This window comes from Peromyscus maniculatus, chromosome 14 (assembly GCF_049852395.1).
Source record: "Peromyscus maniculatus bairdii isolate BWxNUB_F1_BW_parent chromosome 14, HU_Pman_BW_mat_3.1, whole genome shotgun sequence".
Lineage (NCBI taxonomy): Eukaryota > Metazoa > Chordata > Mammalia > Rodentia > Cricetidae > Peromyscus > Peromyscus maniculatus.
Genome location: NC_134865.1, coordinates 59,175,870 through 59,315,790, shown reverse-complemented (window position 1 = coordinate 59,315,790; position 139,921 = coordinate 59,175,870). Strand labels below are relative to the sequence as shown.

Here is a 139,921-nt window from a genome sequence, read left to right as displayed (position 1 = left end):
GTAGGGGTCTGGAGCCAACATCAGGGGTCGTCCTCAATTGTCCCCCCCCCCTTTATTTTATTCTTTTTTTTTTTTGGTTTTTTCGAGACAGGGTTTCTCTGTGTAGCTTTGCGCCTTTCCTGGAGCTCACTTGGTAGCCCAGGCTGGCCTCGAACTCACAAAGATCCGCCTGGCTCTGCCTCCCGAGTGCTGGGATTAAAGGCGTGCGCCACCACGCCCGGCTTATTTTATTCTTTAAAAGTGTGTGTGGTGTGTGTGTGTGTGTGACACAGTGCTTGTGAAATCAGAAGACAATTTTCTGCCTCGATAAGGCAGGGTCTCCCTTGTTTCTGCCATACTGTGTACTGCAGGCTGGCTGTGGGGCGGGGATAGCGCTTCTGGGTGATTCTCTCATTTTGTCATAGGAATGCTGGGGTTACAGATTTGTAATGCTGCATCTGACTTGGGGTTTCAGTCTCGTATAGCTAGCACCTTTAACAGCTGAACCATCTCCCTGATCTTCTACCCATTTATTTGTTTATTTATTTATTTATTTATTTGAGACAGAGTCTCTCTATTTTGTAGCTCTGGCTATCCTGGAACTCACAGATATCCACCTGCCTCAGCCTCCAGAGTACTGGGCTTTAGAGTGTGCACCACACACTCTTACTTCTTTCACCTTATTATTTTTTTAATTTATAAAAATTGCAGCCTGGTGGTGGTGGTGCACGCCTTTAATCCCAGCACTCGGGAGGCAGAGGCAGGCAGATCTCTGAGTTCGAGGCCAGCCTGGTCTACAGAGTGAGTTCCAGGACAGCCAGGGCTACACAGAGAAACCCTGTGTTGGAAAAAACAGACAAGCAAACAAAATTGGGTTCATTTGCTGATTCTTTGTTTATTGTTGGTTTTGGAGACAGGGTTTCTCTGTGTAGCCCAGGTTGTCCTGGAGCTAGCCCTGTAGATCAAGCTAGCCTCGAACTCAGAGATTTGCCTCCAGAATACTGGGATTAAAGGCATTTGACACCACACCTGATGTCAGGAGGTTTTGTGTTTTTGTTTGTTTTGTTTTTTCTAAGATAGGTCTCACTATGTAGTCCTCACTGGCCTGGCGCTCACTCTGTAGACCAGACTGGCCCTCAGACTCACAGAGATCCACCTGTTTCTGCCTTCTGAGTGCTGGGATTAGAAGTACGAGCCACCACAGTTTGATGGATTGATTTATTTATGTGTGTGTAGCTGCACATGTCCCACAGAGCTTGTGTCAAGATCAGAACATCAACTCTGGCTGGATATGAGGGGCTGAACACACCTATGATCCCACGACTTGGGCGATGGAGTCCTCCTTGGTTACAGAGAACTCAAAGCTAGCCTTGGCAACATAAGTCTCTATTTCAAACCAGCACAAGTACACAGGGGTTAAAATCTGAAGGTCTATGATGGGCAGGGGTGGCACATGCCTTTAATCCCAGCACTGGGGAGGCAGAGCCAGGCAGATCTCTGTGAGTTGGAGGCCAGCCTGGTCTCCAGAGTGAGTTCCAGGATAGGCTCCAAAGCTACACAGAGACACTCTTCTCAAAAAACCATCAAAAAAAAAAATAAAATCTGAAGGTCCACTATGACCCCTGCATGGAGTGAGGAGAGAACCTCTCCAGGAAGCACACCCAGGTCACGAGTTTCTGGGACCACATTCCATGGAGGACTGCCTGGTCTCCAGAGGGCCTCAACAGGTTGGAACAGAGCCAGTTTACTGAGAGGAGAAACTGAGGCAGCTCCCAGACTCCTCCTCTACTCTAAGCTCCCATACAAGGCTCAGCGTGTCCTCCAAAGGAGTGTTGGTCAAGCCCCTGTGTGTGTGTGTGTGTGTGTGTGTGTGTGTGTGTGTGTGTGTGTGGTGTTTAACACTACTGGGAAGCATCAGACCTATAGGCCGCAGGGCAACCCCATCCCAGCCAGGCCCTAGAACTCCTACACATGAAATGCATTGTGGTACATACTTGTAACCCAAGCGCTGAGGAGACAGAGACAGGGGATCTCTGGGGCTCACAGGGCTGCCAGTCTAGCCCAGTTAGTGAGCTCCAGGGTCATAGACGTTTTTCACAGGAAGTAGACAGTGTTGCTGAGGATGACGCCCAAGGTTGTCCTTTGCCTCTGTATGTGTACAAATGCACATGCACCACACGCGCGTATACCCACAAGCATGTGTACTTACTGGTGCATTCAATTTGGTGTCTTTAAAGCAAAAAACTCCAGCACTTCGAAACGAAAAATCAAAGTAGAGAAGGAGGAGTCCCCCTGCCCTTGTCTCCTGTCATCAACAGCCCCTGGCTGGATCTGTCTCTTCTACCCTGACCTCATACAGTGCTCGGTGCCCAGAACCTTGAGACCAGCAGGTGAGTGGGATGTTTAATCGCCATTGTCGCTTGACTGGGTTTAGGATCACCCTGGGGACACACCTCTGGCTGTATCTATGAGGCCGTTCCTAGAGAGGGCTAACTGAGGGCAAGGACCCACCGTGAATATAGTAGCATCATCTCTTGGTCTGAGGAGCCGTGCTGAATAAAAAGGAAAAGGGGAGAAGGTGAGCTGAGCACCAGCGTTGACCACTCTGCTTCCTGAGTGTGGATGCCGTGACCAGCTGCTTGGGGCTTCTGCCATCACGCCTTACCCACCATAGTGGACATCGTCACACCGTGAGCCAAGCCACACCCTTCTTCATTTAAGTTACCTTTGTATTTTGTCACAAGGAGAAAGGCAACACAGAGAGGATCCCACGTGCAGAATGGAGAGTCCCGGGAAACGCCACAGAAGAACAGACCTCACCGGTTCCAGGAGGCTCATGCTGGATTCTCAGGACAAAGCCGGCGACTCGGTACTTCTTACTGTATTTTAATTAAGTTACCAAATGATGGACGGAGACAGAGAACCCAGGAGGAGATAGCGTTGACAGAGATGACAGAGAAGGCTCCTGGAGACAGGCTGTCCCCATGTGAACTGCTGAAATAGGAGAGCTGGTCCCGGCCAGGCACATCGCTAGGGACGGCCAGCCTGTCCCTCTAAGTGGCGCATTTTAATGTCATGTGTTGGCGTGGAGGCCGCTTAGACCAAGATGAGAAGACACTTGGGGCCGAGTGTCTCGCAGCATGTGTGGTGGAGGCTCAATGTGTTATTCTAATTCCTATCGACGACAGGCTGCTCCTTTCATAAAGGAATATGAAGAAATTGCTAGAAAGATAAAGGGGAAAAGCGTCATACAAATTCGGAGTCCTATCGTTTTATTTAAATTGTTAAACGGTCATGAAACCCCTCTGCCCCACTGCTGGAGGAGTTTCTAAATGTTCCCGGGGCCTGTCTGATCTCACCTCCTCTTGGGCTTGCTCCTGCCCAGGATGGCTGTGGAGCAGGTCGGGATGGCTGTCTGGGGCCAGTGGGAGACTCTTTGCTCCCTGCAGTTTTCAGAAGGGCTGGGACCACACCTGTAGTCGGTTTGTGATGGAGGGCAGCCTAGGACACACAGCTAAAACACTCCGAAGACTTGCAGAAGTTGAGGCTGGGAAGACATGTCTCCTAGTCTCTTCCCACTCCTTCCTGGGTGCCCTGGCCACCCTGGGTCTTGTGCCTCCATGGGGAGGGTGACTTTACCTCTGCTAGGAGGGCTTCTGAGTGGCCAACAGGCCTGGCTGGGATGGGGTTGTCCTGACACTTGTTAGTTCGGCTGCGTCACAGCGGTGTTTTACATAGCATGGACTTGCCCAACAGTCTCGTGGAGGAGACACTGAGCCTTGTATGGGGGCTTAGGGTAGATGGAAAGTCTAGGAGCTGCCTCAGTTTCTCCCATATTCGCCGCTATATCTGACTCTGTTTCAGCCTGTTGAGGCATTTCCCTCAAGTCCTGCCTCTGCCTCCCTAGTGCTGTGATTAAAGGTGTGACTACCACACCTGGCTCATGTTTATATTAAATTACCTGTTTATGTGTGCGTCTCATGTGGGTTTGTGCACATGAGTGCATGTGCCCGTGGAGCCCAGGAAAGGGAGTCAGATACCCTGGAGCTGGCGTTACAGGCAATTGTGAGCTGACCCAGGGTGGAGGCTGGGAACTGAACTCAGGTCCTCTGCAAGAGCAGTATTCACTTTTTAACTGCTGAGGCATCTCTCCAGCCCCTAGAATGGTCACATTTTTTAAAAAACAGGTTGAATTTGGACTGATGTGAGAGATGCATCCGGGTGAGGTTAGCTTTCCTCCATTTGCTCCCACATCACCAGATCAAACCAAGAAAAGCAGGTGCTCCAGGCCAGGGGGAAGACTGCCGCGTTATCTAACTTCTGGAGGGAAAGAGCTAAGAGTTTGTCTGTGACCTCTCTCACTGTCCCACCTCAAGCTGGCCTGGATCTTCTCAGAGGGGAGCCAGATGGCTCAGTTATCTTTGGATAAGCAAGTGGAGGGGCCTGCACTCCTTCCTGACTATGGCTCTGGAAGAGAGCTGGTCTGGAGACCCCCGGTGTGGACACTGCATGGTGTAGACACTGTGGGTGCCCCTAGGGTCCTGAGTAGGGTTCCTGCAGCCTCACTTCAGAGCTTAATCAACAAAGCCATTGTAGGCCACAGTAAAGGGCAGGCTGAAGCCTTGGATTGCCCATGATCTGGTGGCACAGTCCAAAGCCTTGTCCTTTGGCTTTCTGGAGAGCCAGGCGGGACATGGTGACCCTTGTTGGAGTCCTTCTTCTGTACAGAGAGAAAGCTGTAACTTATGCAAGGTCCTGTGACTGTAATCTGCCTTGTCCTGGAGAGCCCAGGATCCATGGCTGAGGAAGTCCTGTCTGGGGGTAGTTGCCTGTTAGCTGTTGACCCCATGCAACATTTCTGGGCCTCAGTTTCCCTGCCTGTTTCCCCTCCCCCAAATCTAGCCCTGTTCTGCCCCAACCCCAGCTCAGGCTGGCCTCAGACCTCTTCACAAGCGTGAAGACCAGGAGCCCCAAGTGTATCAATTTCTTCTGGGTTCTGGGAAAATTTGCACTGGAACAGGGAGGAGATTAACAGGCCGACTTGGGAGATGCCAAGGGAGGAGCCCAGGGCCAGGTTCCCAGCCTTCTGGAGGGAAGGTGGGTGTTGAAGTGTGGGGAAGTGCCCTGAGGCCCTGGCTGCTGGCTGGCTGGCCCTTGCCAGGGAGGGCGGGGTTTTCTGCTGTCTGGCTCCCGAGACCCTGCCAGGATCCAGGCTGGACTGAAAACAGGACGGAAGACTGTCTCCACTGTCCTCACCCCAGCACACACAGGGTGGGGCCCCCCCTCCCCCTCTTCTGTGGAGCCTGGATCCTTCCCAGGCCTACTCCCTGCCCACCAGCTCAGTTTCCCGGTACCCACTGACCCAGGACCAGCTGTGAATACAGGGGACACATCTGGAAGGTGGATCCGAGGTGGCTGCCTGCCTTGGCCTTGGCAGCTGGCTTGAGCTAGGAGGAGCAAGGCAGGCAGGCCCCAGCCGCCATCTGGAGGAGTTTCTGAATTACCCACTGGCTAGAAACCAGAGGCCAGAGCGCGCCTGGGCCGGTCCGGCTGGCTGCGACTCCAAAGAGCCTCCTCCTGGCTCCGGGCCTCACCACTGCTTCCTCCCTCCGCCGCATTGTGTCTTCACCAGCCTCTCAGCCCTGCAGGCTCCTCCCGAGGCACTGCCAGCTCATGGGTACCGTCATCGTACACTCACGCTACCCACACAGTAGACAGAGGAGACCACCCAGGATCCCAGGGCTGGCGAGCGTGGCTGGTCCTCTGCTCTTTCCCTGGCTGTACCTGCCACCTGTTGAGGTCAGTCCTGGACTCAGCCTCTTTTCTCTTAGAGACACGAATTCCATCTGTCAAGCTCAGGAGGAGGCCAGGCCTCATTCTTCACCATTCCCAGAAATGCAGGATTGAGACAGTGGTAAGGGCGGTGGCCGTCCCCATAGCCTCTAATGCTGATGTCCAGGCAGAATGGCCTTTTATATTTAAAGTCCTCTCATCAGCGCTAGGAATCTGGCTCAGTGGGTAGAATGTCTAGCAAGCACAGAAGCCCTGGGTTAGCTCTCCAGCACCATGTAAACCAGTCGTGGCATATTATTTTAATCCCTGTACTCTGTAATGTCAGCACTTGGGAGGTAGAGGCAGGACAATCCTATCAGTCTAGGTTACTTGAGATCATATCTTAAAAAAAGAAAGAAGTCCTTCCCCCAGACATGATGGGCTATATAATTTTTGAGGCCATTTGTTTTAAAATTAAAATGTTTTACAGCTGGGCATGGTGGCACATGCCTTTAATCCCAGCTCTCAGGAGGCAGAGGCAGAATCTCTGAGTTCAAGGCCAGCCTGGTCTACAGAGCAAGTTCCAGGACAGCCAGGTCTACACAGAGAAACCTTGTCTCAAAAAAAAAAAAAAAAGAAAAGAAAGAAAGAAAGAAAAAAAATTAAATTAAATGTTTAATATAGCAACAACAGAGCATGAAACTCACTGTGGGGCTTTGTGTGACTTGTCAACCCATAAAAGAGAGTCCCTAGAAGCCCTGGCCCTCCCCCGCCCACTCTGGCCTACTCCATCTTTCCTAGATAGGCTTTAAGAGCTTGGCTGTAGAGTCTTGGCACTGACCCACCTGTAGTGGATACCTATTCTATCTATGACCTTGAAGCACCGCCCCCTAGAGACGTAGCAGGTAACTGCCCTACTTACCTATGACCTCGGAGTACCTGTCCCTGGGGTAGGGCTTGGGGCTACCCTTAAGACCTGAGTCTTCTCTCCCTCCTGGGCTTGGATGCTGAGATGGACCTGGGCGGAAGAACAGCGTTGGATTGTGCCTTGGACTTCCAGGACCCGATGATAAATCTCCATGCTGTAGTGAGTCTTCCTCCCTAATAAATTCCTTTACCCTTGAGGCAGACTCCGTGGACTTCTCGCCCAACCCACCCCATTTGTTCTTCCTCGCTTCCCAGACGTCTTCAGTGGGAGGCTTCGCATTCTCATGGACACCAGGGAAACTGAGGTAACCAGGGGGCCCCTGAGCCTGCTGATTCCTTGCAGAACCACCCACTCCAGTGGGCCAGGGGAGGGACCGACTCTGCTGGGAATGGACTCTGGGCCCAAGGGCCCTCAGGAGCTGACAGGCGCCAATCAGGGCTCTTGGCGGGGGTCTGGTGAAGGTGGAGTCCGGCCTTGTCTTCTGTTACCCATTGATGTCATTTTCCCTGAGGGAAGCCAGGGAGCACTAGACTGCTCTGCCAGTCCCAGACCAGACACTTGGTTCTTTTTTTTTTTTTTTTTTTTTTTTGGTTTCTCTGCATAGCTTTGCGCCTTTCCTGGAACTCACTTGGTAGCCCAGGCTGGCCTAGAACTCACAGAGATCCGCCTGGCTCTGCCTCCTGAGTGCTGGGATTAAAGGTGTGCGCCACCACCACCCGGCGACACTTGGTTCTTGAAGCCACTGCTCGGTGGCAGGCTGCCACAACCTGGTGCAACAACAGCCTTTGGAGCTGTTCAGTCCCCTGAGCCACCAGGAAGGCAGGGACCTAGGTTTGTGCTCGAATGTTCCTTGATTTAGGAGGGTGGGTTGGCTCTGACAGACACCTGGACAAAGTCAGTGCTGAGAAAGGTGAGGCCCAGTGCTGAGACAGACGGGCTCTGATAGGCTGCTCTGGCCATAGCCAACTCCAAGACCCTGCTCCCATGGCCTAGTCCAGTCATCCAGGCCTGTCAGACATTTGCACCTCTGTTTCTCCATTAGGGTGGGCTTAGTCAGGACCCTGGCAGTCACCATAGTGGGACTCAGATTAACAAGGAAATGGCTCGTCTCCACAGCTATGAAGTGGTTCCTGGATGGTGTTTTCTATGGAGGTCCTTATGATCATTTAACTCGCGCTTCTTTAATTAGGGCTTTAACATTCCATGTTACTGAGTAGAGCAGCCATTTGAATTCACTCATATCTGTGAGGTGCTACTCAAGGCTGTAGCCCAAGTTGGTGGTACACACGATGATGGCCCGGCACTCGATAAGACTTCCATACACAATAAGGAATCCGACGTAAGGCAAGCTGGTGCCAAGTTCATGCCCTAACTACTAGACAGCATTTCCTCACCATCACCTCAGTGTCCCCTGAGAAACTTCTGAGGGTTAGGAAAAATTCCAGGAACAAATTCAAATGGAGACCTGTATCAGGTCTGGGCTGACAGGGGGGTGGGGTTGATCTCAGCTTTGTTGGAAGGAGCTTAAGGAGATGGGGAGGGATGTCTACTCAATGAACATCTTCACTCTTGAGGTGTCGGGTGTGTCCCACTTCATGGGAGACCCCTGGGTCTGACTAGGTTGACTAATTGCCTCCCAAGCCCCGTAACACGGTGGTCTTGGGCAGCTGGGGAAGATTTCTGTCAGGGAGAGTGTCAAAAGTTTCTGGAAGAGATTACTATATTCCTAGTGTGCCTTCAGCTTTGCCCATGGAAGTCGAGTCCTCAGTGTGGGTAGCTGGGGTGTCTGCTCTTACAGATTTTATGTGTATGTGGGTGTGCCTAAGTGTAGTGTGTCCACAGAGGTCAGAAGAGAACACTGGATGGATCCCCTGGAACTGGAGTTACAGACAGTGTGTGAGCTGCCATGTGGGTGCTGGGAATTGAACCTGGATCCTCTGGGAGAGCAGCCAGTGCTCTTAACCACTGAGCCATCTCTTCAGGCCCTGCTCTTACAGTTTTGTTGGACCGTCATCCTCTGGGACATCCCCTCTGTCTTCCTGAGCATCTGAGGGCATTCACCCAAAGGGGGTACTTATGCACAGGCATTGCCCGGCATCTGCTCTCGGGGAAAACCCACAGCTGGGTGGCAGAGAGTATGGCCCAGGTGCCCTTCTGCCTGCCCTTTAAATGTATGCATCGCATTTCCCAAGTTCTGCACTGTTTCAGGTGTGGTCCTGGGCATGGAGATCACTAGGGAAGCAGGACAGGACTCAAGGGACTCCAAGTCCATTAGGATGATGTGTCGCTAGACTATGAACATAGAGTATTCATAGGCAAGGAGAGCATGGTGCCTGTGTTCTTCATTTTCGAGGATGCTTTTAGCTACAAGCAACTATAGTGTACTTTCTCATTGGGACCATCAGCCCACAAATAATGACGTGGAGACTTATTATTAATTATGAAAGCTTGGCCTTAGCTTAGGCTTTTCCCCAACTAGCTCTTATAACTCAAATTGACCTGCTTTTATTAATCTACATCCTGCCACGTGGTTCGGTTACCTCTCCGCTGTACTGTGTGTCTGACTTGTTTTAGTCTCGCTGGCGTCTCCGCCTCTCTTCTTCCTAGAGTCCTCTCTCTTTCCTGGAAGTCCCACCTCTTCTCTCCTGCCTAGCTATTGGCCATTCAGCTCTTTATTAAACCAATCACAGTGACACATCTTCACACAGTGTAAACAAATATTCTACAAGTCACTGAGAAGTGGACTGAAAGTAGCCTAAAAATATTTGCCCACTTTACAAGAGGGGCTTGGGGTAGCGATGCCATCAAAGACTCTGAAGGGATGCTTGTCTTTCTGCCCTGGCGTCCTCAGTGTGATTGGTGACACTACCTGAAATTTCTCCCCCCTCCCATCTCCCTTCCTCCCCTGAGACAGGGTTTCTCTGTGTAGCTTTGAAGCCTGTCCTGGGACTCACTCTGTAGACCAGGCTGGCCTCGAACTCACAGACATCCGACTGCTTCTGCCTCCCGAGTGCTGAGATTAAAGGTGTGCACCACTGCCTGGCTTTTTTTTTTTTTTTTTTTTTTAAGATTTGTTTAATTTTTATGGATACAGTGTTCTGCCTGCATGTATGCCTGAACGCCAGAAGAGGGCACCAGATCTCATTACAGATGGTCGTGAGCCACCATGTGGTTGCTGGGAATTGAACTCAGGACCTCTGGAAGAGCAGCCAGTACCATCTCTCTAGCCCTACCACCTGTAATTTCTAAACTGGATGCCACAGTTCCAAACACCACATCCTCACACAATCATGGCAGCTCGGAGTGGAAGGCAGGCAACCCTCCTGTACCTATTCCTTTTATCTGAGATCCTGGTGCTCTTCGCCTTACATCTCGTAGGGTTAATTGGGTCACATAAGGATGTCTAGCTACAAGGAAAGTTGAGTGTTCCGGCTAGTTTTTGTCAATTTGGCACAAGCTAGAGTCACCAGGGAAGAGTGAACTTCAACTGAGGATTGACTCCATCGGATTGGCCAGTGCGCATGTCTGTGGGGAGCATTTTCTTGATTGGCTGCTGCAGGCCGCAGGAATATATCATAAGAACTCAGCTGGTTATGGCAAAGTCACTACCTGGAGGAATCAGGGAATTCCTCCAGAGGAAGCCAAATCCCAAGGAGTTTTTGGTGTTACTTGGCTTGTTATATATCAGCTGTCTTCTGTCATGAAAATCATGTGTGCCTTCATAGTTTTCCCAGTTGACTTTTCCCTAAGAAGGGCTAACAGTGTGGACTGATCACTCTCCGGACATACACACTCCAGGAATTTGGAGAACTGACTCAGGAAAGGCTTTCTCTGGAATCAGATATCTCCCTTGGCCACTTTCAAGGACTAGCAGTAATAACAGCCCACATGCAAGTCTCCTGATTTAAGACAAATTCCACAAGGAGACACCGCCTAGGTCAGGTGGATGTTCAGTAATAGCTTTACACAATTTAGCTTGGACCCTCCTTTCTTTTTCTTTTCTTTTTTTTTTTTTAAGATTTATTTATTTATTATGTATACAGTGTTCTGTCTGCACGTATGCCTGCAGGAAGAGGGCACCAGATCTCATTACAGATGGTTGTGAGCCACCATGTGGTTGCTGGGAATTGAACTCAGGACCTCCGGAAGAACAGTCAGTGCTCTTAACCTTTGAGCCATCTCTCCAGCCCTGGAGCCTCCTTTCTTACAGCCTTACTAACTTTATAGACCTCTAACTCCTTACCTAACCACTTCTAGGAATATTTAGATAACCTTCTGTGCTAACAGCTATGCTCAGCCAGAACCCCAGTTCAAGCCTCCCTGTAATTATCATTATTGGCAGCATCCGGCCAGGTCCATCCCCAGATGGAGGAAAGTACTTTATCAGAGATACCTCTGTCCTCTCTAAGAACAGACTTAAGCATCCAGGCTACCTATTTGAGAAGGCCTGGCGGATGTGCCAATTAAGCTCTACTTCCTCTTTTCCCAAACCTTACCTGTAGTTCCAGATATCCCTTTAACTATGACCAGAGGCATCTAGTTGTACAGGTTGCCTAGCGACCGAGCACACTTTCCCCTACCCTGAAGAAAAATGGCAGAAAGCTTGGACAGATAGGAGCCACAGGAAAAAAGAAGACAGTTTTATTTTCTCCCATTGACCTAGCAGCTTATAGATTCTTAACATTTTCTACCAATCACATTTAAGATCATAGTTGAGCACATAAGAGCCCTCTTCTTAGATATTACCTGAATTTAGCCTTTAGTTAATTCATTTCCCCATTGGTCACTTCCCTTTGGGGTTGCAAGTGATAATTAATGGTTATTGCCTCCCTATGTGATTCTTATCACCCCTCCATTTGACCCTGGAAGCCTGGTTTTGCACTGCTAAGGGAATACTGCTTGTAAGTATATATATACCAGGACTTCCAGGGCACGGGGAGACAGAGAAGAGAAAAGAAAATGTAAGAACTAGATGGTAAGAACTTGAGAGGAACAAACTGAGATGGGGAAGAAGTAGATTGAAGAGCTAAAAGAGAGTACTAGAGGAACGAGATGGGAGATGAGGAAGAGCCAGATGGAAAAGAACAAGATGAGGAAGAACGAGATGAGGAGAGAGAAGGAGATGGGAGAGGAGATGATATGGGAAGGAACAAGATGGATGAAAACCTAAAAGGGGCAGAACTAGATGAAGGAATTAAGATAGAACCTAGAGGGGACTGCAGATAAGTGTAGAGAGAAATCAGGCTAGAAATGACCTAAATATGAGAGCAGAATATAAGCTTGTAACTGACACAGAATAATAAAGTATATGGACTAAGGAGTTTAGTGTACATAGATTCATTTCTTCTCATCAAAGATTATCAGCTGGTTGTAGATTCTTCCTGGACCCTGGGAGGGGATTATCGAGGGGCTGGACCCCCATAGTCCCCATTAATTGGCAATTGCTGTGGGAGGGCCATTCTTGGGCAGGTGGTCCTGGACTCTATAAGAAAGCAGACTGAGCAAGCCATGGGGAGCAAGCCAGTAAGCAGCACCCCTCCATGACCTCTGCATCAGCTCCTGCCTCCAGGTTCTGCCCTGACTTCCTTTCATTATACACTGTGATGGGGACCTGTAACCTGAAATAAATAAATAACCTTTCCTCCCAGGTTGGTTTTGTTCACTGTTTCATCACATCAACAGAGAAGCTAACTAGAACACTGGAGAGCTGAGTACCGGGGACTCCCAGTTTCTGTCTCGTGGAAGACAGAAGAAGGGCAGTGGCCACTGAGTGGGAAGAAGTCACCTGCCTCCGCCTCATCTAGTGAAGGGTCTCAACTGTGGCGGAACCAACCTTGCTGATAACTATTGTGAAAAGTTTTGTTTTTAACTTTAGGCGTGTGTGTGTGTGTGTGTGTGTGTGTGTGTGTGTGTGTGTGTGTGTGTGTGTGTGTCTGCCTCTCTTTTGTGGTGAGATGCATTTGCTGGAGGCAACAAATAGATGGATTTGGCTTTTGCCTGAATCCACTGGTCTGTGTCTTATGGTTGGGGAATTGAGGCTATTTGATATTCAGAGTTATTTTGCAAAGTGGGTATTGGTTTCTGCCATTTTGTTCATTTTATAGTGTTTGCCCCGTCTCTCTCTCTCTCTCTCTCTCTCTCTCTCTCTCTCTCTCTCTCTCTCTCTCTCTCTCTCTCTCTCTCTCTCTCTCTCTCTTTGAGACAGGGTTTCTCCACATAGCCCTGGCTGTCCTGGAACTCACTCTGTAGACCAGGATGGATTCAAACTCACAGAGATCCACCTGCCTTTGCCTCCCAAGTGCTGAGATTAAAGGCATGTGTCACTAACGCCCAGGTTGGTTTATTCTTTTCTGGGGTGAGGTCTTTTCTCTGGATTTCAGGCTGCATCCTGGGCCCTTCCAGGCATCTTATAGTGGGGTGAGGAGTAGGGAGTATAAAAATCCTTGCTCTCATTGATAACCACTGATTAATCTTCCCTGAGTCATTAGGAGGAGCAAGGGAAATGATCTCAGTTTATTTTCTGTTGCTATATCTGAAACGTTTAAATCCCCAGGTAGTGAATAACGTTGCCGATACACTGCTGATATTAAAAAGTCAGATCAGGCCGAATTAGTAAATCCAGGTTTAATCTGAGCAGAGCATTCCTGGGTGGTCCCAGGAGAAGAGGAAAAGCCATGAGGGAAAGCCAGGAGAAGTCTTGGGCCAGACCTTAAATAAATATCCTGGGGGGTGGGTGGGGGTGGAGCCGCTGAGTGGTGGGTCTTCTCAGGGGCGGGGTTTGGAGAAGGCAGTTCTAGGAGATGTCGCCAACATCACAGAAACCAAATATTTGAGGCTGGCAATGCATAAAACAAAGAGAGTTGCCAGGTATGGTGGCGCACACCTGTAATCCTGGAACCTGCGAGGCTGGTCTTAGATGCTCGCACACCTCGGTTGAGGGCCTTTGCCGTCCTCCCAGCCTGAATGGCTGCTCCTCGAGGTGTCCCCAGGACTCCCTCATGGCCTTCATCCTCTGGTCAAATTCAATTTCTCATCTGCTTAACTGTAATCCTTCTCACTCCTCGCCCAGCTCTTTTCTGCTGTACTTTCCTGGATTTTCCCCTAGAGCACATCTGATTTACTGTGTGATTTATTATATTATCTGTTGTCAGTTTACTCTTGTACGAATGTAGACTCCATGTAAGAAAGTCTTCTCTTTAAAACAGATTTCTCTTAAGCCAGGCATGATGGTGCATGCCTTTGATTCAGCACTTGGGAGAATTGTGGGTTCAAGGCCAGCCTGGTCTACAGAGTGAGTTCCAGGTCAGCCAGGGCTACATAATGAGACTTTGTCTCAGACAAACAAAGATTTATCTCTCTGTGTGTATATGCACAAATGTTTGTGGGTGCTGGCAGAGGCCGGAAGAGGTGTTGGACCCCCTGGGGCTGCAAGTACAGGCAGCTGTGAGATGCCCAGGGCTGGGAACTGTGCTCCTGTCCTCTGAAGGGACCTTTATCTCCCAATCTGCCCATCGCCACCCTAAGTGCTGGGAGTGCGACTGTGTACTGCCCACACACCACAATTTATGTGGTGCTGGGGATCAAACCCAGGGCCTCAGGCGTGCTAGGCGGGCACCCTCCCAACCGAGCTTACACCCCCGGATTCCTCCTCTGTTTGTTCTTTAAAAAATGGTTTATGTCATAAATCCAGTTACACTAAACTTAATAGAAAAGAAGATAGGAAGCACTCTTGAACGCATTGGCACTGGAGACCATTTCCTAAATAAAACACCGACAGCACAGACCCTGAGCACAACCATTAATAAATGGGACCTCTCAAAACTGAGAAGCTTTTGCAGGGCAAAAGACACAGTCAATAAGACAAAAAGACAGCCAACAGATTGGGAAAAGATCTTCACCAACCCCACATCTGACAGAGGATTGATCTCCACAATATATAAAGAACTCAAGAAACTAGACATCAAAGCTCTGAACAGTCCAATTAAAAAATGGGCTAAAGAGCTAAACAGAGAATTCACAAAACAAGAACTACAAATGGCTGAAAGACATTTAAAGAAATGCTCAACATCCTTAATCATCAGAGAAATGCAAATCAAAACGACTCTGAGATACCACCTTACACCTGTTAGAATGGCTAAGATCAAAAACACCAATGACAACCAATGTTGGAGAGGATGTGGAACAAAGGGAACACTCCTCCACAGTTGGTGGGAATGTAAACTTGTACAACCACTATGGAAATCAGTATGGCGGTTTCTCAGAAAATTAGGAATCGAACTACCTCAAGACCCAGCCATCCCACTCTTGGGCATATACCCAAAGAATGCTGATACATACCATAAAGATACATGCTCAGCTATGTTCATAGCAGCACTATTTGTAATAGCCAGAACCTGGAAACAACCTAGATGCCCATCAACGGAAGAATGGATGAAAAAAATGTGGTACATATACACAATGGAGTACTACTCAGCAGAGAAAAACAATGAAAGCATGAAATTTGCAGGCAAATGGATGGAACTAGAAAAAATCATCCTGAGTGAGGTAACCCAAACCCAGAAAGACAGTTATGGTATGTACTCACTCATTGGTGGATTCTAGATATAAAATGAACAATCAGACCACAACCCATAGAACCATAGAGGCTATATATATAGCATGGAGGTCCCTAGGACGACTGTGGCATATAATAAATTTCAGTTTTACTCAATTATTGAAAAAAAAATAGCCAAATGAATGGAAACACATGAACTATGAACCAAAGACTGAGGGGCTCCCAGCTGGATCAGGCCCTCTGAATAGGTGAGACAGTTGATTGGCTTGATCAGTTTGGGAGGCATCTAGGCAGTGGGACCAAGTCCTGTGCTCATTCCATGAGTTGGCTGTTTGAAACCAGGAACTTATGCAGGGACACTTGGCCCAGTCTGAGAGGAAGGGACTGGACCTCCCTGGACTGAGTTTACCAAGTCAATCACAGTCCTCGGGGGAGGACTTGTCCTGGAGGAGGTGGGAATGGAGGGTGGGCTGGGGGTAAGGGGAGGGCGTGGGAGGGGGGAGAATAGGGGAACCCATGGCTGATATGTAGAACTGAATGGTATTGTAAAATAAAAAATATATATCAAAAAAAAAAATGGTTTATGTGCATGAAAGTCTTGCCTGCCTATATGTATATGCACCATGCGTTTGCCTGTTGCCTGCAGAGGCCACAAGAGGGTTCCGCGGAACTGGAGTTACAGACAGTTGTAAGCCACTGTGTGGGTGCTGGAAGCCAAGCCTGGGTTTTCTCCAAGAGCAGCCAGTGCCTCTAACTGCTGAGCCATCTCAGCTGTGTGCACCCACCCACCCCCCTACCCACTCCGCACGCACCTCTCTTTGGAAGGATTTACATTCTGAATGCCCCCCCCAATAATTTCAAAGAGGAGTTACTGCTGCATCACACCATATTGGGGAAAAGCATTTTGAGGCTATCATCCCAAGTTTGAAATGAACAAGTAAGTGGAGGACCAACTGTGGGGCCAGGAAGCAGGGATGGGGAAGCCCTTAAGAGCCATCCAAGGGCTGGGCGGTGGTGGCGCACGCCTTTAATCCCAGCACTGGGGAGGCAGAGGCAGGCGGATCTCTGTGAGTTCGAGGCCAGCCTGGTCTACAAAGCAAGTTTCAGGACAGGCTCCAAAGCTACACAGAGAAACCCTGTCTCAAAAAAAAAAAAAAAAAAAAAAAAAGCCATTCAAGAGATGGGCTAGGCTGGCAACCTCCCCTGTGTGTCGGGGGAAGGGACAGAGTCGTGTGTGTGTGTGTGTGTGTGTGTGTGTGTGTGTGTGTGTGTGTGTGTGTGTGTCCTGCCTACAATTGGCTGCTGCACAGGCAATGAGACAGTGTTGCACAATGTTTCTCTAGAGAGTAACTTTCGAACCCCTGTCTTGGCGCTGCAGGCTCAGAAGGCAGACTGGCTTTGCCTTAGGAAGGGCGGAACAGTTCCCCCAGACTGCATTTCCTCAGCTGGCCACTCCTTGCCGGGAAACAAAAAGGAGCAGCTGGCATTGGGGGACCTCATTATAGCAGGGGCACGTTGGGGGCTCCCAGAGAAGCCCCTTCCGAGGTCCCAGGATTTGATGTTCATACATTGTCCGCTTTTGGGGTTTCATGGGCTACACCCTCCACCCCCAACTCTAAATAAACACCTACTCTATCCCCTAGCATGGTCTGCGTTTTTAAAAAGAGCCTCCCACCCCAGTTGTCCAAGCTTGGCCCCCACAGGACCTGAACTATCCACGTGGAGAGGCTGCTCCCCAGGCAGGTTGAGGTTCTGACCTTGGCTGTCAATATGCTGTGTGCTGCTGTTGACGCCAATGACATGGCTGCTTTCTCTTCCTTTCCTCTCTCCCTCTTTCTTCCCTCCCTCCCTCCCTCCCTCCCGCTCTCGTTCTCTGACTTCTTCATTTTTTTGATAGCCAATAGGAATCTGATTTTCCCGAGCCATTTCTTCTCCCCATTACCAGCTTTCAGAGAACCGGGAAAACCTTAGCCCAAATGGAGGACTTGTAAGGCCAGAGCGCCCCCTGCTGGGCAAAGTAGAAACCAGCGAGTGGCATCTCCGCGGGACTCTGAGGGATGAGGTTGGTTCCTGGGGGCTTCAGTCTCTGACAGGCGCCTGTTTCAGTACAGAAGACACAACAAATTCAGACACAAGCACGCTTTTGTGTGAACTTGTGTTTCTCACTTTCCTTGGGATAACTCCGGCGGATCTACGTCCGCTCTCACTGACCCTGCTCATCCTGGACCCCTACTGCACCAAGACTCCATTGGTCTAAGGGTCCTCCGCAGAGGCAGGACTGAGATGCTAGCTTCAAGCGGGATTCCTAGGATGTCTGCGTTTCTGACTGGCCGCATAAAATCCCGAGTCCTGTTTCCCCCTCACTGGCTGTGCCTCACACATCGCCAAGGCTGCAAACTGGGGCAGGTGGCTCGTTGGGTAAATGTGCATGCCACTCAAGCCTGGAAACCCGAACTTGGATCCTGGAAACCCATGTAAAGGCCAGATAGGGTAGTCTGTGTCTGTCATCGTACCCCTCCCACAGTAAGATGGGAGGAAATAGGAAGCTTGTCGACCAGCTATCCAGAAGCATTCAGCCAAACCAGCAAACAGGAAGGATTCTCTACCAAAGATGGTGGAAGGTGAGGACCCACACCTGAGGCTGTCCTCTGACCTCTATCTACTTGCACACTGTGACATGCTCATACTCTGAAACATAAACATGTGTATGTGTGCATATGTGTGCACACAAATACAAAAAATAAACCAGACTCATAGAGGATAACACTCCAGGACAGTCAAGTGAAGGTGGACCCAGAGCAGGGGCCGAGGGCTGACGCTTGGGAACCCTCTTTGTGGAGTCTGGACACACCACCTCCTCCACAAGGACTTGTTCACCACCAGGAAGTCCAAGAGCCAGGGGTTTTTATGGAGTTTCATAAGATGGGCATGACTGACAGAAGGAGGCCAGAGGATTAAACTCTCCCTCCAAGCCACCCCCCCTGGGAGGGGGACATTTGAGGCTGGACAGGAAGGTCTGGCTGCAGTCTTGGTCTTTCTGGTGATCAACTCCCACCCCAAAGCCAACTGAAGGTTGTATGAATCCTCCATTAGCATGAAAAAGACATCTCTTCCCGGGAAATTCCTAGGGTTTGGACACTCTTGCCTAAGAACTATGGAAAAAAAAAAAACCAACCTATTATTTTCAAGCTGGGGATGAGGCCTGGCTCCAATATGGCAAATGCTTTTTCTTTTCTTTCTTCCTTTTTTTCTGCATCTGCACACATCTGTACAAGGAGGAATGTTGTGTCCCAGGCATCTTGAACTCATAGCAGCCAGACAGTTATCCTGACAACTTCAAGTACTCTCAAAAGCCGTGGCAAGACAAAGCGACAAGAAGAAAAAGAAAAAAAAATCTCCCTGCCAGGCATGATGGCTCATGTCCATGAGCCTAGCCCTCAGGAGGCTAAGACGGAGGGATGCAGAGCACTTGAGGCTAGTCTGGGCTACAGTGTGCAACCAGAGGTGGGGGGGGGGGAGGGAGGGAGGGAGGGAGGGAGGGAGGGAGAGAGAGGAATAGAGAAGAGAGAGAGGGTGAGGGAGGTCCCTCTGAGGATCATGCTGCCATTCTCCCCCTATGGGGCACGCTGGGCTGGGAGCCAGCTCCCACAGCTGCCCAGCCTCCCCCCCCCCCCCCCATGTGATGTCGGCTTCCGGATAACCTTTCCTTCATTTTGGTTCAAGGCTGCTGGTCAGAAGCCAGGGTCTTAGGACACAGGCTGGCGTTGCCAGCCATTGTTTCCTTTTGTTTAACACAAAACAAATCCCGAGTCCCCACTTGGCAGGGCAGGCTTGGCTTTCTGAGGACACGGGAGCTGCCACCAGGGCTGACTTTGGAGGCCGGGGTTTGTGTGAACGCTCTCACCCCTTCCCAAGCGGCGTCATGACCATACCTGCTCTGAGAAACAGGTGGGCTGTGGCGCTTGCTTGCTGGGATAGAAACTCCTGAATCCAGAGTCCGCGCCTTCTCCTGGACTTGTGGTGGGGCTTCCCTTGGTAGAGATGTGCTGGCATCCTGCTCTGTTGATCTGTCTAGAGGTCATCACTGCCCCACCAAGCAAGCTAGTACTGCTGTTTCCACATCCCGTTTCCCTGTCATTCTTAAGACCCTGGGCTGCTTGCATTCCAGCCCAAGGTTGAAACTCCTCCACAGCGTCTTTAAGAGTCAGTACTTGGATGTGTTGAGATAGCCCTGCCTGTGCCCTTTGGGTCCCAGAGTCCCCAGGACCCTCTCTCAGGAGTGGAATACCTCCGTCATGAGGTTGAGACAGGAGTTAAGCTCTCTGGAGGGAGTAAGGATGCTCTTGGTAAATTATAGGCTACCCACAAGGCCGGAAAACGAAGGGTTCATATGCATTATTCCACTTACTCTTCACAGGGCTCTGTAGAAGACAGGATGTTATTACAATCCTCAATTACAGGTAAGGAAACTGAAGCCAGAAGCATGGACCCCACTGCTCAAGGTCACAGAGGTGATAACTGGTAAAGCTAGGTAGATTGCAAACCGAGAATGGCGAAATGCCAGAATTTACGTGGTTGACCACGTTACGGCTCTCACGCACAGAGGTATCACTCCTGTTTCCTGCCGCTTTAGCTACCCGGTGGGATAGCTGAGCCCCATGGGAGTGGAGGCCAGGGGTGGGGATCGGCAGGGCTCATAAACCTTCCCCCTAAGAATTTGGCCACAGCAGAGTATGGAGTGCCGACTGCCTTTGTCTCCTCATAAGCCGTTCCAGCCCTCACAATGTATTTCCCACTTAGATGTCTGCAGAGCGAGCCCCTTTAAAACTGCCCCCTGGTGGTGAACCTGTGCAAGGCAGCCTCAGAGGGACAGGGAAGGACACGGAGTCTCAGTGTGGTGCTTGGCTACCTGGGAGATCGTGGACAGGATGCCGAACCCCTCCTAGTTGGGAAACGAACTTAACGGTGCTCACTCCACAGTCCTGGGAGGACGCAGGGCTTGTTCTCAGAGCCCAGTGGGAGTGTGGAAGGAGGGATAAACCCAGGCTGCTGTTTCCCAGGGTGTACAGCCGCCTCTAGGCTCTCCCTCTTCTTGATGGCCTCTGCTACTCCTGCTTATGTGTAGAGGCCGAGTGGCCGCAGCATCCCCCGCCTCGAGGCCCCCGCGGGCTTGCTTGTTGGGCTGGGCTTGCGGGTGCTCCTGTAGACCTGCCCAGTGGTGCTTCCTGCTGCCTAGCGGTCTGGCTAGATAGAGGACTGGCTGGGGAAACTCTGTCCAGGTGCCAACTTTCCTTCCTTCCTACAGAAGTGCACGGTAGTTCTTAGTAACCCCGATCGACTGTGAGAACGCGGAGCCGAGCAGGGGTTTGCGCACTTATGGGCTTCCTGCATCTCTGGGGTCGATCAGGCTGGGTTCCAGGGGCAGACGTTCAAGATGCTGGGAGAAGTTCATGGAAGATTCCCAGTCTAGGGAACGTCTCTGAAGAGCTCCCTGGAACGTTCTCGTGAGGACTTTTGGAGCTGACCTGACACCTAGTGGCTACACATGGGAATGACTCCATCTTTGGGAGCTGAATTGGGTGGAGGCCACTTCGGATACTACGGGAAGGTTTGGGTTTGGCCATCTGTCTCCCACTTACTTAGGGTGGAGTGTCAGGGTCAAGGGGTGACCTAGAGGGCTGAAACTGGTGATGGGGGTATACTTTAGCTCTCTAGACTCTCTGTCATTCTTAGAAACCAGCCTGAAAGAAAATCAAATTTGTGATCGTAGCTCCCTCTTTAATTTTATATACAGAAATAAACGGGAAGCTTTTATTGATGTATAGTCATTCTAACTTTCAATTTTTGTTACATGTTTGAATGTCCCTTTCAGCCATACACAATCCCTAGGTCCTATTAGTTATGGGTGCTCCATAATAAGTGTGTAGGTTATGAAACATTTCAAAGATCCGTGACTTCAAAAACCCCAGCTTTCTTTGAGGAGACAGTTCCGACAGCCACAGAACACCCCGATATGTCCACTGCTTTCCTTGTTCTCCACCATCCTCACTGTGACCCTGAGTTCTTATCTCACCACCCGGCTCCTGGAAACTCAACTCCAGCTCAGGATTGTACCGTCTGTGGTACTGACCATTCGTCATCTGCTTGTCTGATTATCACGTGCCGAAAACAGGCGCCGTCTGCCCTGATTGCTCTACAGTGGTCCCTGGCGACGTGATCTTTGACACACTTCAGCATGCCACAGCCTGGCCAACTGTGGTGGTTTGAAAGAAAATGACCCCCGAAGGGAGTGGCACTGTTAGGAGGTGTGACCTTGTTGGAAGAAGTGTGTCCCCGTGGAGGCGGGCTTTGAGGTCTTATACACGCTCAAGGTACCGGTAGCCCAGTGTCTCAGACCACTTGCTGTGGCCTGCAAGATGTAGCACTCTCCGCTACCTCTCCAGCACCACGTCTGCCTGCACGCCGCCATGTCCCACCATGATGACAATGGACTGAACCTCTGAACTGTACGCCTTCACCCCAATGAAATGTTTTCCTTCATAAGAGTTGCCGTGGTCATGGCATCTCTTCACAGCAATAGACACCCTAGCGAAGATACCAACCCACCCGAGCTCTGTGTGTGCTCACGGCTCTTCCTTTTCTTCTTTTTGTTAAATTCTCGCATCTTGCCTTTCTCTTCTCTTCCCTCCCCCCCCCCCTCTTCCTCTCCACTTGTTTGTGTTGATGTAGGCGGATATAGGTATTTGTGTGCCACAATACTCTTAACGCCCGAGCCGTCTCTCTGGCCTCTTTTGGTTTTTGAGACTGGCCTTGGACTCACCAAGTAGTAATTTTTGTAGTGTGTGTGTGTGTGGGGGGGGGCAGGAGTGCTTCTGGGCCATAGCGATCACACGCAGGTCAAAGGGCAACCTTCATGGATTCCAGGATTGGATTCAGGTAAGCGTGGGCGGCAAGTCCCTTTGCCACCGGAGCCATCTCGCTGGCCCTCTCAAGGAATTTTTTAATGCGACACAGAGGGATGAGCTCTGGAACAGACTGAGAAAGTTTCCTTTTCGATGTTCCATTACTCAGGCGAGACCCCTGAGGCTCCAAGGTCAAGGGACCAGGCTGTGGTGTGATGAGGTTGGACTAGACAGATGTCGAGTCTCTTGGTCTCTTAGCCCAGGGTCCTTCCCTGTGGCCCCACAAAGTTCCTTCCGAAGGACCCTTGCTTCTTCAGTGTCTCTTTCTCCTCACACTGCCTCCCGTCTTGTCCCTTGACTGAGCTTACACTGACCATGGCCACTGCTTCTGTGACCTAACCTCTGTGACTCCTTTCCTTCTGTCTAGCAATCCTGCATTCCCAGTTAGTCGTTGTGGCTCTAAACGAGACCACTTAGACCGCGTCCCTGTGACGTCACTAAACCCTGAGTGTTCTCCCACCCCAACGAAGGGAACAGCCTCAGCAGCACAGAGATGCCCAGAACCAAGCCAGATTTTATTTGCTCACACTTAGCTCTGGTCACGGCATCTGTCCATCTGACCTTTGGTTGAATCTCCTCACAGCCACCACAACTTGTCAGGACTTCTCTCGTTGGAGTTTCTTTCCAGACCCGACTGGCTGTTGTGACTTCCAGGCCTTTAAGAAACTGGTTTGAGGGCAGAGAGCGATCCTCTTTTCCTCCCGCGCAGCTCGGGGTCCGTAGCCATCATGAATGACACAGTAACGATCCCGACCAGGAGGTCCATGACTAACCGTCTGCTTCAGAGGAAACAGATGGTGATTGACGTCCTTCACCCGGGGAAGGCAGCAGTACCAAAGACTGAAATTCTTTTTGAAGCTAGCCAAAATGTACAAACCACACCAGATGTCATCTCTGTGTTCGGATTCAGGACCCACTTTGGTTGCGGCAAAACAGCTGGCTTGGGCATGATCTATGATTCTCTAGATTATGCTAAGAAGAAGGAGCCCAGACACAGACCGGCAAGACACGGCCTCTGTGAGAAAAAGACCTCCCGGGAACAGCGGAAGGAGAGCGAGAACAGAATGAAGAAGGTCAGGGGCACGGCAAAGGCCAGCGCTGGTGCTGGGCAAAAGCCAAAGGAGTAGATCTGCGGTGATTTGATCTGCGGTGATTTGATCTGCGGTGATGGGCAGACAGTTTCAGAGAGAACAAACAAACTGAAAGCTTAGGTGTCTGGAAAAAAAAAAAAAGAAAAACTGGTTTGAAAGGTAAGGGAATGAGGGAGAAGGCTGGGCTGGGGAAGTGATAAGGTACCTGCCCTGCAAATGTGAGGACCTGAGCTCAGATCCCGGATACATAAAAGCCTGTGTGATGGTGTCCCAGTGCTTAGAGCTGGGGTAGGAAGCTCACTGGCCAGTCCATCTAGCCAATCGGTGAGCTCCACCTTCAGTGAGACACACTCTTCCTTTCTTTCTTTTTTTCTTTTTTGTTTTGTTTTTCGAGACAGGGTTTCTCTGTCTAGCTTTGCTCCTTTCCTGGGACTCACTTGGTAGCCCAGGCTGGCCTCGAACTCACAGAGATCAGCCTGGCTCTGCCCCCCCCCCCCCAGTGCTGGGATTAAAGGTGTGCGCCACCACCGCCCGGCTGAGAGGCACCGTTTCAGACATTAGGGTAGAGAGCAGTAGATGAAGATGCCAACCCTCTGGCTGCCACATGTGCACGCACACACATGTGCACGCACACACACTCACATGCATACATGTGTGTGCGCACACGCACAAACCAGATGGCCAGGGAGATGGCTCAGCAGTTAATGGCCCTTGCCAGAAGCCTGACCACCTGAATTTGGTCCCCAGAATCCATGTCACGGAAGTGGTGGACTTACTCCCACAAGTTGTCCTCGACCTCTATAACGGAAACGTGGCACGTGGCACCCGTCTTGCCAGACCTAGCTGACGTCCCGCCCAAGTGTTGCCTCCCTTGGTCCCCTGTGTACCGCACCCCCCCCCCCAGTCACCCCTGTCCTCACCTTGGAGGCCTGGATGTTGTCATGGGGGCTGGAGTTCCTCGGGCACGGGTCCCAGGCTCTTCCTCGAGTCTTGCTACGTCAGTGAGCTGAGGAGGAGAAGGAAGGTGGACCGTGGGGCCTGGCCGTGGGCTCTGGGACGAGGCCTCTGGGATACTTTAAATAGTCTCCTCTATCTCACAGAACACAGAAGGCAGACGGCAGGGGCCCGGGGCTGACGCCCATCCCGCTAGGGGTCCTTTGGCAAGCAGGGGGGACGGGCTGAGGGCCATGCTCACCTGAAGTCCACCATACCGTTCTTCTCGTTCAGCTTCTTTACGAGCTCCCTGACCTGGTACCGGTTGATGGGGACCTTGTTTTGCTGAGAAGGTGGGTGGAATGTATTATGGGGCCCTCTGCTCCTTCACACCCAGTGACTGCCCCCCCCCCCCCATAATGTCTCACTCTTGGGATCACTGGTGGCCGTTGAGGGCTCAGAGATGGCTACACCTACCACAGGGAGGTACCAGAGGCAGCCGCTTTCCATGGCATTGCCTTGCCTCCAGAGGACCCCCTACTTCCGGGGAGGGACAAGGACTCAGCAGGATCCAGGAGCAATGCGTGGCCTGCTGAGGTGGACAGGAGCTGGACTCGTCACCATGTGAAGGCCATTCTTGCTCTCAGATACCTAGCCCTGGCCAGCCCTCTTGCCCTATGGGTCTGGGTGTTGGCATTCATCCCTGCCCAGGGCCCAGACCCTTCTCCGCAAGGCCTTCCCAGGATGTTGTCACAATTGATCCCTTCGTGCATACATCTCAGGGGACCTCCATTCCATTCACTGTGTTGGTAAGAGGGACCGTGGGGGCCCAGAAGTTGGTGACGTTGAAGGCCGAGTGTGGGAGCCAAGGGGAAATGGCCATTTCTCCCATCTTTACTTTTCATCTTCCTAGGAGCCAAACGCCACGGGGCGGGGGGGGTGGTGGGGGTGGGGCTCTGAGATGAACGTATGCGTCCAGGGTGAGGCGTGGTATCGAGCCACGTGACAGATGTGGGCAGGGGGGTTGAGGGAGGTGTTGAGTTCCCCTCGGAGTCAAGATGAATGAGGGCAGTGCCCTCAGCTGACCTTATAGGGCAGTGTGAAATGCAAGCACATGCCAGCCTGTCCACTCCCCCACCCCACATTACCCAGAGGCCCCGGGAGTCAGCACACCTGTATCATGGCTTTCCGGAACTCCCCCACGGGCATTGTCATTGACTGCGACGGATTCAAGTTCTTGAAGAACTCCACAATTGAGATCTTCTGCTGGTCTGTGTAGTTCTGAGAGGAGCAGGAGGTGCCAGGAGCAAACGCTTGGCTTTATTGTGGCTATCACACCTCCCTCCTCGTCCCTCCAAAGGGTGGCCCAAACTCCTGGACCCAGACGTCCCAGGGGAATGGGAGAAGGCAGCTCCAGCTTGAGGCCATCTGTCCTTTCACCACGGCTTCAGAGCGAGCACCAAGTGCAGGCGAGGAGCAATGGCGCCTGTATTTGTCTAATTCCCCGGCAGCCTCACCCCAACCCAACAGAGGCTCCACTCATCCCGTCCACTCCCCGACTTCACAGACGGACACCAAAGCTGCTAAGCAGCCCCTGGTCTCACGGGTGCCCCGTGGCGACCAGATTGAGGTCTATTATTAGGCTTTGAAATGACCTCCATCAACACCCTGCGCAATTGGGGCTCTGTGGCTGGTGGGTGGGGCTTCTCTCAGCTGGGAGATCACGCAACTGCCGCGTGATTGGTTGGATGGGCTCGAGGCACACCTAGGGTTCTCACACCCCCCCCCCCCCCACACCCACACCCACAAATGTACCCATGGAGAAGTGCTTTGCCAGGAAGCCTTAAAAGCAGCATTTCTGGGCCGGGCGGTGGTGGCGCACGCCTTTAATCCCAGCACTTGGGAGGCAGAGCCAGGCGGATCTCTGAGTTCGAGGCCAGCCTGGACTACTAAGTGAGTTCCAGGAAAAGGCGCAAAGCTACACAGAGAAACCCTGTCTCGAAGACGGCCCGTTAGTCCTGGTGGATTCACACCGTTTCCAGGGCTCAACAGTTCCCTTGGCCCCCTGCGCCAGACGGAATCAAACCCCAACGCAAGGTCTGAAATCTGAAGATACCAACCACGTCTGGGTCAGCCTCCTTTCTGAGTCTGAGTCTGGACTGACGTGGTCCTGCTGCCTCCAGTGCCCCCCAAGGCTGCCTGCACTCCGTGGGTAAACCCTCCCTGCTCTGCGGGCAGAAGCCCTCTTGCTGGACCGCCGTCCAGGCTCCGTGCTCACTCCGGTCCTTCCTATATTCTTCCGGGATCCTCCCCAGCCCCACCTCTGCCAGGAAGCCCTCCTTTTCTCTTGGCTCGTCCTGGGGTGTCTTTCCTTGGAATTCGGGCGAAGTTTGGTGGCCACGCTCACTTTCGTCCTGTTTCTCCTGTGACATTTTCTTTTGGTCACTCCTGAATCTGTCCCATCTTCCCAGCCACCTGGTTGCCTCTTTCCAACCGTAGTGTACACAGATGTCTTATTTCATCTCTACCTGAAGATTTCTTCCCCCCTACACTCTCTTTTTCTTTGCGGTGCTGAGGATTGAACCTGGGACCTCACACACGTTAAACAAATGAACTGCCACGGAGCTGCATACTCAGCTAGCCCTCTTTTGATTTAATATTTTGGAGACAGGGTCTCTTTAAGTTGCCCAGGCTGGCCACTCTGTAGCCCAGGCAAGCACCCTGAGTACTGGGATGGCAGGTCTGCAACACCACTTGAGGCTTACACTCAAATTTTAATTTATTAATTAATTAATTCTGCTGTTCCTGAGATCCAGCGGCATCTGGCTCAGGGTCTTTCGCCCCTGTCGGCTCATCCCACTCTCCATTTCTTTCTCTTTCTTTTTTCTTTTTCTTTCTTTTTTTTTTTTTTCAAGATAGGATTTCTCTGAGTAGCCCTGACTATCCTGGAACTCACTCTTTAGACCAGGCTGGCCTCGAACTCAGAGATCCATTCGCCTTTGCCTCCCGAGTGCTGGGATTAAAGGCATGCGCCACCACTGCCCAGCTTGCCACTCTCCATTTTTATTTTTTTTAATATTTATTTATTATGTATACAGTGTTCTGTCCACATGTATGTCTACAGGCCAGAAGAGGGCGCCAGATCTCATTACAGATGGTTGTAAGCTACCATGTGGGTGCTGGGAATTGAACTCAGGACCTCTGGAGGAACAGCCAGTGCTCTTGACCTCTGAGCCATCTCTCCAGCCCACATTTCTATATTCTTTAAAAACAAGAAGTGGGACCCTCGCTCTGCATCTGGCTTCCCTTCTTAAAACCCATCTCCCCCTGGTTTCATTGGAGTCTTCTTCCTAAACAAACCTGATACCTTTTGCCTTCTAGAACTATGCACATAATAATTTTTATGGAAGACCTTTTTCGATTTAGTTTTGGAAACTGAGGAACAGAACTGACCAATCAGAGGCCAGAAACAGCCTGAGGCAGGGGAGAGGGGCACACCCAAGGAACTGCATTAGCACAGCACACCCAGATGGCGGACCGCAGAGGTGCAGCCACGCCCGAGAGATGCCACACCAGGGATGCAAAGTTCCTTTCAGCATCAATATTCGCTTGGTTTTTAAAATTTCACCCTTGTACCTACTTGTGATTTTCTGGAGACACACTAAGAGAGGGCTTGACAGCTGTGTGCCCAGAAATAAAGGACTCTGCTAAGTGTGGGATGACTCGGCATCCAGTCTTAGAAGTTGCAAGCCCAGGGTGCTTATTATGTCCAGGCCTTACTCTGAGCACCCGTTATACCTATTAAGTAGTTCAGTCTTCACAGCCACCCTTCTCGTCCCTTCCCATTTTACAGGTGAAAAGACTGAGGCACTGAAGGCCTCCGTGGCTTGCCTTTGGAGGCACATTAGTAAAAGGCAGGTCTCAGGTAGCAGACTCTATCCTGTGCCTTCACCCCCCCCTCCAACATCTCAGCTTTTCTCTCCTTTGGGGTAAGAAGCAGAGTCCAATGACCCAGTATCCAAGGGCAACCGTTCAGGTCTCCACTGCAAGGAACCTTATTAGGAAGGATCACATTGACACTCAGGCAGAGCCAGTGCTGGGTGGGTGATTTGGGACCATGAGGCAGCTTCCTCCGGGGTTTTCTAAAGCTCTAAGGGGGAGGAGCTCACCTGGATCAGTTTCATGGGGTTGGTCCACAGAGAGGTGGTTCTCCTGCTGGAGAGACCCTGTAATCCCTTGTACACCACATCCAGCTGGGGGTGAAGGGCACAGACCCCATCCAGGACTCTTACAAACTGCTCTGTTACCAGAATGTTCTGCAGCAAGGAGAGAGGGACCACGGTGGAGCTGATGTCACTGTGCCGTGTGCCGGCCGACTCGAGTACCCGTCCCTCCCACCCAAGCCAAGTTCAGGAGCGTTGGTCCCTCTGGTACATTCTGCTTCTGAACTGGCGTGGGTTCTGGTGTTTTCTAGCGTGGGACTGACTTGTGTCATGGGTTACTTTTTGAGGCAGGGTCTCATTCTGTAATCTAATACAGCCTTGGATGTCACCCAGGCTGGCCTTGGACTCATGGTGATTCTCCTGTTTTCTTCTCTCAATGCTGAGATTACAGGTGTGTGTCACTATGGCCAGTTTTATGGGGTGGTAGGCATGCAATCCAAGACTTGGTGCATGCCAGACAAGTAGAACTTAGCTACATCCTCAGGGCTGTTCTGGTGTTATGGAGCTTGTGACTTAATTTGTAAGTTTCCCAGGTGTGTGTGTGTGTGTGTGTGGTGTGTGTGTGTGTGGTGTGTGTGTGTGTGTGTAGTGGTCTTACTTTGTAGCCTGGACCGGCCTTGAACTCACTAAGAAGCATGGGTCGGTTTTGAACTCATAGTGGCCCTTCTGCCTTAGCCCCCTGAACATTGGGATTATAAGCATGTGTCAGTCTGCTCAGATCTCCTAGGAGACTTTGTTTAGATGTTTTCATTGTGTTTGGGTGGCTTGTTTGCAACATGCTAGGGAGTCAGCTCTTTTCTGAGGCGATAACTTTAAGTGACCCCATTTGATGGGCAGAGGCTGGTCTATACACAGATACCCTGACCTGTCCACATCTATGTGAATGTTGTCCTTCAGAGCAGGTACCCAGGATCCCCAGTGCCAACCATCCTGCTACGGCTCACAGCGAACTGGAAACTCCTCTTTTGGAAGAAGTCAGAGCTGCCACCCAGGACATGGAGAGTGCATGTGGTTTGGAAGAGCGATCTAGCCTGTTCTCCATGAGCTAGACGACCCTCATCTTTCTTCGGGTGTGGTTCTGAGTCCCTTTTTGCCTTTTCAAAGGATTAAACTCATGCTTAAGGGGCTGAAGGTTTTGCAGATACTCTGGTCTTAGGAGTATCTACAGAGCAGGAATTCCAGTACGGTTAGAGTCATGGCGTCATCATTGACAAGAGGGTAGGACACTTGGTCCCCAGGGCAGTGTGAATAGTGATGGAACCTTTCAGAGGTCTAGTGGGAGGAGCTTGGGTCTCTGGGGACACTGCCCTCACAGGAACAGGTGTCATGCTCAGGGGACCTGTTAGTTCAAGAAGGAAAGGAGACTGAGTCCTCGGCTTCCTGTCTCTCCACGCAGCATCCTTTCCTTTCCCTGTGCAAGACCTCGGTGATGCCATCTTGTGTAAGGTAAGGTGATCAGAAGGGCCATCACCAGAGCTGATGCCATGCCACCGGGTCATTCGGCCTCTGGAGTGGTAAACTAAATAGCAATCCTTTCTTTAGAACGCCCTGGCTTCAATCACTTCGTCACAGTATCAGAAGAAGACGAACTGGCTAACTCTGTCTATTGGCTCTGGCGGACTGGTTTAATGGCCGTTATGCATGGCTCACGGACCCCTAAGCAGCGCATTTCTAAGGTTTCCTCAAGTGTACCAAGCCTGGGGCCACGCCCCCTGCCTGCAGGAGTCAGGTGGGCAAATGGCTATGAAATGTGAATGTGGCTGAGACTCTGGGGGCAGTGTGGGTTGGGGCTGAGGGGCATTGTATCCAGGGACAGTCAAGGCTAGAGTACGAGTGTGGAGAGATGGGGCCTCTGAGGAGAAAGACTCAGGAGCGGGGGGGGGGGGGGGGGGGGGGCAGGGAGGGGTGGGTGACGGAGCAAAGAGAAAGAAGAGCGAGCGCGTCAGTGGCTTCAAGTGGAGAAGCATTCAGCTGCAGATGTTCAAAACATCATGACTCAGATAACTGCAAGCATGAGGGGAAATCTTACGGCACATCACTGTGAAGCATTAGGGGAAGGAAGATACTCTCACATCACTGCCTTCACGGAACTAGAGAAGGAGGCGGGGCCCTGGCTTTCTCCTAGGTGTTTCTCATTTGCTGTGGGTCCTGGGCAAATGACCCAATGGCTGTGCTTCAGGTTTCTTGTAGGTGACGTGGGAAATGAGGGAAAGGATGTGCTACAGACCGAGTCTGCACCCCCACGTTCAGGATGGTTAGTTGTTTTATGTTTTGTTTTGTTTTTTTGAGACGGTTTCTCTAGGTAGCTGTCCTGAAACTCACTCTGCAGTCTAGGCTGGCCTCAAACTCAGCGATCCGCCTGCCTCTGCCTCCCAAGTGCTGGGATTAAAGGCGTGCGCCACACCACCACCAGGCATCATCATGGTTAGTTTTAAATGTTGATTAGCCGCAACCTGAGAATCGTTGGGGAAGAAGATCCGCGGAAGGGATTGGCTGGATCAGGTTGGCTTGTGGGCATGTCGGTGCTGGATTGTCTTGATTGCCTTGACTGATGTGGGAAGACCCACAGACCATTCCCTGGATGGGGGACCTGGGCTGTATAAGGACAGAGAGGGCTAGCCAAGCACTAGGCCTGCACGCATGCATGTACTCAGTTCTCTCTGCTCTTGACTATGGATGTGATGTGACCGGCTTCAAGCTCTTGACTCTGTGACTTGTCTGCTGTGATGGACTGTAACCTGGAATAAGCTTCTCTTTCCTCGTTGGCTTTTCGTCAGAGTGTTATGCAACAGAAATAAAACTGTTCCACGCCCTCCAAGGGCATTGAAGTCCCTTTGCTTTTTTTTTTTTTTTTTTTTTTTTTTTTTTTTTTTTAGAGGGTCTCACTGTATAGCTCTGGCTGTCTTGGAACTCACTGTGTAGACCAGGCTGGCCTTGAACTCAAAGAGATCCACCTGCCTCTGCCTCCAAAAGTGCTAGGATTAAAGGCACGGGCCACCACACCAAGTGGGTTTCAGGTCTTATCCCGTAGATATGGCCCCATTTGGAAATAGGGGCTTTGCAAGAGATAAGCAAGTTAAAATGAGGTCATTAGGGTGGGCCCTGATCTAATACGATGAAATCCTTAGGAAAAATAAAAAGGGATTTTGCTTAGAGATGGTCGTGGACTCAAGGAAAATGCCATGAGAGGCTGAAGGCAGAGATTGGGGTGATAAGTCTGCAAGCCAAGGGGTGTCAATGACTGCCAGCAAGAGCAGAGGCCAGGAGAGAAGTCAGGAGCAGATTCCTTCTCAAGTCTGGAGAAGGAACCCAGATCCACACCTAGATCTTGCATTTCTGGTCTCCAGAGCTGAGAGGCAATGCGTTTCTCCTGTATTAGCTTCCTGGCTTGTGGTACTTTGGTGTAGCCACTCTGGAAATGAACACAATACTCTACGAACCTCTTAGAGTAGCGCTTGAGGATCCAGCACCCTGAAATCACATTGGGACAAAAAGTACCAGTGGTCGAAAGTATAAGATGTTGTTAGTACCAGCTGCCATCCCTGCAATGATTGGCCATGTCCCAGGCAGCAGGCTAGTTGGTTCACGTTCCTCCTTCAGGAAAGGATCACCTCTAAGTAGAGCTCTGAGCACATTAAGCCACAAGTTGTGAAACAAAAATGCATTTGTGAGGTGGGTCCTAAAAATCCTGGGATTCTGACTGGGTATGTGGCACACGTCTTTAATCCCAGCACTCTGGCAGGCAGAGGCAGGCAGATTTCTGTGAGTTTGAGGCCAGTCTGGTCTATATAATAGCAAGTTCCAGGTCAGCCAAGGTTGAAAAAAAAATCCTGGGATTCTGGGACCCAGTCCATTTATTACCAAATTTGGTAGTGTACAAATTTCGTCCCCTATCTCTCTCTATGGTTTTTCCTCGTGAATACTCTTAGGTGCTCATGTCCTGGGTTCCCAGGATCGAGTACACTATTGCACATCGTGGTGATGTTCACTGAAGGGCTACTCCCCTCACTTAGCCCCTTGCCTCTTGTGTGGGAGGGCCTGTCAGGGGCATAGCTGGCAGAATGGTGATTGGCTTGTGCCGGGAGCAAATGACCGGTATTTGATCACTTACAGAGATGTCAAGCTCTTCCATCCTGGATTTGGTGTTCCTCTTGATGGACAGGATAAGGTGCACTGCCCCCTCCATGCTCATCGGGTTCAGGAAAAGCTGTGGGGGAAGGGGACAGCAGGAGGAGCCTGAGATGGGGCAGGAGAGGCTGTTAGAGGACAGCTTCACTTTCCCCAAATCACAACCTCTCTGCTGCTCCTAGACCTCTCCACCTCTTCCTGTCCGTTTGTCCCACCATACATCATCCCATCTTTCCACCCGCTACTCAGCATGCATGTGTCTATTCATTTACTCTACCCACCCATAACCCATAAGTTCATCGCTTTGTCCATCTATTACCCACCCATGCATCTACTCATCAATTCACCTTACCTTCCATCCATCTATGCATACATGCACTAATTAATCCATTTCACTATGCTTCCATTTGTCTACCCACCCACTCACCAGTCTCTCTTATCATCTATCCACCCATGCATTTATCCTTCCATCATCCACTCATCTATCCATCTATTCATCCATCTACTCATCCATCCATCCACCCATCTGTCCATCCACTCATCTATCTATCTACTCATCCATTCATCCATCATCATCCACTCATCCACCCATCCTTCCATCCTCCATTCATCCATCCATTCATCTATCCGTCCATCTTACCTTACTACCCATCCATCCACTCATCTATTCATCTACTCATCCATCCATCCTTCCATCATCCACTCATCCACCCACTCATCCATTCATCCACTCATCCATCCATCCATCTTACCTTACTACAGATCCATCCACCAACCTACACGTGTCAATCCATCTCACCCTCCACCCACCCAACACATCCATCCTCCAACAAATATTTATCGAGGCCTGCTGTGTATTAGCCAGTGAGCTAAGCCCAAGTAGACATGACAAGGGCTCTGTCTTCAGATGACATTACTCTAGTTGGAGAAGACAGGTAGATAAGTAAATGGCATCAGATATGTGAGGACAGCAGTGACAGAGGGACGCATACATACTGTAGGAGCAAAGAAAGGTGGGTCCATCATGGGTAGAGGACCCTTGAGTAAAGCCTTGCTGGGATGGGGGGAATTAATCATATCTGAAGGGGGATCAGGAGCAGAGTGGGGGAAAGATTCACTGAAGAAGAAAAGAGCAGGCAAGGGTGAAGGTGCGCTGGAGAAAACAGAATGGGGGGGGGCGTGTTGGACAATAATAACACATGCTCTGTAAGTAGGAACAGAGAGGAGAAGGCAACAGAGCCAGGAAAGGTCACGGCATGGTGGACCTTGTGGGCTTAGGTTAGTATTGCAAGGGGGCCCGAGAGCCACAGAAGCATGGATGGAGATCAGGAAGAGCGAGTGTGGAGGCAGCTGCCCTTGGCTTTGACTCCCTGGCCTCTTTGTACCCATGGAGGAGCTGTTCCAAGGGTCCCAACCAAATAATCCAGCCAAAGCATTCAAAAAGGTGCCCGGTGCATGGCGAGCAGTGCATGGGTGGTGCCTGTTGCTATGGGAGGCCACTTCAGGTGGTTGTATTTGCAGGGAAGCCATGGGTTTTATAGGGCGTTTACTGTGTGCCGGTTTCCCAGACTCTGATGTTCTCTGGTGAGAAAAATCCGGTGATTGTGCAGCTCGGCACCTGGACTTTGTGGGACTCATTTCCCAGGGAGATTTCTTAGCTTCCCAAGACGGGGGACCGAGGAGGTATGAGTGTGGAGGACAGTAGATACTTCCTTTGGGAATTTCCTTTTCTACTTTTTTCTTTTATTTAAGACATTAAAAAAATTATTTTAGTGTGTGTGTGTGTGTGTGTGTGTGTGTGTGTGTGTGTGTGTGTGTTTTCACAGAGACTGGGAGCTTCAGAGCCCCTGGAGCTGGAGTTACAGGTGGTTGTGAGCCACCCACCCAACATGGGTGCTGGGAATTGAGCCCAGGTCTTCTGAAAGAGCAGTGTGTGCTCTTAACCGCTGAGCCATCTCTCCAGCTCCACTTTAAACATCTTTTAAAGTTTAAAAATCCATTTGTTCCCTATGACCACTGTGGAAGATTAGAAGTTGAAAACATGTTTGGAATCACCTAATTCCAATAGACAGAGGCAACCATTGTCCATCTGTATAAGATGGCCTCTTAAAAAAAAAAAGGATATGTTTTAAAACTGTGTGTATTTATTAGTGTGTGTGTACATGTGTTTGTGTGTGTGTGTGTGTGTGTGTGTGTGTGTGTGTGTGTGTACATGTGTGCATACATGTGTGCCATGACGCGCATGTGGAGGTCAGAGGACAGTTCGCGGGAGTCGTTTTTTTCCCCCCTTCTAACATGTGGTTCTGGGGATTGAACTCAGGTCATTGGGCCCGGCAGATAGTGCCTTTACCCACTGAGCCATCCTGCCAGCCTTACTTCTTAGTCGATGGAACCTTTCAAAAGGTTCAGGTTCTTACAGCAATCCTTGGCTGCACCGGACCTTAAGGCTGAGTTACTCACAGCCTGGACCGCCTCTCTGAGTGGAGTGGTCCCATTCCACCCCAGCTGGGAAGTCTAGCTTTCCTTCTGGATGTCCAGTCTGGTTCTATTGGCCATTATCATACTTCCTCTTTCAGAATCTGGCTTCTTCTTGTCCCCTTCACGGCACCTCAGACAGCAGGTTTATTCTCCGTTTTCTCACATCCACTCCTCCTCCATCAACAAGGATCCCAACGCCCGCCATGCCTCCACCATCCTCTTGGGGGTGGGGTGGTTAGAATGGTCTTAGAGAGCCAGTCAAGCGGCCACCCTCTTCATAGTGACGTGGTCTGAATGAGTCACTTAGCCTCTGTTTTCCCGTCTGGACGGTGGAGCTGGCAGAGATACCTGGCCATACTGGGCAACGGACTAATGAATTATTGCATCATCAGATTCAGGGTGTGGCTTGAGAGAGCCCCAGAGAGAAGACCTCGGAACAGAAGTTCTCATGCATCTGTTTTTTCCAGCTCTCCAAAGGCCTGTGTCATAATTAGTCTCCCCAAGTAAGCTAATTTACAATGAAATATTAATCCGTCCATCCATTCACTTACTACAGATTCGCCGGGTGTCCAGCACCATGCTGGGTATGAAGGGTATGATCATGGCCAAACTGAACATCCTTGTCTGGAGGAAGAGTTCCCATTCAAATGAGGGCATAGTCAGGAATCATAGTATAGAGTTCTGCACGGAGGGAGAGCAGAGTGCTGGCCGCGGTCCCCTAATGCAGGAGGTCGCAGGCTGTGGTGGATGCTTGTGCGCCATGCTCTGCAGCAGAGCAGGCATGGGCGTGGCTGGTGCTAAGAAGGAGAGGAGGAAACAGGAGGCCAGGGGAGCCATGAAGAGCAGGGGTGAGCTGAGGCTGCAGAGGCTCATGGGGATCAGAGGAGTGCCAGAAACCACTGGGATCTGGGATTAGTATCCCCAAAGCATAAAATGGCCTTAGTGGGAAGAAAATCCCAAGAGAGACCCAGATGGTACGAGGGGGGACCTGTGTAGAAGCACACGTGTCACCCGAGAGCTGGGGCAGCCCTGGGTGTATAGCAAGGGCACCGTGTGCACACGGAAGTGCGGTGTGTGTGTGTGTGTGTGTGTGTGTGTGTGTGTGTGTGTGTGTGTGTGGTGTGTGTGTGTGTGTGTGTGTGTGTGTGTGTGGTGTGTGTGTGTGGTGTGTGTGTGTGTGTGTGGTGTGTGTGTGTGTGGTGTGTGTGTGAGATGATTCTCCCTAGCATTATCCAGTCCACTTCTACCACCCTGCTTCCCTACAACACAGACAGATGGATCACACACATACAAATATATGTACACACACACACACACACACACACACACACACACACACACACTCACGGACACACAGGCAGAGGCGCGTGCCGTACAGACACAGACATGCACACCAAGGCGCCAGCTCAGCGAGTCTACCTTCATCACTTGGAGGCTTTCATTGACCTCCAGGCCCTTGCTGATTCTGGAGGCTCCCTCATTGGTGATGCCGTTTCCGCTGACGTCTATGTAGATCAGACAGCTGTTGAGTCTGAGGACATCCGACAGGGCCTGAGCGCCTTCGTTCCCGAAGCCGTTCATGGAGACGTCCAGTTTCTTCAGGGTCACGTTAGACTCCAGGGGAGGGGAACAGCACCGGCATCAAGGTGGAGTGAGACTCCCCGGGGAAAATGCCTTGACTACCAGCCCAGCCCCAGGCCTCACCCCCACCCTCATCCTAACCGATCTAAACCTTTATCCTTACTCCTAACATACTCCGCCCTTACCGTCACCCCCCACAACTCTCAATCCATCCCGTCCCAGCCTAACCCTCACTCTCACCTTCCCTCCCCACTCCTCCCCCAGAGCTCAGTGGTTTTCTCTAGAGACGGATGTACACAATCATTCCCTTTCCCTCCAGACGGGGCTCGATCTCAGGTCCTCTCGAGATCGTCTCTCTGCCCCTTAGCTGAACTATCCTCTGAAAGCATCCCTAGAGACGGTACTCAGGCCTCAGTAGGGAGGATTTATAAACTAGAAGGGCACATCCAGGGATCGTGGGAGGAACCCCAACAACTCAGGAGACACTTGGTGAGAGCTCTGCACACCCGGATGCGTGGTGACTTCAAGGAAGCGGTTGAACTCACCTCTTAGAGCGTGACTTACCCGGAGACCGTTACACAGGGCCAAAGCTGCCCGAGTGTGGAAGTGATTCCAGCTCAGGTTCAGCGACTGGAGCCCTACATTGAGGGCTGGGAGGAACAGAGACACAGCTCAGCATCTCCCACATCGCCAAGACCCCGCCTCAGACCCACAGCCCTGGAGATGGGTAGGCAAGCTAGAACACCCAGGTGACAGCATTTTAAAAGTGCATGGGTGTCGGGTCCCCTGGAAGTGAAATGACAGACAGTTGTGAGCTGCCATGTGGGTGCTGGGAATTGAACCCGGGTCTTCTGGAAGAGCAGTCAGTACTCTTAACCATCTCTTAACCAGAGATGGCTCTTAACCAGCCATCTCTCCACCCCCCCACCCCCCCTTTTTTTTTTAATTTTAAAGACAGAGTCTCACTATATAACGCTGGCTGGCCTGGAGCTCACAGAAATCCATCCACGCCTCCCAAGTGCTGGGATTAAAGTTTGTATGCCACCATGCCTGGCCAGTGATAATTTTCAGTAAGTTACTTAGACACAAGATTGAAAGATGACCTTTAATTCTGGGGAAAAAGATGACTTAAAACAGTCCCACTTTTCTATTAAAGAGGGCAAGTGGCGTGATCTAGCCGGTCAGCAGGTGACCACAGATGTTTTCTCGTGAAGAGGTGTGCACTCTGAGACGCCACCGAAGAAGACAGCGCAGACTGTGGAAGGACTCCATCATAGATGTTTACCCTGCTGTCACAAATACAGTGACGTATATCTTGAGTGTTCGTCTGGGATCCCGAAGGGCATGACTCAATTGACAGAGTGCTTGCCTAGCAGGCGTAAGGCTTTGGGGTGGATCTCCAGAACCACGTTAATTGGACATGGTGGTGTATGCCTGTAATCTTAGCACTTAGAGGGTAGAGTCGGGGAAACCAGAAATTCAAGGTCATCCTCAGATATAAAGCAACTTCTAGGCCGGCTATATAAGACTCTCTCTGAGAGAGAGAGAGAGAGAGAGAGAGAGAGAGAGAGAGAGAGAGAGAGGGAGGGAGGGAGGGAGGGAGGGAGGGAGGGAGGGAGGGAGGGAGGGAGGGAGGGAGGGAGGGAGTCTGAGACTGAGACTGAGACTGAGACTGAGACTGAGACTGAGACTGAGACTGAGACTGAGACTTGAGGATATGATTATCCAAAGATGGAAGTTATAGTTAGGGGTCAAGATTTGCACAGAAAGCACACTTTTAAAATTTATTCATGGGGGGCTGGAGAGACAGCAGAGCGGTTAGGAGTACTAGCTGTTCTTCCTGGGGACTCGGGTTCAATTCCCAGCACCCCCACGGCAGCTCACAACTTTTTGTAACTCCACTTCCAGGGGATCTGACACCTTCACACCAACATCTATGCAGGCGAAACACCAATGCACATAAAAAAATAAATGAAATTTATTTGTGCTTTAGACAGGGTCTCTCGGCCTATAGCCATCACATGGCCTAGAACTGGCTATGTATTTGCGGCGGTCTTCTTGCCTCTGCGTCATGCCCAGCTCACGCGTGCACGCTTGTGAGCCACCACGTGGGTGTAGACAGTTGAGCCCGAGTCCTCCTCTGCAGGGGCAAGTGTTCTTAGCCTCCAAGCCTGCTCTCCAACCCGGACCCACAGCTTTCTAGTCTCAGTCTCCCAAGCAGGTAGTACTGACTACAGGCCCACGCCACCACGCCTAGAGATGGACAGGGTCTGTCACCTCCAAGCTGGCTGGGTAGATCAAGCCTTAACCTCTTGAGCCCATAGGGCATCCGGACTACATTGCCTGGTGGTGCAAATCCTTGTGTTGACACAAATGCTGTGTACACTCCCTTGTTACCTGCTTGTCTTTAAAGTTGCTCTTGGGTGCCAGGCGTGGTAGTGCACGCCTTTGATCCCTGAATTTGAGGGGTGGAGGCAGGAAGAGCAGGAGTTCGAGGCCAGCCTTAGCTATATGAAATCTTGTCTCAAACAAACATAAAAGCAAACACAATACTCCAAATTAAAACGGTAGAGCTGTGTGTGGAGGCACAGCTTCCAGTACTCAGAAGTCAGAGGCAGGCAGTTCTCTGTGAGTTCAAGACCAGCCTGATCTACATAGCAAGTTTCAGGACAGCCAGGGCTACATAGAGAGACCCTGTCTCAAAAATCACAACAAGAAAATTTCCCAAAAGATCTTGTCATCTTTTATCATGTGTATGTTTTAAATACGTTTCGATAAAATATGTGAATAGTTGAAGGTACAGTTTATGTTATGTGACATGTAGTAATCCTGATCTCCCCAACATCAGCCAGTTGCTTTTTTAAAAAGAGATTTATTTAGTTTATTTTTTATGAATGTAATTAAAACATTTTTTTATTAGACTTACTCGTTGTTGTTTATGTATGAATGTTTTGCCTGCATGGATGTATGTGTACCACATGCATGCTTGGTACCCGTGGAGGTCAGAAGAGGGCATTGAGTTCCACAGAAGCGGAGTTATAGATGGCTGTTAATCACCATGTGGGTGCTGGGAGTCCGACTTGGGGCCTCCAGGAACAGCAAGTGCTCTTAACTGCTGAGCTGTCTCTCTAGCCCTGAGCTTTATTTTATGTTTGTGTGTGTGTGTGTGTGTGTGTGTGTGTGTGTGTGTCAGGGTGAGTGTATGCTGTGTGTGTGTGGCTGCCCAAGGAGGCCAGAAGAAAGTGTTGGTCTTCAGGAGTTGGAGTTACATGGGGTTGTGAGCCACCCGATTTGGGCGCTGGGAACAGAACTCGGGTCCTCTGCAAGAGCAGCAAGCAGCCGTAACCGCTGAGCCATCTCTCCAGCCCTCACGCAAGCTGCTTTTCTACAAGATCTCATCACTGGCAAGTTTCGCTTCTCACATCCAGATGTTGGCTTTGCTCTATTATTTTGAGCCTGATTTACATCACTTTTATAATGGGGACACTCAGGACACATACCTATGATCCAAACACTTGGGAGGTGGAAGCAGAAGGACCTCAAATTCAAGGCCAGTCTGGGATTCAATAACAATGAGACATTGTTTCAAAAACAAAACAAAACAAAACAAAACAAAACAAAACAAAACAAAACAAAACAAAACAAAACAAAACCCACCAATAAACTGAAGAACAAAAATACAGCATCAGCAGCAGAAACAAAACACAAATCAAAAGAGGGACCACCAAAACAAACCCCACAAAGGAAACATGGAAGGCTGAGTTAGTAAGAAAGGGAAAGGGATTGGAGAGATGGCTCAGCCGTTAAGAGTACTGGGTGCTCTGCCCTCAGAGGACCTGGGTTCAATTCCTGGCACCAATGTGGTGGTTCACAACTGTCTGTAACTCCAGTTCCAGGGAATCCAGTGCCAGTGCCCCATCTGGCCTCCACAGGCATCAGATACGCTCGTGATTCACGTACATACATGCAGGCAAAAGGCCCGTACACATAAAGGGAGAGCTGGAAGTGGTCTTCTCCCCAGCCCCTCCGCCCAGGTCCTCTCCCCTTCCCTCCAGGGGGACATACCTAGCATCTGTCCCAGGTACTCCCCTCCTACGTCAGAGAATTGGTTGTGGCTGAGGTTCAGCGACCGAATTCGGTAATTGGACTAAAGGAACAAATTGTAGAGAGGTTAATTTTCTTCCACTTAGTTATCTTGAGACAGGAGATCACTATGTAGTTAGTACAGGCTGGTCTTGAACTCTCCATCCTTCTCCCTCAGCCTCCTGAGTTCTGGGATTATAAACATGGGCCTTCATGCCCAACAAGAGGTTATTTTTGTCTTTTGATCACATGACTTTCACTTAACCTTGAGGCAGAAGGAAAGAGGACTCCTGGGCACCTGAAATTGGGTGGGCTAGGGTTCTTAAGCAAATGATTTCCTACACATTTTTTTTCCTTTTGGCTTAACTGTTAATGGTTTCTTGGAGAATTATTGCTACCCAGAAAGCTCTACGACTTGCTGAAGTTTTTGCAGGGAACAAACACATATTACTTTCCCAAACCAAGCAAGTGCCTTTGCCCAGAGTGTTTCTCAGGTCACCCAGAATTCCCAAGGGACATTCTCACATGCTCCTTACCGACAGGGCTTGGCATAAAAGTGCAGCAGATTCCTCCTTGAAGTTGTTTCCTGAAGTGAGGATGCTTCATTAGCAGCACACTCCGGACTGTCCATGCTCCCTTGCCCTCCCGTATCGGCTGGGTCCTTTCCCGTTGGTGGAACCGTCACCCCTCCCCCTGCCCCCCCCCACAAGATGAAGCCCTTAAAGCCAATAGGTAGACACAAGGAATGGAGGAGACTGCTGGCTGTCTCCTTCCTCCTCTCTGGCATCAAATCTGAGTATCCTTAGTGTAGTAAGAATGCCTAACATTCGGACTGGAGAGATGGCTCAGCGGTTAAGAGCACTGACTGTTCTCCCAGAGGACCCAGGTTCAGTTCCCAGTATGGCAGCTCACAGCCACCTGTAGCTCTAGTTCCAGGGCATCCACTGCCCTCTCCTGGCCTCCATGGGCACCAGGCACACACGTGGTGCACAGACACACATGCAGGCAAAACACTCCACACCCGAAAGTTTAAAAAAAATAAAAAGCTTTAACAGTCATAGCAGCTCCATCTAGCAGCTGACGTTTCATAGAAGAGGAAATAAACGACGGGACAAACGTCTGAAAATACGATCTCAACGTCAGTGTGAACTGCTGCTGGTGACTAGTGCATTTGAACATCCCAGCTTGGTGCGCTGGGCACTTTGGACCGTAATCCACCGCCTTCAGAATCACCGGCTAAGATGAAGTCTGCGGCTGTTCTTGGCTCGTGCATGAGAAGGACGAGGTTAACTGAACAAAAGGTGTTGAAGCTGGGATTCTGATCCCTGTACTGTGACCTCAACCACCTATGCTTTTAACCATTTGGTTCACAGATACCTCGGTTAATACCCTGCTGGAGTAGGATAGGGAGGTAGATGGTCCGTTGGTGGAATTGTAACCGGCTCTAGGCTTTTTAAGGGGAAACGCAGAAGTTACATTTGGATTTTACAAAGGTGGCTACATCCACTCATTACACCCTAGGGCGTCCATCTGGATATACTGGAACATGTGCCCAAAAAGAGGTGCATGCAAGAAAGTCCTTGGAAACATTAATGGAGAGGTGGGACACTGGACAGGACCCATCACTGTCCCTTCGGTCCACTGGTGTTTATAAACTATGCTGTCTCCCTGCAACATGGAGTACTGTTCAGAGAATGAGATAAATCTAGTCCTTCTATCAAAGAGGAAAACCGCACTCGGAGGGAAACAAGTGAAACTGAAGAGGAGTACCTGAGGTATGAGAGAGTTTCTACTAACAATAAGCATTCTAGTTCCTTTTCTGGATTCTTTTTTTTTTTTTTTTTTGGCTTTTCTGGATTCTAAGATATGGATGTTTTAAGACACTTCTTCGTAACTCAAAGGATGCTTTTTCATTGACAAATTCAGGTGTGGAATTCTTTTTTAAATTTTATTTTGTTATTTTGTATGTGTATGTGATTGTGTGTGATTGTGTGTGTGTGTGTGTGTGTGTGTGTGTGTGTAGGCCAGAGGTTGATATCAGGTGTCTTCCTCAGGCACTCTCTACCTAGTTTTTTGAGAGAGAGTCTCGCTCTGAGCCTGGAGCTCACTGATTTGACTAAACTGACCAGCAAGCTTCCGGGATCCTCCTGCCTCTGCCTCCCGGCTGGAGGGACACACCATCGGGCCAGCCCTCCACATGGGTTCTGGAGGTGCAAACACAGGCGCTTCCTCCACTAAGCCATCTCCCCAGCTCCTGGTGTCTATTTCCTTTCCTTGAGCTCCGTTTGGACTGACTACGCTTTCTGGATCTGAGACTTCAGGAAACACGCTAGTGATTTTTGTTGAAATATTCCTGCTTATTCATTCTCTTCTTCTGGAACACCTACCAGCCATGCTGGATCTGCTCAGTCTTTCATATTCTTTTACCTACTTATTTATTTCCTGTAATGCAAAGATAAAATATCCTTTTCACTACTTCTAGTCACCTATATTTAATATGCTATTGAATTTATTCACCAATGTCTTTTAAAAAAATCTCTGTGTGTGTGTGTGTGTGTGTGTGTGTGTGTGTGTGTGTGTGTGTGTTTATGGATGCGTGTATGTGTGTGTGTGTTTATGGATGCCTTCCTCTATTACCCTGCACTTATTTTCTGAGTTAGCATCTCGCACAGATCCTCGGGTCTGCTCATCTCTTGCCCTCCCCTGATCTGGAGTGACAGACGTACACCACTTGTACCTAGCTTTCACACGGGTCCTGGGGATTTGAACTCAGGTCCTCGTGCTTTCTCAGCAGGCATTTCATCCACTGAGCCATCTCCTGATCTTGAGACTTTTCTTCCATAGGGTCAGGGTGTTTTATCACAGAAACAGAAAAGTAGTGAACACATTATCTGTGTCTGGGAGTTCTATTTTCTGAAACTGCAAATGTCCACTTTTTAGGTTTTTTTTTTCCCCTGTCAATTTCACAGTTTTGGACCACCTGCACCAAAACGTATCTGTGGGAATCCCAAGCCACCAGGGCAAAGAGTTGTCCTCCAAAGAGGTCCTACTGTTCATCATAGGACCACTCTCTATATTCATTTCCTGACTTAGAAGTTCCAGAGCCCCGCAGACAGAATGCATCTGCAAACCCAAGTGAGGGCGTGTCTGGGTACTAGAGTCTCCAAGTGACCCTGTTCCCCCAATCACGGATGGCGCATCACTCATTGCAAGGTAGACAGGCAGTAATCAAGTGGTTAATAGACATCAAGACAGCTGGAGAAAGAGGACAGAGAGTAACGGTGATAGATAGGACATTGCTGTCGTGCTAGGAGTCAGAGAAGTCCCTTTCAAAGATGACATGGGAGTGAAGGTGTGAAGTGAGAGAGTGAGGCATACGAGCCAGGCAGACCCCAGAAGGTGGAGATGTCCAAGACAAGAATACTGCAAAGAGAGCTTGTTGGGGAAAGCAGGACGTTGGTGTGGCCCTGGAGGGGCAAGGCCGCCTGGTCCAGCAAGGGGAAGATGCAGCGTGCTGTTCTGAGATCCTCTGCTCTCCTGAGATCCTCTGCTCTCCTCTCCCTGTGTTCCCAGCATCGTCCCCTCCTCTCCCCTCCCCTCCCGTGGGCTCACCTGAAAGTTTCAGTTTCCAGAGCGAGGAGTTGTTTTCCTGGAGGAAATCTGAGATGATCCTGGCTCCGTCTATACCAAGGTCGTTGTCGGACACGTTCTGAGAGGTAAGAGCACACACACAGAGGAAAGAATAGCACTAAAAAGGCCCTCAAAAACAAGGGGGTGGGGGCTGGTCAGGGGCTGAGGGAGGAGGTGAGATGGGGTAAAAGGCTTAGGATTGAGGTAATGAGAAAGACAGAGAGATGGAAGGCAAGGAAGCGTGTTCCCAATCTGGCTTCTTTTATGTCTCTCATGGAATCTCATTTTTCTCCAATTTTGTCTTTAATGACACCTGACTCCCTCAGTTTAGTCCTGGTATTTCAGATAAGGCTATCAGTTGTTTGTGTTGAAGCTTGGGGCAGTATTCATTTGGAGGATTTAAATATGAGCCGCCTCACCAGGTCCCCGCTTTCCGAAGAAGAAAGCATGGGTAAAACATTCCATTTCGGGACTTGTAAGGAGCAGCCAGAAACGGCTCTTCAGGTTTTCCCACAGCCACAGGGTACAGTGCCTGAGCCAGCCCTTGATACCTGGCCCTCCTCTGAGAAGTTGTGTCTAGAGAGGAGGATTGCACCGGCTGGTTAGAGATAGCCCAAAGCTGACCTGGGCCTGGGCTGGGGGGCCCTGGCTTGGCTTGAGTGGTTCTGAGTCCCCAGGTGTGCCAGGAGGGGCTGGTGGGGGAGGGCGCCCGCCCTACCAGCTCCTGCAGGTAATAGTTCTCCTGCAGCATCTCCATCAGACTCAGGATGCCCTCGTCCATGATGGAGTTGTCTTCCAGCTCCAGTTTGAGGATCGTCGTGTTGGACTTCGACCGTCACCGTGGGAGAGGAAGAAAGACAAGGAAGTGGTTAGTGAATAAGGTGGTTCTCTGTCCGCTCTGGTCCAGAGCTTGGTTTCCCTCTAGAACATCCCAGGCACTCGAGAGGGTGCTGTGTTGGAGGCCTGGTCCCCAGTGTGGCCGTGTGGAAGAGTTCCTGAGACCGTGGCGCTGTCGGTAATGTGCTTGCAAGGTGAGCATGAGGATCTGGGTTCAGATCCTCAGCACCGGTGTTAGGTAATGGTGCATGCCTGTAATGGTGCATGCCTATAATGGTGCATGCCTGTAATGGTGCATGCCTGTAATGGTGCATGCCTGTGATCCTAGCACTGGGAAGGAGACTGGAGGACCCTGAGCCTTGCTGGCCAGCCAGTCAAGCTGAATCAGTGAGTGCCACGTTCGGTGAGGGATCCTGAATATGATGGAGAGCAATATAGGAAGTCACCTGACATCAACACCCCCCCCCCCCCCCCCCCCCCCCCCGCCCGTGAAGAATTCAAGGTCAAGTCCTTGTTTGGTCATGGCAAGCCAAGAGATAATATTTTTTTTTTCTTTTTCCATCACAGGCAATTTATTTTGTTCTATTCATTCACAGTTAATACAGAAAATACGCCAAGAGATAATATTATTCACGTGGAAAAGTGTGATTTACTCTGCAATATGATTTCTAAAAACGATAATGTGAAAGGCAGACATTGAATGGAACGGCTCAGTAGTGGCTCCATGCATGGCCAAGGTCAGCTTTGGAATGGAGATCCAGGTCTACATTTTGTACTTGCAGTAATTCTTGGGCCTGGTTCTAGCCCATACAGGCTGGCTGATGCCTTGTTTCCCAACTAGGAAAGGCCACAGTCTTCAAAGTGCAGCCTCTTCCACGAGCTAACAGGGAAAGCAATGGCCAGTGACTGAGAAAGGACCAGGGTAAGTTGCTCTTTAGACACCAAAGAGAGCACCCTCTGAATGTCAAACCAGCCGCCCCCTTAAGCCTCTTCCACCAGGTCGGATGTGTACCGTTAGCCAGCATGCTCACCACCAGAGTTATGGCGATGGCCTTGGTGCCCTTGGGGCCCAGCCCATGATGGTTGAGGTTCATGTAGGACTCCTCCATGTTCCGGATGAAGTAGGAGGCGGGCACTACGCCTACTAGTTTGCAGGCCTCCAGGTACAGCTCCTTCTGTCCGATGGTGAAGAATTTCTCTGTGTCTGTATAGAAAGTCAGAATGAAATGAGGGGTCTCCTCCAGCCTGCCTCAGCCCCAATCGCCCCAGGGGAGGTAACTCTTCCGCTTGGGCTTTCCTCTGCCTGGGATCTGCCCTTGTGGGGGTGTACTCTAGAACTCAGCTGCTCTAGAACTCAGCTTTTCCAGCCACGGCTGATGATGTGTATGCAGGAGAGTGTGACCAAATGTGGTGGGCACAAAGAAGTGGCCACAGTAAAGCGTTTCTGAAGGTGTGATGGCAGAAGATTAATTGACATTCACACATGAGAGGAATTCAGTGTATTTCCGGCTGCGCTCGCCCATGTGGCATCTTGTGTCGTCACCACAGGCTTCACTCTGAACAGAGCACGCACACTTAGCCCTTTACATGCTATGGCACTACACAACACCACAGCTTCCAAAACACCTGGGCTGCGACGCCAGATTCTTGTATATTATGAATGACAGTGTTTTTTGTTTTCATTTTTGTTTTTTACTGCACATACAATGTCCCCCTCTTGTAAAAACATGGTTTAGTCAGGCGGTGGTGGCGCACGTCTTTAATCCCAGCACTGGGGTGGCAGAGGCAGGAGGATCTCTGAGTTTGGGGCCAGTCTGAACTATAGAGTGAGTCGCAAGATAGTTGGGGCACAGAGAAACCCTGTCTCAAAAACCAAAAACCAAAATCAATTAAACAAACAAACAAACAAACAAAAAACCAACCAAAACAAACAAACAAACACCCCACATGGTTTAACTATGAAAACCAGAGACTTTTAGTACTTCCCTACTATCCATTCCTCAGTATGTACATATCAAATCAGGATATCTTTGGGTTAGATTAGATTATAATGTGATTGTGTTACAGTACAATACAAAAATATTTGAAGTTTTTTCTAAATTTTACTTTATGTGCTTTGGTGTGAAGGTGTCAGATCCCCTGGAACTGGAGTTACAGAACTTTGTGAGCTGCCATGGGGGTGTTCTTCCTCTGGAAGAGCAGCCGGTGTTCTTAACTGCTGAGCCACCTCTCTTGCACCCAATTCTTTTTTTTTTTTTTTTTTTTTTTTTAAGATTTGTTTATTATGTATACAGTGTTCTGCCTACATGTGTCCCTGCATGCCAGAAGAGGGCGCCAGATCTCATTACAGGTGGTTGTGAGCCACCATGTGGTTGCTGGGAATTGAACTCAGGACCTCTGGAAGAGCAGCCAGTGCTGTTAACCACTGAGCCATCTCTCCAGCCCCCAAATTTTTTTGTCTAATTTTGAGACAGGGTCTTTTTTATGTAGCTGCTCTGTCTGTCCTGGAACTCACTATATAGACCAGACTGGCCTTGAACTCCCAGAGATCCACCTGACTCCACCTCATAAGTACTGGGATTAAAGGTGTATGATGATACACCTGGCTACAATGTTTAACTTGTTGCAGAATATTTGATCACACTGTGAACCCTGAGTTTGCGTTTGCATTAGTTAAATAAAATCAACCTTGGGTCAGGAGGCCGAGTTGACAGAAAGTAATCGTAGAGAGTCAATCGTAGGGTGTCTGGAAGACAATAGAGAGGCAAATAGTGTGTGGGGGGGACTTAGTATAGCATCTTTTTTTTTGTTTGTTTGTTTGTTTTTTAATTAGATTTATTTATTTATTATGTGTACAGTGTTCTCCCTGCACTCATCCCCGCAGGTCAGAAATGGGCACCAGATCTCATTACAGATGGTTGTGAGCCACAATGTGGTTGCTGGGAATTGAACTCAGGACCTTTGGAAAAACAACCAGTGCTCTTAACCTCTGAGCCATCTCTCCAGCCCCTGTTTGTTTGTTTTTAAGGAGGGAAGGGGAAGGACACTCTCTCTCCTAGACGTCAGCAAAGAGAGAAGGTCAGCTACTTGCTCCTCTGAGCTATCAGGTTTTCACTCCAGCCTCTGACTCCCGAGTCTTAATGATAAACAGAACGATAGAGATTTAATTGAAAGTTATATATAGTAGCAGCAACAGAGCCGGTGTCTTCAGGAACGGAATTCCCGCCAGGCTGTGTCCTGAGTGGCCAGGCTGCTGCCAGAGAAGCAGGCTCTAAGTGGGGAGCCACAGTTGCTGGCTAAAACAGCAGTAGATGAAAGCGCAGCCTCTGTGCCAACAGAAAAAACAACGATGACTCAAGTATCACAACCAAGTTATTAAATCAGTTTTGGCTTGGGATTAAAAACAATTTCTGTCAATGACTGAAATGGTTCTACACATACTTTTACGTGTGCGTTTGTGTTTGCGTTTGTGTGTGCTTGTGCATGGTCTCGCCAGAAGTCAACCTCAGGGGACATTCCTCAGGCATTTGTACCTTGGTTTGGTTTTGTTTTTTGGTTTTCTGAGACAGGGTTTCTCCATGTAGTTTTGGTGCCTGTTGTGGATCTCGCTCATGTAGACTCCAAGCCCAGAGCCAGGAGTTTGGGAAGAGAGAGGACACTAGCTTCAGATAGCCCAGGGGGATATATCCCTCTGGTTAAGAGGAGAGGCTAGCGGTTTTACGTCCCAGGCCTTTGTAGGAAACAGGAACAGTATGCCTTTGGTCACCTTCCCAGGCTGGCCACATTCAAAGACTGGTCCTAAGTGGTATTTAAAGGCCCAGCCCCTCTGTCTGCCTTCAGAGAGCATCGCAGGGTCAAGTAGTCGCCCATTGCTGTTGACTTTTGATGGTCGAAGGAATCTCTAACCCAATCTTAGTTTCACCAACACTGCTTTTTATTATTACTATCACTTAAGTTTATGTGTATAGGTGTTTGGCCTGCTTGTACGTCTATCTACCATGTGTGCTGGTGCCCACAGAGAGCAGAGGAGGATGCTGGATCCCCTTGTATTAGAGTTAAAGCTGGTGGTAAGCCACCACCGTGTGGGTGCTAGGAATTGAACCTGGGTCCTCTGGAAGAGCAACCAGTCCTCTTAACCACTGAGCCATCTCTCCAGCCCCAGCTAGTCATCTTCTTCTTCTTCTTCATCACCTTCTTCTTCTTCTTCTTCTTCTTCTTCTTCTTCTTCTTCTTCTTCTTCTTCTTCTTCTTCTTCTTCTTCTTCTCCTCCTCCTCCTCCTCCTCCTCCTCCTCCTCCTCCTCCTCTTCCTCCTCCTCCTCCTCCTCCTCCTCCTTCTCCTTCTCCTTTTTTTTTTTTCAGAGCTGAGGATGGAACCTAGGCAAGTGCTCTACCACTGAGCTAAATCCCCAACCCCATAAATCTTTTTTTTTTTTTGGTTTTTCGAGACAGGGTTTCTCTGTGTAGTTTTGGTGCCTGTCCTGGATCTCGCTCTCTAGACCAGGCTGGCCTCGAACTCACAGAGATCCGCCTGGCTCAGCCTCCCAAGTGCTGGGATTAAAGGCATGTGCCACGGCCGCCTGTAGTCTTCTTAAAACATACGTCACAGCCAGTGGTGCAGCTCGGCAGTAGAGTGAAGTCACAAGGTCACAGATATTCGAGTCCTTGGCTTGATTCCCCAACACCACAAAAAACTGTGAGCCATGAATAAAACTTTGCCAAAGATTTGGAGAAGCACCTGCTTAAACAAAAAACCAGTTTGTTTTGTGTGTGTGTGTGTGTGTGTGTGTGTGTGTGTGTGTGTTTGTTTGTTTTGAGCCAGGGTTTCTCTGTGTAGTTTTGGTGCTTGTCCTGGATCTCGCTCTGTAGACCGGGCTGGCCTCGAACTCACAGAGATCCGCCTGGCTCTGCCTCCCGAGTGCTGGGATTAAAGGTGTGCGCCACCACTGCCCAGCAAGACAGTCTTATAAGCTGACATTGGGGGTAAGGGCCACTTTGACCCCTTTTGATGTGGCCTGAGAATCACTGACTGCCACCCATGTTCGAGAACACACGAGAGGGTGGGGATAACGATGCGCAGAAGTAATCTTAGCCCTCGGCAGGGGGTGGGATCAAGAGGTCACGGTCATCCTTGGCTATGCAGTGAATTCAAGGTCTGCCTGGACTACACGCAACCCTTTCTCACTAAAACAAAAGCAACAAGAGAAGAATGGTGACTGGGCTAGACTAAGTGTGCAAAGCTGAAGACTGCCCCCGCCCAATGGGACCAGCATCCTTCTCCCCTCGCTTCACAGATGCTCACAAATGAGCTTTTTTGGCCCTTTTTTCCTTAGGGGAAATAACAGGAAGGAAGGGATGCTGGCCGTGTGTTGTTTGCGAGAACAGAGTGTCCGCTTCGGCTCCATCCAATGGGGTAACCGGGATGCTTGATTTCTGTGACAAAACATGGGGCTCTGAAGCAGGAGAAACGAGAGCTCTTAGGTGACCAAAAAGCCCTGGGGTTAGGGCAGCAGAGACACTCTAGGGTACCACGTGGAATACTGAATGCTGAAAGCAGGTCAAACGTGGCATCCGCTTAGGGAGCCCTGGCCAGCTCTTGCTGTCTTTGGGTGACTCTCACAACCTTTAAGCCTCCTTTCTAGAAAAGATGGAATAAAGTGTGCCTTCTGGGGTTATGGGAAAATCACATAAGAGTCACATGGGGTGGAATGGGGTGGGGCTGGAGAGGTAGCTCAGAGGTTAAAAACGCACATACTGCTCTTTCAGAAGACCTGAATTCAACTGCCAGAACCTATGTCAAGAAGGCTGCAACGGTCTGTAACTTCAGCTCCAGGGGGTATCTGATGCCTCTGGCCTCTGTGAAAGCACCTGGACTCATGTACACACACACACACACACACACACACACACACACACACACACACAGACACAGAGTCATATGAGAGAGATTTAAAGATCAGACACTTCTGTGTATTGGTTTAGATCTTAACAACAACCTGATGTGGGTCCTGCTCAGAAGGTCCTGTGTTGTCTGTCCCCAGCCAACCAGGAGGAGCAGGTGCTTCAGAATCGAGCATACCCTTCCTGGCCCTATCTTCCAGGACAGAGAGGAACATTCTGGTGGAATCACATCTCTCCAGTTCCCGAGGAAGCTGGCTGGCCCCCCCACCCCTCTGCAGATGTGACCTCACCTTCAATTTCCAAGTCGGTTTCTGAATCCTCCCGGGTGGGTTTCTCTTTCTCAACGCTTGGGGGGGCCTCGGCTTCGCAGTAGAGAGTGTCATCGCTGCTCTGAGGCGCTAACGCAGCCTCATCTGGAAGAAAATCCCATCCGGTTCAGGGAATCAAACCTGCGGCCCATTGGGTGATACCTGCCGCTGACTGCCCTCAGTCTCTGCCTCCCTCCCAGGTTCTGCCTGCAGCCTTTGTCCTGTCCCGTAGCCTCACACAGCAGCCCCGTTGGGGAGACCCCCTTCTATAAGACCTCCCTATGGCTGAGGTGGTGGAGTCCCTGTGTCCCTTGTCGGTGGGCAGCTCCTGCCCCCGACCCTCATCTGCCTGCTTTTGGTGGGGCCCTTGCTCACGCTCCCCTCTTATCATCTGCATAGAAGGATTTTGGGGGTCTGCTGCTGAATCTGTTACTCTATGTGGTGAACAGATGTGTTCCAAAGCCGGGGCTACTTCATGGTCACACACTGTGCCGCCGGGAGGTAGGTGACAGGCAGGACACGTGGGGACTGGGATCGGATGCAAAGGAAAACAGCCCTGGATCCGCTCCAGGGAGCAAGGGGACAGTCAGATTTCTAGGAAGGTGGCCTAGTTCCCTCGAGTCCGGCACTGTTCCTGGGCCTATGAAGGAGAGGCTTGAGGGTGTCCCTGAGCTGAAGTTTGGTCTGTGACTGAGCGTGCTTGTCTTCATCGGATGAGGCTCTGGTGAGAGCAGCAGTGTCGTCTCCTTCACTCTGGCCCTGTACTCGCCGGATGTGGTCAGTTAGTTCACTGGGCCAGGGAGTGGTGGGCTCCTGGGAGCCACACACAGGATTCAGAGCGGACGAATCCAGCATCAGCAGGCCTCCGGGGTTCAGGAAGCCACACTTGTGCTTCCCAAAGACCTAGCAGACAGGGCCAGCTCTCTCTCTCTCTCTCTCTCTCTCTCTCTCTCTCTCTCTCTCACCTGTTGGTTTTATTTATTTTTATTTTGATAATTTCATACACGTTTACTCATCTACACTTTGAGTGGGTTGAGCATTATGTGCCCCCCCCACCAACCCCCATTTTCACAGTTCAGATTCTAGGATGGCGGGCTTCTTATTGATCCCAAGTAAGTGTGTGTCTTCATTTTTGCTCACAGAGCCAGGTCCCGATATTTATCCCCAAGCCTCCGTGACAAGTTTCCATGTGACATCTAATCTGAGTAGCAGTGGCTCAGTGGTCAGGAAGCATTCAGAAGCCGAGCTACCCAGGCTGCTGCCCTGGGCTCTGAGAAAAGGGGCAAATTTCTGACTCTCAGTCAAACAATAAAAGAAAGGAAGGGAAGGAGGAAGGAAGGAAGAGGAAGAGGAAGGAAGGGAGGGAGGGATAGAGGAAGGGAAGATAAGAAAAGGAAAGGAAGAAAGAAAGGAAAGAAAAGAAAGGAAGAAAGAAACAAAGAAAAAGAAATGTGTTGGGAGTGCAATGTGTATGCTTGCAGTGCCCGTGGAGGCCAGAAGAGGGCGTCGAACCCCCTGGAGTCGGCGTTTCAGGTTATTGTGAGTCCCTGGGAAGTGAACTCGAGTTCTCTGGAAGAGCAAAAAGCTCGAAGTGCTTGCTGATCTGTCTCTCCAAACCCTCACAGTTTTAGAATTCCACTCAACCGGGGGATGCTAGCAAATGAACAACTATCAGCCAATTCATGTGGTGTAAACGTTTCCAGTATGGCTGGTTTCTAAGTATCAACGTAATGTCAACCAGTCTACAAAATGAAAATTAAGATTGGTTAGCCCTCATAAGAGCCAAGTTCAGCACCATGACTCACTATATTTGAGTGGTTTCTAAACCCGGTGGCAAATGTCACACACCATCTCCATTGCAGAGACTCAGGCAGAGGGAGAAGGGCCTTTGGGGTGTACCCGATCACTGGACACTACTCCGGGAGGGGAGATAGATAAGGGCCTTTTCACCTTTGGCCTCAGACTCAAGAGGCTCATCATCATCATCGTCCATGCTGCCAGGACTCTCTGGGGGGCGGACAGCTTCTTGTCCCCTGGTGGCTGCGTCCCTAGGGTGCACACCTGTCCATTCAGCTCTGTTTCAAACTATGTGCACTGCCGCCCTCTCGAGGGCAGATCCCAAGGGAACCTGGAGCTAATTTTTCATCCAAGCAAGCTTGGAGGAGAGCCGGCTTCGGTGGGAATCGGGCATGCATGGATTTGCCTCCAACTCTGTCTGGGGGAGGTAGCTAGGCCTGGATGGAGCTCATCCGGGACAAAGATAGAGCTCTATCCCCCCAGACCTTGGTCAAAAAGGATGCCCGCCCACTTGTGACTTTGTGACCTAAGAGCCACTTTCCTTTTAACCTCAACATTCCATGAGCTCATGCGGTCATTGTGATCCTTGAGGGTGGACCCGGCAACAACAGGTCTCCCGCCCTTTGGGTGGCTCTGGGGTGGGTCATTTTCCTCATATGTTCGCTGGGTCCAAGCCCAGACTTGGCTGTGAGTGCTTGGGTGCTGTGGGGGGACCTCTTAGTGACAGCCTATTTCCTTCTGAGTCAGAACCAAACCCAAGGCTCCTAGTCAGGTGACCGTGAAGCGCCGCCACCATGTTTTTCTCTCCAGGTGGCTGCGCTTCAGGTACAAAGTATTTCAGTGATGGGTGAGGTCAGAGCTGTTCTACCCAGTTCTTCTTTTTGGCTTGCACCCTTGGGAGAGCACCCTCCGCCTCGGAGCAGAAGGACAAAAGGGCAGCACGACAAGCCTATGTTCAATCACTACGGGTTGTTGCTGCCACAGCACCGTTCAGGCCACACTGCTAGGCTGTGTGACTGGAGGCCAGCATTCTCACGCTCAGCGGTGTTCACATGTGGAGCTGAAGTTCACTTGCGGCGGGGGGTCGGGAGAACCCGAGGGCTGGTCTGCTGCTCCTCGACTAAGGCTTCAGAGCATCACACAGTCAGGTCAGTGGCTGGAAGACTTGGGGGGAGGGCGGGTGAAAGTCCGCTTTGTGTCTTTTACAAGATGAAGAGCTAGAAATCTGACCTGAGAAACTATAGTTACAGATGTGTATGTGTAGGCAAGAGGACACCTCTTATCGGTTCTCTTCTTCTTCCCTCCTTCCTTCCCTTGCGAGGGCAAGTTTCTTGTTTCTGTGTTGTAGACTGTGTTGTACTCCAGGATGGCTGCTCCGTGAGACGGGACGGTTCTCCCGTCTCCTCAACTCACCGCAGGAGTGCTGGAGTTACAGATGCACACCCCACATCTGCATTTTTACATAGGTTCTGGGCCTGAACTCAGGTCACCAGGCTTTTGAGTCCTTCTTTGTGCATGAGGCGGGAGCATTATGTGTGCATGTTGCAATGTCTCGGCACAGCCATTGAAAGGGCTCTTCTCTCCTCATTGGAGCCTTTCCATCATTTTCATTCATGGTTGGAGATTGTGTCCTTTCTGTTTTGTGTCACAACCAACCAGGTGGTGGCACTTGCCTGTAATCCCAGCACCCAGGAGGCAGAGCTGGGAAGATCACAAGTTCAAGGCCAGCTTGGACTATAGAGTTTCAAACCGAACCAAACCTCGGAATGCTGCATTGTGCCATCTAATTAAACCACTGTGCACTAAAGTGACTAGTTTGTGAGACAGTCCCCTACAGTGCTCAGGGGTGGGCCCGAGGGCACCTGGGACATGAACTGATGCTGCAGGTAATTCAAACAGCAGGGTGCCACAATTTTGGAATAAATCAAAGAGAATCGTCATCTGGGGCAAGGTTTGGATGCCAAATACAAAGAGAATGAGAATTGGACCCTGAAGATGACTCAGGGGTTAAAAGCTCTTGCCACCCAGCCTGATGGATCCCTGGGACCCACATGGTGGAAGGAGAGAATGGAATCCTGAAAGCTGTCCTTTGATTTCCATGTGTGTGCTGTGGCACTATCCTTAACACACACACACACACACACACACACACACACACACACACACACGTTTTAAAAAGAAGAGGATCTGTGTGTATGTGTATGTGTGTGTGTGTGTGTGTGTGTGTGTGTGTGTGTGTGCAGATCTGCATGCAGAGGACAGAGTGGTACACTTCAGGAGTCTTCCTCTATTGCCCTCTATTTTATTTTATTTTATGCATTATGGGTGTTTTGTTTGCATGTATGTCTATGCATTGCTTGCATGCCTGGGTAGGGCAGGCATGAAGAGACCAGAAGAGGGCATAGGATCTTTTGGAACTAGAGTTACTGATTGATGCTTTATTGGGGCCGGGGATTGAACCCGGGTCCTCTGGAACAACAGCCAGTGCTCTTAACTGCTGAGCCGTCTTTCCAGTCCCACTGCTTTTTGTTGTTGTTGTTTTGTCTGTTCGTTTTTGGTGGGGTCTATCACTGAATCTGAAGCTTGATGGTTTGTTTCCTTTGGGGCTAGACTGGCTGGCCAGCAAGCTCCCAGGATCAGCCTCCCAACACTGGGGTTATAGGCATTTGTGGCCATGCCTGGTTTTCATGTAGGTGCTAGGGATTAGAACTCAGGTCCTCTTGCTTTTACAATAAGTACTTGTACTGGTATGCTCGGTCGTCAACTTGACTACATCTGAAACAGCCATCACAAGTACTAAGAACACAAGTCACTGGGTATACCTGTGAGGGATTTGTAGTGAATTCCAGATGTAGTCAAGTTGACAACCAAGAATAGCCATCCCAGGACTCTTAACCACAGAGACATCCTCCCAATCCCAATTCCCTTCTTCGTTACCAGTATCTCTGTTCACCAGTGAGGTTTAAAGCAGAGGGAGTCCTTTGTGGCCTCCATGCTAGCATTTATATATATGTGTATATTTATCCCTGATAAGCGCCACACTCTGCTCCATGGGCTTCATATGTTTTAATTTGTTTCAACTGCTCAAAGCCTCTATTACTCCTACTTTGCAGAGGAGGAGACTGAGAGAAGGATTAAGTAATTGGTCCAAGCTCACAAAGCTAGTGGGTGATGGAGTGGGGATGTAAGTGGACTCTGTCTGGCTTCAGAGTCCATGCTGCCTCTGTAGTGATTTCTGTGTTTGAACAAAACAAGGCTGTTTCCTCTCTGGGGCAACTGTAGCTCTTGGTTGAGGAAGGTTTGTGCTCAAGTGATGTATTTCAGGATTGGTGAACTGTGTAGTCCACTGGTTACATCTGGACCATGGCTTAATTTTATAAAGTTTCTTGACACAGTTACACCCAATTAGGCATGGCCTATGGCTGCTTTCAGAACTCTAGAAAGCCCCAACTACTTCCTATCTGGTTCTTTAAGAAAGAGTATTTGATGGCAATTAAATAAGATGATCCAGGATGGAAGGTCCAGTTTCTTAGGGGAAGAGAATAGAGACAAAGGCATTAGAGCTGTGGTTCTCAATCTTCCTGATGCTGCGACCCTTGAATACAGTTCCTCATGCTGTGGTAACCCCAACTATAAAATCATTTTTGTTGCTACTTTATAACTATAATTTTGCTACTGTTATGAATCATAATGTAAATATTTGATATGCAGGATATGCACCCACAAACGGGTCAAAACCCATGGTTGAGAACCACTGGACCAAAGGGAGGAAGTTAGCAGAAGGAGGAAACACGACCTAAGAGAGGAATAAAAGTTGTTGTGTTAGTTGTAATGATGCCCGATTTTATGCAAAAAATTATTTTGATACAGGGTCTTGTTATGTAACCCAGGTTGGCTTTGAACTTGTGGTGTTTACTGTGTCTTGGCCTCCTAAGTACTGGGATTATAAGTGTGTGCAATCACATCTGGCTTGGGATTTTATTGCTGTTGTTGATGGTGTGTGTGTGTGTGTGTGTGTGTGTGTGTGTGTGTGTGTGTGTGTGATACCAGAGGTTAATGCTCTACTGCTTTCCATGTTTGTTTGTTTTTTTACATTTAGGTGTGTGTGTGTGTGTGTGTGTGTGTGTGTGTGTGTTTGTACATGTGAGTGCAGTGCCTTTGAAGGACAGAAGAGGGCATCAGATCTTCTGGAGCTGGAATTACAGGTAGCTATGAGGCTCTTAAATGTGGGTACTTCTGTAAGAGCAGTGCATGCTCTTAACCACCGAACCGTCTCTCCAGCCCCATTTCTGCCATTTTTTTTTAATATACAGGGTCTCTCACTGAACTTAGGGCTCACTGATTGGCTAGACTGGCTGGCCAGTGGCCCCCAAGATCCTCCTTCCTTCAGCTAACAGTGTTGGGATTTACAGGGATGCGTCGATACCTCGGGCTTTTTATGTGGGTGCTGGGAATGCTTGCCCACTAAGCCACCGCCCGGCGCCCTAGGATCTTTTAAATGATAGTTTTAAGTGATAAGATTTCAAACATGGGGAGGGGGGCATTGAATTAAATTACTCGTCTCATTGCTACAACCAAATGTCTGGCAAGGACAGCTTAAGGATGGAAGGTTTATTTGGCCCACGGTTCAGGACGAATTCCAGTCCGTTATGGCAGGGAAGGCTTTTGATGGGAGTGTAAGGAGGCCCACCATACTGTGTCTGTAGTCAGGAAGCAGAGTGGACAGGAAATGGGAGCTGGCCATAAAACCTCAAGGCCAACCTCCAGTGACACACTTCCTGCAGTTAGACCCCACCTCCTATAGGCACTAGAACCTTCCAGACTGGCAACACCAGCTGGGAACAAAGGAACATAAAGGGAGCATTTCGTAGTCAAACCACGTTCAGCTATGGAGTGCCCTGGCACTGGGCAGGGTGATGGGGATCAAGAGGGTGGACCTCATGGAGTGTGCAGTCTACTGAAGGGTACAGATGAATGGATACAGTGACCGTATTGAGTCCAGGGTGGAAGAGGCAATAGGAGGGGCTTCAGGTCTGTACTAGGGAGCAGTGTTGTGTGCTGTGTGAGTGATGGAGATCTGAGAACCTTGAGGAAGAGAGAGATGCCTGGGTTAGGAACCAAAGATCCACTAGACAGTAGTAACCAGGTAAGTGGATGAGGGCGAGGAGGCGTATTTAAGGCTGACAAAGAAAAGCATGTACAAAGCCATCCCAGCATGTTAAGGCTGGGGCATGATTCCCATCGGGGAAGGAAGTGTTGGGAAAGGAGCTGGGAGGGTGGGGAGGCCCATCCTGCTGTGCCAAGCAGTCTGGCTTGCATCCTGACATCCACACAGCTTTGCAGAAAGGTGTTTAAGCAGGAGAATGACCCAGTGGGTGTCGCACAGTGGAAAGCATGCTCTGGCTGCACTGTGCAGCATGGATTAAAGCTAGGAGGGGGATCAGCACCAGCTAGGAGCAGATGAAGGGTGAAGTGGATTGTTTCCATAGATTCGAAGGAGGTCAAATCACTTGGACTCCAGTGAGCTCAGAAATAAAAGCAAAAGAGAAGAAGTACTGTAGGAGAGCAAGGTAAATGTTTGTTATTCAGAAAAAAAGATAAAGAAACTGGAACTGTGGGGTTTGTGGGACAAGCTGACAGGTAGGAGGTAATGAGTGTACTTTGAGGGTGTTGAATCTGGGAGTTATCCCTGGGTATCCATTGAAGAGGACTGTAGGCAGAAGGGTTTGTCTATGGGCCAGGAAAGGAACTTGGGGGAAAAAAAACAGACATGAGGGCTGTGGATGCTCCATTGGTAGAGTGCTTGGCTAGCATGTATGTTACCAGTCTCTGGGTTTGAACCCCAGCAATGCATAGAGCTGGGTGTGGTGGTTCCTTCCAGTAATCGCAGCACTTAGGGGGTGGAGGTAGGCGACCCTGAAGTTGAAAGTCATTTTAGGTTACATAGTGAGTTCAAGGTCAGCCTTGGATACACGAGACCTTGTCACAACAAGGGAAGGCGGAGGGAGCATTAGAGAGGCAGGCTCAGCGGAGTGATGGAAGAAATGCGTGCGAAGGAGAGGTAAAGAAGCAGAGAGAACAGAGTTGGTTATGAAGGAGAGATGGAAAGGCAGAGGGACGGCCAGAGGGGTAATAAGTGTCACAATGTAGAAAAGCCTGACATGCCTAAGAACTGATGTGAGGACTCGGCAGAGGGGTGGTGGGGGGTGGTGGGGGGTGGGGGGGAGGGGTAGGGAAGCCATCTCAGGGAAGAGGGATAGAGGGTCCTGAGCTCGGTGGAGGGGCCAGCCACCGTGTCGGGAGGCAAGGGGAGAAGGTGGCTCCGGATCTTGTTCCACACACTGCTGTGATAGCATGGTGGAGTTTATTCTTGGTGGCTCCCCTTCTCAAAAGCTGATGGGGAGCTGGTCTCCTAAGAGCCAAGGAATGGGGCTGGGTAGAAAGTCAGAGGACAGACATGAGAAGCTGACGAACATTGAACTTGAGAGATGTCTAATGAAAACGTGGTCTCCTGACAGTGACCGAGAGTGAATGAATGACTAACACTAATTTGGATCATTTGGGGAATATCTAGTCATTAATTCTGAGATGCTGGAGCAAACGCTAGGCTCAGAGAAGCAAGGTTTTTTTAAATTTTTTTTTTTGAGACAGGGTTTCTCTGTGTAACCCTGGCTGTCCTTGAACCTGCTTCGTGGGCCAGGCTGGCCTTGAACTCACAAAGATCCACTTGTCCCTGCCTTCCAAGTGCTGGGATTAAAGGTGTATGCCATCACTGCCTAGCTAAGAAGCAAAGTTTTTTTTTTTTTTTTTTTTTTTTTATCAGAAAACTGGAAGAGGCAATACTTTTTAGCCCATCCTATCAGAGAGGCTGAGCTTACTTGCTAGATCCGCACAGATTCAAAATGGGAGCTATTAACTTATTGTAGGTCTTCAGCCTTTGGAATGTGGCCACTCCAAATTGAGATGTGATGTCTGGCTAACACACATACTAGATTTCAAAGACTAAGCACAAAAATAAATATTAAAAAAGACATTTAAAAATATAAATTGTAGGTTAATTTTTTTTTAATCTACAGGGTTGAATTAAAGATTATTAAAACTAAGTTCATTTGCTTTATTTACTTATGTTTTCATTTCCTTTGTGTGATGCTTGGGATTAAATACAAGGTCTTTTTTTGTTTGTTTGTTTGTTTGTTTTTTTGAGACAGATTTCTCTGTGTAGTCCTGGCTGTCCTGGATCTCGGTCTGTAAATGAGGCTGGCCTCGAACTCAGAGATCCGCCTGCCTCTGCCTCTTGAGTGCTGGGATTAAAGGTGTGCGCCACCACTGCCCAGCTAAATGTAGGGTCTTATGCATATGAGACAACTGATCTGTCACTGAGCTACATCCAAATCCACATGTTTACTTTTGATAAAACTTCTTTTTCTGTACTGAGGATTGAACCTAAGGCCTCATACATACCAGGCAAACACTTTACCATCAAGTTACACCCTCAAGTCTCTAGTATACATTTTTTCCTCTTATTTTATGTGTATGGATGCCTTGGCTGAATCTATGTCTGTGTACCCTTAGTACACCTGCTGCCTGCAGAGACCAGTAAAGCGATGTTACCGATGATTGTGAGTCACCATGTGGGTGCTGGGAATTGAACCCTTATCCTCTGGAAGAGCAGTCAATGCTCTTAACTGCTGAGTCTTCTCTCTAGTAGAAGTTAAAAATTACTATTATTATTATTTTATGTTTATGGATTGTAGCTGAAGAGTTTTCTCTTTGGGTCCTGCCAAACTCTAGCCGTCCAACAGCCCACTTATAAACACACAGACACTTATATTATTTAAACTGTTTGGCCTAATGGCTCAGGCTTCTAGCTATCTGGTTCTTACATCTTAAATTTATCCATTTCTATAAATCTATACCTTGCCACGTGGCTCGTGGCTTACTGGCATCTTCACATGCTGCTTGTCATGGCGGAGGCTGGCAGTGTCTCCCTCCACCTTCCTGTTCTCTCAGTTCTCCTCTCTGTTAGTTCCGCCTATACTTCCTGACTGGCCACTGGCCAATCAGTGTTTTATTTATTGACGAATCAGGGCAATACATTTGACATACAGACCATCCCACAACAATGGATGTTTTATTTCCATGTAGGTGTGTGCATTATATGTGTGCCGGGTGCGCACAGAATCTGGAAGAGGGCGTTGGATCCCCTGGAACTGGAGTTATAGACAGTTGTGAGCGGCATTGTAGGTGGCATATCCTCTGGGTGTGCAGACAATGCTCTTAATTACTGCCCTCCCTAAGATCAACACTACACCTGTGGTTCACATTTTTTGGTGGGGTGGGCAGCACTCTCCAGGCCTTGGCCAGTAACTTCTCCACTCCTGAATGTAATTGGCAGAAGTATAGCAAAAAAGTTACAGGCAGTCAACTTCCACATGAACCAAGCTGAGCTCCTCAAAGTATTGCAAAACCTTTCTCTTCCACTGTTAGACAGCGTGTGCACCTTGAAGCCGTGCTAATGAGGAAGGCGCGTGCGCCTCTCGCTGCCATTCTTATCACCGCGGAGATGAATTGCAGGGCTCATCCCTGAGAGTATTTCTGCTAAGATGAAGCCGGACACAGCGAAGATGATGCTCGCAATGTTCCTTTGGCTGAGGAATTGTGGTCCAGAGGTGGCATTAACTGTGTAGGGCTATGGGTCGCACCCCTCCTTGGAAGCTTGCGTGGCACCCTCTGGTACCATGAGAGCTAGTCCTCAGAGAAGAGGCTTTCAGGTCAGATCCAGCTCAGATCCTCTGGGTCCTGTGTCTGAAGTACACGGTGTCATCAGCGATAGGGACTTACCTTCCACCTCCGTGGGGGAAACTAAGGACAACAGCAACGGCCTGTAACCTTTTGAGAGTCTCTTAGATGACCCTGACCAGCAACACAAAAGATAGCTTATGTCTGGTGTTGGGATTTTTCTTGGGTCTATGGCTCTTTGAGGGGAGCATTGTCAGCCCAGATGGGAAAATTTTATTTGAATTATATATGGAATCGGCGAGGCAGTGGTGGTGCATGCCTTTAATCCCAGCACTCGGGGGGCAGAGACACAGAGAAATCTTGTTTCGAAAAAACAAAACAAAACAAAAATTATATATGGAACCCACAGTTACTGGCTCTCTTGGTAATCCAGTGTCGCAGTTTGGAGAGCAGGAACTGTATTTTTGCCAGGGATTATGGAAGAAGACCCAACATTTGCAATTAGAGATGGCTTTTGTCCAAGTTTAAAAACCATGATAGACACTTAGCATTCATAAAACCCCAGGTTTGATCTCCACCATTGCATACTGGCAGCGTTGGTGCAAATCTGTAATCCCAATACTTGGGAGGTGGACGCAGAAGGATCCTAAATTCAAAGTCATCCTTGGATACATTCTTGGAGCAAGTTCAAGGTCATTCTGGGATAATGAGATCCTATTTGGAAAAAAAAAAAAGAAAGAAGAAAAAGGAAAGGAGAAAGAAAACACTGAGAGCCCACTCTGGCTCAGCGTGGTGAGGAAACCATGACACCAAGAGGATGGGTGACCCAAGAGGCTCTGTGGGGAGGAAACGGCAGAACTGGGGTTCTGAGTTCAAGCGGTCAAAACCCAAAGCTTGTGTGATTCTCCAATCACCCTTTGCCTTCTAAATCAAGTAGCTAATTATAAGTCAGGAAACAGAGGGAAGCCCAGCTTCACTGGCTCCAGGGAAAGCTTCGGAAAGAGCGGCATCAGTTAGCTGGCCATATTCTGTCCACAGCTGTGTCCCGAGCAGCCCAGGTGAGGCTAGCTCTTTTAGGAGAAGCTTCCTATCTCAAGGATTTTTGTTTGTTTGTTTAATTGGATTTATTATGCACATGGTGTTATACCTGCATGTATCCCTACAAGCCAGAAGAGGGCACCAGATCTCATTACAGATGGTTGTGAGCCACCATGTGGTTGCTGGGACTTGAACTCAGGACCTCTGGAAGAGCAGCCAGTGCTCTTAACCTCTGAGCCATCTCTTCAGTACCCACAGCTTCCTATCTCAAAACAACTTGATGAGTGTCTAAGGGCCTTGCCTCAGACCTGTGATGCAGAACTCTGGAAGGAAGGCCTAGACCTCTATACTTTAAAGACATTTTTCAAGTCAACGGAGGAAGCATTGCCTTCTTGGTTTATGGTTGGATTTGGAATTTGGACGTGCAGATAGCTCTTGGGAGAGTTTACTTAAGCCATGTTGACGGAATGGACTTGATTGGGGTTCCTTGGGTAGTGCTAATGGTTGTAGCTTACTTATGAATGGCTTCCCAGCCTCCAGAGTGCCAGAGTTCGTCTCGGGTGAAGGGGTGGGCACTGCTGCTTTTGCTGCTGCCGCCGCTGCAAGCAGCTCATGAGGGGGAAATCTCAGGAAGGCCACACCACTGACTCTCTCCTCCTTCCTTTTAGCCCTCCAGTGTTATGATGTATCCAGCTGGCCCAGGATCTGGTGACTCCCCGGAGGGCTTCCCTGAACAGCCAAGGCTCCAGCCACAAATTGGAAATGGCACAGCTCAGACACTGGGTACTGGAACTGGGTGTACAATGTGGTCCTTCGTCCCTTAGGTCATAGCTGAGGCAGAAGATGGAGGGTGATAGACAAGGGGAGAGAAATTCAAAGGGGTCTTGGGTTAGTACAGACTTGATGGAAGAACTGGCCTTCGCTTAAGCCGACACACACTTTATCCAGTCATTAGTCCCTTCCATGTGACTGGGCGTCTTATATATTTTGAGACAAGGTCTTTGTAGCTCTGGCTAACCTGGAACTCAAAGAGATGCACCTGCTTCTGTCTCCAGAGGGGTCTACCACGCCCAGCTTTAGTTTTCTATTGCTGTGATAAAACGCCACGACCAAGACAATTTTCAGAAGGAAGGGTTTATTTGGAGCTTACAGTTGCAGGGAGCTAAGAGTCCACGATGTCAGAGCAGAGGCAGCAGGCATGTGGTAGAACGGGAGCTGAGGGCTCACCTCTCAGGCTGCAAGCAGCAAAGAGAAAAAACTGAAAATAGTGTGAGTCTTTCGAGATCTCAGAGCCAGCCTCCCGCGACAACACACTTCCTTATTCAGACCACCACACTGACCTGGTATTAGGTACACTAGAGATACATGGTAAACACACCGTCAGTCACACTTGGTTCCTGGTATTGAGGAGTCCTTCTTTCATTCCAATGGGCCACGTCATTTTTTTTTCACCTCATGATAAACGCACGACCCACCATTCAGTCTTGGTCCCTGATCTTGTGGAGTCTTCTCTCCCTCCATTTCCCCCTCCCGATGAGAGGGGCACACCTTTCCCCCATAACCCATTTGGAACAGGTGGAGGAGGTAAAAATCTCATGTGTTCGAAGGAAGAGAGGACTCCATTTGTGACCTAGAATCTGAGCTGGGAAACAGTCAAGGCCAGAAGAGGTGTGGGCATGAGGAAGAACTTGTCCCCTGTCCTCTCGGCTCAGAAGGGTTAGTTACAGAAGTTATGCCCAGACGTCTTAGCGCAAAGTCCAGTCTTTCGTATTACAGATGAGGGAAGTGTCAAAAAAGGGTATATGATGTTCCACACCTAGGTTGTAGTAGAAGTGAGAATAAAACTGGGCTCTTAAAGGTACTTTAGAGCCTCCAAGGGGCCCCTTAATTTTATTATTTGTATTTGTTTATTTAAATGAACTTTTAAAGTTGGCATTCAAGAGTAATGGGATTCACTGCCCGGCTGTTCCGTTGCCATGGAAGCCGGCGCCTTCCAAGGCAGCCCCTCCCCTCGCAACACCCCCCCCCTCCCCGCTTACTCCCAATAAAGTTGTTGTTGAAGCGATGGCCGGGGGCGGGGCCTGGGCGGTGTGGAGGCGGAGCTTGGGCGGCTCGAGGCCGAGCTTGGGCAGCGTGGGGGGGCGGAGCCTGGGCGGCGTGGAGGGGGAGGAGCCTGGGTGGCGCGGGGCGGGGCCTCACAGAGGGAGACCGGTGTGCGGCGGCGGCCGTGTGCGGAGGGGCGGCGGCGCGGGCGGGCAGGCGGCCGGCCATGATCGCGTCGTGCCTGTGTTACCTGCTGCTGCCGGCCGCGCGCCTCTTCCGCTCCCTCTCAGGTACCGGCCTCGCGTCCCGCGGGGCGGGGAGCTGGGGCTGCGCCCTGTGGAGGCGGAGGAGGGGCGGAGGGTCCGCGGGGCCCTGGGGTGGAGGGAGCGGGCGGGCCTCCCACCCGCTGGCGGCCAGGTCGGCTGGCGGCCAGCAGGTGTGGAGGTGGTGGCTCTTTGAGCCCCGGTCCGCGGGCCGTTCTGGCCCCACGAGGCTCGGGCTGGCCGGCGACTCTCGTGGGCAGCCCCTCCTCACGCTGTGGTCTGGTGACGTCGGGCCCACGGTTAACGTGGACCCGGGGCTGGGGCAGGGGGCGCCCTCCTGGGCTGTGGCGGTGGTCCTGGGGCAGGCGGAGACACTCCCGGGGGGTCGGGAGCGGTGGCAACCCCGGACAGGCGAGGACCAGACTTCTCGGCAGGTAGAGTCGGGGAGCGGTGTGCCCTGAGACGGTGGCCTCGCTTCACCGAGGCTTCTCACGGCGGCCTGTCATCTGCTGGCCTCCGGCGGTTCGAGTCTAGTTGGAAAAAAACAAAACAAAACAACTTCATGCTCAGAAGCCAGAGGCGTGTCTGGAGCAAGTGTTGAGAGAGAGAGAGAGATGTGATGGGTTGGCTGCCTTAGTGAGGGAGGTGGTTGTCACTTCTGCACAATCTGCCTTCTTCTCTCTGCTTTTGAGATCCGCAGGCTTTCATGCAACCCCGACTTTTCTCTGAGGTCCCGCAGGATTCCCAGACGTCCCCGGTAGCTTAGGGAAGGGCAGTGTCAAGAAGGGTTTTCATAGAAATAAGAGGCCCAACTGCATTCTGTGGAGCTGCACTCTGTGGGTGACGGATACTATATTTTCATATCAAATATTAAAATTTTTAAAACACTGTCTCCACTAGACTGCTAGTTTCAACAGAGCAGGGCCTTGATTTGTTCACTGTATCTCATGCCAACACATGGCCTGCTGGCCGTCATGGGTTTCCAGAGGCTTCAGGAAGGGGTGTCCATACTTCTCAGGCATGGGAAATCCTACAGAAGTCACTGTTTACAGAGAACCCAGCATAGTCCTTTCATTAGGTGGCTACCTAGTCTCTACAATGGTAGTCTTAATATTAGTCCTCAGGTTTCCCAGTCTCTAGAATTCTAGGGATTTTAGAGGAGCCTTCCATCCACACACTATAAAGTGACAAGTATATTAATTTTGTATATTTGGTATTTTGAAAAACAATCACCACCAAAGCTCCTCTGGCATGTGCCATATATAATGTTTCAAGGGACAGATAGTTAGCAAGTTGGTAACTGAATCCCAGCAACCAGCCTGTGGCTTGAGAGTTTTAGAGCAGACCATTTATTGTGTTATTAGATGTTTGGTGGCATCCCTGCCCCTTAACCAATGGCACTGTCACAGTTGTGGTCCCACAGTGGCTCTGGACATTGCTGTTCCCTACAGGCAAAATCCGCCTCTCTCACCTAGTTGAAAAATACTGATTTAATTTTTTGAGACAGGGTTTCTCTGTGTAATAACTGTGGCTTTCCTGGAACTCACTCTGTAGACCAGGCTGGCTTCAAACTCACAGAGATCCGCCTGCCTCTGCCTCCCGAGTGCTGGGATTAAAGGCGTGCACTACCACTGCCTGGCCACTGATTTAAGTTTTAAAAGATTTATTTATTATTCTGTGTGTGTGTGCACAAAATGTGTGTATGTGGTGGTGGTGGGGCTTGTCATGGTTTGCGCAAGTCTGAGGCCAGCTTGTGGATTTGGTTCCTTCACCCTTTTCTTCGGCAAGTGCCTTTATTTGCTGAGCCATCTTGCTGGCCCAGATTTACCACTTATTTAGAGGGACATAAATTCATGTAGGTCACATGGATATTTGAATTTTTACCATTTTGAAGTTTTTCATTCCTCTAAAAAATTGTCGATAAAACGAGTGTCTGATGATTGTGGGCCATCATTGTGTTCATGTCATTTGTTCTGACATGTAAATAAGCTCTGGTGTGTGTGCATGTGTGTGTTGGGAAGAGAGTTACTTGCTGTCATCAAAACGTTACTTTGAAGCTCCCATTTTAGAGTTCCCTGCCTGCTTTATCGCCTGTTGGCTGTCATTCATGGCCGCCACAGCAGAGATGACAGCTGTCTTGTCACTGTCGGTTGCTGGTGCCTTCTGATTTACAGTCTGATGTGTTATGGAGTGAGAAAACAGATAATGGGGTTTGTGAAAATGTTATGGGTGGAATAAATAGCTCTGGGAAGAGACCTAGGGGTTTTGTTAAAAAGTAAGTTGATTTTTTTAAGACTGTCCACTTTATTGTATCATTTTCGGAATGCTTTCATAGATTAGGGAGTCTATAGAGCTTGAAAACTCTTGGGTGTTACCTGGTTTGAACAACTCTGGTTCTCATCTTAAGGTCAAGAGTAAGCCCTTCTGAAGGAGCATTGTTTAGGGTCAGTTTTGTTCATTTTGTTACAAGGCTATGCTTCTGTATTATTTCATGGTCATGTGTTAGTTCTAATATAATGTGGTTTTCAGGACCCGAGAGTTGATGTTAGAAGTAGTGTCTTCAGGACTGGAGAATGGCTCAGTGGTTAAGAGCACTGGCCGTTTTTCTAGGGAACCCAGGTTTGGTTTATTCCCAGCCCTCATATGGTAGCTTACAATAATCTGTAACTCTAGGCCCAGGGGACCCCACACCATTATCTCACCCCTGTGGGTACCAGGCACTTACATGGTACACAGACATGCATGTAGACACAGACATACACATAAAATGAATAAATTAAAAATTAAACAGTAGGGTTTACTTCCAGGAAAAGGGATGAGGTTGTATGCGCCTATCTGTGTTCTAGGTTATCCCCTGGATTAGCTGTTCTTGCATTGAAATTTATTGGGTCCCTGCCATGCACGTTGGTTATTACTTGTAAAGCAATTAAAACAGTGTCTGGTGCATAGAAAGCACTGCTAAGACGATGTTCCAGGTATTAGGTTGGGAAGGCTATGACAGTACAATATGAGCAAGCTGGATGTGGCTATTGCTCATATGAGGCTCCTGTGCTAGCAAAGGAGTACTGTGGAATGAGTGCTGCTGTCTTCTTACAACCTCACACTTTGTTTCCTTTCTAGATGCTTTCTTTACATGTCGAAAAAATGCCCTTCTGGCGAAGAGCTCGTCCCCCCAGGTAGAGGGTAACTTTGCCATGGCCCCTCGGGGGCCTGACCAAGAGGAGTGTGAGGGCCTGCTGCAGCAGTGGCAAGAAGAAGGTTGGAGCCAGGCACTCTGTACTGCGAGTGAGGGTCCTCTTGCAGATAAGGGACTAGCTGAGAGCAGTCTGGCACTCCTGATGGATAATTCTGGAGAACAGGAGGCTGCCTCGGAGGACAAGTGGTCCAGCAGGCAGCTGAGTGACCTTCGGGCAGCAGAGAACCTGGACCAGTCTTTCCCTGAGGTGCCAGGGGAGGAGCCACTGGCCGAGGTTGAGGGCCCTTTGTGGGCAGCTGTCCCTGTGCAGACAGGGCCCCAGTATGCAGACTGTGCTGTCCTCCCAATGGGTGCAATGGCTGCAGAGCAATGGGAAGAGGACCCTGCAATGGTGGCCTGGAGTATAGCACCGGAGCCTATGCTCCAGGAAGAGACTTCCATGTGGCCCTTTGAAGGCCTGGAGCAGCTGCAGCCTCCCCCGATGGAAATACCCTATCATGGTGAGTCTGGCAACCAGCATAGAGAGCCACGTGCAGGTCGTTTGGGAAAGATCCTGTGGTGGGGAGTTCTGCTGCTACATTTATTTGATCCTGCAGGATCAGATATTGGGGGTGTCTTAAAGGTCATCATACCTGTCCTCAGGGGCCAGATGAAACGTCACAGAGCAGAGAGGCAGTGGGACCTGTCTGATGTCTTGCAGTTAGGCAGGGGGAGAACTGAGGCCCGGCCTTAACTCTGATGCTCTACACTGTTGCTCTGCAGACGTGACACAGGGTATTGTGGAGGCAGGGGTAGAGAGCTCCCAGGGCCTCCACTCTGCCTCAAGGAGAATAACTGGTTTCATTTATGTTGCTTTTTTTTTTTTTTTTTTTTGGTTTTGCAAGACAGAGTTTCTCTGTGTAACTTTGCACCTTTCCTGGAACTCACTCTGTAGCCCAGGCTGGCCTCAAACTCACAGAGATCTGCCTGGCTCTGCCTCCCTAGTGCTGGGATTAAAGGCGTGCGCCACCACCGCCCGGCTTGTTTATGTTACTTATATTGGGAGTCTATGAAGATGTGAAGAAAATTCTATGGCTTAAATAGGTTTGAAATCTGTTCAGGTGCTTCATAGTATCACCAGAAACCAGGTACAGATACAGAAAGCACTCAGGGCTGAAATTACTCTCGACATGTCTTTAACCCCAGGAGACTATTAATCATAACCACTGCATTATTCCCCAGAGACTCGTGGTTCTATCATAGGTGAGAACTTGTTAGACTCCTAAGTATTCTTGAGCATATGCTAGTGCTAGCTAGCAGGGGATACAGTGATGGACAGGCTTAGATTATCTCTAGCTCTGAGGGCTTTACTATCAGCTCTGAAAAATGCCCTGAGAGGGATGGATGGCAGCGGGAATGGAGAAAGGAACTTCAGGCGTGACATTGTGACTTTGGGTAGTAGTGGCTTGGCCGCTGAACAACCTGCAAACTCTTCTCTTGACCCCTCTGCAGAAATCCTGTGGCGAGAATGGGAGGATTTCTCCACGCAGCCAGATGCTCAGGGTCTGGAGGCAGGGGATGGCCCTCAGTTCCAGTTCACTCTGATGTCGTATAACATCCTGGCCCAGGATCTGATGCAGCAGAGCTCAGAGCTCTATCTGCATTGCCATCCAGATATCCTCAACTGGAATTACCGCTTTGCCAACCTCATGCAGGAATTCCAGCACTGGGACCCTGATGTGAGTGAAGAGGGAGACGCACCATCTTGCCTAGGTGTAGGACCCAGGCTGTTTTCTGACGCTTAGGGAGAATGAGATCCTACTCCATAGCTTTTCAGATGATGACAGTTGTGCCAGACAAGCTAAGATTATCTTTTGGCTCTATGGATGGCAGACAGGTTTGAGCTTGCTTGCCCTGGAGTGAAGTATTTTGGGCAGATGCCAAGATGATTCTCTAGTATACATTTTTTAGCACCCTTATACAGGAATTCACAGGGTGGGGAAGCCTAACACACCTGCTCTTGCTGGTGGTGGCTGTCTGGGAAGTCAGCCCTGTGGGAAGTTTCACTATGACCCTCAATCTGGTCTGGGGGCCTGCTCCTAGGGAGTAGGAGTCGGCACATCGCCTCTGGCCCCCTGGAGTGATTGGTTCTCTTGTCAATTTCCCAGATCCTGTGTCTTCAGGAAGTCCAGGAAGACCATTACTGGGAGCAGCTGGAGCCCTCTCTGCGGATGATGGGTACTGCAGCTCCCCAGCGTGTGCGCCAGCCCTTCCTCCTCCAGCCCTGCAGACTCTCTCCTGAAGAGACCTCCTCTTCTTTGTCTTAGTAAACCAGCAGCCTTGCCAGTGGGCTAGTTCTTTTCCTGTGGGGCTGAGAAAGTAGAGCTCTAGTTTTTGAAATCTTTGGAGTAACGAACTCCATGAATTCCATGAGGCTGCGTGTTAGTAACCCCCTTTTACAGATGAGAAACAGGTTCCAAAATTTGGTTTGACTTGCTCAAAATCCCCAAACTACAAAGTTAGTAGGTTGTGGAGTCAGGACTCCCCCTTGTCTGGCTCTAGATTCAAGGCACTAGGGACTGGGGAAGCCACATTGCTGGTAACCCTGTGGGTCACAGGACCCCCTTTGGAGCCAGTTTTGCCTCTGGTGACAAACCTCTGTTCTTCCTGTCTTGTGTTGTTGTACGCATCTCTTGTTCCTCCCCTTTCTGGTCCCTCAGGCTTCTGGTTATGGATGTAAGGGAGTCTCTGTAGAACCCAGAGGTGGCAAGAACTCACTCTTACGGGGCTCCAGGATCAGTGCCTCAGGCACAGACCCTAGTGCTGCTGCAGTGGTCGGAAGGGATTCAGGATTCACCGACTGACCCATCTCCATGGTGGTGTTTCCTTACAGGCTTCACCTGTTTTTACAAGAGGAGGACTGGCTGTAAAACGGATGGCTGTGCTGTGTGCTACAAGCCCACCAGGTTCCGTCTGCTCTGTGCCAGCCCCGTGGAGTTCTTCCGACCTGGGTTGGAGCTCCTCAATCGGGACAATGTGGGCTTAGTGTTGCTGCTGCAGCCGCTGGTCCCAGAAGGTCTGGGGCAAGTCTCAGTGGCTCCCCTATGTGTGGCAAATACCCATGTCCTGTACAACCCACGTCGGGGTGATGTCAAGCTGGCCCAGATGGCCATTCTTCTGGCCGAAGTGGACAAGGTGGCCAGGTTGTCAGATGGCAGCCACTGCCCTATCATCTTGTGTGGGGACCTGAATTCTGTCCCTGACTCACCTCTCTACAACTTCATCAGGGATGGAGAGCTCCAGTACAATGGGATGCCAGCCTGGAAGGTGAAGTGGGCCACCACTGGGGTGGGGACATGGATGAGGGAGGGGCTGGGGGCTGGCATCAAGTGCTGCTTCGGTGGCAGCCGACTGTGGCTGCTGGTGTGGAAGAGCAGCGTCTGCTCCTGGAGGCTGGCAGCACATAAGTACCTCCAGCACATCGAACACCTTCCCGTTTGTATCATCTTTAATGTGCAAGTGATCCTTATAAATTGTTTAAGAATTAAAACACGAAATAAGAGAAAATATCCCTTTATTGTCCAAATCCCCTACCATCCATGTAGTGGGAAGTGATGACTTCAAGTTTAGCAGAATTCTCGCATTTACAGTGGAATTTATGCTCCTAGAGTAGTATCTCAGTTTACATTTATTAAACTCTTAGCTGTGTGTCAAGTAATTTTGAGCACTTCACATGGATCATCTCTTCAATTTTCCCTGTTCCTGTCATTGCTTCCATCTTGATGAATGCAGGAACTAAGGCACAGAGATGGTAAATAATTTTGTTTAGGTCATGCAGTTAGTGGAGGGCTCAAGAATTGTAACCACGTGGTCTGGCCTTTAGTACTGTGCTGTGATCCCCATAACAGGAGATATGTAAGTCTACTACATTTGTTATCAACACAACACAGTACTGTTTTTGTTTGGAGCTTTTTTTTTTTTCAGTCAATAATTTGCATTTGAATCTAATTTCTTACAGCTGCCACATAGTGGTAGCATAGATAGCTCATGGTTTTATCAGCCTGTGCTGACTTTATTGTACATTATGTACATATTGTACATCTCTTTGTTCCTCTCTTGTCTCTTCTGGTTCAGCTTATTGCTTAATTTTTGGCAGAGCACAGTGGAGAAGGGACACAAAGTGACAGGACTGTTATTGAGCACTTGGGCTTTTATTTGAATGAGGTTACTTAAGTGCTGGCAGGGTCCTGGTTGCCTAGAGCAGGGCATTAGCCTGCTCTACAGGAGCTGCCTTCAAGAAGCTCAGGGGCAGGAGAATTTGCTGAGTGCCTACCAAATGACAGGCACTGCTAGGCATGGCTGTGAGAGCGCTTGTTCGGAAACCAGACAGCCCTGCATTCACATCCCTGCTCTGCCATCCTGGCAAGTCAGGGAACTTTCTCAGGCCCCTTTGCTTCATCTGTGCACTGAGATTTAGTGGGACCAACAGTAGATACTTTATGATTACATGAAATGGTGCATGTGAAGTTTTCAGTGCCTCGTTCAAAGGGAGCAGTCAGTAATTGGTAGTGGTTATTATTAGTGTAAGATTTTTATTGTGTTATTAGTATTAGGGTCCCATTTCCTAGCAAAGGATATTAACTTAAAGAACATAAGTAACTTGTCTAAAGTCACAGCTATTAAGTGGCCATTCGGTTCCAAGTCTCTTTTACTCCGGATTATAGACGATGTTGATGTCCTTTCAGGGCAGAGGGATTGTGTCTGCAATGAGTCTATCCCAGTGCCTTACACATGGTTAGCATTCAGATATTTGTTGTTAAATGAAGTAAAGGGAATTTTGCTGCCCACACTGGGGCTATGCGGATGACTGATATTGCTGAATGTTTCCCCCATGCGCTCTGTCCGTTCCCAGGCTGCTCATGACCTTGACTGAGGATGGTGACGTAGATACGGTAAAGTGCTTGGTGCATTCCCTGTTTGGTTTTCCCCTGTGGTTTCCCAGTAACAGACTCAAGGAACTGACTTTGATCTAGAAGATGCAGAGTTGAGGATGGCAGGATAAACTGTATCCATTACAAATTAAAATCTGTCGAGATTCGGCCTCCCTGGTGGAGGATTGTGTAGATTTTTCTGAGGTGAACCTTAGGACCACATGCTCATACAGTTCTGTTTTCCTTGATTTGTTCTTCACTCTCTTTCCAGTCTTTCCTATCTCATGGACATTTAAGTGTTTTAGTGAGAATGTAACGTTAGAATTAGTTCCTTTTTGCTGCCTTCCCCTGAGATTTACGTGGCTTGCTCATTTCATGTGTACACTGTCTGATTGTGTGTTTGTATTTGCTCAAATGCCCCCCCCCCACATGAGTCATTTCCATTTTCTGTCTTGGCCTCCTCACCCCCACCTTGCTCTTTCTTGTAGGTTTCTGGACAGGAAGACTTCTCTCATCAGCTTTACCAGAGGAAGCTGCAGGCCCCACTGTGGCCCAGCTCCCTGGGCATCACTGATTGCTGCCAGTATGTCACCTCCTGTCATCCCAAGAGATCAGGTAAGCACTTATTCTTCCGTTTGTTTGAAGTGGGTTTTTTGTTTTTTTGCTTGCATGATTCTGTATCCACCATGTGTGTGCCTGGTGTCTTCAGAGGCTAGAGGAAGGCCTCAGATCCCTTGGTACTAGAGTTAACAGATGCTTGTGAGCTGTCACGTGGGTGTTGGGAACCAACCTTGGGTAATACAAGCAAGAGTAACTTGTGCTTTTAATGGCCAAGCCATCTCTCCAGCCCTCACATATCCCATTCTTCCTCTTGTGTTTTGTTTTTCTTTCAAGAAAGGGTCTCTCTACATAGCCCTGGCTGTCCTGGAACCCACTCTGTAGACCAGGCTGGCCTCCAACATGGCCTTCATGTTCATGTGGGATGAGAGCTTGCTCTCGATAACAAGAGGAAGTGTGACCTCCTGAGTTTCTTAGCAAGTTCCCACTTTTCTCATTGTCCTCCATGTGCCACTAACTGAGATGAAAGAATCTCCCCATCCTCAGAGGCAGATCTCCTCTGTGCTGGTATGCTAGAAGGTTCCTGGTGCTCAGGCGGTCTCAGCGTGGGACTCTTGCCTTTCTTTCACCATATGGCATTTCCTGTTTACAGAGAGACGTAAGTATGGCCGAGACTTCCTGCTACGATTCCGCTTCTGCACCATCGCCTGTCAGCGGCCAGTAGGACTGGTCCTCATGGAGGGAGTGACAGACACTAAGCCAGGTAACAGGAAGAAGACCCTTCTTCACCCCCGACATTTATACCTGCTTGTTTTCTAGTCTCCTCTCTCTCCCTCTTCTTAAGAAGCTTTGTTTACTTTGTGTGTATGTGTAGATATGCGTACCATGTGCATACAGGTGCCTGCAGAGGACAGGATAGGGCGTCAGATCCCTGGAGCTGGAGTTACAGGTGGTTGTGAACTTTGTAAATGTGGGTACTGGGAACCGAACCTGCATCCCTCTTCAAGAGCAGCAAGTGCTTTTAACTGCTGAGCCATCTCTCCAGCCCGTTCCTAGTCTCTTCTAAAGCTAATTCTTGACCAGCTTCTGATAACGAGTTCAGAAGAAGGAAGTTAGTTGAGTGCATGCATTGGATGTATATTTGGATAAGAGCACTGGACTGTAAACCAAGAGCCCTGGGTTCTTGCCAGCTCTGAGACTGGGTAAGCCAATTAACCTCTTTAGGATTTAGTGTTTGTAGGGAGACGATGCGTGTATCACAGGGCTTTGAAACTGAGGGCAGCAGAGGGTCTGGTCACAAGAACGGCTTGCTCCTGTGGAGACGTCCAGTTTAGAGAACGGTATTTCGATAGCCCCACTTTCTTGTCTCTGAAACCACTTCAGAGTAATAATGAAGATGGAATAAAAAGAGCCAAAGGCAAACCCCATCTTTTATACAGCTAGGAGATCCGAAGGTGCAAACCGCAGTGAATTGTAATGGCTACAAGCGGAAATGGGCTGGGATGCCAGAGGAAATATGGAGTCTTACCTTTGGGGCTATATAGATCTCAGACAGAACCACACTGTATTTCCCCAAGGTGAGGCACGCCGTTTGAGGGACAATCCCCAAATCTCTTGCTTTTTCAACACGAGTGGAATGCATGCAGCATGATAGAAAAGTCTGCAGACTGTTTTGTTCCTGAAAGGCCGTGTGAGGAGGACTGTTCGGGAATCAGGCTGCATTTTAGTTGGCAGGCTCTTGAGTGTCTGAGGGGCGATGGTGGTTCTTCCAGCTGCATAGCCCTCTGGCTCCAGAGAAGTGAAGATGAATCCTGTGTTAAAAGCAAAATTCTTATTACTTAGACCATGTTCTCAGTGTTTCCTCTCTATAAACTTCAAATAAATAGCTGGTATAGAATACTATAGCTAACTCAAAGCTGGCCTTGCTCAAAGTAATACTGTGGAGTCTCCACTAAATATATGAAGTAGTGGAAAACCAAAGTCAAGTAACAGATGCTCTAGAAAAGAAAGATAAGTGAAAGAGTGCTTCAAAGATAAACATTGGAGCTATGGAAATGATTATTTCTCTGTGAATAAAAAGATGAGACGATCCCTAGCTGAGGAGCTATTGGCAGTTGTTGGCTTCTGAGAGTTTGTTTTCTTGAGGGATGTGGCCCCTGTGAGACTGCCTGTGATCCAGTAGATGGCCCTATTCTCTTGCACATAGTGGCAGCACTAAGTGAACTCAGTGAGTTTGAAAAAAACCACACATAAAACTGGGAGGGAACAGTGATGGGGACCCAAGGGACATTGGGAGAGGGGGAAGCTGGGAGGCCATGATTATATGCATGTGGGAAATTCTCAAACAGTAGAAGTGCTTATCTTTATAAAACAGTACAAAAAACAAAACACTGGTCTTAAAACACTCAGGTCAGGCACCTAACATCAGAAGATGAAAACTAAGCCGTGGTGCTCAGAACAAAAGTAGGGAGCTGGGGTGTACGCAGTAGTAGAGCACTTCCTCGGCATATGGCCTGGAGGAGATGATACAGCTGTCTCATTCAGGGCCAGCAGCTCAGCTCAGAATTTTAAGATTACAAAATCCCCAAATAAAACAATAACAGTCTCACGTGGATCACTTTTATTAAGAATAGATTATTTTGCCAGGTGGTGGTGGCACATGCCTTTATCCCAGCACTCAGGAGGCAGTGGCAGGTGAATCTCTGTGAGTTTGAGGCCAGCCTGGTCTACAGAGTGAGTTCCAGGATAGCCAGAGCTGTTATACAGAGAAACCTTGTCTCAAAAAAACATTAAAAAAAAGAATAGAGTATTTTAAAAAAAATGAGTACACACTTGAATGAAACATAAAATAGCACTGAAATGTAATAGCAAACAAAATTAGACCAAGATCTTTAACCTACACATGATAATGCTGAGGAGGCTGAGGGGGACAAGGAGACCAAGGCCATTCAGCCTAAGTTACATAACAAGATCTGTATCAAAAAAGTGTTATAATGGGAAAGATTGAGGAACAGTGCAAACCAATTGCAGTGTCTTCACACTTGAGGTAGAGTATGGGTGAGCACACATGCTCACCACATGCTTTGTTGCCCCAGTCCAGGGCTGAACAGGCTACTGTCGAATCTCTTTAGAGACTCTCCATCCTGAAAAGCTCGCATCACTGTAGACCAGAAATGGAAAGGTTTACTCTGTGCAAATAGTTTTCTAGAGGATCTGTTTAAATATGTGAACATATTTAAACATAACAGAAGATACAACTTCTAGTTTAATACCAGAGTTACTCAGTTTTAAATACCTATCAAAGTATGTCACCTTGTCTGTGACACTAACTTTAATGGTGACCTCCTAGTGCAAAGGGAGATGCAGTGCTGGACCGTGTGGCTTGACTTCCAGAACTGACGTAGCATGTAACTAATGCTTTACCTCACCCCCACTGTGTGATATAAAACGCTGATTCTTTTCTTCCCAACGTCCTTTATGAAAGAATGATTCTTTTTTTTTTTTTTTTTTTGGTTTTTCGAGACAGGGTTTCTCTGTGTAGCTTTGCGCCTTTCCTGGAGCTCACTTGGTAGCCCAGGCTGGCCTCGAACTCACAGAGATCCGCCTGCCTCTGCCTCCCGAGTGCTGGGATTAAAGGCGTGCGCCACCAACGCCCGGCATGATTCTTTTTTTTAATGATTCCTTTTTTAAGACTGATTTTTTTTTTAATGTGTGTAAGTGTTTTGCCTGCCTATATGTCTGTACACCAATTGCTTTCAGTGCCCTTAGAGGCTGGAAGAGGGTGTCCGATCCTCTGGAACAGGAGTTAAAGATGGTTGTTAGCTGCAATGTGGGTACATTGAACCTGCGTCCTTTGCAAGAGCAACAAGTGCTCTTGACTGCTGAGCCATCTCTCCAGCCTCCACAACGATTCTTTGTTTGATTTTTTGAGACAGAGTTTCTCCATGTAGCTCTGGCTGTCCTGGAACTCACTCTGTAGACTAGACTGGCCTCGAACTCACAGAGATCTTCCTGCCTCTGCCTCCCGAGTGCTGGGATTAAAGGCGTGTGTTACCATTGCCTGGCTCATAATGATTCCTTTTTTCTTTTTTAACTTAATTTTTAAAAATTTTATTTTATTTTATTTATTTATTTATTTTTTTTTTGCTGTTGTTTTATGTGTGAGTGCTCTGTCTACATGTATGCCTGCATGCCAGAAGAGGGCATCAGATCTTATTATAGATGGTTGTTGCTGGGAATTGAACTCAGAACCTCTGGAAGAGCAGCCAGTGCTCTTAACTGCTGAGCCATCTCTCCAGCCCACTCATAATGATTCTTAAGTAGGATATTTAAATTAAAGCCCTCTCTTGCTAATGGTTCTAAGTGTAGTGATCTCCCCTCCCCATTTTCCACGATGGGGAATCTCTCTTGGGCATATTATATAAGAACACGAATTCCATTAATGACTGTTTAGCACACTGGTTCTCAACTGTGAGTTGTGACCCCTTGAGGATCAAATGAACCCTTTCACAGGGGTTGCCTAAGACCATTGGAAATAATAGATATTTACATTACAATCCATAGCAGTAGCAAAATTACAGCTATGAAATAGCAATGAAATAATTTCGTGTTTGGGGTCAGCACAACATGAAGAGCTGTATTAAAGGGTCACAGCGTTAGGAAGGGTCACAGCGTTAGGAAGGCGGAGAACCACTGGTTTGGCAGAATAACAATAGTAGGTTCTCCCCTAGGGCGTGTGACCTATCTAGCCACAGGTTCTTAGCTCCAGTGGTGGTTCTGGGTATTGGTTCAGTCTTGTGAAGTGGGCCTTAAATATAGTCAGAAAGTCCCATAACATTTGTGTCACCAGTACATCAGGAGGTGCATCCTGCCAGGCTGGTCCCTGTAGCTCACCCAGGAGTTCACGCCTGGGTAAGACTGATGACTTTTCTCCTCCAGTAGCATGCAGAGCACCTTCCTGCACTCGAAATCTAGCCAATAGGGAGAAGCTTCTAGGTCAGTACCAGTTTGATTTCTCCTTGTTTTGTCACTCAAGTATGTGGTGTCTTCAGTAATAGGGTCTTAACATCACGTTCTGAAGGGTGACCAAGAACACTGGCAGTAGCCTGTAATATTTGGGTGTCTGTGGGACCCCACTGGCCAGCTACTCCAAAAGAGGTAACCCATTCTAGATACTGTGTTTTTCGTTAGCCTGTTGTGTCTAGTAGTGCCATCTTATAGGGTAACTAACTCCATGTCTCTGCTTTTCATCTATGTATAGATGACTTTTTCAAAAGGTCTTTAGTATTAAAATGAGGATTCCACACTTGTGGCCTAAATACTTCCCAAAGCTGCCATTCTTCATATCGTTGTTTTCTGGAGAATTAGGATTTCAGCTTATGAGTGTGTAAGGGTTCACAAATATCCACACTGTTGAAGACACTAAAGAGGTTCCCTGTGTTTCCTTTCTCATGGACAGTTGTGTGTTTGCATTGGGCTTTACTCTGTGGTCCAGGATGGCCTAAAGCTTACTATGTAGCACAGACTGGCCTTGAACTCCCAGGACTCTCCTCTCAGCCTTCCGAGTGTTAGTGTTATAGGTGTGAGCCACCACACTTGGCACTTAAAGGTTTTACAAAGTGCGGTGGCTGTTTCTGTGGGTGCCAGAGATGCAGCTCATGTCCTCACACTTGTGGTGTGTTACTCTGACTCACTGACCCACCCTCCTAGCACTTCAAATTAAAGATAGTTTCAGATGATTTTATGTGTATGAATGTTTTGCTTGCATGTGTGTCTGTGCACCATAGGTATGCGTGGTGCCCAGAGGCCAGAAGAGGTGTCAGATCTTCTAGAACTGGAGTTACAGATGGTTGTGAGACAGCATGTGGGTGCTGGGTCCTTTGTAAGAGCACCAAGTGCTCTGAACTGCTGAGCCATCTCTCCAGCCTCCACTTCAGGTTTTTAATAAGAGCAAACCATGTATGAAATTTAGTACATTATAGAAGAAACAGCTGCCAGTCGATGACTTTTGTAAGTCACTGGTTAAACTGACTAGAAGGTTACTGGGAAAGACTGGTCAGCTTCCCGAGCAGGGAAGTTCTGAATCTAGAATGCCTACTGGCTTGTATATGTATGCCGAGGCTCTTCCTTCCAAGTACTTGCTTGGTTGGCCACTTCCATCAAGGAATAGGACCTGGAAAAGATGTTGCAGCTGTGTAGAAAGAACTACATCTCATGTGAGGCCTTGAGTCCTGGATAACTACCAGAATGGTGCTGTTTGGACATAGAACTACATGCATGGAAAGAACCAAGTGGTGTGGGAAACATTCTTTCCAGTTTTGCTGAGAAGAAGCCAGGTGTGGTGGCATATGCCTTTAAGCCAGTACTTGGAGGCAGCACTTGGGAGGCAGAGACAGGGGGATCTGTGTGAGTTTGAGGCCAGCCTGGTCTGCATAGCAAGTTCCAGGACAGCCAGAGCTAAAAAGAGAGACCCTGTATCAACAAACCAACCAATATTGCTGAGAAGAAAAGACTGAGGCCTTAGCTCAGTAGCAGAGTGCTCGTCTCACAAGTGCAAGGCTCTGGGTTCAATCCCCAGCACCACCCCAAAATAAAAAATAAACAAATACATGAACATACAGCCTGCTGGTTACTGTGATTTGTCTTGTATATTGTAGTGATGAAGGATACAACTCCAAGTGAAGAGTTAGCATTAGAATGTTGAAGTTTCAAGTAATACCTCATTACTTTAGTAACCATGATGTGACTGGTGAGGCGGAATGGTCAGGAAATCACACAGTCTGTAACACACGATGCTTTGTTCAGAATAGAAGAAAAGTGTTCGGCCTCCAGCACCATAAAGAACAGAAACCAAAGCCACTGAAGCTCCCCAGAGATGCTTTCTTTAAGCATCTTCAATGGCGTCCCTGTTAGGGTGAGGGACAAGACAGGGACACCTGCTATGATTGATGTTGGAACAGAGAAGCCGACAGAAGTAGAAGCAAAAGAAAACACAAGTCTTCAGATTGGTACTTGTTGGTGATACCTCTGTGTAAATTGGTTGAGAGAAACAACCAAGGCCAATAGCATTAAAATGAAGATAATCCTGGGAAGTAGCTGGTTGTAAATTAATAGGTAGCAATCAGCAGTGGTCACATACTATGTTCTTACTTTGTTAAAGACACAATGAAAGCAAGATTCTGTTTGTAGGAGGAACAACAAAATAAATGATAGAAAAAAAAGCAGATACAGAAAATGGGATTTCCTTCCATCTGAATTACCAGTTTTACCCTTAGTTAAAAACTCTATTTAGGTGAAATTCATATAGTACAAAATCCATTTATCTAAAGTTCACTGGTTCTTAGTATATTTCAGAGTTGGCGTAGCCATGACTACAATGTAATTTTAGAACATTTTGTTCTTGTCCTGTGATATATTTCATACTGGGAACTAAACTCAGGACCATGTGTTTGCTAAGCAAGCACTCTGTCCCTGAGCTAAATTCTTTTTTTTTTTTTTTTTTTTTTTTTTTTTTAAGATTTATTTATTTATTTAGAAGAGGGCATCAGATCTCATTACAGATGGTTGTGAGCCACTGTATGGGTGCTGGGAATTGAACTCAGGACCTCCGAAAGGGCAGCCAATGTTCTTAACCTCTGAGCCATCTCTCCAGCCCATGAGCTAAATTCTTGAGTCTTAGTTGTAGAACATTTTTATCACCACTCAGAGAACTTCCATACACACTGGTGGTCAGTTTCCATTCATTTTCCCCATGTCAAAAATTGAAGGACCATAGATGTGTGAATTTCTGGACTTTTAAAGTTTTTAAAAAAATTTTCTTCCATACAATATAGTATAATTATGTCCTTTCCCCTCCCCCAACTCCAACTCCTTGGGAATCTTCCTCACCTCCTGACCCACCAACTCCATGTTCTCTCTCTCTGTCTCAAGAAAAAAAAAAAAAAGATCAGTAAGACAATAACTATCAAAATGAAATAAAAAGTATACAAAGAACATGGGGTCCATATTGTGTTGGCTACTTCTGGGCATGGGGCCTGCCCTCGAATATGGTTGATATACCCCATGACACTCCACTGAAGAACATTGGTTTTTCCTTTCCCAGCATGTTTGAGTTGCAAACAGCTTCTTGGTTAGGGGTGGCACTTGGTGTCCGTTCCCCTTCTTGGTGCTGGGAATTGGTGTGGTTTGAACCTGTGAGGGTCTTGTGCTTGTGATCACAGCCCCTGTGGAGTCTGGAAGACACCATTCCCTTGGAGTCATCCACCACCTCTGGCTCTTAGAATCTTTCTGTCTCCTTCTCCTTAGAGATCCTGGGGCCTTGAGAGGAGGGGTTTGATGAAGACATCCCATTTAGGGCTGGATGCTCCGAAGTCTCTCACTCTGCACTTTGTCCTCTTGTGGGTCTCTGTGTTAATTCCCATCTACCACAGAAGAAGCTTCTCTGCTGGGGGCTGAGCGATGCTCCTGTATCACTCAGGATCATTGTTTCTAGGGCCATCCATTTACTTGAAAATGTCATAGTCTCATTTTCTTAACAGCTGAATAATATTCCATTGTGCATTGTACCATATTTCTATTATCCATCCATGAGTTGATGGACATCTGAGCTATTTCTAATTCCTGGCCTTTATAAATAGAGCAGCAATGAACACATCTATAGTAAGATGAAGAGTCCTTTGAGTGCATGCTCACCAGTGGAGTCCTCTGAGTAGAGCCTGATTTCCATAGGGGCTGCACCAGTTTGCACTTCCAACAGCAGGGAGTAAGTGTCCACATCCCCACAGCATGAGCTGTCATTTGCTTTATTGATCTTGACTATTCTGACTGGGAAAAGATGAAATCTCAAAATAGTTTTAATTTGGATTTCCCTGATGGCTAAAGATGTTGAACATTTTAAAAGTGTTTCTCAATCATTTGTGTTTCATCTTTTGATGAAACTCTAGTTCTATTCCCCATTTTTAAATTGGGTTATTTTTTTCTTTATTTCTAGATACTAACTCTCTCTCTCTCTCTCTCTCTCTCTCTCTCTCTTCACACACACGCACGCACGCACGCACGCACGCACGCGTGTGCGAACACGAACACATAAAATTGGTAAAGTTTTGTAGGCTGCCACTTTTCTTGAATGATGGTGTCCTTTGCTGTTCAGAAGCTTTTAAGCTTCACGAGGTTCCTTGGTTAATTGTTGATCTTACTGCCTGTGCTGTTCAGAAAGTCTTTTCCTGCACCAGTGAGTTCAAGTCTATTCCCTACTCTCTCTCCTATCAGATTCAGGGTATCTGGACTTTTTTGAGGTTCTATTATCATTCTTTTACAGACAGCTCTCCAGTTTGACCAGCGCCATTTGTTGAAGATGCTCTCTTTTCTCCAGGGTGTATTTTTGGTGTCTTTGTTAAAACAAGAATCAGATGCCTATAGGTGTACAGAATTCTGTCTGGGTCTTTACATTATCCCATTGATCAACATGTCTGTTTTCATTCCGATACCATGCTGGTTTTATTACTACAGCCCTGTAAAACAACTTGAAATCTGAGATGGTGATACTTCAGCAGTTCTTTTATACTCAGGATTGCTTTAGCTATTATAGTGTGTGTGTGTGTTTGTGTGTGTGTGTGTGTGTGTGTGTGTGTGTGTGTGTGTTTGTCTGTCTCCATATCAAGCTGAAGATTATTTTATTCAAATTTTGTGAATTGTGTTGGAACTTTGATGGGATTGCACTGAATTGGTAAGTTGTTTTTGGTAGGATGGCCATTTTCACAGTATTAATCCTACCAATCTGTGAGAATGGGAGATTTTTCCATCTGTTGGTATATTCTTCAATTTCTTTCTTCAGTGCCTTTCACTTGCTTAGTTAGAGTTACCTCAAGGTATTTTATTTTTATTTATTTTTTGAGGCTATTGTGAAAGGTACTGTTTATCTGTTTTTTTTCCCATTATGCTTGTCATTTGTATATAGCAATGGCTACTTACTTTTGTGTGCTAATTTTGCATAAGGAATTTGTAGCATTGGTTGCCCCTGTACAAGAAGAGTGAATGGTGAGTGTTGAGTGGGAGGGACTCTTGACTGGTTGATTTTCTTCTCATTCTGTACCCTGGGACTGCATAACCTATTTAAAACATGCAGGGTTTTAAGCCTTGGTTCCTCTTCCTCCTTTTATCACTGTTTTTCTTTCCCTTTCCCTTTCCCTTCTTTTTTTTTTTTTTTTTTTTTTTGTTTGTTTGTTTGTTTGTTTTTCGAGACACGGTTTCTCTGTGTAGCTTTGCGCCTTTCCTGGAACTCACTTGGTAGCCCAGGCTGGCTTCTAACTCACAGAGATCCACCTGGCTCTGCCTCCCGATTGCTGGGATTAAAGGCGTGTGCTACCACCGCCCGGCGCTCCCTTTCCCTTCTTGACCTCCTGGAGCAGTGCAGCCAGGGTCTGAGAGGGGTCTGAAGGTGAAAGGTTCTGAGCCCACTGCACAGGGTGTGGATAACAAGACCTTATCCTCTCTGGCTCCCTACAGATCGACCTGCTGGTTGGGCCGAGAGTATCTTTGAGGAAGAGATATCAGAACTTGAGCCTGTCTTCTCCAGGTAAACTTCTTTCTAGTTCTTTCCAGTTTTCAGTCCAGGCAGGAGAGAGCTCCTCACTGGCTGTGCTGAGGCTGACTGGGGGACTACTTTTCTAAGCTCCCTCTTTTCCCTAAGAAGCTTATCGAGGGCATGCGTATATGCAAAAGCCAAGGTCATGTTCTTACAGGTGAGGAGCCCATGCAGTCCTTCCTGGAGGGAGAAAGGCTCCCAGCAGGCGTGCTGGCTCACACGTGAACACTGGCATTCTTTACCAGGCAGATGGAGAATAGGGATGAGGAGTGTAAGAGGGTCTCAGCTTTCATTTCTGTTTCTGTGTTGATTTCTGCAGAGATCTCCAGCCTCTTGTTAGTATGGGAAGGAGTTTGATGAGACTGAGTAATGTATTAGTTTTCCTGCTGTGTAAAAAGCCCGTGACAGAGGCAGCCAAGGGAGGAAGGGCTTATTATCCAGGCAGCAGAGCCGTGGCCGGTCATGTGCACCTGCAGTCAGGGAACAGGAACCGAATGCCAGTGCTTTGCCTGCTTTCTCCTTTGTAAGTCCGAGACCTCTGCCCGTGGAATGTGCCACCCACACTTAAGGTGGGCTTCCTTCAACCTAATCTAGATAATTCCTCACAGGCATGCCCAGACGTGATTCTAAGATCCTGTCAAGTTGACAACATTAACCAGTACAACTATACCCCTTGTCACTTGGACAACTAACCACACCACTTTTAAGCCTTATCTTTCTTCCCCATGTCCCATGGTTCATGGCAATCTTACAATACAAAATGCATTCAGCCCAACTTCAAAAGTCCCCATAGTCTCTAACAGTTCCAACATTATTTAAAAGTGTAAGTGACGAGCCTCTTCTGACACCAGGAACTCTCTTCACTGTAAGCCCCTAGGTAGGAAGCTGTGTGTGGAGGCACACACCTTTAATCCTAGCACTTGATCTTTGTGAATCTGAAACCAGCCCAGCTGGGGTACAAAGTGAATTCTAGGCCAGCCAAGGCTACATGGTGAAACCATGTCTCAAAAAAATTAAAAGCAAAACAAAACAAACCCAAACAACAAAAAGAAGTTACATACTTCCAACATACAATGGCACAGAGTAACCATTCCCTTTCCAAAAGACCAGGACCCAGCAGGGACTAAACCTTGAAGCTCCATATTGGGAATCAGGCCCATGACAGCATCATCTGGATTCTAAAAGCTTGGGTAGTCCCGCCTCTCCGGCTCTGCTGCCCATAGCACACATGGTTCTCTCTCAGGCTAGCTCTGCTCCACACCTCCAGCTGTCCTTGGTGGAGATGCCATGGTTGTGGCATCTCCAGTATTCTGGTGTCTTAGTTACTGTCCTGTTGCTGTGATGGAACACCATGCCCAAGGCAGATTTTAAAAGAAAGCATTTAATTAGGGGTTGCATACAATTCCAGAGTGTCAGTCCATGGCCATCATGGCAGGGAACACAGGGGCAGCAGGAAGGCACGGTGCTGGAGCAGTAGCCGAGAGCTCACATATGATCCACAGGAAGCAGGCAGAGAGAGGAGAGAGAGAGACCAGGCCTGGTGTAGGCTTTTGAAACCTCAACGCTCACCCCCAGTGACACACTTTCTCCACCCAGGCCACATCTCCTAATCCTTCCCAAACAGTTCCACTAGCTGGGGACCAGTATTCAAACTACCACAGCTCAGGGCTCCACTGAAACTTAGACTCTCTCTTTACAACCTTACACAGCCTCTCAGAACTTCCTTACAGGAACTAAGACTGCCACACATTTCCTGGTGTCAGCAACCTTTGAAATCGTCATTAGGTATTATCCTTTAAAAATATTCATCAAACCCAGGGAGGAAGTGGCCTGAGGGAAAATGTAATGTTTTTGTTAGCTGACGTCTTACCTTCTGTCCTTGTAGGACTATAGGCACCATCCAGCACTGCCTCCACCTGACCTCAGTATATACCCATTTCCTGCCCCAGCATGGCCGCCCAGAGGTCACAACGATGCCCTTAGGTCTTGGGATGACGGTGGATTACATTTTTTTCTCAGCCGAATCCTGTGAGAATGAGAATCGAGCTGGTAAGCCTGGTGAACCAGGGGTTTCTAGAAGCCACCCGAGGGTGTCTGGGAATAGCTGGTGGTAGGTGTCTTTGGTGGCTTGGGTTCTAGGAGCCTGAGCACCACAGAAGCGGGCGCCATGCCAGCCTCGTGCACGCTCTTTCTGCAGGCTACCCGTTTGCTTTCTGCTCCTCTTGTAGTGTCAGGGTTGGGGTGGGGACAGCCATTCCTGTTCCCATCACAGAGATAAAAGTAGAGCACTGAAAGAAACCAGGCTTGTCTAGGGCCAGAAGTCAGGGAGGGCTTAGTGGGTCAGACCCTGTTTCTTCTTGTCACTAGTTATGGTGAGCAGTGTACCATTCCTGTGCCTAGTGTGCTTATTACTTTTACAATGTTTGGATTAATTGCCCGCACTTGGAATCATGTTTTATATAAGGAGTCTATATTTCTTCCTTTCCTTTCTTTTTTTAAAAAAAGATTTATTTGTTATGTGTACAAGTATTCTACCTGCATGTATGCAGCCAGGCCAGAAGAGGGCACCAGATCTAACTACAGGTGGTTGTGAGCCACCATGTGGGTGCTAGGAATTGAACTCAGGACCTCTGGAAGAGCAGCCACTGCTCCCAACCTCTGAGCCATCTCTCCAGCCCCTGGAGTCTATATTTGTTTGTCTTGAAAAATCAAACGCTTTGTAATGTTGGGCCCAGAGCATGTGTTCCGTTTGTCCCTGTGTCCCTGTACCTGTCTTCCTTCACTGAGTTATCACAGGGAAGCCTTCTTTCTAGTCAGCCTGTCGGGTGGGGTGTGTGTGTGTGCACACACGCATGTGCATGCTGTTCAATTCAAAGTGCGAGTTCTGACTGAGGTCCATGTCTACCATGCATCGTGGCTGCTGGCTCTTGTACCTACTGGCTTCTGCTTTGTGCTCCAGATCACAGGCTGGATCGCGATGGGACTCTCAAGCTCCTGGGCCGCCTCTCCCTCCTCTCTGAAGAGATTCTCTGGGCTGCCAATGGCTTACCCAACCCCTTCTACTCTTCAGACCATCTCTGCCTGCTCGCCAGCTTCGGCATGGAAGTCACTGCCCCATGAGGGCCCCAGGGAAAGAGCTCACTGGATGGACGACTGCAAAGGCCCGTGCTGTGGAAACTTCTGTCCCTCCCCTCATTTCCTCCTGCCCGTGGTTAGACTCTCTCCAGGCCTGTCCACGTTCTCTGCCTGTGGTCCCTGCCCTGCCTCAACCTCTTCCCCATCCTGTGCCACATGCTAGGTGGCCCTGGGAGAGGTGGAAAGCGTTCCTCTTCCTTCCATGTACCCAGAGCCCCTCCCCCATTGATGTTTAATGACCAGGGTTGCGGGAGTTATTGATCTCGTTGGTTATTTGCTTTCAGGCCATTTCTGGTGGCACCCTCTGACCTAACTTCTCCCTCCCTTTATGACCTCTGGGCTGGCATACACATGCAAGGTGTGTGTAAAGCATGAGTTCTCTTGGGGTGGGACTGCCCAGCACTGCCAGGCCTGCCTCTGTCTAGTCCACATGCCACCATGAGGTGCTGGGGTAGGGCAGGTTGAGAGCATGGCACAGGAGCTGTGTGCTACCGGGAGGCAGCAGGTGCAGGACCCTTTACCCTCCAAGGTTCCTTAGTCAGCTAGGCAGCCCGGGCATACTTGTGATTTCTGCAGACAGACTGGCCACAGCCTGGAGCAGCAGCTCAGGGGTGCACCATATACCAGCACTCCTCAGACCTGGATGGTTTTGGTAGGACTTCTCTGAGGAAGGCAATTGGAAGTCTTGTGTTGGGGTTCAGTGGGCTGGCACAGTGGTGTGAAGTTTAAAGCATTTTAGGATAAGAAGAATGAACCTTCATGGAACTGTAGTCTCACTGGACTCTGCAGAACTGGGCAAGAGTTCGAGTCCCAGTAGAAAGAGCAAGAGGCTGTACAGCTGCCTTCACCAGGACTGGAGCCCCAGGGGGCGCGTTCTCTGACCTTTGCGCACCTAAGAGAGTTTCTTTTCTCCTTCTCGCTCTACTCCCCCGCCCCCTGTCTCCTGCCTTCCTTGTTCCTTCTGTTTTCTGTCTAGAGAAGACTGCTGTTCAGTCACTCCACACCATCTCAAGAGCCTGGCTTTGGGCAAACTAGGTCCAAGAACTCAGGGTGAAAGTGCTTGCAGATTTGCTCTGCCTTTCCTCCCCCAACGTGGGACCCCTGATCCACTCGAGACCCCTGTAGCTCGTGCCATGTCACCTGCATGCCTTACTCATGGCCGGGGTGCCGTCTAAGGTGTCCTTGGGCAGATCCTCCACACAGCTTTAACTCAGTGTCCCCTGGCCCTCGATGGTTTGTCCGCTCCATTTCCCCCGGAGACTGGAGGCTGTGCCTAGGCATGGTGGGCCAGAACTTTTCCTTTCTTTGAAAACCAAAGCCCTGGATGGAATGCTGCTGCACTGCTGATTTTTAGCTTCCCGAGCTCAGGTTCTGGGGGACCTTCTTTTCCTGTGTGTGTCTGTTTTTAAGTTTTGTTTTCTGGGTACTGGACATACGCCTGTCTGAGCCCCAGGCCTGTCTGTCCACGGCCCATTTTTCACCATCTCTCTCTCTCTGGTACCTCCTGAGATGGTTTCACAACCGTGCCTGTTCTCAGGACAAGGGCCAATGACTAGTCCCTCTGCCAGGAAATGCGGGTTCGGCTGCTAAAGAAGGTGGAAGGCTAGAGTTTGACGGTTTCTCTTTTCCCTGTTTCTTATTTGTTTCTGTTATAGAAATGAAGTGTGGGGGTTTAAAAGGCATTTAAACTGCACTCTGTAGCCGGCAGAACCAGGCAACGTTTTTCCCAATAAAGGCTTATCATGCCCCCTCCATTGTTGTCTTTTCACTGGGACTCTCAGAGGCATGGGGTTGAGAGAGCTGGAGGATGTGGTGGGCAGAGAGGGTCTGAGGAGCCTTGATCCTGGGGCTGGGGCCTTAGGTGGGGGTGGACCCTTAGGTGGAGGTGGAGCCTTAGGTAGGTGGGACCTTTGGGGGTGGAGGTGGAGGTGGAGCCTTAGGTGGGGGTGGGGCCTTAGGTGAGGGTGGGGCCTTAGGTGGGGGTGGGGCCTTAGGTGAGGGTGGGGCCTTAGGTGGGGGTGGGGCCTTAGGTGGGGGTGGAGGTGGGGTCTTAGGTAGGGGTGGGGCCTTAGGTGGAGGTGGGGTCTTAGGTAGGGGTGGGGCCTTAGGTGGAGGTGGGGTCTTAGGTAGGTGGGACCTTTGGGGGTGGGAACTTAGGTGGGGGTGGAGCCTTAGGTGGGGGTGGGGCCTTAGGTGGGGGTGGGGCCTTGGATCTAAGTGGAGAAGAGAATTTTTTTACCATCTGCTTGTTATCTTCCCTGTGCTCTGGGGCTGGGCAGGAACAGGTTTTGAGTGAAGTCCCCTGCCCTGCCCTTTGCAGGGTGCGGCTGCCTTCTCTGTCCCCCCTGTGAGAAGAGAAGGGCTCTAATTTAGCTGCTTTTCGCTCTTACACCATCTGCTGCCTTCATCTCTCTGTAGACTGTAGACTTTTGCAGATGAGTCAGTGTGGAAAGTGGGATGTTTCTGGTCAAAGCAATGGCAGCTGCGGGAGGCATGATGTGTGTGGCAGATGCCCCTTGCCGGGTGTCTATTTCTGATCATCCCTCGTAGTCCGGAGCCAGGACTGAGCTGTGGGCCATCTGTCGTTGGAAACACTTCTCTTTCTTGCCGGCCTAACTGCTGATACTTAAGTCCTTCTCTGGTCTCCTTATGTGGTGCATCAAGCCAAGGCCTCATGAGGTGAGCTTGGTTTTCTGTCTTACCTCAGGAGATTGCCAGCCCCATGCTCAATCTCGAGGCAGTATCTTCCCCCAGGGACCTGGCGTTATTTAAAATCACCTGGAGCTGCTGGTGCACTCTGGGTCAGAATCCACTGATTTAGGAGACAGCAAATCCAGCCAGGGATTAGGCTTAGGGTGCCTTACCTTGGCCAGGTTGGTTGATGACTAGGTAAGCTACTTAATCCCTCCGCCTTTGAGCTTGCATCCTTTGGTGAAAGGAAGTTGGAGGAGTACTTCTGAGGAGGTTTAGGTCTGTGTTGCTTGTACCATGGCAAGAAAGGGATGCTAAGAACGCCAAAAAAGATTCTAGTAGATTGGGGAGGATGGTTGTCCCCAGAAAGGTTGGATGACTGGCCCCATGGGCTGGGAAGTATTTGAAAGCTCCAGGCTTTGAGTTCAAGTTCTAGTGCACTCTTTGACTGCATGGAGGGTCCCCCAGTGCCTCAGTCCCTAAACACACACTCAGAATTTTGGTTAACAGTTTACATTGAGTTTCCACTTGTGTGTGTGTGCACGCGCATGCATGAGTGCATATTCATATGGGTGCATGTGTGCATGAATGCTTGTGAATGTGTATGTGCATGCCTGTGGAGACATCAACTGTGGTTGTCAGCCTTCAGGGTCCATCCACCCTGTTTTTTGAGACAGGGTGGTTCATTGGCTCAGGACTTACAAAAGTAGTCTAGGCTGGCTGGCCCGTGAGCTCCCCAGTGCTGGGGCGACAGGAATGTGGCACCATGCCCAGTGTTGGTTGGATTTAAGGCTCCAACTCAGGTCCTCATGCTTGTACAAACAACGAACACTTTAAGGAGCAATTTCCCCACCCCACTAGGAGGCAGTAGGGGGTGTGGTCTTGACAGCTTCTCCACCTGGGAAGCAGAGACCCAGCAAGAAGCCCAGAGTCTTGAATCTTGGCTTAATTTCTTGCTGGCGCCTGCTCCTCAGACATAGCCTTCCCAGAGGACCAGGAGAGCCCGGCTTTCTTGCAGGTTGCCCATCGCAGGGTGGCGGCCTGGAAGAGTTGCTCAGAACCAGCTTTCGGCTGGAGCCTGGGAAGGGATGTGATCCACTAGCTTTTTTTCTTTTTCTTTTTTTTCTTTTTCTTTCAAGTTCCTCTGCTGGTATGTAGTGACTCACTGGAGAACTGGGTTTTGGTGTGCTAGGTAACTCACGATGCAGTTTCTCTTCCCAGGGCGTGAAAGCCCATCTCTGTAGTTTCTACCAGGAAGGAGCTGTCTAGGACCCAGGACCCCCAACAGCCTAGTGCACCCTTGCCTGTCCCTTAATTGTTGAAGACAAGGGAAATCTAGACAGCCTGGTGAGGTGCAGACCACACCGGGACAGAAGAATGTGAATTCCATGTGTTTTGTAGGGAAGTTGACCCTTCTATACCATCCCCAGTCCCTAGGACCTACTGAGCAAGACTTCAGCTAGCTCTGGAGAGAATGACTTCTTATATTCTATTACACTTACATTCTTGGAAATTTTGTTTTCCACTAGCAAATCCCCTCTGGCTAGGGATCGCAAAGAATTGGCATGTGTGGGCTGGCTCAAAAGAGCTAGCCAGTCTGTCACCTCCACCTGTCTGGCCTCAACAGCTGGTTCTCCAGCCCTTTGGCAAACACTGACTGTTGCCAGGCAACCTGCATCTGGGTCAGTCTTAGTCCTTGGTATGACAATTGCTTCCCATTGCCACTGCCCTCCACAGTAGCAGTCCAGATGTTAGGTCCTGGCAGGTGAGGAGGACAAGTCAGTTTCTCCAGGGCTTTGGGGAAGTGTTAATTCAAGTCATGTGCCTAAATGAGGTAGGGTCGGGCTCTGTGCCTGGGAGAGCCTGGGGAGCAGAGAATAAGGCAAACACTTCCCCCAGGAAGCTGGGTTCTGAGCAGCGCAGAGGTCAGCAGCAGTACATCTGTATCCTATGAAAGTGGCTTAGCCGTGACCACGACGAGCCATGAATTCACTGATGACCTAGGCTCACCCCAGGCCATTCCTATCCCTCAAGGGCAGATCCAGGCCTACTGTGGCCCTGTACCGTTGGGGCTTCTCACCATGTCCTCTGCCATGTTTCACTGGAGCTAGACTTAATGTGTAAACAGCACATCCCCATGGAATGCCATGCATTCGCCATATCCACAAATTCCAATTACCTTTATGTAAATGTTTGTTTTAATTGGGGGGGGGTATTTTAGTTGGCAACAAAAACTTCAAGTGTATATGTCAAACTACCCCTGGATAATAGCAGATCGCCTCTCCTCCCCAGCTGCCATGCTGACCCCAAGCCTGGTCATCACAGATTGCAAACGACAGAGGCTTGCTGGGTTAAAACTGTCCTCTCGCTAGGACAGGGTGGGGATTGGCTGTCCTGTGACATAACCTCCTCTCTACAAGTCTGCATTTTACTCTTAAGCTTTATGAGAAATGTGAGAAAGGATTTAGGCTGACAAAGTCTGTGGGCTCTAAGAGAGAATTCTGGTGTGTGTTGGTTTGGCTTTCAGTGTTTGCACTTGCCTTAGCATGGGTGGGTAAGAGGTGCAGAGCCAAAGGACAATGGAGAGGACAGTGGTGGGTCCAGAGGTTTTCCCAAAGCTGTGGATGGGCAGCCGATGAGAAGGAGCTTCAGATCTCTGTGGCTGTGGCTTCCTGAGATGAACTGTCTTTCTCCTGCATCCTGATTGACTGTGGACCGCTAGGGCATGGCTCTATCCTGGGGGCTGTGTGAAGAAGAGGCGCCTCCCAGAAGGAAGGGAAACTGGATCCCAGATTAGGGCTAGCAAGAGCTGAACAGCTTTGACAGGCTGGGAGTCAGAATCCCGAAGTCCAGTCGAGGCTTGCCAGGGCTGGGAGGCTTCCTGTTCCCCACTCTCCGATTCCCCTCCCATCCATCTGCTTAGGGTCTTGGCTTCTCCCTGCAGCCAGTGGGGCTGATGAGTGTGGGAATGGGCCTGGGCTCCAGCTCCCAAAGTGAAGCAGACAGGGTTTCGTGTGATTTCTGCCAGCCCATACAACAGGAGCTGGGGAGACTTTATTCATTTCGGGGAGGAAAGCGAGAAAAGAATGAGACCAAGTGTGCAGTCAAAGGCAGGGCTAATACTGATATGAAGACAGGGATAACGACATCCACGACAACACAGCAGTCGGACAAAGCACAGGGGCGGGACGGTCCATCATCGCTGGCCCAGGGGTCGACCGTATCCAGACTTCTTTTTAGACTTAAATTAACAAGGAGGCTTGGCACCTCGAAGCACCAAGCTGGAGTGAGAGAGAGAGGATCCTAGCAAAGGACTTGCAGTTAGCACTGTGGCAGCCCCACCTGCCTGGAGATGCTGGCGGGAGGCTGTGGTGCCTGGCAGGGTTAATCCTCAGCTCCCGCCTGCTCCTTCTAGAATATCCTTGCCTTTGAACACCTCTAGCTTATTGGTCCCCACCCGCACATCCTTGCACTCCAAACACCAGGGTGGGGCCGGGATGTGTTACGCCAGAATTCATCCCAGGCAGGAAAGCCAGGTGTCTATGTACACAGGCCTCAGGGCATTACACAGCTATCATTAGACCTAGTCCCCCGAGCCAGGAAGTCATCCCAGCTGGAAGGGGTTGGGGCATCACCTGACAGACAGAAAGGACTAGACATCAGCCACGGTCAGTTTTCTGAGTCTGCTCCTCAGTACCCGGTCTCTCGGCTTCATCATCGAGTCTGGGGCCAGGAGGCCGCTGCTCTGCCCACTTGGCCATGCCCGCTAAGGATGGGTGGTTGGCATGAGGGATCAGGGGAGCATGGGAACGTGAGGCTATGGAGGGAAAGGACTGGCAGGTTGCTGGGTGGAGAGGAAGGTTCTCTGAAGCCAGCTTCCCAGTATTCTGACCCAACACCCAGCACAGGGGACCTCTGCCCTAGGCCGCCTCCACCAAGGGACTTCCTCTGACCTCACCTTGACCCTGCCTCAGCCAAGGGTGGGCCAGAGAAGCTGAAAGGCAGGCCTGAGTCAAGAGGTCTGGAGTCACACCTGCCAGGTCCCCTTCCCTCATAGGAAGGGAGATGAAGTGATGCCATGATGGTGACTAAGGCCCCAAAGTCCCTGCCTCTGCCTCCCTCCCCAGAAACCATACAGCCAGGCCAGCCCCAGGAAGCACAGCCTGTGTAAAGGGCCCCAGGCGGGGAGGATGGCTTGCTACATATGAGAAAGAGAGTAAAAAATAAAAAGCACCACTGTGGCCTGTGACAGGCTCCACAGGCCGGAAGTCCTTAGCTCCGGAGAGGTCAACAGCAGGGGAGTCACAGCTGGTCATGAGCTGTTCTCCCACACCCTGAACAAGTCAATGCTCCACCTGCTTCCTCCTCTCCTGGACCTCAGAGGAAGGAACCGGGGCTCAGAGCGACAGTCCCAAGGCTGTGGGACCTGGCGCTGTTCTCTAAACATACTCGACTCCGGCTCCCCTCACACCCCTTCCTCCCATATTCTGTCATGTCTTGAAGTTCCCAGAGACATAGAGGGCTGCGGATAAGCAGCCACATTCAGATCCAGAAAAGATCTTGTTCGGCCCTGTACCTCTCAAGGTGGGCATGGGAATATGGGGATCACTATCCCTGCTCCCCGAACTCTGAGGTGGATCAAAGAGTGTCACGCTCTTCTTGGGGCTCCAGCCATGGGTCTGCACTTCCCAGGGACCCTCTGACCCCAGGAGGAACCAGGTAAGACCAGGGAGGGACTAAGTAGCTGGCCTCCCATGGTGCCTGTGCTGGGTCCCATGAGCCTGGCTCTGGGGCCTAGGAACTGCTGGTGTGATGGGCAGCCAGCCTCGGTGTGACACCTGTGGCCAGAAGAGACATTGCTCCTCTTCCTCCCTCTCCCCTCTTTACTTCCAGCCACCGTCCATTTCCGGGCAGGCAAGAGCTCTTCCATTCTATCCCACTGTACCCCCTCTGATGACCAGCAAGTACACACATGGTCTCTGTAGGACGGGGTAAGGGGGATGACACAGGAAGTGGGTCCTTTCTGCTTCCGGGAACCTGAAAACCGTCACATTTCCACCTGCACACCCAGGAGTCTCCCCACAACCGGCCCGAGCTCTCCACCCCAGAGGCTGCAGGCTGGTACTCTCTCTCACCTACAGCGACAATTTCTTGAACTGAGGGTTAAACTTTTAAAAATTACAATTCATGTTCTAATTCAGAGTCCTGGCTTAAAAAGCAAAACAAACAAACAAACAAAAAGCAAAACAAGCCCCCCACCCCGCCCCCACTCCCAAACTACCTCTTAGGGTCTGCACTGTGGGAACGGTAGAATGTAGCAGCCCACTTTAATGGGACATGGTCTTCCCCGGACACAGTCCCCACCCAGCACTCTTCCTCGTTATCTGTTGGCCCTGTGGGCATCTGAGTTCCTACTTCCCTTGCTCTTTTCCAAGCCCTCAACCCTCTGGCGACATATGGCACCTGCCCGGGCTGCCTCTGCCTCTCAGGAAAGCACCCCCTTCACCGTCACCACCTCATCCTGTGTCCCATCACTTACAGCCACCAGCAACCTGACCGATCGGTACTGTCCATGCTGCAAGGGGACTCAGCCCCCCCACAGCCCCATCCCGAACTGCCCCCCACACGTCGTCGCACTTACACGCTCCCAACTCCGGGGCTGTCTCTCCTCCCCCAGCCCTGACGGCCCCTTTCCACAGCCACACTTTCCAGATCAGGGATCTCTTGCCTGAGGGCTGGGAGATGGACTCCTCCTCCTGCCCGGCCTCCTCCCTGCCAGTGCCCCAAGGAACTGCTAAAGTTGGCTGCCACCCCAAGCCTAAATGGGCAGCTAAGGCAGGCAAGGCAGAGCTGGAATACAGGCATCCTGGTCTGGCCTTGTTTCCTCAGCAAGGGCTGAGACTCTGAGAAGTGGGGGAGAAGAACCCACTCACACAACTAGAGGGCACTATGCAACTACCCCAAGTCCAGCCAGTTTCTCAAGGTCACGGTGTCCCCAGTGCAATTCTGGACTCTCTACAAAGTTCAGCCCTTCTGCACAAAGTCCCTGGGATGCAGCAGTAGTCAAGACCAGACTGAACCAGCATATGGGTTGGGGGCCAGGAACTCTCCCCTGCAACGGGCCTCTCCCGGTTCGCCTATAGCCTAATCCCACGCTGGCTATGGTGACAATATGTGTGTGCGTGTATTGGGGGGGGGGGCACACAGTGCTGTGTAAAGAGTCACACTGACCTGACCCAAGGGCTCTCCTGTGCCACAGGTTTCCACCTTAGGCAGATGTGGCCTCTACCAAGTTCCTGATTTGAGGAATAAGTGGAGCTTTCTCAGGGGGACCTCTACCCTGTTCCCTTTCCCTGGGTCATGATTCTCCATCCCTATCCCACCCCACCCTCACCGCACAGGATGGCGAGGCCCACTCAACCCCGATCACTGCTGGAAGAAGGAGCCCACAGAACCAGCAAGCGCCCCCCACTCCGCCCCAAGCCACACAGTGCTCAGAGAGAACAAGCCTCCTCAGCTACCAGCAGATCCACGTGTCTTTCCCTCCAAACACCTTCACCTTCAGTTGTGGGGCTAAAATGCCAAATAAAATATAACTGCTTCTTGGCCCAGGTAGGGGCTTGGCTCCGTTGGGAGGGGAAGTCACTCGGGACTGACCGGCAAGGCATCCTTCCTGCCTCCCAGCTCCCAGCCCCTGTCTGAACCAAGTAGATTCTTTCGTTCATGTGGGTCAGGGCCTCCAGAAGCAGAGGAGGCCTGGGGGTGCTGGCATCTGCCTCACACCCGGATCTGGTACCCATTGAGGTCTGGCATGGCTTTGGGCTCTGCAGGCTTCTTCTCTCCCGAAGGCCTGCGGGGAAAACAGAAAGCGCAGAAGAGGAGAGAGTGGTTACTAGGGAGATGGAAAAAGGGAGGAGGAAGGGATGGATGGAGGGATGGAGGAAGGGAGGGAGGGAGGGCTGCCCAGTTGGCTTCCCTCCTCTAAGGGGTCTTTAGGACAGCAGCAGAGGGTATGGGGAGTGTTTCTGGAACCGTAGTTGGCCAGCCTGGGGTGTCCTATGTGGTCTCTTGTCACCCAGCCTCTCGCTCTTTGATGGCCGTTACTAGACCCACACCGTTTCTGGGTAACAGCTTCAAGAACACAGCCCAGAATCGGTTCCCTACAAAAGCCGCCTAGATCAAAGTCAGGGTGACGGGTATTTTAGCGCCGCCCGAGGTCTGCTCAGCGCCCCTCACTCACGTCACAGCAGACAGGTGGCTCCAGGAGGTCAATTACACTTAAAGCAAGAGCCCGAATGACATGTGGGAGAGGAAATCAGGGAGAGAGGCCTGGTATTTAAATAGCAAATCTTGCCATTTGGACACAGAGAGAAACCCAGACCCCAGCGGGCAGAGGTTGTGTTCAAAGCCTTCTCTCCTGGTTGCATACGCAGCAGCCTTGGGGCAGAGATGGAGTCCCCGCAACAAACTGCAGAAGGGCCCAGGGCCTTGTGGGAGCCCCATGGGGTCCACCCTCCCTCCTCAGTCCATTCTGCTGCCTACTTCAGTCAGACCTCTGGCCGGGCACAGGGTAACCAGAGACAGCCGAGGGGTGTCTCCTTCGGGGAAATGGCCCCGCATTGCCGTAGGCAATGTCTGCACACAGACACACGGACCCATCCTCCCAAGCGGTTCCTCAAAGAGAAATGGATGGGAAGGAGAAAAGAGTGAAGAGGGACCAGGAAGACGAGAGGAAAGGCTTGCTTTGGGGCTCCCTTCTCACCGTCTCTCGCTGCGGCTGTTCCTGCGGTGGGGGCTGGACTGGGCCCTCTGTGGGGAGGAAACATCCTTCTTCCGGTCCTTTGTGGGGGAGGGAGGGCCTGTCCCCTTGCCAATCTGGATGGGGAGGAAGAAACAGGAGTATGTTCTGGGCTGCCCCATGGGCCACTCCGCTCTGCCAGGGGCCGCAGTCCCTGGAAGCCAGGCACCGTGCGCTCCAAGCCTCAGGTGGCCTTTGCCTTGTCTCTGGGTCATCCCTGGCCCTTACACCATCAGGGCAGCAGATCCTTGGTAGGGCTGTCTGCTCCTTGGGGGTTCTGAAATGTAGTGCAGGAGCTATCTGTCACAGGGCTGGCAAACACCTTTGAAGAAAGGCCTCTTTACCCAGGCCAGGCAAGTGTGCCAGATGGGGATGTGGGAAACACTCTGGGATAGGTCCTACCAGCCCGACAGTGACCAATCAGGCCAATCAGGTGTCAGACTGGTAACTGACAAAAACCAAAAAGACAAAAAAGAACAAAAACCAAATCAACAAAAACAAACAAATAAACAAACAAACAAAACCCCCTAAACCCGAATCATCTTTTATGAAGTGTGGTCAGCCTGCTTTGAGTTTTCTTCACTTCAACGGGCCGAAAAAGCATCAGCATCTCAGCAGGCTGAGAATCAAAAGCTCAAGAAGGGACCTATAGGCTCCATTTCTATCTACGTCTTATTGCCTTGAAAACACTGAACCTCAGGGTGTAGGGCCACCTGGAGAAAAGTGTGGCCCTGGCACTCTATGGCAGCATGTACCTCGGGGGAGGGCACTGTTAACTGCAGGGGTCTGGAGGAGCAGGTCACGGTAGGGCTGTGTGATAGAGAGGAGAGCGCCCTGGCAGGCCCTAGGAAAGGTATCTCCGGTCCAGGGAGACTGAGGGCGGGCGCCCTCCCCAATCTTATCTGCTAGAAGGCTATCAGGAGTCAGGATGGACGGGGGAGGCGGGGCTCTTCACTACCTTATCCTGCCACATTCTCAGACAGACCAGGTGTCTGCTTCTTCCATGCAAAGCACCCAGGCCTGGAGCACCATGTCCCTGTCCTTCACATGTCCAAGACCTATGACTATGTAAACCCAGCTCACTCCCTTCCTCCTTCTAGAGCCGAGTTCCTTGGTTTGCCCACCAAAGGTTCGAGTCCAACAACAGGACTCTTTTAACTAATGCCCGATCCTGAGTCCAAGTAGATACTTCATCCTCAGGCAACCCCTACTGGCCAGGGCAAGCCGGTTTTGGGGGGGATCCTCTGAGGAAGCTGCAGTTGACACTGGCCCTGGGGATCACTGCCGATTCTAACCTTGAGACGCATGTCTCGGGCATGACGCTCCAGCTCCTTGCGGAAGTCTTCCCGGCCCAGCCTCTCCACGTCCAGCACTGAGTGCTTCCACTCAATCTGCTCCACACTGTGGGGGTCGTGGGACACACACTGGCCCAGCTTCACCTTCTTCAGCACATGCCAGCAGCGCCCGTAGGCCGCCTCGTAGTCCAGCACAAGCTCACTGAGGGTGCGGAAGGCTGGAGGTTTATACATCAGGTCCTCCCTCCGGCTCATGCCCAGGGCTCCGTAGCGGCCCCCAAAGTTCACCCCCAGCACAATGTGGCGGAAGTAGTTCCCTGAGAAATAGGTCTTGAAGCTGATGGGGAAGCGTTCCAGGGTGGGCATGCTGTTGGTGAGGTAACTAGTGAATCAATGAGTTAAGGAAAGGGCCAGGGGAGTCAGGGTGGTATACGTGTGGCAAAGAGCCCCTAAAAGCGATCTTCTGAAGCCCGACAAACTGGTCACAAATACCCGTCTCCCTCCGCAGCCCTAAATGGGGTCCCTGCACAGGGCTGCTTCTCCTGGGGGGTCTGTCGGTGCTCCTCTGCCCTTGGGGGGTTGGCTGAGAAACGCTATGCGTCTTTGTAGGCAGCTCTGCTTCCAAGACCCCATCTGTCTTCTCTGTAAGTCATCACTATCTGGCTGTGCCAACGCTGGGCCTCCCTGCTGCTTCTCCCAGACTTAGAAATGGTACGACAGCCAGGGTACAACTGTACCCAGATTTGGAGTTCCGAAAACAGAGTCACCTTGTCCAAGGGACTCAAAAAAAACGAGCACTCAGAGGCAATGAGACAAAGTCCTCCCCAAGGACCCTCCTTTCTGCAGAGACTCCTCCACCTCGGGAGGTGCTCCGCGCTGGGTGCCAGGAGATGCTAGCGCAGCAGGGACCCCAGAAGCCCTTAGGACCCTCCCATTCCACAGCGTGCAGCCAAGGGTGGGCCACTCCAAGCCAGAGGAAGGATACATTCCCAGGATCACAGCTTCCAGGCATTTGATTGGCAGAGCCTCTTTGGTCATTTCCTTGGCCAGGTCCATCAGCCTATGGGAGAGGGAGGCGGAGCTGCGTGGAGACTGTCTCCAGCCCCTCAGGCCCTATTTGGTGGTGAGCCAGAGAGACTTGGGCAGAGACTTCCCTCCAAGCCGCTGCCCCCCCACCCCCCAGGCCTGGTGTTTCCTCGCCGGCCCCTTCCCTACCCCCACCCCCCGCCCCAAGTCTAGAGTCTCTGAGGGGATGAGGAGGCAGTCCCCGGAGCTCAGGAAATAGGTCCACTCTCTCCGCCCTTCCCTCCATTCACTTTTTCCTCCCTGGCCCGGCTCCGGCTCTGCTCAAAGACTTCTGGGGGAGGGGGGCATGAATGGAGCAGGACCCGAGGCGCCCATGCCTGATCGGGGCAGTGGGGCTGGGGGAGGGGAGAAGCTTAGCATTGACGGTGTCCCTTCCTGAGCACAGCGAAACACAGCTGGGAAGTACTCTTTGCAGCCTGGATGCAGGAGCTCAGGAAGACAGCTGTCCTGACTCTCTTGCCTGCCCCTGACCTTGGAATTTAGGCCCTGGCTTCCTTCCTTTTTTTTTTTTTTCTTCCTTTTTCTGTGTAGCCCTGACTGTCCTGAAACTCACTCTGTAGCCCAGGCTGACCTCGAACTCAGAGATCCACCTGCCTCTGCCTCCCAAGTGCTGGGATTAAAGGCGTGCGCCACCACCGCCTGGCAAAAATTAGGCCATTTCAAAACAGTTTATCCTCGAGGTCCGGGGACTCAGCTTGGCCACTGGCTATGCCTGGGACTCTTGAACCCTATGGGAGGATGGATACCTACAGCTACAGCAGCCACTGAAGGACAAGAGCAAAGCCCGGGATCAGAACCTGGGGTTCGACCCCGGGGCCGTCAGTTAAATAAATAAGCAACTCAGGGCATATCCCACCACCACACACACACACAATTAAGTAAATAAGCAACTTAAAACTGCCTAGGACCAGAGATCCAGTCCGAGTCTGCATGCTGAGTCATGATGGGCTAGGGAGTGAGAGAAGCAGTTTTCTTTCTTGTGGGATCTGATGCTTAGACACCGGACTTTCTACTTCATGACCAGACAAACTGGGTTAAGTATATAGGTACCCTGTAATGCAGAGTGCGCGGGACGCTTCTAGGAAAGGGATGGGAAAAGGCTCTTCCCTGCTATCTCCTCCCCCCACCCCACCCCGCCCAACAGGACCTATTGACCCGAAACCGGGCAAGCTGGGGAGGAGGGTGACCCTATTAGCTCAGTTGAACTTCCCTTTCTTCAGCCCGGGGTGGCCATCTATCTCACCGGAATTTCCTTCCCTGGGGTTAGCGCCCTTCCCCCATCCTGTGGCTGGCCGGCTTTCCTCAGGAAAGTCCCCGCCCACCCTCTTAAGCTGTCACTCTGGGGCCAAGCACCGAGGTTCCCTAGTGGGATCGAATCCCAGTGGCAGGTGGGGACACCCTGGGAGCCCGGGGCAGAGGCCTGGCACTTACCCTGTCAGAGGTCTGCTCTTCTTAATTTCAAAGAACTGTGTCCCTGTGTGATTGTACCTGGGGACAGTGGTTAAGGGCTTCCGGGCTGTGTCGACCCCTTGGCTGCCCTCCCAGACCCTAGGATGGACCCTGGCCACAAAGCACCATGCGGGATGCTTAGGACTTGTTCTCTGGGGGAGAGGAAACAGGCTGCAGCATGGGGCTTCTCTCCCCACCATCTCCCCCGTTCTCTCCTGGCCCCTGTCTCAGGACAGGACACGGATCGGGCAGCCACCCCAGGCAGGGCTGAGAACGCGGCCTTAGCTGGGGACAAGCTCCTAGCAGGTGCTGGGTTTTCCCAAACAGCTAAGAAGGCCGGAGGGGCCACCACCTCCCCTGCGCCAGGTGGTTTTATGTCCCCTTCACACGCTAGAGTCATTCGGGAAGGGGGAACGGCAATTGAGAAAATGGCCCCAGCAGACTGGCCTGTGGGTATGCCGGCGGTGAAGTCTGCTAAGGAGTGATTGATGTGGCTGGGGGGCCCAGCCCATTGTGTGTGGTGCAACCCCCTGGGCTTGGTGGTCCTGGGTTCAGGGGCCCAGAGCAGAGGCATAAGGCAGCTGGCCTGCTGCCAGGGAAGAAAAATGCCAAGAATTAGGAGAAAACTTCAAGGTATGGATGGTATATCCATATCACCTTGGCTGGGGCAGGATGAATGATAGCTGACGCCCCCTTTTTCTCATCAAGATACTTAGGAGCCCCCTTCTCTCCCTACAGGGGCACATGCGCAGGCACGCACGCGCGCGCACGCGCGCGCGGCATGGGGAAGCTGATGCTGGAGAAGCTGGAACAGGTCCAGCACTCAGACACAACCCTTGGCAGCTCCAGGGAACAGAGATGCCGATGCATGGCGGCTCTGGAGTTGGGAGGGAGGGAGCTGGCCCTGCGGATCCCTCTCCGCGCCCCGCTTGGCCAAGTGGTGGCCACCACTCTGGCCCCAAGAGGATACTGCAGCTCCCTGATGTAGCGCTGCACGGCTTCCAGGCGCTCAGGGACGGGCGTCGTCGGCTGGAAAGTAGGCACACTTGGTATGGGAATCTAGGGACAGATGGAGAAAAAAAGCTGTCACATGGATAGCACACCCTGGAGCTTCCAGACACCCCTCCCCCACCCCCCCAGAGCAATACCCAGGAGAGAGGCTCCTTCTCTGAGCTGCTTTCCCTGAGATCCCTTCTTTCCCAAGCCTCCTCCCAGACCCCCAGCTCAGCCATCCCTGATACCTGACTGTACTTCTAACATGGAGCTTACGTTGACCTTGCAATTTTATTTATTTATTTTTTAATTTATTTATTATGTATACAGTGTTCTGCCTGCAGGCCAGAAGAGGGCGCCAGATCTCATTACAGATGGTTATGAGCCACCATGTGGTTGCTGGGAATTGAACTCAGGACCTCTGGAAGAACAACCAGTGCTCTTAACCGCTGAGTCATCTCTCCAGCCCTGACCTTGCAATTTTATGCTGTTAAATAATTTTAGAAAACACAAGAGGATCCACAGACTATATTAAATTTAAAATGCATTCATTAATACTTAACAAGAATGTCCATACTGGGATTAATTTGTTTAGGTTTGGGGGTTCACTCTGTTCTGTGGCTTGGATGTGGCAAAGGTGTTAGACCCTTTGTCCCTGGGTAGGTTCTAGACATAGGTATTAGGGCACTGGAGGCACACCCCTGGAAAGGCAGAAGGCAGTTCTCAGGATTGTCATCGAAGGGCAAAACCAGCTCCCCCTTCCTGTGGCTTCTTCCTTCTAGCATGATCTACCTCCTCATGCTCCTGTCGTGGTGCCATCCACGGCCATTAGACCTGACCACAGGCTGAACCAACCCAGGTCCCTCCAGTCCCCAAGGCTGCAAGCTAAATAAACCTCATGACTTCATAAGTGTCCTGCCTCCGCGATTTCATTATAGCAATGAAAAACAGACCTCAAGCGCCGGATTAAAACTGGCTTTCTCAGTGTTCCATTCTACCAGGTGGTACCTTCAGCTAAGGGACCCATCCTAGACAGGTGGATATAACCTCACTCAGCAAGGGCTGTCACCCATCTCCACGGCAGGGCAGGTGTGCCAGGGCTTCCAAAGCACCAACCGGCACTGTCAAGGAGTGTGGCAGGTGGGCACTGTGAGGGGGAACATAGTGTGGGGGCAGGTCTTGCTTCCAAACACGCTTTCCCCACCCACTCCACATCTAAGTGGTATGTTCCTCTCTTTTCCCAGTAGGTGGCCATTGGACCCTCCAAGGCCGCACAGAGCTTGCCCATGGCCACCTTGCTGCAAATGTAAGGGTGGGAATAAAAGGAAGGAGTATCAGGAGTCCTAAGTACACTCAGGGTGGGGCGGTATGGCGGAGGAAAGGCTCATCCTCGGTAGGCGGTCCAGTGATGGAGAGGCTGGGCTCACGGACCCACTGTAGTTGCTGTGTCTGGGCTCCGTCGGGAAGGGAAGTGACACACTAGTTATCACCACACGCTTGTCTCTGGGGCGCTTCTGGTGGTGGGAGACGAGGACTGTGTCTCTAGCAGATACTGCTCCGCTCCATAGGGCGGAGCCGCAGGAAGGAAGGGCCCTGGCTCAGAGACAGTCTAGCATGCCTTTCTTCCCTCTTCTTTCCCCGGGGTCCTTTGCTTCCTGTCTAGGCAGTCTCTAGCAGCAGATGCCACAGTTGGGGAAGTTACTTCCTCTTTCACATCACTTCCATCTTCCAACTGGTACTATCACTTACAGGCACCTGCAGGAGCCAAGCTCAGGATGGGCCCTGCCTTCTCTTGGCTGATCACAAATGCACCCTAGAACTGTCCAGCGGGCTAGCTGCCCATCCTGGTTGAGGGTATGGGGGTGGGGAGGTAGGACAGAAATAGCTTAGTAAACCTCTATAAGTAATACTGCATATCCACCCACGTCGCCTGACCTCAGTGCAGCAAAATCACCCTTGCTAAGCCTTGCTAAGGTTCCAAGAACTGGAGCTGTGTAACTGAACCACCTGGACAGGGAGGGAGCCATAGAAGGACAAATTGCCAAAGCTCAGGCAGAGAGATTTGGGGACAGGCTCAAGCCAGGATCAGGTGGTACCCACAAAAGCATCATGGGCACCTGCCTCACAAAGGACCAGTCGATAAGGCTGCTGTGCAAGAAGGGTCCAAAAAAAAAAAATGACCTAGGATCCTAAGCATGGCCTTAGAGACCACCTTACCAGGGAACCAGACAGCCCAGGGTTCTAGGATAAATCCTACTGGGAGAGTCCCTCAGCCCAGCACAACGAGGAGGCTTAGAGGAGGTGGGAGAGCCTGTGGCTGGACTGGGAGGTGAGTCGGGAAGACTTAGCGATGGACAGAAGGCCTTCAAAATGCCTCATTGGTGAATGTACCTCACTTTCTGAAAGTGCAGAACAGAATCTGCCTGGGAACATCACTGAGTGCTTACAAGCAGACACCTCAGAATACTGCCCAACACCTGGTTACCAATGCGTGCCAAAGACTGTCCAGCACACACTTCCCCGGGGCCAGCCGGCCCTCTAGAGATGTCTGGATTCCCATCAGCAGGTGCTCAGCGGTCAAAGCCACAGCTAGGTCTTCAGCTGGGTTTGGGTAAGTGGCTGCTGGGCTTTCAAAGGGGATGACAGCTGGAGACAGTTAGGAGAGATTCTCATGAAGGAGCGGAGCCTGCCGCTGGCTTCTGGATCCTTCTAGAAACTGTTATGCTTGGCATCGCTCTTGCAGAGGCTGCAAGTGCTTGCGGCTTGCGGCATGCCCACTCTGTGCACCCTCAGATGCTCGCCTAATGACGCGCTACACGCTTTCCATCAGCAGCTCATCTCAGCATCCCCGTGAAGTGGGCATTGCCGCTGGTCCACTGACAGCTGGGGATGCTGAGGGGCTAGGATGTTGCATGCCTTCCTCTCACAAGTAGTCAGGAGACAGCAAGGATGGGAAAACACGTGGCTGCCCCTGCAGAGTACTGCCTTTTACCACACCGCCCTGCTGCTGTGGCTCCAGCTCCTTGCAGAGGCTTAGCCTGTAAAAACTCGGGGAAGGCAGGTGGGGGCATGGGGAGCTGTAGCCAAATGAGGGAGCAGAAAACACACCCCCAGCCCCTCCTGCCGGCTGCCATAAACTCGCTGTTCCCATATCTCTTCCCTTCCGGTAAAGATGCCAAAAGTTACGGATCATTATGTGAGAAATCTCCCAAGGTTCATGTTTGCCTCAAGCGGTCCGTTAAGACATCGTGTGTCCTAAGAAACTGTTCCCGGGGCCTATCGTGGGCAGTATGACCTCTGAAGCAGGCCACCAGGGAAGGGACAGGCCAGGCTCAGGCCTTTCTGCAGCTCACAGTCTGGCACTCAATATTGCTGCTTTTCTCCGTGGCCGCTTGGGCTCCTCCACATCCCCTGGACCCTAAGGGTTCCCTGGGCCAAGTTTACAGTGGAACTTCAGGCTTCTCCACTTCCTCAATCTGAGACATTTTCCCAGTGGCTGAAAGATGAGAAGCTCGACATTCTCTCCATCTTCCTAGGCTCCTGCATTCATACTTTCCTCTCTACCAAACAGCTCCATCCTTTCAAACACGTCCTTCCTTCCTGAACACGAGGCCTGAAGATGACCATACTGACCAATCGCTATTGACCATACTGACCATATTGACCATAATGACCATACTGACCAATCGCTATTGAAGACATTGATGGTTTGAGTCCTCCAAAGCAGTGACCATTCTGCCGCTCTCCTATGGTCCGATTCAGACAGAACCACGGGGACCGGGTACTGTGGGGCATGTGTGTAGTGGTGGCCTCATCAGCCAGATACACTGGGTGGCATCTCGTCTCCCTCCACAACAACAGTCCCAGCTTCTCATTTCACCCTCTCTGCCACCAACCCATTTTACAGATAAGAAAACTGTGACTCAAGCAGGCTGGAGGGGACTGCCTTGACAAGCTCACTTGGATAGGCAGGTGATCCAAAACATTACCTAAGTCCCATGATGTCATACTTTCTTGTTTTGGAATTTAGCCTAAGGTCAAACCTCAAAGCTGGATCCCAAAATTTGTGTTTTGGAATGTCTGGCCCAGTGTTCACTTTAAGGGCAAGACAGTGGAAACAATGTCCAGTTCCGATTAGCTGAAGACATGAGGGGATGGTGACGTCACTATTCAAAGTCAGCCTAGCTTATTCCCTGTGAAACATTAGGCAGTAGCAGCTCAACCTTCAACCTCAGATTATATCCCCCCAGCAAACTATTTTCTGATGGTTATGGCAATAACTCAGCGAAAGCAAAACAGGCCTGGTCTCCATGTATCAGTTAATTCCATTCTCCCCTCTCTTCTGGCAGGACCAAGCCTTAGGTCTGACTTCTGACCAATGGCCTCAGGACGTGGAGCAGTGCTTCCTTAGACAGAACATAAACATTAAACACACACACACACACACACACACACACACACACACACACACACACACGATAGCACTTCACAGCACAACCCAAAATGTCCTTTCATTTAGCAAACACACATAAGTGCCCGCCCTGTGCCAGGCACACAGGAGACCTCAGGAAGACAAAGATGAATGAGACAGAGCCTCTCCTTCCTCGGCAGTACCATGGAGGCACTGTTGTGGCAGAAGAGTTCCAGCCACTGCAGGAGAACACTTAACTCCTCTCTTCCCCACAGGCCCACTGCTAATGTCCCCAAAGCCCCAAGACCTGGTGCTGACTCCCAGCTCTGCCGCATCCCACGTACCTTTTGAGTTTCTCATCTTAAAAGGGAGCCCAAACTGTACTTCCTTTGGAACGTGGCTGGTTAAACTCAGTAGGTAATATATGAAGCTATTTCCCCACCATACAAAGTCTGTACTTCCCTGGTCATTCATCTTTAGTCTCACAGTTTTCTGGCTTGTCCAGTGTCCTGAGCCCAAAAGAGGCCAAGCCACATCGGTTCCCCAGTTCATCTGTGGTCCTACTCAGAAAGCCATGGGAGAGGGCCTCCTGGAGATGGGGCACTGAGCCTCCCTCATTAAATGACTCCAAAAGCACTGGAAAGAAAGTTCTGGACAGGCGCCACCTACCTATGTTTTAAAAATCTTACCTTACCCATGGCCCCCCTACTGCATCCAAAAGAAGCAAGATGTGTGTGGGTTATTTTCTTAGCTCCAAGGTCAATAAAACCCATCCTCATTGTGCCCGCCCCCTCCATGGTCTTACCTTGGGCAGGTCCGTGGCCCCACGGATCCGCAGGGCCACCTTCTCTCCATCCGGGTGGATCTTGGCCACATGCTTCCACATCCTTTCCCAGGTGGCCTCGTCCACTGGCAGTCCACCTCGGTTGATGAAGAAGGGGACACCTCCATCTCGTAGATCCTCTTCCCCTTCATCCTCTGGATCCTCATCTCTCTGTTGTGCTGAGGCCCCTTCGCTGGTCTCCAAACGTTTAATGCCAGAGTGGGCGGCGGCGACAGCAGCAGCAGCAGCAGCAGCAGCAGTGGTGGCGGCTGCGCTCGGTGAGGCACCGCTGCTGCCACCTGGGACCACTTTCTTTCCCCCTGGCATCCCTAAATCCTCGACGGGGGTGGGAGGATATATCAGGAGGCGGGAAAAATTAGTGCCTTACAGAAGGCCTCCCACTCACCCGCTATAGAGATAACACATGGCCAAACAGGGCCGGGCGCCTTTAAGAAACCAGGGCGTGGCTCCTGTACAATAAAATACTATTTGGTAAGAAAGAATCAGCGCATCAACCTGGAGTGATGGCCAGGTGGGTTGCCCAGGGTCCGCCTTAGTAGCCCTGTTTTGTTTGAAAAACGGGATGAAGAGAACATACCCCAACTTGGCAGCCTGTACAAAGCACCCCCATTTGGCAGCGAGAACAATGACCCGCAGCGATCTAGGATGGCAGAGAGGAGAAAAGTAGGGGCCCGGGGGTAGGGAGACTGAGGCCGGACAGCTCCTGGGGCAACGCCGGAAAAGAGGCCCAAGGCACCGGTGCCCACTCACTCCCAGTTTTGGAGAGAACAAATTCCTCTACGGAATCCTTGCACACTCACACTGGCGCGAGCGAAGGGGGCCCGCGTGAGCTCCCAGTCTGGACCCCGGGGACCGGGGATGCGAGGGGAGAGAGCGGCGCCGGGGGCGACTTCTCCGTCGCGACCCTTCTGGGAGCCAAGACTTGCAGCTGGCGGGGCGGGGAGGGGGCGCGCGCCGCCGCGCACATTCCACGCCCGCCTCCCGCACAAAGTGGGGCTTTGTCTAGGTCCCCCTAGCCCCTAGCCCGGGGGAACAGCAGCGGAGAGGGCGGAGGGGAAGGGCGCGGCGGGGAGGCGACAGTTGGGGGCTCCCGGGCCCTGCGATCCCCGGCCTGGAGCGGATCAGCGGGGGTACCGGGGGCACCGGGCGCGGCGCGGTCCCAGCCGAGCCAAAGCGGGACACGGGGCCCCAGGCTCAGCCATCGTGGGGGAGCGCCTCGGGCGACGCGCGGGGACCAGGCTGAGGTCACTGAGGGGCAGGCTCGCCGCTCGCCACCAGCCGCAGCATGAGCGGTCGGAGGATGCTGCGCTAGGGCTCCAGCGGCCAGGCTGAGCCGAGCTGGGCGCGCGGGGTGCGAGGGCAGGTCCGCAGGCTCCGCCCGCGGCGGCGAGCGACCAAGCCCCGGCGGGCGCCGGGGCACGGATCCCCGGGGAGCAGCAGCCTATGAAGGTGCAGTCCACCGGCCGATGGCGGCGTCCCGGCTCGGCGAAGCAGAAGCCACCGCTGCCACCGGCCGGGTCGGCTGCGCCTCCCGCCGCCCACCAGGCTCGACTCCGGCCCGCGCCGCGCATGCGCTCCGTCCCCCCCTTAAAGGGCCAGCGCGTTCCCGGTGGGTCCTTCTCCTGCTGCTGCCACCCCACCACCCTGCAGCTACAAGTTATCGCAGGGATGTCCTGGACATTCTCTCCCTTCTCACCTCTCTCTTAGGGTGCTGACTGAGAAGTGTGTGCAGGGCTGCGGAGGAAGTTTGCAGCCTGCCACACAGAGCGCAAACTCCGGAGGGGATTCCTGGCGCGGAAGGAATTGTGGCGGGCGGTCGGGAATTTCCTGATGGACATATCGAGGAGGGGCGGCCCTCAGCTATAGAATCAAGGATGCTGACCTGGGAGCCGCGGGTTCTAGACAGTGTTCATGCCCATTTTCCTATGGGACGTTTTGTAAATCTCTTCCCTTTTGCAGGCTTCAGTTTCCCCATCCATCAGCCGAGATGACCACACTGGATAAACTCAGCTCCTCTGTCAGTGCTCCTCACGGGAGGATTTGTAGGGGTTGAGAGTTGTTCTGTTTCATTCGGTTATTTGCATGGGATCCCGGGAGTGTGCCCCTAGTTCTGACTTTGGATACCCCAATCCCTGGCACCTGGCTGGAGACAAGAGCTTTCCCAATCATGGGACCAAGACAGCAACTTCAGAGTGGGAGGCAGTGTTTGGGAAGTGTCGAACTGGCCGGATGAGTACAGTTGATGGTTGTGTGTGGCATACAGACTCTGTAGACCCAACACACCCTCCCCTTTCCCTGTAGCACAGGTCTGCACGTGACTCCGCAACTGAGAACTACCAAATGTCTACAGCTTGAGTTCACGGTTTAAGACCTTCTTTCTCCTACCAGTAGTTGGTATGAATAGCAGCCATCTGGGAGAAATGTTCCTGACAGATATAGTTTGGATATTGAAGGTCTCCCAAAGACCAGTGTGTCCCCAGATGGTGCTATTCGGAGGTAGCAGAACCTTTGGGGGGTGGGGCTGTGTGTGTGTGTGTGTGTGTGTGTGTGTGTGTGTGTGTGTCTTTAGGTTGCTGGAGGTATCTCCTCTGTCCTAATATCCTCTCGGTAGCTGTGATAAGACACTGACCAAAAGCAACTTAGGGTGGAAAGGATTTCTTTTGGTCTGTACTTCCAGGTCACAGTCCATCACTGAGGAAAGTCAGGGCAGGAATTCAAGGCAGAACCCAGAAGGAATGCTGTTTACTGACTTACTCATTCATGTCAGCTTTTTATTTACAGACAAGATCTCACTATGTAGCACTGGTTGGTCTGGAACTTGCTAAGTAGACTGGTTTGGCCCCAGTCTCACCGAGATCTGCCTGCCTCTGCCCTCTGCCTCTGGAGTGCTGGGATAAAATGTGTGCATCCACAGCAAGAGTAGAAAAGACCTGAGACTCCCCAGGCCCTTAGCGCTTTTCCGTGGGTTCCTTAAAGTTCCTCCTGGTGTCAGATCTTTATGAGCTTCAGTCACAACGTTTGTCACCTGCTGTGTCAGGAACCAGGCATGGGCAGTGCTAGAGATGTCCCCAGAAGGCCAGGTTCCCAGGTACTTAGGCCTGGCTCTTCCTCAACTCCCTGGAGGCAAGAAGAGTCCCGGCATGCAAATGCCACGGGAGATCAACAGCTGCTACCTTCTTATTGTGTAAACGGGGAAGCCCGAATCTCAGAGTGCAAATTCCCCAAGCTCACACAGGGACAAGCAGCCAGACTGTGAGTAGAAGGCCTCCTTCCAACACCACCTCTCCACCTAATGATACCTGTCTCTCATGTTTACCCAGTGCTCTCGGGGAATTTGAAGTATGTTTACAAGTTCTCTGCCATCCTTCTGTGAATACTGGAGCCTGATTTCCCCTCCTCTGAATGTGTGCTAAGCTTAAGGACTTGTCTCTAATAAACAGAATGAGAGGAGGCAGATGCTCTGAGACCCTTAAAGGCCCCGTCACAAAAATGAGATGCTGTCCATGTTGTGAGGAAGCACAAGTCATACAGATGCCACACGAGGGCTTTCTGACTGATAGCTCCCAGTAGCTCCTCGGCCAATCAAGACATTCAGTACAGGTGGTAAACTAAGTCTTTGGAAGACTCAGTCCCTGGCCTTTGAGTCTTTCCCCCCAGGGTCTCAGACATGGAGCAGAGGCAAGCCAGCCACATGCACCCTATCTGAACTTTTCTCCAATAGAAATAGAAATAACAATTGATATATATATATTTTTTAAGCAGGTAAGTTTGAGCAGTAATTTGTGACATTGCATCAGCTAATTGGCACAGCAGATTTCCTAAAGTGAGATAGATTTGGGGGTATTCATAATGCATACTAAATAGATGTAGGTTATTCATGGAAATCTTCAAATGGTGTAAGCTTTAGGGAGCATTTACACTGGTACCAGGCACTGTGGCTACAGATGTGAACAAGAGGGATGTGGTCTTTGTCCCAACATGGAGGAGAAGGCTGCACAGGATTCCCATGAAGTCCTCTGCTGTTGTGGAATATTCTTTTAAGGTGTGTTACTTTTGTTTATGCTGTATTTATTTAACTCTGTGAAGCTGTGTTACTATGCCTGCGTAAAACACTTGATAGTCTAATAAAGAACTGAACAGTCAATAGCGAGGCAGGAGAAAGAAATAGGTGGGGCTGGCAGGCAGAGAGAATAAATAGAAGGAGAAATCTGGGAAGAGGAAGAAAGAACAAGAAAAGAAGGAGAGGAGGACATCAGGGCCAGCCACCCAACCACACAGCCAATCACGAAGTAAGTGTAAGTAAGGCTACAGAAGAAAAGGAAAAAGCCCAGAAGCAAAAGGTAGATGGAATAATTTAAAGTTAAAAAAAACTGGCAAGAAACAAGCCAAGCTAAGGCTGGGCATTTATAATTAAGAATAAGCCTCCATGTGTGACTTATTTGGGGGTTGGGTGGTGGGTCTCCCAAAGGAGCAAAACCAAGCAACACTGCCAGAGAGTAGAGAAGACTACTGTGAGCGCATATTCCGGGCACCTTCCCAGTGAGGTGGAAGCTGGGGAAGGAAGAAAAGGGTCACAGAGCCGGCAAAATCTAGGCTGGGGATTGGCTGGCTGTGTCTGTAGACGTGGGAGGAGACATGCATCCAGCATGGGATGTGCAAAAGTACTAGGCAACAGAGAACCTGGAAAGGGGTGTGTCTCACTCAGTCTCCAACAAAAGTCCAGAGAGCACAAGTGTCTTGTCTACTCTTGCACAGCTTGGGAACTGGGACCAGATCCTGGCTTCTTGTCAAACCCTCCCAGGACACCTCCAAACGTGTGCCCTGAGAACAACATCTAGAAGAGACACAGGTAACTCCTTACTTTGGCTCAAAGTGCTTATGACCATGATCTCCTTTGCTATCCAAGTAAAATCTCCGGAAGAAGGGGTGGGGTGTGTCGCTTTGTAAAGAGTGCTTGTCTAGCATGCCTGGAACTCTGAGTTCGATCCCCAGCATCGCACCAACCAGTTGTGGTAGTGTGCACCTGTAATACCAGCTCTTGGGAGATGGAGGCAAGAGGATCAGAAGTTCAAGGCCACCCTCAGAGGATCAAGGTCAGTCTGGGTTACACAAGACTGTCTCGAAACGGGACTGGAGGAAGGTAAGATGGTATGATTTCCAGGTGTCAGATGAAGAAAGGCTGCACGGATTGTGTTCCTAGTAGAGGTACTGGCACATCAGAGCTACTAGGCACCAGTGATTTTGATGATAAAGATAAAGTTCATGTTATTGCTATCACATTCTAGACTACAGTTCTAGAGATGAATACAAAGTGTCCTAGGACATCAGCACTCATAGCAATCTCTTTTGACTAACTTTGTTGTTGTTGTTGTTTGAGACAGAGTCTCACTAGGTAGCCCTGGCTGCCCTGGAACTTGCCATGTCGACCAAGCTGGTCTCAATTCACAGAGACTTGCCTGCCTCTGCCTCCCACGTGCTGTGGTTAGAGGTATACACCACCACCCTGGCCCTTATTTTCTATTTTTGTGACACTGAACCTAGCACCAGAGTCCCAGAGAGGAGAGTCTGACTTAGCTCGGGTCTCAGGCCCATCCTTCGTCTGAATGAGAGCAGTCCAATTTTGGTGGTTGTCTAGCTATGGCTGTAGACAGAGGGGGCAGAAGGCTGCCCTTAAAGTAATGGGGTGCTGTTAGTAAAGGTGTGGAAGTACACAGGCATGGACAGTGTTTGTAATGATTGACACACCATAGGGACTCTATCCACCATGGGACTACAAATCATTCGCGACTCTTTACATTTAAACTTAACCCTAAATCAACTTGAAAAGCTCGAGTCCCAGCTACACTAGCCACATTGCATAGACTTAGTAACCATATCCGGCTCAGAGCTGCCGTGAGGAACAGCTAAGGCTGCAGAAGCTTTCCATCGCCACAGAGACTCCACGAGTCAGTGCTCCTCCCTTTCCACTCAGAATTCATTTTTTCTTTCATTTCCCCTCTCCCTCTCTCCTTTTGACAATCACATGTATCAGACTCTTCGCAGACTCACTCTACAGCCGTGGCTGACCTTGAACTCTCCATCTTCCTGCCTCTATCTGCTGGTGGAGGGTTACAGGAAGGTGCCACCCCACCCAGTCCCTTTTTCTTTCACCTCATTGATGATGAATATGGAAGCAATGAACGAGGTGAGTCATGATCTCTACTCACTCAGGCCCCAAGCCCATGCTAATGTCTACTGCCAGGATCAAGCCTGGCAGCCGATCACAGGATCACAGGCTCCAGGGACACCTGTGGAGACCCTTAGAGCTCTTTTGGCAAAGTGGATCTCAGGTTAGACTCACCCAGGGAACTCTCAGAATTACTCATAACCTGGGCTCCAGTCAACAGAATGCTGAGAAATTGGTCGGGACCGTGGTGGTACCCAGAACCTAGGGACACTTCAGAATGATGCTACTGTACAGATGAACTATGGTCCGACCAGGGACATGCTGTGCTTCAGAAAGCCTGCTCCTGAAAGTCTGCATCCCTCCTCAGGACTTTAAATTTTTAAAATTTTCACTGCACGTGTGTTTGTGCACCATGCATGTGTACCTGCTGCCTTCAGAGGCCAGAAGAAGGCGTCAGATCTCCTGAAACTGGGAGTTAAAGATGACTGTGAGCTACCATGTGGGTGCTGGGAATTGAACCTGGGTCCTCTGAAAGAGAAGCCAGTGCTCTTGACTGCTGAGCCATCTCTCCAGCCCCTTCTCCAGGGTTCTTTTGTTGTTGTTGTTGGCTTCTTTGAGACAGGGTCTCTCTGTGTAGTTTTGGAGCCTGTCCTGGAACTCACTCTGTAGACCAGGCTGGCCTTGAACTCACAGAGATCCACCTGCCTCTGCCTCCCGTGTGCTGGGATTAAAGGCGTGTGCCACCACTGCCAGGCTTCCAAACAGATCCTTCCAAACAGGATCTAATCCATTTTATGGTGGTTTGTTCATTATGGAGCTAAGTGAGCAGTGTCTTGATAAAAATAACCACCCTTTACCAAACGCGTGGTTGGGGCCAGTGGCGTCACACATAGTTTCCGATAAGGCACAGGGCAATCTCGCAAGGCAGGTGTGACTGACATCAGCTTCCAGCTAAGCAAACGGAGAGTCTCAGCTGCTGAGGGTTCTGACTTGTCTGTGTCCGCATAGCTGGAATTCCAGCTCCAGTGTGTACCTTTTCTCCCTCACTGTCCCGTGGCTGAGAGTGCGGAGCCAGGAGCCGGGCTCCCAGCTCCACTCTGCCCTGGGTCCTCTTAGGGAAGAAGACTGTGTGGGTCAAGTGCGGCCCCTGCTGTGTGTGTCAGGGGAAGCCCCAGCGCTGAGGCGATCTGGATACTTGTCACCTGTCCCCAGCAAGAGTGGATGGATTCCTGGCTCTTGGGCATTTGGCACAGACAGCCGAGAACACTGCTGTGCCCGGAGTATTTTAGCTCTAGGCACTCAGTAGTTACGGTGCATGCTTGGTGGATGCATTATCTATCCTGGGTTTGGATTCCTGTGAGATGGTAGACTGTCTCCCCAGGTATCTTTGCCATCTGAGCCCCTATCCAGGCACTTACTTCCTGGGCAACGTAGCCTGGTCTCCAGGGGCCCAGAAGAGGCAGGACACTCCAAAGGACTCCACCCCTGCTGTCCTCTGAGGACCACCTCCTACAATAATAGGAGGTCTGTGCCTTAGATGACATCAAGGGACAGACTTAGAATGGACTTGGGCGTCTTCCTGTCGTTCACCAGGTCTCCATAGGAGCAAAGTGATGACTGGTGATGTGAGAATACGTGACGTCATTGCTGGAAGCACCTCTCAAAAGCTCCCTACCCCGCTCTCGCTTCACAGATGGGAGCTGGGGCTCAGCAAAGCGGCGGGATGTGTTTAGGATTGCACAGACTGGAAGGGTGAGGGACCGGGCGTGGTGGTGCACACCTGCTTCCGCACTTGGAGGCAGGCGGATTTGAAGTTGAAGGTCATTCTCAGCTACATAGCAAGTTCAGAGCCACCCTGCATGGCATGAGACCCGGTCTCAAGAAACAAAGGAAGGCCAGGGGCGGGGGGGGGGGGGGCGGCTCTGCAGGTGAGGCGCCTGCTGCCTTAAATTCCATTGCTGGGATCCACGTGGCAGAGGGAGAGAATTAACTCCACAAGATGTCCTCTGACCTCTGCAGGCACACCCCCACCGTGAGTAAATAAAATTTAATAAAAACAAACAAGCAAAATAACCAAACCCTACACCGTAAACAAACCTATGGATGTTAGTAGTCGGACTCATTCTGGGACTCTGGGCCCCATTCATTCCTGGCTCCGTCTGCCTTTCTTTCCCAAGGTGTTGTTTAGCGGCAAGCAGAGAGGCTGGCTCCAGGAGAACCCTTGAGAGCTTGGCAGGAGCCATGGACCAAGAGGGGCTGTTTCGGGTGTGGCTGAGCTGTGAAGCAAGGGGTGGGTGAGAAAAGTCCTCTTCAGTCCAGCGGACAGGGTGGCCTGTGGCTGCCACAGGGCCAGGGGCTGCTCATGGATTACAAGATTTGTTTTAGTTTCATTTATGTGGCTGTGATAAAAAAAAAAAAAGCCAACAAAAGCAATTGAGGGAAGAAAGGGTATGTTTTATCTATTTGTTATCATCTAAAATATTCAGTTGCTTTTATTGTATGTGTATGAGTGTTTGCCTGCATGTATGTGTGTGCACCATGTGTGCATACCTAGAGCCTGTGGAGGCTGGAAGTGGGTGTCAGGTCCCCTGGAACTAGAGCCACAGACAGTTGTGAGCTGTCCTAGGGGTGCTGAGAACCAAACCCGGGTCCTCTGCAAGAGTAGCCAGTGGTCTTAACTCCTGAGCCATCATCTCTCCAGCTGCAAAAGGGTCTGTTTTAGCAACAGTTCCAGGTTATAGCCCGTCACTGTGGGCACATCACAACAACCGGAGCTTGAGGGAATGGGTCATATCACATCCACAAGAAGAGAGAGCATTGAGTGCATCCATGCATGCATGGGAGTGCCCAGTTCTCGCTCTCCACTTCCATAGTTCAGTATCCCTGCCCAGGGAATGGTGCTGCCCATAGTGGGCGGAACTTTTCACCTCAGTTATGGTAATTCAGATAACCCACCACAGACATGCCCAGAGGCCAACTTGATCTGAACAACTGAGACTCTCTTTCCAGGTGATCCTAGACTGTCAAGCTAACCATCACAACTCCACCCCTTGTCAAGTTGATACCCAGACACACCACTTTTTTTTTTTTTGGAGACAGCATCTCTCTGTGTAGCTTTGGTTGTCTTAGAACTTGCTCTGTAGACCAGGCTGGCCTCAAACTCACAGAGATCCACCTGCCTCTGCCTCCCGAGTGCTGGGATTAAAGGCATGCGCCACCACCATACGGCCTCAGACACATTACTTCTAAGCCGTCACTTTCCATCCTTTATTCCCAGTTTTACGTTTATCTCATAATACAGTACAACTTTAAAAACCCAGAGTCTTTAAAAATTCTAATACAAGTCCAAAAGTTGCTTAACGGTGAGTTCCTATAATCTCCCCCCTCAAAAAAAGAACCCCACAAATTACACACTCCCAACGTACAGTAACATGTTCTTATTTCAAAATGGAAGATCCAGGGCATAGCAAGAAATAATCACACCAAGGAGAAATGAAAAACCAATGGGAAAAACACCAAATTCAGCATCTCCATGTTCATCGTCTGGGGCTTGTCCTGTAATTGGCTGGGCTCCAAAGGCTTGGACAACCCTACCCCTCTAGTCCTGCTGCCTACGGCACACACAGTTTCTCTCTTAGGCACAGGCTCCTCTCCACACCTACAGCTCTCCTCAGAGGACAGCCTTTCATCCATCTCCGGTGTCTCCAGTGCTGGGGTCTCCACAGAAGCTTCGGCTTCACCCTCAGAGCTTCACAAAATGGCTTCTCAGGCCCTCTCCATGGAGACTTCAACCATGCCCCACCTTGCCCGGCCTCAGCTGGGCTTCGTGAGCCATTCAGTCTCGCATCCTTGACGTCTGCAAAACCATTACCACACGGACAATGCCTACGACATTGCCGGATTCTGCTGCCGGCTCGAGGTGTAGCCTGGATCCTTGAATCAACGTCTGTATTCTGACTCCAGGGGACTTTCCTCTACACAGCTGCTTTTGAGGAGCAGGGAACCCCTGTAGCTTAGATTTTTTTCTTTTAAATGAATTTGGATATTTAAGATGGAGCCTTCTCTGAGGTATAGGATTTTGCCCAGAGGATGGATACTTTTTCTATCCTTCCAGGGTAGCACAGGATGTTCCTACACAGTCCTGCTGATCTCTGCATCAGCTGCTTCTTCAGCACCAGCCTTAGGACAGCCGGAATGAGAATGCCCCCCCCCCCAAGCTATGTTTGAATACTTTGGTCCTGAGCTGGTGGAACTGTTTGGGAAGGGTTAGGCTGTGTGGCCTTGGTGGAGGAGGTGTGTCACTGGGGACATGCTTTGAAGTTTCAAAAGACTTCATTCCCTGGTCTCTTTCTCTTCCTCCCTCCCTCTCCCTCCCTCTCCCTCTCTCACACCCTCCCTCCCTTCCTCCCCATCCCCTCCCACTTGCTGATCAAGGTGTGAGCTCTCAGCTGTTTTGACCCCATGCCTTTGCTCTACCACCATGGACTCTTAACTCTGAAACCATCAGCCCCACCCAAATTGAACATTTTCTTTGGTAAGTTTCCTTGGTGACAGTATTTTATCACAGCAGTAGAAAGTAACTCAGACACCTTGAAATTTACTCTGACAGACAAATTAGTCCATCACCTTCAAGCTTGTGTTCTCAGGACACAGGTAGAATGCAGCTAGACTCTTGGCCACAGTATCACATGAATGATCCCATCTCAGTCCCCCACAGAATCCTTGTTCTCACTGAAACCTCATACACCTCCACTGCCTGTGCCTTTCTTAACATTCTCCTCAGCTTCCATAAGAATGGCCCATTCAACTCTGCTCAAGGCATGCAATAGCTTTTTTTTGGGGGGGGGGCGAGGAGGGGAGGCACAAAATTCCAATTTCTTCCATATTCCTTCCACAAAACAATTCCAAAGGCTTAGAAGCCACATGGTCAGGTTTAGTTACAGCAACAATCCCATTTGGGGCACCAATTTATGTTTTAGTTTGGTTTCTGTTGTTGTGATAAAAATACCCAGACAGAAGCTACTTAGGAGAGAAATGGTTTATTTTAACCCACAGTTCTAGGTTACAGTCTATCGCTGGGTGGAAGTCATAGAGGCAGGAGCTTGAGAGAACTGGGTATATCGCAACCATAATCAGGAACAGAGGGCCTTGAATGTGTGCCTGTTCACCTACTTACTGGCTTGTGCTCAGTTCTCATTCTTCATTCATATAGTTTAGAAACTCCTGCCTTGGGAATGATGCCATCCATAGTGGACAGGTCGTTCAGATAATTAAGATAATCATCCCCCCCTCCCCCCGCCACACACACAGACATGCCCTAGGACCAACTTCATCTAGACAATTTTTCAGTGAGATTGTCTTCCTAGATGACTCTACACCAGTGTTTCTCACCCTTCCTAATGCTGTGAACCCTTTAATACAGTTCTTCATTTTGTAGTGACCCCCCAACCATAAAATTATTTTCATTGCTACTTCATAACTATGGTTTTGCTACTGTTATGAATCATAATGCAAATATCTGTGTTTTCCAATGGTCTTAGGCAGCCCCTATGAAAGGGTCTTTCAACTCCAAAGGGGTCCCGACCCACAAGTTGGGAACCACTGCCCTATGCTCTGTGAAGTGGACAGTTGAAACTGTCACAGCCTCGCTGTATCCCACTAATCCCTGGCCCTTGTGGGATCAGTCTGGGTTTCAAGTCCCTCCCCTTTCCAGAGCCCTTTTAGTGAATACACTTTATCATGAACCATGACCACCGACTACTGATACTTGCCCAGCACTGCAGGGAGTATTTTTATAATGGCAACTTTATGATTGTGAGGTCTGGAGTCCTCACAGCACCCAGAAGGTCTTCTCGACATCTCTTTCTACACTGGAGAACATAGGGCTTAGAAGAAGCATATAACAAGCTCAAGTTCCCAGCCTTGCTAGGTGTGGCAGAGAAACAGAATTTGAATACCGACCGGCTAAGCATTTTTTAAAAAACAGTATGCTTTGCTGGCTTCCGAGAGTGCCCTTTCCCAGTGTCCTGCTGCTCTCTGGCATTCATTGTCTCTCTGTGAAGAAGGCACAGGAGGCCTATGGGAAGCAGCTGGTTCTGGCAGGCTTGGAAAGATGGGGTGGTGGGTGGTGGGTCATGGGGTGGGAGGGAGCCCATCAGTTGTGCTGAGGAAGGGGACGCAGTTTTTAGTGGCTCATTTCCCAGTATTTGGTAATTATCTAGCACGTGTGGCGTTCTGCAGTCCGGGAGGGCTTCCTGGGAACAGGGCAGAGTGCCCAGGCAGGCAAATGGGTGGCATATGGGCTTCTGCCCGACACACAATGGGCTTGTGATTGTGCATCTGCACACAGTGAAATAACAGTCTATTATTGCAGCCAATAATCACAGTATGTGGGATTGGCCCCGGGACCATCTGTATATCCCTTCTCTCCGGGAACATGGCCCCTGCAGGAAAATTGATAGTGAAGCTTGGGGGAGGTGATTGGCCCTCTCAGGGTCAGAGTAGCAGGTGCCAACAGGTAGATAGATGACAGGTACATAAATAGTAGATGGCACTCTGGTTTGTCAAGTTCGAATATGACCTTTGCTCCCTTACAACTGCCGGGGGAGACCTGAGTGAACCATGGGATAACTGAGTCAGTCCCTGGAGAGGAGAAGGAAGGATAACTGGCCTGTCCATGCCCATCATTAGCAAGTTATGTCGAAGACCACACGATCATTAGGTTCCAAGGTTTTATTCAACAAAATCAAGACTGAAGTGACATCGTGTGTGTGTGTGTGTGTGTGTGTGTGTGTGTGAGAGAGAGAGAGAGAGAGACAGAGACAGAGACAGAGAGAGACAGAGACAGAGAGACAGAGAGAGAGACAGAGAGAGTTGCCAATGAACATAAAACGGCTTAGTATCCTATGACTTGAATTGGGATTTATCTTTTTTAAAGGTATATGTGTGTCTACTGAGCAAAATTCACTTGTGTGGTGCTATAGTTTGGGTTGTGAGTGGCCCCCAAGAACCCCTATCTTAAAGGCTTGATCCTCAGAGTGGTGCTAGTTGGAGTTGGTGGGAGTTTAAGGGGTAGGGTCTGGTGAGAGGTCCTTAGGACATTAAGGGTGTGTCCTCAAAGGGGACCTCGGGATCCTTGCCCCCTCTTCTTCCTTCCTATCCATAAACTGAACAATTCTGCTGTGCCATGCCCTATGACAGGCAGCCTGCCACAGGTCCAAAAGCAATAGGCCAACCCATCAACAACTACTACACCCAGCCAAAGTGTGAGTCAAAAGAATCCTTTTCATAAGTGGATTGCCTCAGGTATTTCATGATAGTACCAGAAAGCAGGCTAGCAGGCATTATCTATGGATAAAATAATTTCCATTATTATCAGCTTTCTACAATTTAACTTCTATCCTTACAGGGTAAATAAAACAGCCGATCATAAATACATGCCCCTATGGGGTCAGATTGGGTTAGGGAGCCCCCAAGTCATCTGGAGAGCTTATTAGACACAAATTACTGGGCCTCAATCCCAGACTCTTTGCTGCTTTGATCAACCAGAGACCCGAGAGACTAGAATATGTTTCTTAAATCATGCTAACGTCCCTAGGACTCACTCTTTGCCATTTTCTTCTCTGTATTATCAGAGCACGGAAAGCGATGAGAACCAGGTCCTGTGTGGTTGGCAGGGCTGGGCAGGTGAAGGGGGCTACTGGAGGGCTTGGCAGGGGTGAGAGTCACCAGTTCAGACCCAGAGACAGCAGATGTCAGAGAACCCCCTCACCAAGGACAGTTTCCGGGAAGCAACAATGTCTTCATTTCTGAAGGATTGTTCAACAGTTGAGGATTCCTGTGAAGACAGGAGGAGACCCCAGCACCTCAAGGGTTTCAGCCCTCCTCTGAGGGCTGGTGGCGGCACCCAATTCTCAGTTGTAGTTTGGGAAGCGCTTCCATTCAGTGAGACCCTGTAGAGATACAAGGGATAACGGCATTTCCTCCCCCAAGGCCATCTAGTGGCTATTGGATAAAAGACATCCCGATAGAAAATTCTTTAAGAGTTTATTCCAGGCCAGTAAATTAATTCTCTTCCTGGTCACCAATGTGACGTACTGGTTGTCTGGCCTCAGCATCTTGGCTGATCAGTAGTCACTGGGTGTTTTTCGCTTTCCAAAATGATGTGCTTAGTGATGATGGTGAGAAAAGTCTCAAATTCATGTAATGTCTTCCACTTTGCAAAGTATTTTCTCCAGACACTATCTCATTCAATTAATATTTTTGTTAATGTTTGTCTATTTCAACATCCTAAAAATGTCAGCTATTTCTTCAATAAAAGGTCTCTTTGAACAATGGGTTGATCATTGAAAGAGATTGAAATCTGGTTTATGGACAGAAAAACTCAAGGCTGCACAGATACCGGTCATATCCCAATTAATCTTTATATTCAAGGCAATCCTTATCAAAATGCTGATAGAGTCTCTGTGTGTGTGTGTGTGTGAATGACAGAGTTTCACTGTGTAGCCTTGGCTGGCCTTGAACTAACAGTGTAGATGAGGAAGGTCTTGAACTCACAGACACTGGCCTACCTTGGCTTCTGAGTACTGGGATTAAAGGCATGCATCACTATGCCTGGATCCTGGTAGATTTTATTTTTTTAGAAATTGATTTCCAAAAATCACAGAATTCAAAAGGCCAAGAAGAATAAGACAATTTAGAATGAGGAAAAGGAGGAGGAAGAGGAGGAGGAGGAGAAGAAGAGGAAGAGGAGGAGGAGGAGGAGGAGGAGGAGGAGGAAGAAGAGGGAAGTCATAGACCAGAAGAACTAAGACTTACTATAAAGCCGCAGTGGCAGGAGGATGTGATGTTCCTCTCCCTGCCTGCTATAAGTGTATACGTGTTTGTATAGTTCCGGGTTGGGCCGGAAGCTGAGGGTGCAGGAGCATGTATGGCATCCTTCCATTGTCTAAACCAATTTGGAGCATGCACTATCACAGGATCTGTGTTCATGTCAGCCATCACTGGTGATCCAAGGCCTACCACCAAGGCTGCAGTTGGTAGACCCTGCCTCCTGTCTCCGGCTTGGTTCTTCTCGTCAGGCTTTGGTTTGCCCAGCTGTGCTGTTGCAGCTGTTAGAGCCCCATGCTCTTCACAGCTGTTGCAGCTGTTAGAGCCCCATGCTCTTGGAAGACTCCAAGGCTCCAGCTGAGTGCAGTCCCTTGCAGAACAAGTCAGTAGGTCCCAGATGGAAGTAGCAGGAGTAGATGTGCTGCTGACTCCAGTAGGTCTCTGGGGCTGGAGTCACAGGTCTCTGGTGCTGAGGCAGAACTGAGTCTCTCTGCCTGCAACCACTGGTCAAGTTCCGGAGGCTGGCTCCAGCCAGATCGCTGTGGGCAGTACAGGCCTGCTGGGCCCTGCCTGGCTATGGGCTTGCAAATAATGCATGGAAGGACTGCAAAGGGATTGTGATCAGGGTGTGCGATGAGAAACTTCCAGAAAATCAATAGCAATATGATATGTGTGGGGAGAATGAGTAGAGATAAGGCTAATCAGGGAAGAGCTATCAAAAAGTTACCAACAGTTCCAGGTGCTCGAGGGGTACTTGATGTGGGATGTCACCTGCTGCTTTGTCCGGTCACAATAGCCCTGGCTAGCAGAGCCCAGGCTTCCCTGCATCCAGGGCTCACGTCTCCCCTGTGTCTCCCTTGCCACCAAGACCTGAGTTTTGCCACACATTGGGCTAGTGGTTCCTTGTCAGGTGGGAAGCCCCGCACTGGGGAAGTCTTCCACCCACACCACCCACACCACACCACACACACCACAAAGCACTCTGTTATCGTTCTGATCTGGGTGTCCCCCCAAAGTCTTATGTGTGGAAGGCTGGGTCACCAGTCTGTGGTGCTATTGGGAGGTGATGGGACATTTAGAAGGTGAGCTCTAGCAGACATACTGGTACCTCAGCCCCCCCCCCTTTTGTTTTCCAGTCTCCAGAAGATAGACAGGTCCCCTTCGTCCCGTGTTCCACCACGACGTACTTCCTGTGCTGCCACAGGCCCAAAGCCTCAGAGCCAAATGATCATGGAATGAAACCTCTGGGACCATGAGTGTTGCTGGAGGGCTTCTCTCCAGGTTCCCCAAGCCCCGCAGTCCCACAATCCACGTATAAAATAATCACTCAGACGCTTATATTACTTATAAACTGTATGGCCGTGGTAGGCATCTTGCTAACTGTTCTTATATCTTAAATTAACCCATTTTTATAAATCTATACCTTGCCACATGGCTGGTGGCTTACTGGCGTCTTTACATGCTGCTTGTCCTGGCGGTGACTGCAGTGTCTCTCCTCCTTCTTCCTGTTTCCCCAATTCTCCTCTCTCCTTGTCCCACCTATACTTCCTGCCTGGTCACTGGCCATCAGTGTTTTATTTATATAGAGTGATATCCACAGCACTTCCCCTTTTCTTCTTTTTTTAAAAAGTAAGGTTTTAACTTTAACATAGTAAAATTACATATAACAAAACAATTATCAAGCAAGAATCACAGTTACAATATTAAAGAGGATGTCCTATCTATCTCATATTTGTGAGTTTAAGGTTTTATAGCTAACTTATCTTTTATCATAACTGAGGAAATTACAACTATCTAGTCTTTAACCATATCAAAGACCTGAGAAGGAACATAATGGTACCTGAGAAATGGTAGATGGATGCAAGCAACTTTCGGGAATCTTGCAAGAGTAGACCAAGACAGCTGGCAGCCTGGACAGTCACCTAATGTTTCTCAGCATTGTTGGTGCATTCAAATTGGCTACAGGCCTAGAGTATCTGACAGACCATTTTCAGAAGCAGGAATTCTGAGAGACCGTCTTACCCTGTCTTGGCAGAGTACAGTGGTCGCTTTCCTTGTGTCCCGCTTGTCCAGAAAGGACAGCATTGCATTTGTACTGTCAGCCATCAAGGCAAGGGCAGTTCTTTGCCCAGTAGGCCATTTTGTGCCAAAAAGACAAACTTCCAAATGGAAATGTCTTAGAAGCCCAACATTCTCTCAGGATCAAATTGGTGCAGCCAGGAGCAATTGTGTCTCACGTCAACAGAATTCTAAGTTATTTAAATGCCATATTCTCTAGGTCTATGGAGTGTTTGAAGATTACCTATCTATCTGAAATATATCTATATATACCTAGAAGACTTAACTAACATGGCTACAAATATGATTATCATAGATGACTAATTATTAATCTATTTTTAATTATCCATTACAATTTCAAATGAGTTACATAAACATAATACCTCAAACAAGAATAGAAATATATATATACAGTATAACAAAATTAACTTCAAGTTTGTATCAATAAACTAAAATTTATACCATTGTAAAACATTTTAAACATAAACTAAAATCTATATATCAATGTAAAACATTTTAAACAAGTTGTTCTTTAAAAGTAGGTTCATTAATCTACCCTTTTATCTTATCATCTCTATATCCTCTTATATATCTATATCATATCCCCTTTTCTTTTTTAGAAAGAGATCACATTAATAATCAACCTGTTTTAAATAAAAATATCGTTTTTTCTCTGTCCCACACCAGAGGGCTCTTCTGATTTGGGACACAAGAATCTCTTAACCATTTTTTTTAAGCAATATGTCTGGGTTTAGAGGGGGAGTGAGCCAATTCCACCTCTAAAGCCAGCTGGGTATATTTGGGAATTTGGGCGTAGCATCTCTTACTACTTCCTGCTGGAGGTGGGCGCTGTATCTTATGGGGAAGCAAAGAAAATTTTAGGCCTGTGGGGTAGTCCTTGAGGCTGTATTATGGGAGCCTGTTGCCTTGAAACCGTTCTGGATGTTGGATCATCTGGGCCATGGTGTCATTGGAGATCTTTCAGGGGGTCTTGGCTGGTCAAACCTGATGTATCTTAATCTGGAACAAATCCACAGCCTCTGGCTTTCTGTGGAAACAAAAGCAGAACCTCTTTTCCAAAGCAACATATCCTTAAATCCAAATTTTGAAGTTAAGGTACCTTTAAAATTTACATATTGGTTTAATTGAACATCTTTTTCGATCAAATGTTTTTTTGCAGTTAAAAATCCCAAAGACAACACAATCCAGATTGTCTGTGTAATATTCATATTTACGTGGCTTTTTTATATTAATTTATCTTTTTGTTTTGTCTCTTTCAAGCCTACATATTGTGAATCTATTGCTTTAAACTGTAGTATTCTAAGACTGAAATGGCGCTGTGGCTGCTAGCTCCGCCCATTTCAGCTTCCCAACATGGCGGTGGTACATTTTCCGCCAGTTCTGTGAGTCATCAAGTCTCAGAAATAGTGGGTCTACGCTTTTATCAAAGCAGCGTGTGGCCCAGAAACCTCTTTTTTTTTTTTTTTAATACTAGTAAAGATTAAATCTACCACACAGCATAATGTGCTGCTGGCAGATGCCTCATTCCCGCCATACTGCCAGTCAAACGCACACACCAGGAACCCGCCAGTGTTCAAACCTGCATTTTGGGGCGTCAAGCTGCCGTATGAGACAAGAAGCAGGAACCTGGTTTTGGCTCTGTTTAGAATCGGTTTTTAAGTATTCTCAGGTTTAAGGTGGAAACTCGAGCCGTTGGGCGCCATTTGTTGCTGGAGGGCTTCTCTCCAGGTTCCCCAAGCCCCGCAGTCCCACAATCCACTTATAAAATAATCACTCAGACGCTTATATCACTTATAAACTGTATGGCCATGGCAGGCTTCTTGCTGACTGTTCTTATATCTTAAATTAACCCATTTCTATAAATCTATACCTTGCCACGTGGCTGGTGGCTTACCGGCGTCTTTACATGCTGCTTGTCCTGGCCATGGCTGCAGTGTCTCTCCTTCCTTCTTCCTGTTTCCCCAATTCTCCTCTCTCCTTGTCCCACCTATACTTCCTGCCTGGTCACTGGCCATCGGTGTTTTATTTATATAGAGTGATATCCACAGCACATGAGACAAAAAGAAAACCTTTTTCTCCTTTCAGCTGTTTATCTCAGACGTTTTGTCATAGTGATAGAAAGCGAGCATAACTCTGGCATTTCAAACTGCAATGGCTCCCAATGAAAAGAGGCAGTCACGGTCTGTCCATTGCTAACTGGTTACGACTGCTGGGATGAAACACCATGACCAAAAGCGGCTTGGCGAGGAAAGGGTTTATGTCACTTCCATATCACAGTTCATCATCAAAAGCAGTGAGATCAGGAACTCAAGCAGGGCAGGAAGCTGGAGGCAGGAGCTGATGCAGAGGCCATGGAGGGGTGCTGCTTACTGGCTTGCTCCCCATGGTTTGCTCAGCCTGCTTTCTTACAGAATCCAGGACCACCTGCCCAGGGATGGCACCGCCCACAGTGGGCTGGGCCCTCCCCCACCAATCACTAGTTAAGAAAATGTCCCACAGGCGTGCCTACAGCCTGCTAAGGAGGCGTTTTCTCAGTTGAGGCTCCTTCCTCTCTGATGACTCCGGATTGTGTCAAGCTGACATAAAGCTAGTCAGCAGGCAGTCCCGGCTCCTTAGGTAGGCCCAAAGAGATAGCCATGCGCTCTCTGGCTCTGCCTGCCTGCCTGCCTTTCTAGCCTTGTCCTCAGCCACACTCTCCAAACCTTCTGGACACCTTCAGGACCTTGGGTGACGTGAGCCTTAGATTCTGGGCATTAGATTATCTCCCTGCCTGCTCCATTTTCCCCTCCCCCTTCCTTGGCCAACTCCCATTGACCTTCCATGACTCGGTTTAATGGCTGTGGCTCAGGACTGCCAGGGCCCTTGACTCCTTAGCTGGTGTGACTCCCTGCCACACACTCTTTGAGCCTCCAATGCTCCTGACTTGCAGGTGTTTCGCGCCTTTCTTCGGTATCTGTCCTTCCAGCATCACGAGACTGGGGACGTCTGTGTGAGGCGCTCCCAGGACCCTGCCCGGTACGAGGTTAGTTGCTCAACCCACAGAGTCTGAACAAATTAACATATAAACAAATGTATAAGTGAGTCATACCTGTTTGGGAGACTGATTCTGTAGTATCAGACCCATCAAGTCTTACCTAACTCTACCTTTGGCAAAGATCACCCGTTTATGATGTCTGAAATTCTGCAAAGGGCTGGGCTAGTGTCTTCCCGTTGTCACCCAAACCTGTCCTGCTTGTCCAAATGCGTGTCAGACTGGATGAGGGACTGCGATTGGAGCAAGAACAGCCCTTCCCCCAGCCCTGGAAATAAGAGCAGGGCGGACTGACAGCGTCATCATTGTTCGTAAAGAACCAGACAGACCCATTCTCAGTGCCTACTTTGCCCTGAAAACCAGAGGTTTGTTCTTTCTGGTTGGTCCTAGCAGAAAGTCCTCTGGTGGGCAAAACCACAAAAGCCAAACCGAGTGACTTAAGATCGATCACTGGAGGATGCTGCCCCTAGAGCCATGGTCCTCAACCTTCCTCATGCTGCGGCCCTTTAATACAGTTCTTCATGCTGTGGTGACCCCCAACCATAAAATTATTTTCTCTGCTACTTCATAACTAATTTTGCTACTGTTATAAGTCATAATGTAAATATCTGTTTTCAGATGGTCATAGGCAGCCCCTGTGAAAGGATCGTTTGACCCCCAAAGGGGTGGTGTGACCCACAGGTTGAGAACCGCTGCCCTAGAGGCTGTGTTTGTTTCCAGCTTTGTGTGCTGACTTTGCATAAGTGGGCCATTTACATGCACCAATTTTTTGTTTTTGTGCAAATAGTGTTTTGTTATACTAAAAAAATCTCTGGTATTAAAACATTATAAAACGAAGGTAGAGGTGGGAACTGAAATAGAAATTAGGTGTTCTAGGAAGCAGGGAAGCATGGTGTTTTAGGATCCACGGAGTGGTTTCGTCTTCTTAAAAGTGGAGAAAATGATGATATTGACATATGATAATGACTCTGACAAGGTGTGGCACACCGCGCATGCTCAGGGCGCTGGGAAGGACGGCAGCTCTCACGCCTGATTATCCTCAGCTTTCTGTTGATGCCGTCAAGACATAGAATTCCCAGCTCTTATATATGGAGGGAGGGGCTCACAGAGGCCAAAGTGTCTAATGCTCATAAAAGTCGTAATGCGGCTCTGTACAAACAACAGTTCTAACGACTGGTGATTTATGATTCCAGTTTTCTAGTATGTATACAGCACTCCTGAGTACCCATGTTCGTATTAATATCATTTTTACAGAGGTGACATTGTATTTGCAGTTTCTAATGCTTCTTAACTGTACAATATATTTCTGTGCCTTTTTATATTAATGAAGTACTTAGATTTTAAAATTCCATATTTATTTATATATTTATTTATTTGTGTGTGTGCACGTGTGTGTGTGTGTTCACACATAACCATGGCTCACATGAGGAATTCAGGGGACAACTTGTGGGTGTCTGTTCCTTCCTTCTACCATGTGGGCCCCATTCAGATGCCCGGCTTGGTGGCAGAGTTTCACCTCTGGATACACTTTAAACGTGTTTTTCTTTGATGTTTTATTTCTTATCATAAAGGCAGCATATACAGCCTCATTCTTTTTTTTTTTTTAAAGATTTATTTATTTATTTAGTATACAGTGTTCTGCCTGCATGTCATATCTCATTACAGATGGTTGTGAGCCACCATGTGGTTGCTGGGAATTGAACTCAGGACCTCTGGAAGTGCAGCCAGTGTTCTTAACCTCTGAGCCATCTCTCCAGCCCACAGCCTCATTCTTAATGCCTTCATGCTGTTGCATGAGTGCACACATTATAATACACGTAGCCAACTTAATTTTGGTATTTCTGGGCTTTTGCCATGATAAATGGCAGTCACCTGGACACTGTGTTAGTAACATCAGCGCTTTGCCCAGGACCATCTCCTCAGGGTAAATTTATTTATTTATTTATTTTCAATGTGCATTAGTGTTTTACCAGGGGAAGTTTCGGGTCCCCCTGAAACTCGAGCTACAGACAGTTGTGAGCTGTCATATGGGTGCTGGGAGTTGAACCCGGGTCCTCTGGAAGAGCAGTCAGTCCTCTTAACCACTGAGCCATCTCTCCAGCCCCTTAGGGTAAATTTCTAGATGTGTAATGTTGGAATTCGATGCTGAAGGAGTTAAGTACATGCCGTTGCCTGAAGAAGCTACTCTGGCATGCTGGCTGTTTTGAGGTAAAGATGCGTGAGAAACAGCAGGCTAGAGAAGAGCCTCTGGACACAGAACTGCCTCCTCCTGTGTGGAAAAGGCCCTCCCTTCCCCGGAAAGAGAGAACATTCCTATTATCAAGGACAGGAGGTAGGCAAAATTGTTCACTTTTTTTCCCCCTTTTTTTCAGACATGATCTTTCATTGGTCTAAGGCTCACGGATCAGGCAAGGCTGACTAGCCGGGGAGTCCCAGGGATCCTCCAGTCCCTGTCTCCCCAGCACTGGGATTACAAGTAGGCCACCATCCTTGGCTGTTTCTATGTGGGTTCTCAGGATCAAACTCGGGTGCTCAGGCTTCTTCAGCAGGCACTTCCCTGACTCAGCCATTTCTCCTGGCCTGAGCCTGACAATTAAATAGACATAAAACCTATGCACAGAGGAAAGCATGCAGACTTATTCCGTGCAAGTTTTACATGATCCAGGAGCCTTCACGAGGACAAAAAGGCCCCAAAAGTCAGTTAGAGTTCAACATTTATCCACTGAACTGGACAGAGAGTAGCCAAGTCCTGTGGAAACAAATTATATGGGGAGCGTCAGGGGAGGTGAGAGTTAGCATATCACAGTCTGCACAGAGCTAGCTCCCCATTGTTATTCCTGCCCCCTCTTTCTTTTTCTACAGGGTCCCCTGTAGCACAGGCTGGCTTCCAGCTTGCTGTGAGGATGACCTGGAACTCCTGATCCCCCTGCCTCGGCCTCCCGAGTGGTGGGATTGCAGGCCTGCGTCACCACGGTGAACTTCCACTGTTGATGAAAATGCCACCGGAAGGGCAGAGTGAGGGTCTCGGTCCTGTGACAATGTCACCTCAGGCTTCAAGAAGGAGAAGGGAGTTGGGGGGGGGCACCTCCTTGTTGGGTTTAACAGGTGCCTCTGATTCAAAACATCGTCGCTGCAGCCAGGCGCGCGGCCTGTTCGATGCGGCATGCTCTTAACTCCTTCTGTGGGAAGGGAACAGCAGGAAACAGTGTATGGTTTCTGAGGGGAAACCCTATGTTTTCTCAAGCCTTTGTCTTGGGTTTGTTTTCACTGCACCTGCGTTTCTTGCAGTTTTTCCACAAAGAAACTTCCTTTCGAGAGTCACAATATTTCAACTCATGTTCTTTCCCCCACCGGCAGGGAAATGTTGGCAAACTCAGCCTTTGTTAACCCACCGACATTGTTCCCACTGACATTGATTGAAATAGTCATTTCCTTTGGGGGGAGCCTTTGCCATGGAAACAAACCTGGAGCTTGGATTTGAATGTCTGAGTGAGAAGGAGTCCTCGGGCGCTACGGCGTCTAATGGCTGCCAGCCTTTTGTCGTAGAGCTATCGAAGTTAGGATCTGCAGGATGGCGCAAAGGGACATGTCCCCACTGGCTCGGCCGATGACGAGAGGCGAGGCCAACGGTGTCAGGGCACAGAGCCTTACAGCTGAGCTCCCTGGGTTTTCAAGCCTCCCTCTGCTACTGCAAGATGACGATTCTGAGACTCAACTTCTGCCCCTACAGAATGGGGGTGGCAGTACCATTTACTTCCTAAGATTGTTGTAACTAACTACTAGCCAGCACACTGAGCAGCACTTATTGATGGCTCACTACTAATAAGGGCTGGAGTTTAGTGGAGAGCTACGCCCAGGTGAAGTCTTTACCCACGAACTACATATGGGCTGTAGTTTCAACTTTGTGGCCATGTGGTGTCTATATAGTTTGTTCAAGCTGTGATACGGCGAAACACCCAAGGCTGGATAATGTATGAAGAGCAGACATTTAAGTTCTGTGCTGTGGGTTGTAGAGAGAGTGCCATCCATGGAGGAAGGTGGGAAAGGCATCCGTAGGAACTTGGAGTATTTCTTTTTTTTTTTTTTTTTTTTTTTTTTTTGGTTTTCCGAGACAGGGTTTCTCTTGTGTAGCTTTGCGCCTTTCCTGGATCTCACTTGGTAGCCCAGGCTGGCCTCGAACTCACAGAGATCCGCCTGCCTCTGCCTCCCGAGTGCTGGGATTAAAGGCGTGCGCCACCACCGCCCGGCGGAACTTGGAGTATTTCTAAAATTACTTCAGAGGTTACAAAGCACCTAGAAGACTTCAATTTGATCATGTGATTCTCTGAATAAGGGCATTTCCAGGAGACTGTGGGATTCCTGAAGTTAAGGACTATTTTTCTCCTTGGCACCTACCACAATGCCTGATATATCCTAGGTCTTTAACACTTTTTTGCTCAATGAATAAAGAACGAAGTTGGAATTCTGAAGGTGGTACCAAGAACCAAAGCAAAAAGAGAGAGAGAGATTGGTCCTGTGTTTGGGGATGGAGGAAAAAGGCAAGAAAAAGTTGATATTCCAACTTGGTTTTGTTTTTGTTTTTCAAGACAGGGTTTCTCTGTGTAACAGCTCTGGCTGTCCTGGAACTTGCTCTGTAGACCAGGCTGGCCTCGAACTCACAGAGATCTGCCTGCCTCTGCCTCCCAAGTGCTGAGATTATAGGCGTGCGCCGCCGCCGCCGCCGCCGCCGCCGCCGCCGCCGCCGCCGCCGCCACCACCACCACCACCAAGCGATGTACCAACTTTTGGTAGAGTTATCAATAAAAACACACACAAATGTGTCATCCTTATGCATCTTGGGGAAGACGTTGAGTTCAGTATCTGGGTTGTTGCATAAAGGGTGCTGGCAATTCAAGCAGGAAGGAGAGATGCTCCTTAGGGTAGGGACTCAGCAGATGGGACTGCACAGCACAGAACCAGGGGAAACCATGAGACGGTGGGCTGATCCCTGTCACTTGGATCGTGGATCCAGCTGTCTGTTGGAGTGACTATCAGCCACCTTGTCTCATTCTCCAGTGGTAAATATGAGGACGATTGCTTTCATGCAGATTGTAGCCCAAAGAATGTTGAAATGTTCTTGCCGGAAAAGAATGATTTGGGTGTCCCACAAAGGGACACACTAACAAAGCGAAGTAAGCTGGCCAGGTGACTTCTTTTTGCCAACGAGGGTGTGCTAGCATGCAAGCTGGGCTAGTGAGCAGCACTTTCCACCAAAACGGCCTCTGTGTCTTTCATCCCTGATGTTGGTGTTGACTGCATCTCGTCCCATTGGTTCAAGCTTAACTTCACAATATGATGCAATTGGCTGATTGGCATAAAGGGGAGGGAGTTCAGAAAACTATGGCCCTTGTTGGGCTATCTATCTTTAATAGAAACCATGTTCCACACTACTTATTTTGCTGGCACCTAGTGGCCAAGCTCAGGAATAAAGTCAGACGACGCTCGAAGTGACAGATCTGTCAGTACAACCCAGAGTTCACACAGACAACTCTGTTTACGGTGTGAAATGTGCTAGAAATCAAGGGGTGGCTTGAATGATTGTAACCCGAGAAAGACAAAAGGTTCCGGTTTGCACTGCGGTTGGATGTTACATGAACACAGTTCATCAGAAAGGTGACAATTCCTAGGCAGGACCTCCAAGCTCTGAAAGGGGGTCTGCGGACGGCTTTCAGGTCTTGGTTCTCTCGTGCTACCTTGTGGGAGCCAGGGATCAGATTCCAGTTGTCAGACATGCAACACAAACGCCCCTGGCCTGTATGTAAGTGTCCCAGGCCTGCACACAAGCGCCCCTATCAGACTCCATCCCCACCCCATACTATGAGCCACTTTGCAGGGTTTTTTTTTGGGGGGGGGGGCTTGTATTTCTTTTGATAACACACAATCAATTTTATTTATTTATTGAGTCTCAGACCTGTCCCAGCTCTCCAGCTCATTCCCATTCTTGGGAGGGCCCTTCTTTAATAAACTGTCTTTATTTCTATCACTTAAAAATTTATATATATATATATATATATATATATTCATTGCGATAAATACAAACAGTACAGAAAAACATGAGGAAAATTAAAACCAGGCACAATATCTGTGGGAAGTGGTTTTACGTATAAACTAGACACAGACATGCTTTTCTGCAAAAGGGGGGTTTAAATAACACACTGTTGATCCTTGTTATTCACCGTGATCTAGAAAATCCTTGCCATTACATGTAGATCAAGGAGAGATTACCCTTGCTGGATTCATAATATCCATTCTCTATACACGGTGTAAATCCAATTCCTGATGTTGAACATTTGAGGCATGTCTAATCCGTTAATGCTACTGTAACAAAATACCCAGGACTGGGTCACATATAAAGAACAAAAAGGAATTCTCCAAGTTCAGGAAGTTGGGAAGCTCAGGAACAAGACATGGACCTCCATTTCTGATGAAGGACTTCTTGCTCCATACTCACATGGTAGAAGGGAGAAGAACAAAAGAGGCCAACTTGATGTGAAACTTTTCATAACTCAATAAGTACGTTCATGGGCAATGAGTCCTCATCATGTGACCATCTTCTAAGGCTCCACCTTTTAAGAAAATAACATTGGCAAAGGAACCTCAACATCAACCTTCCATCTCTGCCCCTACCTCAAACACATCCTTCTCACAGACATGAATACATCATTCCATTCCATTAGCTTCCCAAACCCTAAAGTGGTTCAGTATCAACTCTAAACTCCAAGACAGGGTCTCTTGTTTATCACTGTATTGATGTGGGATGTCTTTCTGTACACTGTGAATATGTGTTGCTCCCATTGGTTAATAAATAAAGCTGCTTTGGCCTATGCAAAACCGGACAAGAGCCAGGCAGGACATCCAAGCAGAGATACAGGGAGAAGAAGGGTGGAGTCAGGGGCAGATGCCATCCAGCTGTCCAAGGAGCAAGATGCCAGCAGACGGGTAACTCCATGGCCACGTGGCAATACATAGATTAACAGAAACGGGTTAATTTAAGTTGTAAGAGCTAGCTAGTAGTAAGACTGAGCAATAGGCCAAACAGTTTATAATTAATATTAAGCCTCTGAATGATTAGTTATAAGCAGCTATGGAACCAGGTGAAATGCAGAAAAGCCTCTGACTACAGTGTATGCCCAGGAGTCACCTCTTTCCTCCTCCCTTCTCTCTGCAGGAGTGCTGGGGTTCCAGATGTTTGTTACTGAATCCAGCTGTCATGCGGGTTCCAGTGATCCAAATCCAGGTCCTTGTGGTCATACAGCAAGTACTTTACCCACTGGGCCGTCTACCCAGCTCTCTCTCACCAAATACGTGTGTGTGTGTGTGTGTGTGTGTGTGTGTGTGTGTGTGTGTGTGTGTGTGTGTGTGGTGTGTATTTAAATATATTTGTTGTGGGTTTTTTGCTTGTTTGTTTTTGTTTTTTCGAGACAGGGTTTCTCTGTGTAGCTTTGCGCCTTTCCTGGAACTCACTTGGTAGCCCAGGCTGGCCTCGAACTCACAGAGATCCGACTGGCTCTGCCTCCCAAGTGCTGAGATTAAAGGTGTGTGCCACCACCGCCCGGCTGTTGTGGGTTTTTTGAGATGAAGTTTTGCCATCTCTGGCTGTCCTAGAACTCACTCTGTAGACCAGGCTGGCCTCAAACTCACAGAGATGCACTTGCCTCCGCCTCCCCAGTGCTGGGACTAAAAGATGTGGGCCACTACACCTGGCTCTGTGCTTGGTTTTAAGGTTCGTCTTCAGCAGGCTGTGGAAATGAGCTGACTCTGGCGTCCCGCAGCTGGTGTGCCAGGGCTGGGCTAGGGTGGTTTAAAGCTGAAAACTGAGCACTGTCTTCCTCAAAGGCATGCTGGTGCCTCGAGGTTCTTCACTCGGAGGTCTCCGCTAAACCGGAATTTCAGAGCTGAAGGAAGAGAGACAGCAAACGCCCTCCCGACCCCTTCGGCAGGTCCCAGGCAGGAATTCAGAAGCTAAAGGATGTGAGGCCTCAGATGTCACCAAGTCTCAATTAGTGACCCACTTCCTCTATCTCCTCCTGCCCTGGGAACTGGGGAGAATCACACAGGATGCCTGCCGGTCTCTGCTTTCTCCTTTGACCTCTCTTCTAGGATCGGGGTGGGGGTGGGGTGGGCTTCTGCATTCACTTGGAAGCCTGGTCCTCTTGGTCAACATCAGGGAAGCCTGGGACCTGCGACATGGACCGCGGCAAACAGGAAGACAGAGGACAGTCACAAGGTCACACAAGGTCGTGTCCGGGTCCTGTCAACAATCTGGGAGAGGGAGTGAGGATGCGTGTGCTTCTCCCACTTCCCAGGGCAGACTCAGCCTACCCTGATGCCTTTCCGACCACCCCGTTCCTGGCCGAGGGAGTCAGAACATGGGCCTCTTCCAATCCGCCACCTTGGCAGTCACGCCCGGTTTGAGCTAAAGGCGCTCCACAAACGACAGATGCAAGCCGGGCCTTCTCAGCTCTGTCTCTTTCTGTAAACAGGAGATAAAAACTCTCATGTGGAAGATGTCTCCGTCACCAGCAGAAAAGAAGCAGTCTGAAAAGGAGCCACCCCCAGGAAACTGCTTGCTCACAGAGAAGGGAGCGGCACTTTTTTCAAAGTTTTTCTCCTTCAGTCTTTGCTCAGGATCACTTTTTGTTAAGGGCCAAATAGAAACATCCCCCCCCCTCCCTTTCTCTCCAGACTGGAATTCGCTGGAGAGCTCTGGGTGTCCCCATTTCTCTAGTAGCAGTTCCCAGCCCTGGCCAGCAGAGGAGGGAGGAATCTCGATCCCCTGGATCCAATTTTGAGGTGCCCTCTCTTCAGCTCTGGTGTCTGGCTGTTTTAGAGTTTCACTGTCTGAATGGTACCAAGACCCTCGTGGTTCTAGGGTGTTGGTATTGGTCATTGGCCACACCCGAGCTGCCCTTTGATCTTGTCCCTAGAGCCCTGGGCAGTTATGGAGGCCTCTCTGTTGCTTCATGTCAGAGCTCTCTGAGCCCCTGGACTGTCCCAGACACACAGGGGTCTGCTGTGGGCATCCTGGAACTTGGGACCCATCTTTTTATTGTTATTGTTCTCACGCTCTCTTCTCCAATCCCAACCTAGATTTTTTTTTTTTTTTGGTCTAGATTATTAATCTTTCCTAGGTGATTTAGTTTGTCTCTCCTGTTTCTCCTCTGCTCTTCAGATATGCGTGGCCCTCAGGGCTGGGAAGCTGGGAGCTCTTGCAGGCTAGAGGCCAGAACACGGAGCCCAGCATCTGCTTAAAAGGGACAGAGAGCAAAAAAAAAAAAAAAAAAAAAAGCAAAAACGGGGAACGTACTAAAAAGAAGTGACCTCAGTCCTGAGCACTTGTCACGTGGCACAGTGCCCAGCTTCAGCAAAGACTGTTCGAGAATAAACAAGTGAGCAGGGGGATGAGGAAAGCAGGACCCTGGCTCAGAGGAGGTCCAATTCCAGCCACTGGCTGACCTCCCTCCAATGACCTAATCCCTTGAGGAGGGAGAGATGAGATCATTTCTGGGACCCTCTCCAGCCCCGACACTCTGGATTTTGCATCTGCATAGGGAACATAGAATATTTATGTTGTTCCTCCCCTGAACTTACACAGGGAGGAAGCTCCCCCTCCCCCGTGGGAGGGTCATGCTCTGTCTACCATTGCAGCCCAGTGTGTTCCCTCCTGTCAGAGGCTGTCTCAGTCAGACAAGACTGAGAAGCCAGAGAAGACTGTTGGGGAACCCAAGCTGGGTTTTCTCTGGCTGCAACCAAGGGAGTTACTGGGTCTTTGGAGCCTCAGCAGATTCCCAGTCGATGCACGAGAGAAAAGTTGGAGTCTGTGGAAGGCAGCTGTAATGGCTGTCAGCGTGAAGAGGGCCTGCTCAATTAGGACTGATGAGGGTCGCGACTGGTGAGGCAGCTGAGTGAGGATTTCCAGCTGAGGACGTCAAGGAATTCTGGTGTAACTGTTCTTAGATGCTCTCAATTGAAGAGATGGTGTGTCGTCTTCCTGGGATGAACCGATTCTTGTCTCCCAGGACAAGCATCTTTTGCAATCACGGTAGTTGTTTTCACGAAGAGAGTAGAATAAAGTCACACCTTTGTTGTCTGTCTAAAAGACGGTGGTGTCTCCTGTCCTGGTCCCTAGAGGCCGACAGCACTGGGTACATCGCTCCTCGTGAGCACCCTTGGTCTACCTGGGTTTGGCCCATGATGGCAGGAAAGAGAAGAGCCAGAGCACTCATTCGTATGCTCTCCTGCGGCTGACCTATTGGTGGATTCCTCTATTTCAACCCCTAGCTCCTGCCAGGTGCCTCAGACCCTCCCCCCTGAGCTGGAGTCACTACTTCTCCCCTTGTGCTTCCACCTCAGGGGACTCTAACTACTGTCCTGTTAGCCCCATTGCTTCCCCGGGATGTCCCGATGAGCTGTGCTGCTGTTCTTTTTTCTTTTTCTCTTAAAGGTTTATTTTCATGTTAAATTCCATGTTTGTGTGTATCTGTGTGGGAGTATGTGCACGTGAGTGTAGTTGCCAGTGGAGGCAGAAAGAGGGCAGCAAACCTCTTGGGTTGGAGTCACAGTCAATCGTGAGCTGCCTAGTGTGGGTGCTGGTCTGAACTCGCGTCTTCTGCAAGAGCAGTACATGGCTTAGTGGCTGGGCCGTCTCTCCAGCCCCTCCATGCCTTTTAAAAGTCAGTTGTGGGTAAACACAGTCAGGATCCAAAGGAGAACCGCAAGATAAGCATAACCAAACACTGTTTATCAACACATTTTCAAGCTATGATAGTTTTCGGAGAAAGATGAAACCAGGACACTTAAGCAGATATAAACTGAACACGTTAAGGATCCTATTTTGTTATTGTGAATGGAAAACTGCTAAGATGTTACAAACAGTTCAAGTGAGAAGTCGGAGTTGCACAAACGCACAGGGAGTGCTGCTGGGGGATGTCTTTCAGTATGCTGTGAATATACGTTGTTCCCATTGGTTAATAAATAAGCTGCTTTGGCCTATGGCAAGGCAGCTTAGAGGCAGGTGTTGTTATATATAATTTTACTATGTTAAAGTTAAAACCTTCCTTTTTGATTAGACAGAAAAGGGGAAGTGCTGTGTCTTTCTGTCCGCTGTGAATATATGTTGTTCCCTTTGGTTAATAAATAAGCTGCTTTGGCCTGTGGCAAGGTAGCTTAGAGGCAGTTGGGAAATCTAAGAGATACAGGAAAGAGAAAGGCAGGATAAAGGAGACACCAGTCTGCTGCCCAAGGAGCAACCAGATGCCAGCAGACTGGTAATGCTAAGGCCATGTGGCAACATATAGATTTATAGAAATGGGTTAATTTAAGATGAAAGAGCTAGCTAGCAAGAAGCCTGAGCCATAGGTCGTACAGACAATAATTAATACAAGCCTCTGTGTGTTTATTTGGGACCCAGTGGCTGCAGGGCTGGGGCAGGACAGAGAAAAGTGTCTGATTATAGAGTGCAGCCACAATGAAATTAATTTCCAAATAGAAATACCCATTGACTTGCAATGGGATTACATCTTGACACAATCATCGCACACTGAAAATGCACTCACTATACCTC

The 139,921-nt window shown here is 49.7% G+C and overlaps 3 protein-coding genes and 1 pseudogene across 6 annotated transcripts; 2 read left to right on the top strand and 2 right to left on the bottom strand.

The window, feature by feature from the left end:
- Positions 1-22,689: 22,689 nt before the first annotated feature.
- Lrrc74a (leucine rich repeat containing 74A) lies at positions 22,690-53,745 on the bottom strand. The gene is made up of 15 exons (XM_042260969.2): positions 53,337-53,745; positions 51,369-51,491; positions 46,211-46,383; positions 45,061-45,168; positions 44,325-44,421; positions 41,249-41,298; positions 40,695-40,776; positions 37,194-37,279; positions 36,468-36,662; positions 32,554-32,649; positions 28,389-28,535; positions 25,393-25,500; positions 24,482-24,564; positions 24,207-24,292; positions 22,690-23,410 (listed from the first exon to the last, which is right to left on the bottom strand). Exons 1-14 carry the CDS (start codon positions 53,377-53,379, stop codon positions 24,280-24,282), a joined length of 1,404 nt encoding a protein of 467 aa, XP_042116903.1. The 5' UTR covers positions 53,380-53,745; the 3' UTR covers positions 22,690-23,410; positions 24,207-24,279.
- Positions 22,920-23,322, top strand: LOC102919430 (small ribosomal subunit protein eS24 pseudogene; annotated as a pseudogene).
- A 6-nt stretch (positions 53,746-53,751) lies between the features above and the next one.
- Positions 53,752-89,399, top strand: Angel1 (angel homolog 1). Of its 3 annotated transcripts, XM_042260968.2 has the most exons (11): positions 53,752-54,331; positions 63,629-63,743; positions 68,387-68,962; positions 69,954-70,180; positions 70,610-70,679; positions 71,335-71,768; positions 73,861-73,987; positions 74,583-74,693; positions 84,434-84,503; positions 86,398-86,561; positions 87,472-89,399. In XM_042260968.2, exons 2-11 carry the CDS (start codon positions 63,641-63,643, stop codon positions 87,630-87,632), a joined length of 2,043 nt encoding a protein of 680 aa, XP_042116902.2. In that variant the 5' UTR covers positions 53,752-54,331; positions 63,629-63,640; the 3' UTR covers positions 87,633-89,399. The 3 variants fall into 3 exon arrangements, with proteins under 3 accessions (XP_042116902.2, XP_006990367.2, XP_015864095.2); XM_006990305.4 differs by lacking the exons at positions 53,752-54,331; positions 63,629-63,743 and adding an exon at positions 65,134-65,293; XM_016008609.3 differs by lacking the exons at positions 53,752-54,331; positions 63,629-63,743 and adding an exon at positions 65,322-65,700.
- Positions 89,400-93,346: 3,947 nt separating this feature from the next.
- Vash1 (vasohibin 1) lies at positions 93,347-110,042 on the bottom strand. Of its 2 annotated transcripts, XM_076551133.1 has the most exons (8): positions 109,911-110,042; positions 108,176-108,522; positions 102,937-103,025; positions 101,949-102,005; positions 100,417-100,491; positions 99,432-99,813; positions 98,101-98,213; positions 93,347-97,188 (listed from the first exon to the last, which is right to left on the bottom strand). In XM_076551133.1, the coding sequence occupies exons 2-8, from the start codon at positions 108,518-108,520 to the stop codon at positions 97,116-97,118; spliced, it is 1,134 nt and encodes a 377-aa protein (XP_076407248.1). In that variant the 5' UTR covers positions 108,521-108,522; positions 109,911-110,042; the 3' UTR covers positions 93,347-97,115. The 2 variants fall into 2 exon arrangements, with proteins under 2 accessions (XP_076407248.1, XP_006990366.2); XM_006990304.4 differs by lacking the exon at positions 109,911-110,042 and having other exon boundaries at positions 108,176-109,779.
- Between the last annotated feature and the right edge of the window lie 29,879 nt (positions 110,043-139,921).

Bases quoted from the DNA above. Each gene is read 5' to 3' on its own strand.
- Vash1 (XM_076551133.1), bottom strand. From the start codon at position 108,520: ATGCCAGGGGGAAAGAAAGTGGTCCCAGGTGGCAGCAGCGGTGCCTCA. The intron at 103,026-108,175 runs GTAAGACCATGG...ATCTGTCCCTAG, and splicing joins GGGCCACGGACCTGCCCAAG to ATTCCCATACCAAGTGTGCC. The intron at 102,006-102,936 runs GTATCCTCTTGG...CACTGTCCCCAG, and splicing joins CGCTACATCAGGGAGCTGCA to GTACAATCACACAGGGACAC.
- Angel1 (XM_042260968.2), top strand. From the start codon at position 63,641: ATGATGTATCCAGCTGGCCCAGGATCTGGTGACTCCCCGGAGGGCTTC. The intron at 63,744-68,386 runs GTACTGGAACTG...TTTCCTTTCTAG, and splicing joins TGGCACAGCTCAGACACTGG to ATGCTTTCTTTACATGTCGA. The intron at 70,680-71,334 runs GTACTGCAGCTC...GTTTCCTTACAG, and splicing joins GCCCTCTCTGCGGATGATGG to GCTTCACCTGTTTTTACAAG.
- Lrrc74a (XM_042260969.2), bottom strand. From the start codon at position 53,379: ATGGACGATGATGATGATGAGCCTCTTGAGTCTGAGGCCAAAG. The intron at 40,777-41,248 runs GTAAGGAGCATG...TTGTTCCTTTAG, and splicing joins TTTTATGCCAAGCCCTGTCG to TCCAATTACCGAATTCGGTC. The intron at 36,663-37,193 runs GTAAGTCACGCT...CCTCCCCTGGAG, and splicing joins CCCTGTGTAACGGTCTCCGG to TCTAACGTGACCCTGAAGAA.